This window comes from Rhinoraja longicauda, chromosome 7 (assembly GCF_053455715.1).
Source record: "Rhinoraja longicauda isolate Sanriku21f chromosome 7, sRhiLon1.1, whole genome shotgun sequence".
In the NCBI taxonomy this organism is placed as follows: Eukaryota; Metazoa; Chordata; class Chondrichthyes; order Rajiformes; family Arhynchobatidae; genus Rhinoraja; species Rhinoraja longicauda.
Window position 1 is genome coordinate 56827380 of NC_135959.1, and position 126332 is coordinate 56953711.

At 42.4% G+C, this 126332-nt stretch overlaps 2 protein-coding genes across 5 annotated transcripts; both read right to left on the reverse strand.

Moving 5' to 3' along the window:
- Positions 1-14563: 14563 nt before the first annotated feature.
- On the reverse strand, positions 14564-106407 carry prcp (prolylcarboxypeptidase (angiotensinase C)). 4 transcript variants are annotated; one of them, XM_078403126.1, is made up of 9 exons: positions 106156-106407; positions 104784-104924; positions 101602-101703; positions 97553-97734; positions 94302-94459; positions 93172-93344; positions 92747-92908; positions 92110-92297; positions 14564-14591 (listed from the first exon to the last, which is right to left on the reverse strand). In XM_078403126.1, the coding sequence occupies exons 1-9, from the start codon at positions 106318-106320 to the stop codon at positions 14579-14581; spliced, it is 1284 nt and encodes a 427-aa protein (XP_078259252.1). In that variant the 5' UTR covers positions 106321-106407; the 3' UTR covers positions 14564-14578. The 4 variants fall into 4 exon arrangements, with proteins under 4 accessions (XP_078259252.1, XP_078259250.1, XP_078259249.1 ...); XM_078403124.1 differs by lacking the exon at positions 14564-14591 and adding an exon at positions 89387-90107 and having other exon boundaries at positions 93172-93341; positions 106156-106405; XM_078403123.1 differs by lacking the exon at positions 14564-14591 and adding an exon at positions 89387-90107 and having other exon boundaries at positions 106156-106405.
- Positions 36794-40352, reverse strand: fam181b (family with sequence similarity 181 member B). Its single transcript, XM_078403122.1, has one exon. The coding sequence runs from the start codon at positions 40345-40347 to the stop codon at positions 39247-39249; it is 1101 nt and encodes a 366-aa protein (XP_078259248.1). The 5' UTR covers positions 40348-40352; the 3' UTR covers positions 36794-39246.
- Positions 106408-126332: the final 19925 nt, after the last annotated feature.

A 126332-nucleotide genomic window follows, 5' to 3' on the forward strand; every position in this document is an offset into this window, starting at 1 on the left:
ATAAACACCAAGAATCATTTATACTTGGTCTATTATCTTAGGGGTACACGTCAACCTCCTCTAACCTCATCAACTACATCCAGTCTTTCTGATGTGGCCTCCTGTACATCAGTGAAACCAAGCGTGCACTTGGCGACTAGTTCGCCGATCACTTGCGCTCGGCAACCAAAGCTTACTGGATGTCCGTGTAGCTAACCATTTTAACTTCTCTTCGCAGTCCCATTCTGACCTTTCTGCCCTAGGGCTCCTCCATTGCCCGAGAGAAGCCACACATAAACTGGAGGAACATCTCCTATTCCACTTGGGTAGTTTGCATCCCAACAGTATGAACATTGAATTCTCCAATTTTAGATAACTACATAACCTTCTCCTCTCCCTTCTTCCCACATATAAACCCCCACCCCCCACCCATCCCCTCTCCTGTGCCCTACTTGGTCCCATTTAACAACCAGGAAAGCATATGGACCAGATATTGGCCTCACATCAGCTCCACTATTATTTCTTTACCTGCTCTGAAAATGTTGTAGCCAGTAATGTTTAGTTCTGACCCTAATAGTGTTGACCCTCCGTCTAGCTAAAACCATCATGTTCCTCAATTTTAGTAAACCACCTTCTTCACTCAAGTGCATTCTGTTAATATCATAGCCATCGAATAGCTATGAATAGTGTCACACAGGGGTCCAACTTGCCCATGCCGGCCAAGATGCCCCATCGACACTCGTCCCACCTGCCCTAATCAAGAGTCCAGAGTGTTTCATTGTCAATATGTACCAAAACAGAACAATTACATTCTTATTTGCAGCAGCAGCACAACAGGTTTGTGAGCACAGTACACATTAGATAATAAACAAACAAAAAGTTGAATAAATTCAAAATAATACAAATATATAGTGCTAGAACAAAAACAAAACATCGTCCCTAGTGCAACCAAGGCAGTCCATTGTGTCTAATAGCCTGATGGTTGTTGGGAAGAAACTGTTCCTGAACCTGGGCGTTTAAAAGGTTCAGACTCCTTTACCTTCTTACCGATGGCCGGAGTGATACGAGAGCATTGCATGGGTTCTTGAGGATGTTGACTGCCTTTTTCAGACAGCGTCTCCTATAGGTCCCACGAGTGGCGGGGAGCTCAGCAACCGTAGTGGACCCGGTAATGTTCACCATTGGCATATTTACATAATTCAGTACTTCTTCCAAAGAAAAACATTTGCCACAAATTTTGTCATTCTTCTGCTAATCTGGATACCCTCCATTTAAGGAAAATCTTGCACCATAATCTCAAAAACATACACTGCCAACTAACTTTCTGCAACTGTTATTTTAAGGTAGAAAACACAGCAATCAATTTGTACATAAAATGCCTTCATCAAAGCAGTACTGATAGGTTTGATATAACTTTTTTTATACGTTCACGCAACTACAAAAAAAAAGTAACTCCTATTTTTGCCTCCTATTCTTTAGCAAATATAATTCCAAGCAAAATTTACATTTGAATAACAACTGATGAATAACAGCTGGTGATGCAAGAAGTGAAAATTCATTTACAATCTGGGAAGTCTATTTCAGCGTAACAAATGTGATTTTAAGAACATACATGATTTTTTTTTTTAAAGCAGTCACTTTCCACTCAAGGGGTATTTCAAATCTTGCGGCTATTTTACTGCAATCAATTAAGCGTTTGATCAATGCAGCAGGGATCAAGGCAGCTTAATTGAAGGCAATTGGCACATGGCACGGCTATCTGGAGAGGTGTAAGTTAGAACAAAACGGATCAAAACCGGCTATTTTGGAGTAGAGCCCCGTTATTTGATCCAGGGAGAAAATCATGTGAAGTCAGATGAAGGAACATTGCAGTTTAACTGACGGGAGGATTGATGACCTTTGACTGACAGCCTTTTGAGAGAGGCATCTTCTGGATCCAGCGCCTCTGGTGCGGCTTTTAACCGAAGCGCAACCGTATAGCAGCCAGCCCTAGTGGGACGCCTGAGATAGGCGCTATCTGCGCCTGGCACCTGTCGCTGATCGGCTGCGCTCTTCAGCATCAGCCTCTGCAGGCTCCTTCTTCATTACATTTCATAAATGGGAAACAAATTTGCAGAACTGAAAAGATTTCCTCTGTTTAAAAATATCTGAACTGGGGGGGGGAAACCCCAACTTAGAGTTACATTTTTCAGCGTCCGTAGAATTATATTCCGCCTGGCGTATCGCGTTTATTTTCACAGAGCACACATCACTGAATAATCATCCATCCAGTGTGGTGATTAGTGATGTGACAGGTTGCGAATGTATTCTCTCCTGGTTTCTTTTCCTGACGTGTTTATCGTAGGCATGTAACATTACCTGTAGGATTGTGTTTATTTATCAATTTTTCCCATTTGGTTATACTGCATCTTGTATAGGATTTCAGTTTAATTAGAAATGGGAGAATCTAAAAGCAAGAAACTGCAAATGTTGGAAAACTAATAAATCAGAATATGCCAGCGATATACCCTAGGGCAGGCTGTATCTGTGGAGAGAAAAACAGGGTTAATATTTCAGTTTGTTGACCCTTCATCTTGTGTAGGAAGGAACTGCAGATGCTGGTTTGTACTGAAGATAAACACAAAATGCTGGAACATCTCAGTAAGTCAGGCAGCATCTCTGGGGAGAAGGAATAGATGGCATTTTGGGCCTGAACCCATCCTCAGTCTGGCAGTCTGAGGGTTCCGACCTGGAACGTCACCTATTCCTTTTCTCCAGAGATGCTGCTTGTCCCTTCATCTAGAATCCATGTGATACAAATCCCAATAGTCATCAGGTCATAAGCCCATGAAGAATAGGAGTAGAATTAGGCAATTCGGCCCATCAAGTCTACTCTGCCATTCAATCATGGCTGATCTATCTCTCCCTCCGAACCCCATTCTCCTGCCTGCTCCTCATAATCTCTGACACCTGTCCCACGAACAAGGGTAGTGAAAGCTGCAGAAGATGGTTGATCTATCTGTAGATGTAAATAAAGGGAGATGAAGGAGGGCAAAAAAGGAAAACAAAATAATAACAATGCTGCAGGGAACAAATTATTGGAAAACCAAAACAAAAGCCTACTCAGCAAGGTGGACACCAGAGGGGAAAAACAGAGTTACTGTTGTCAGTTGGTTGAAAGGTACTGCTGTCGTTCTGGCAGAAATGGCTACTTCTGAAATAAACAGGGCAAAACCATTGCATAGCAATTAAACAATTGGATAAGTATTGGATAGACTCGGCTTGTACTCGCTGGAATTTAGAAGATTGAGGGGGGATCTTATAGAAACTTACAAAATTCTTAAGGGGTTGGACAGGCTAGATGCGGGAAGATTGTTCCCGATGTTGGGGAAGTCCAGAACAAGGGGTCACAGTTTAAGGATAAGGGGGAAGTCTTTTAGGACCGAGATGAGAACGTTTTTTTTCACACAGAGAGTGGTGAATCTGTGGAATTCTCTGCCACAGAAGGTAGTTGAGGCCAGTTCATTGGCTATATTTAAGAGGGAGTTAGATGTGGCCCTTGTAGCTAAAAGGATCAGGGGGTATGGAGAGAAGGCAGGTACAGGATACTGAGTTGGATGATCAGCCATGATCATATTGAATGGCAGTGCAGGCTCGAAGGGCCGAATAGCCTACTTCTGCGCCTACTTCTGCACCTATTTTCTATGTTTCTATGTTTCTAGGTAATTTAGTGGTTTGGATGATAGACACAAAATGCTGAAGTAACTCAGCAGGAGAGGCAGCATATCTAGAAAGAAGGAATGGGTGATGTTTTGGGTCAAGGCCCTTCTTCAGACTGTCAGGAGAGAGGGTGATACAGAGATAGGGAAGTGTAAGGTGTTTAAACAGGACAAAGGGGAAGGAGATCAAAGAAAATGTAGAATAGATCATTGTTAGCTCGGAGAAGGTAACAACAAAGCAAACAGAGATGAAACGTAAATGAGGACAAGCAGACTGATCTTTCAGCTCTGCTCTTTGTCCAACCATCTGCCTATCCCCCCACCCCCTCTCCTGTATTCATATATATACACAGCCGGAAACAGGCCTTTTCGGCCCTCCAAGTCCGTGCCGCCCAGTGATCCCCGTACATTAACACTATCCTACACCCACTAGGGACAATTTTTACATTTACCCAGCCAATTAACCTACATACCTGTACGTCTTCACCTATTACTTGACAGGCTTTGCCCTCCCCTCCTCTCTTCTAGATTTCTTCCCACCCTCCCTCACTACAATCATTCTAAAGAAACATTTATTCATGTTCTCCAGAGACGCTGCTTGATCCACTGTTAATCCAGCATTTTGTGTCTTCAGTCAGTTCATCTGGCCTATTTATTTTATAGTCCATGCATGATTTGTTTTATCCTGAGCTTCATCCAATTCATTAATCACCTAAGGAAAACATTTTACAAAATGTAACCCTCCTCCCAAAGATTATTTGAGAAACTGCCAGGCTGTCTGCCTGAAACCTTTAAGGTCCTGCAAGTTGATTTGCTTTCCAAGCATGATATAGCCTTCTGAATAAGGGTATCGAACCGAAATGTCACCCATTCCTTCACTCCAGAGATGCTGCCTGTCCCGCTGTGTTACTCCAGCATTTTGTGTCTATCCTCGGTTTAAACCAGTTCCTTCCTACATATGATATTGCGTTTGCTTTTCCAGTGAATGATGAACTGTCTTCCAAAGGATATATAATTATCCCCGCCTATATTTATCCCAATAAACATCAATCCCAATACTGACAAGGAAAAAAATCGTTATTCTTAATTATTACAATTGTCCTCTGGTTAAAACACATCAGTGTTCATGGGAGGTATCAGCCTTGGCTGACTGGTAACACTGTTGAATCTGGATCAGAGAAATTATAAGTAAAAACAACAGGAACTCGAGCACATGAAAAAGGTTCACCCTCCACTGCTTCACTGTCCCTGATGTAGCTTTCAATGTGATGGAAACCTGCAGCTTCATTTATAGGCTTGTCACAATCAAAGGCTCCCATGGCACTAGTACAAAAACATATTTTTCTTTTTTTTTTTTTCATATTTCAGATACAGCGTGGAAACAGGCCTTTTCGGCCCACCAAGTCCGCGCCGTCCAGCGATCCCCGCACATTAACACTATCCTACACACACTAGGGACAATTTTTACATTTACCCAGTCAATTAACCTACAAACCTGTACGTCTTTTGAGTGTGGGAGGAAACCGAAGATCTCGGAGAAAACCCACGCAGGTCACGGGGAGAACGTACAAACTCCTTACAGTACAGCACCCAGGGCCGTCTTAACGCATGGGCCTGATGGGCACTTGCCCGGGGGCCCACGAGCATAGGGGCCCCATGCTGATCTGTGTATGTTAAGTGACTTGCAATAAATAAATACTACTTTAAAAATGTAGGTTCAATAAGTGCTTTTTTCGCAACATTTTCGGTCACTAAGTGCTTCTCACAGCGATCTGTAAGTGCTTTTCGCAACAATGTAGCACCCTAAGTCCATCGCTAAGTGCTTTTCGGTAAGTGCTTTTCGCCGGCACGACAGGGGGGGCTGGTAGGGAAAGGGGGGTGGGGGAGAGTAACGGTAGGGGCCCCAGTACACTGCTTTGCCCGGGGGCCCATAATGCTGTAAAAACGGCCCTGACAGCACCCGTAGTCAGGATCGAACCTGAGTTTCCGGCGCTGCATTCGCTGTAAGGCAGCAACTCTACCGTTGCGCCACCGTGCCGCCCCTATTTATCCTTCAACCAACATAATTGGTGGCTTGTGTAGGAAGGAACTGCAGATGCTGGTTTAAACTGAAGATAGACACAAAGATCTCGACCCAAAACATCACCCATTCATTCTCTCCATAAATGCTTCCTGTTCCGCTGAGTTACTCCTACAGTTTGTCTATCATTGGTGTCTTGCAGATGCTGTATTTACACCGACAATAGACACAAAATGCTGGAGTAACTAAATGGGACAAGCAGTATTTCTGGAGAAAAGGAATAAGTGATGTTTTGGATCGAGACCCTTCTTCAGACTGAAAGTTACTCGCTGAGTTACTCCAGCATTTTGAATCTATCTTCGGTGTAAACCAGCATCTGCAGTTCCTTCGTGCACACCGGGTAGTGCTGATGTTGCAGAGTTCCTGCAAAAATCCATGGATTTTTCTTTCCAGATAGTTTGCTGAGAATGAAATGAATCACATTCAACAGGTGCCTGTGTGCCAGTGTGTCCAGGGACAAGATTGACAGTATAATAGTAAGGCTTGCCAGAAACATTAAAAAACTAGTTCAATGCTAAATTCTGTTTCAATGTACCTTAAACAGAAAGTGAAAATAAATCTGTTCAGCTCCTTATAAAAGTGTAGAGGCAATGCTCAATTGAGAACTGTCTCAACAAGTAATAGCTTCCAGACTCAATCTGAGTTCCGCTGAATAAGCCTCACATTTAAGGTGAGCTGGAGCAATTGCCTGGAACCTAACTGCTTGGTGCCTAGGTATATGTCTTCAATAACTTCACTAGGGAGGATCTCATTTTAAATCAAGACTTTGAAAAATAATAGTGCACTCAAATTAGAAGCAATCTTGTCCAAATCAATTCTATTGCTGCTTCTTTGCCCAATTTTGTGAAATGGCTTCCACTCCCAAGACTTCTGATTAATAGCTGGGCCTGACTGCCTAAAGTCATTGGGCAGTTGGAATCGCTGACCTCCTGTATCATTCAGTATCATTGTAATGGCAACTTTCAGTCTTTTCCAGTAAAGTATTTTCTAATTGCCATTACTCTACAGGGAGTTGGAGTGATCTTAACGCAAGCCCCCACGGAGAGATCTTCCAGTCGTTTTTCCAGTTTAATTAGTTGCTTATTGAAGTAGTTATACAAACAAGGAGATGAACATACTGTACCTATTTCGTATACAAGTCATAGCTGGCTGCTCTGTTCCCCCGTCTGCTCACAGCTCTCATCGCAGGTCTGGTAAGAACTGTATCCTCTCCTGGTGTCTAACTCCTCCCATTCCCTGTACCAACATATATACCACCTTGTTCCGACTCCTCCCAGTCCATAATGCACATATATATATTCATCTAACGATAGCCCCCAAGTGTCCAAAATAATACAGCAAGATATATCTAGACAAAATAATATAATATGCTAATAGCAGCCAGTACAAACACAAATGGCTCCTACAATCAGTGTGAAGATGTAATCTTCCTGATGCAGAGAGCCAGCAAATTCAGCCAATCTTCCATTCTCAAAGGTTGGAGAAGCAATGGGCCCTTTGAATGATATTGATGGTCGCAGAACTGTTAATCCACTAAATTCAGTGGTCTCAGGACTATACAAAGGCATAGGCCCCATGTTTTGAGGTATATTGCACTTGTGAGGTAAAATAAATAGTTAATTTGCTGTATCATATTCCTGCTCCAAGGGATTTTACTGCACTTTAAAGGTTTGGATTATTTTATGTCCTTTATTATGACTATAATATCTCATTTGAAAGGCTACAAGTCCATCTCTGTAGCACTCCTTATTACTATGGTAAGCTGTTTAAACAGACAAAGACCTGAAATTTAGAGACTCAATCCCATGATTTTCTGGCTCAGAGCCAATTGGAACGGACTTGAAAACAGAAAAGTAATGTGAATCTGTTTTCATATTACTGAGGGATAAATAAGTGGCTCATTCCCATGTAATATCACAGAAATGGATTAAACATTTCTAAACTACTAAAATACACAGTGATTTCTTTTTATCTACTGGCATTCTACAGAACCACATATGGTTTTCATTATCAAGACAAGGCTTAAGTAATTGTGTTTAAAAGTGTTTCAATTGATGTATATTAGATACACAGTTTTCTGTTCCATGTGCTAGTTTCTTTACACCAAATCTCAGAGTAGAAATGGTGGAATAGTATGCTTGAAAAGAAAGGTTAATGTGAAATTTAAGCCATGTTGCAAATAAAATCTACAATGGCATGATAATGAACAAACCAGAAGATACATCAAGAAGAATATTAGCTACTTACTAAGATGGAATGTTACAAGAACTCCTTGAGAACACAAGATACTTCAATTTATGTACCCAGTGATAGTGTGAGTTAAGGTGGAGTAATCAAATTAATTAGGGGCTGTATGCAAGGTCCAGGTGCAATTGTGCAAATTGAAAGTAACCATTACAGTTTTGCCCTGCTATTCAATTTGAAGGAATTCTGTAGACAATGGCTTTAGTTGGCAAACTTCCAAAGATTTCTGGCTCTTACTTACTACCCTGCTCATCAGAAACATTGCATAGGGGTGGCACAGTGGCGCAGTGGTAGAGATGCTGCCTTATAACATCAGAGACCCAAGTTCGATCCTAACTATGGATACCGTCTGTACGGAGTTTGTACGTTTTCCTTTTGGCCACATGTGTTTTCACTGGCTGCTCCGGTTTCCTCCCATATTCCAAAGACGTGCAGATTTGTAGACTAATTGGCTTCTATAAATGGTCCCTAGTGTGTAGGATGAAACTACTATCCGGGTGATTGCTGGTCGGCACGGACTCATTGGGCCGAAGGTCCTGTTTCCACACTGTGTCTCTAAACTAAATTAAACTAAACGTTACTTTCATCCCAGAAGTGCTTATGGGGAGATGTGATCAGATCCATTGAACGGCCTTCCTTTCCTTGCACTTCCCACAGCTTTTTCCCTTTAATGCAGGGAATCCTCCCTCTTCGATAACTGTTTGACCATAGCCTTGTCCTTCCCAGTTGGGAGAGTTAGTAATTAAACCTTTCATACAAGGTTCAGCTCCTTCACAAGTCACAGCAGAGACTCTTTAAACCTGTTACTGGGCTAGTTACATCAACCTTGAGACAATATGTTTCTTGCATAACACCTAATCTACACATGAAGAACCTAGACAAACATATATATTTTGCAAGATCTCACAAAGCCTATGATACATCACGTACACAGAATTACTGCATTTGCCATAGATCCAGTTGTCATTGCCTGCACATAGCTTTTCACCTCGACCTCAAATATGACTTCCACACATATCCTCTGACACTGGGGCTCTCTTCAGTAAACTCTCTCTCGTTTTTCATTCCAAATAATTATTTTTTCAACATCAACTCTTCTTTCTCAAAATCCCTACACTGAAGTCTTTATGGAGGATATAAATACGGCCCATACATCTGAAGAGACACATCTCTCTTCCATGTGCTGGAAATGGTATAGGACATAAATAATAGGGATTTCTTTTCATTTCGAACTTTTAACAATCTCTATTGGAAGTGCCCTGATCCTCAGCTAGAATTTGTCTTGCTCTGCCTATCTCACGAACTGCAATTGGTTGCAGTAATTGGTAAGAAATTGCAGCAGTGACTTTGCCTTTCAATCATGGTCCAGAGCTTGAACTCCAAGTGCTTGTGCAGTTGAGTTGCTTGCCATTATTAATAAAAAAATAATCTTCGGTGAGAGATTATTAGCCCATGGAACTATTTGTTGCAAAGAGTCAAACTCTTCAGGTGAGAAGGTGAAGGAAAGAAATTTAATAAGGTGGAAAATTATTAATTTCCTTGTTGAAGCATAATTTAAATAACTTTTGCTCTGCCTGTTCCAATGTTCAACTTGATACTATCAGGTCAATGCCTATAAACTGATCATTCCTTTGGATTTTTTTTGCTTTTATGTGCCTTATGATTTATCATGTTACATAGAAAAAATAAATATAAATTTCACTTTTGCTGGTTTAAACCGAAGAAAGGCACAAAATGCTGGAGTAACTCAGCGGGTCAGGCAGCACCTCTAGAGAGAAGGAATGGGTGACGTTCCGGGTCGAGACCCTTCTTCAGACTAGAGTCAGGGGAAAGGGAAAGGAACAAAAGAGTGCTGAGAATGATACTTGGAAATTTTCAAATGCTCTGCAGCACTGATCCAAAGGTAATTTTCATCAAGAAATCAATGTGCAGGAGCAGAATACCGAGGCTCTATAGATTGTTCTATCTTGGCCAATCTAGTCCACTTGCCCTTTACTCAAGTCTTTCATCATTGCATTATACTTGCCAACTCACCTGCAACAGCCCTTAATTACTGCTGCAGCAATTTGTCTTAAAATGTCACAGTGCAACAAAATCTGCACGTCAATAAGTACATCTCAAACCCTGTTTTCTGCACTGCTGGAGAGTTAATTGCTTCTGCTTTAAAACAGAACACTGAATGTCTATTTTTCTCATGCCTTTTAAAATTCCCACAGAAGCTCTGAACTATAAATGGAAAATATTGCAAGGTTACATCAAATTTAACTGTGCCTTGCAGCTAAAAAATTCTGAAAAGATTGCTGTGAATTTTCATTGCGCATAACTGGAAATCAGTGCCTTCTTAAGCTATGCTTTGATGTAAAACTGTGTGGGAACATTTAGCTTAAATATGTAGATAAATACTTCATGCAGTTGCTGCCATTTTAATCGTACAATTTATTTTAGATTCCCCAGATTAATTTAATTACTAACATTATAAACAATACTTATTGAAAATATCTACATCTGATGAATACATTCTTTTCAATATACATCTTGATACATCTACTTTAAGCATAGAAATCAAATTTGAAAATGTTTTGATTAAAAATAGTCATACATTTTTCATGCCATGATCTTGAATGAAAATTTAAAGCCGGGTGCTATTGATTTAATTTTATCAAAGCCTTAATTATTCTAATATTTCCTGCATCCCTCCATTGCATATAAAATGCATATATCAAATCTGCTTTCAATCAGTCAGATAATATATACTTTATTTTCATTTCAATGCATACTTTCAGGAGTGAAGAACATAAACATTCTTTAATTTAATTTATTTCACTGTGTGTAGGCAGTTCAATATGATAATAAAAGCAATATTGTCACAATGTAACAGCACCAAAAGTAAGTCGATACTTGATTATCAACGTCACCAGGTTACATTATCCTTCAATTTTTTTTATTGTAACATCATTAAATTTAATTGAAGATGTCAACTTCAGGAAATGCAGAGCAGAAATTGAAAACAAGTAAAATCCATCATGACTTAAGGAGTAACAAAGCTATTTAATGATTTTAATTTTAATTTTCAGGTTTATATGGCATTTTAAACCAGGCAGTCATTTTACCGAATACATTTCTCATAAAATTAATATCTTTTGGATGACGGTCTAAATGTCAACCTAAATCAGTTCAATATATTGGAATTTGTTGCATTATGAGAAGCAATTAAACATCTTTCTGATGCTTTAGCGCCACCTACTGGTATACGATATTAATGCAAGTAGCAAGTGAAATCAAACCCTGTTCTGAAGCATTATTAGTTATGCATTATATAATGGTTGTTAAAAGGATTCCATTGTCCTGATCATGTGCTATGGCTAAGGAGATTGGCAACTCTGGCCATTTTTATGAAAATAAACTAACAGTGGTGACATTGATTTGCAATGCTGCTTTAGTTTTACTCAAAAAACAAAGTGCCGGAGGAACTCAACAGGTCAGGCAGCAGGTGTGGAGGGAAATGACAGGTGACATTTCAGGTCGGTCGCTTCTTCAGACGGATGGGAAAGAGAAGAGAAAGCTGGAAAAGTGAGGTGGGGTGGGAGAAAGCCTGGCTGTTTAAGAATAAGGGGTCGGCCATTTAGGACTGAGATGAGGAAAACATTTCTTCACCCAGAGAATTGTGAATCTGTGGAATTCTCTACCACAGAAGGCAGTGGAGGCTAATTCACTGGATGTTTTCACGAGAGATTTAGATTTAGCTCTTAAGGCTAAAGGAATCAAGGGATATGGGGAGAAAGCAGGAACGGGGCACTGATTTTAGATGATCAGCCATGATCATATTGAAATGGTGGTGCTGGCTCGAAGGGCCGAATGGCCTACTCCTGCACCTATTTTTCTATGTTTAAGTGATAGGTGAATACAGGTGAGGGAGGGTGATGAGCTGGTGGGTGGAATGGGCGACAAAGGCTAGAAGGGAAAAGGAGACAAAGCGTGTCAGATAAGGAGAGGAGAGGAGTGAAATGTGAAGCTGGAGGGAGGGTCAGGGGCGAGGGGAAGGGGGGCGTAATAAATGAGAAATGTATGACTCAGGGAGGGGAGATGAGCGTATGGAAGAATAATAAAGTGACTGGGATGGTGGGAGATGGTGGGGCAAATGTGTGCACACCAGGGTGGAGGGGGGCAGGTGAACTAGAGGGTGTGATGGGAGGGTAGGCTATTACCTGACATTGGGGAATTCAATGTTCATACCATAAGCTACCCAAGCAGAATATGAGGTGCTGTCCTTGCAGTTTCTATTGTGTACTCACTCTGGCTATAGAGGAGGCCCAGGACAGCAAGGTCAGTATGGGAATGGGAAGGGGAATTAAAATGTTTAGCAACCAGGGAAATCCAGCAGGCCATGGCAGATATAGCACAAGTGTTCGGCGAAATGGTTGCCAGGTGGTTGCCAACCCTCCAGTGAAAGGAGGCCACATCGGGAGCACTGAATGCAGTTGACAAAGTCGAAGGAGGTGCACCTTAACATCTCTCTCAGCTGGAAGGGCAGCTGGAGGTCCCTGGATGGAAATGAGAGAGGAGGTATCAGGACAGGTGGTACATCTCCTGTGGGTGCAGGGGAAAGTTCCTGGGGAGTGGGTGGTTTGGGTGGGAAGGGATGAATGTGCCAAGTAGTTGTGGAGTGAGTGTACCTGTAGAAAGCAGAAAGGGGCAGGGACAGGAAGATACAACTGGTGGTGGGATCACGTTGGAGAAGGTGGAAATTTCGGACGTTACAGAGTGTAAAGCCTTATTCTGGAATCAGATGCGGTGGAGGCAGAGAGGTTGCGAACAAGGATGGCGTCCTTGAAAGAGGCATGCTGGGAGAGAAAGGTATGGTCAAGGTATCTGTGGGAGTATCTGTGGTGTAAACATCAGTCGATAGTCTGTCCCTGTGATGGAGACAGAGAGGAGAGAGGAGTAAGAGATTGTCTAAGTGAATTTGAGGTCAGGGTGAAATTTAATACAGATCTACCACCGTTTTTCCGGCAACTGCCCCACCCCCCCCCCCCCCCCTTTAATCTGGACAAAATCCCCCTCCTCCCAGAAGTCCCACAAAAACTGTGGTGCCTAGGCCGGATGAGGCGGCCACTCTCAATCACAACAGGACTTCCATGCCGACCAGGGGGTCTAATTTGACCCCCGTGGATGGGGCTCTGGAACTCCGGCCCGGCCGGAGCCGGCAAATCCGTTCCCTTAACCAACTTCCGCAGCCGACTTTGCAGGCTGGTCTTGCCCCCCCCCCCCCTCCACTCCCAATCCCAAGGCAATGACCTCTGTTGTACTGGCAAAATGAATAATCTCGAGAGGCTCTGGAACTAAAGGTTCCAGAAAATCGGTGGTGGACCTGTATTAAAGTTGATGGCACTGGGGCAGGGGGCAGCCCAGAAGCAGTCATCGATGCAGACAGGAAAGATTTGGGGACAGGTGCCACACCACACTGGGGATAAGGACTGCTCGACTTAACCAACGAAAAGACAGATGTAGCTGGGGTGGGGTCCAAAGGTGCAACTTTTATTTGAAGAAAAAAGTCAAAAAAGTTGTTGAGGGCATGTTCTGCCAGGTGGAGGAGAATGTTAGTTCGGGGAACTGATTGGGTCTCTGTCAAGTAAGGCCTGGAGGGCCCTGAGGCCTTTTTGGTGGAGAATGAGGGTACAAAGGGACTGGACATCAATGGTAAAGATGAGGACTAGACAAGTGGGGGGGGGAGATGGAATTGAGGTATTTGCAGAAGAGTTTGGTGGGGCAGGAGCAGGGAGAAACAATGGGTCTGCCAGGGCAGTCCAGCTTGTGGATTCAGGGAAGGAGATGGTACGGGTGTCAGGGATTATGGAGAGAAGGCAGGAGAATGGGGTTGAGAGGGAAGGATAGATCGGCCATGATTGAATGGCAGAGGAGACTTGATGGGCCGAATGGCTTAATTCTGTTCCTATAACTTATGATTGGGGAACTATAAGGTTGGAGGCTGTGGAGAGGAAATTGCCGGATTGGTGATGGTTTTGGAGATGGTGGCATGGAGTTTATCTGTGGAGTCATGGTCAAGAGATAGGTATGATTAGGTGTCCAAGTGTCAAGATCCCAGCATCTGCAGCCACTTGTGTCTCCAACTCTGCTTTAGTTTCACAATTTGGTAGTTATAAAAATGTTACTAAAGATAACCTATACAAATGCTTTGCAGAAAAAAATGATGGAAAAATCTTTTCGAACTTCCAGCTAAACTGGAATACAATCCTCTTAAGTTAATTTTACAAAATGAACTCTCAAGTATCTTGGAGAGATTCTTACAATCAATGGCTGAATCTTACAATGTTCATGGAATAGGAGTCCCACCAGTGGGTAGTGGACCTAAAGTGTTTAGCAGTGCAATCATTAAAGTAACTCAGTTATAATGCTAACATTACATAATGACATTTGAAGACATGCAATAATACCTTTAACATCGCCATCACAATATGTTTCCAATCCATCCAGGTTTAACACTGTCATTCACAAGTCTCCATTGTTCCATCAAGGAGAAAAGATCAGAGACACCAGTCAGACTCCAGGTTCCATCAGTTTAAGAGGCAACCCTGGATATATGATGAAAAGGCATGGCTATCAGAGATGGAAAGATAGGATCTCATCCCATGAATGATTGTTGACATAATTGTTGCTTTTCCAGCTAGGTTTCATGGATGTCAGCAGTTTGTGAAGAGTATCAAAACATATGTTATCTTCGGGCCGGTAGGGTGGCGTAATGGTAGAGTTGCTGCCTCACAGCACCATTGACCAGGGTTCGATCCTGTCTGCGGATGCTGTCTATACGGAGTTTGTACGTTCTCCCATGACCTGCGTGGGTTTTCCTCCCACCCTCCAAAGACATACAGGTTTGTAGGTTAATTGGCCTCGGTAAAATTGTAACTAGTCCCTAGTGGGCAGAGGATAATGTTAGTGTGTGGGTATCGTTGGTCAGTGCTGACTCGGTGGGCCGAAGGGCTGTATCTCTAAACTAAAAACGAAATAAAATTAAGCTTTTGAATTCTAATTCTTCAAGCTGCCACAAGGCCCACTTGTGCTCTACAAAGTGAATGGCAGGGAGAGAGAGGAGCCCACTCACTCTGAGGATGCATCACCATAATCCTACCATCTACCAATACAGGCTCTCACATGTTGAATGGTGGAAGATGAAAAGTGAAATTTTCAATGGTTCAATGGTGTTTTTATTGTCACGTGTGTAAAGTGCTAACACAGTGCAATTCTTTCTTATACCAACAGTCCAGTAGCGTATTGCCATACCTCCAATCCTCAATTAGCAAGTGTACATAGTCTACTGAGCCCACATGCAAGAGACGCCATGTTTAGCCACCATTTTTAAAATCCACGCTCTAGTTCTTATGAGCGGTGCCTGTTCCAGGCAAGTGCCAGGCTGTGGCAAGTCTCCAGCCATCTCCTTCCTTGGACACCATGTGGCTTTCCTCGCCCGTCCAACTTTGTTCCCAGGGTGTGCCTCCCGCAGCCAATCTTGAGAGCACTGTCGGCCGGACCTCGGTTCCCTCTCCTCTCCTCTCCTACCTGCCTTGATCATAGCCCGTGCGTCCATTGTCGCAGGCTCCATCCTCCTGGTCTTTGGTCTTTAGGGGAAGAGCAGGGGCCAGCACCTTTCCAGGCCTGCTGTCTGCTGGGTCCAATGAGCAGGGGCCAGCACCTTTCCAGGCCTGCTGTCTGCTGGGTCCAATGAGCAGGGGCCAGCACCTTTCCAGGCCTGCTGTCTGCTGGGTCCAATGAGCAGGGGCCAGCACCTTTCCAGGCCTGCTGTCTGCTGGGTCCAATGAGCAGGGGCCAGCACCTTTCCAGGCCTGCTGTCTGCTGGGTCCAATGAGCAGGGGCCAGCACCTTTCCAGGCCTGCTGTCTGCTGGGTCCAATGAGCAGGGCCCAGCACCTTTCCAGGCCTGCTGTCTGCTGGGTCCAATGAGCAGGGGCCAGGCTCTGTGGCTTCCTCCTGCAAGCCATGATTCTCAGGATCGGCTGTTTGGCTCTGCGGGCTCCCCCTGAAGCGGCAATCCACCAGGTCTTGAATTCGGACAAGGGCCGCAGCCTCCCGGATGCTTCAGCCGCACTCATCCCCCTATTCACAAGGTGCCTCGCACATGACAAATGAGCCAGAGATGGTGGCGGACTTTTGCCCAGCAGTGAAAAGAGCATTTAATAGGTATGCGACTCTCTAAGCTCAGTTCAGCTGAGCTCATAAAGACCTGTCCTGAGCATGTTTTGAACACAGGACTTTGTAATCAGACCTTCATCCATGAGAAGAGGAGACGCCCATACAGAGCACCAAATGCAACAGTCCATCTGGTGCATGCAGACTTCAGCCTCCAGCTTGTGTAGGAAGGAGCCGCAGATGCTGGTTTACACCAAAGATAGACACTAAATGCTGAAATAACTCGACGGGTCCGTGGTCTGAAGTAGGGTTTCAACCTGAAGCATCATCTATTCCTTTTCTCCGGAGATGCTGCCTGACCCGCTGCGTTAGTCCAGCACTCTGTGTCCACTGCCTGGAGCTTGCCTGCTATGAAAGCCGCTGTTAACAGGGTGACTGAAGGTCATGGAGTAAGAAAGGCAGCAGCAATGTGAAGCACCTCAGTCATCACAGAGTGAATCTGAGCAGGCTGCTGAAGCTGCACTCACCAGTTGACATTTAAATGGCAAAATAGCTGACAGAGGAAGAGAACGTGAGAATATTTATGATTACACCATTATGTGTGCATAGGTATTTGACAACTAGTTAGATTTCCATTGTTTCGACACACATAGTGATTTTTAACACCTTTCTGAACAGTGCAATTATAATTGATGATGTGAAAAGCACTTTGACCTCTGTGGAACGAGGAGACGACATTGACGCCAAGCAATGAAATGTGCTTGTGGGACTGGTCTGTCCTGATTGTAGGTGCCTGGTGAAAGTGGGTTTGCCTTTTAAATGTCAACTAGTAGCCACATTATCTGAATCTCGCACCTGTGAGGACCTGCAGGAAGTTTTGTGGACCAATGTACACTACTCCGTCCACTGTATCTGCCGCTTCTTGCTCCTGTCAAAACAAAGAACTGTAGATGCTGGTTTACAAAGAAGGGCGCAAAGTGCTGGTGTAACTAAGCAGGTCAGGCATAAAGTAGGCTCCTGACGTGAACCATCACCTATCCATGTTCTCCAGGAATGCTGCCTGACCTGCTGAGCAACTCCAGCACTTTGTATCTTTCTATTCCCTCTTCCCCTTCCGGCATCTCATCTTAAGAAGCTGTGTGATCGCTGGCATACATGAACAAATTCATTCTAAATTACAACGATACAAAACTATATGATAGAACTTTATTTATCCCAGGAGAGAAATTGGGGTTAATAAAGTTCTATTGTATCCTATCACATCGTAGTACTTTAGAATTAATTTGTCCACGTATGCCAGCGATCATGCACGAGATTTAACATTTGAACCTGATGGAAAATCATTCCATCAAAGGAGATTGCTGTCAAATAAAGGATTTTGACCGGTGCATCCACATAAAAGAGAAGACTGTGGGAGGGATAGTAAGCCAAAGGGGATATCTCTGATGGGGTGAGACCAAGATAGCCCAGAAGATCCCAAAGTTTATGAAGCTGTCTGGTTAATTGATGAATTAGGGGTTAGCGAGAGAGAAAAGAAGGGAACATGTTAACATGTAAGAATAGATCAGAGCTATTATGGAACCTGACACCAAATGGAAAATGTGTAGGCAGGAAGTGCAGATGCTGGTTTATACCAAAGATAGACACAAAATGCTAGAGTAACTCAGGAGGTCAGGCAGCATTTCTGGAGAAAAGGAATAGGTGATGTTTCAGGTCAGAACAGTTTAATCACTTTATTTAAGGCATTTCAGTCTGAAGATAGGTTATGCCCCGAAACATCACCTATTCCATTTTTCCAGAGATGCTGCCTGATTTTATGTCAACCAAAAGGAAAATGGTGGAAACACTGCTGGATATGCTTGGCAAAGTATTTCCATTATTCTCATTTTAGTTTCACCAATGAGCTACATTTCACAGCCTTGAATGTCCCTTTATGTGTTCTCTCTCTCCCTGACTCCCTTCATTAATTTATTAACTAGATTGTTCCCTAACATTAGGATCCCCTGTGTGACCCTGGCCCTCACCCTCTCAGAGATCACTGCATCCTATCACTCTTTCCCCTACCTTCCCTGCAACTTGAAACTAACTTGTGTTCTCTATCTCCCTCTGCCCTTCCATCTACATTCCTTCCTCTAGCTTCACAATTCATAACTCTTCAATCCTTTTGTCTCGCACCTTCTATCTTTTCATCTCTGGTCTTTGTCCAACCATCAAGTGACCCTCCTCACCTACGTCAGCCTGTTACCTGCCAAGCTTCGTTATGCTCTTCCTCTCTTCCAGCATTCTTTCCCCCCTCCCTATAATTAGGGCCGGCACGGTAGCACAGCCGTAGAGTTGCTGCCTTACAGATCCTGACTATGAGTGCTTGTCTGTACAGAGTTTGTACGTTTTCCACATGACCTGCATTGGTTTTCTCCAGCATCTCCGGTTTCCTCCCACTCTCCAAAGACGTATGGGTTTGCAGGCTAATTGACTTGGTATAATTGTAAATTGACCCTAGTGTGTGTAGGATAGTGTTAGTCTGCGGGGTTCGCTGGTTGCCGCGGACTCGCTGGGCCGAAGGGCCATTTCCACGCTGCATTGTTAAACTAAAACTAATTAGCCTGAAGTAGAGTCCTGACCCGAAACGTCCACCTATCCATGAGGTTCTCCAGAGGTGCTGCCTGGCCCGCTGAGATACTCCAGCACTTTGTGTTTCCTTCTTATGTTTTCTCAGTTTCCAACCTAACACTCAGTAAGTGAACGATTCATAAAGGTTCACATGCTCCACTTCATCTCAGTAGAAGCTACTCAAAGGAATAGCAATGAAGATGGCTTATATTATGGAAGTAAGATTCTACAGTTGTTGAAGAGAGATTGACGCAGGACGTGACTGAAGAGAGTCAAGTGATTCGTGAAATTAACCCAGAGATGGAGGCTCCATTTGTGGAGTCTCCAGTATCAGCACAACACCAGGGCACAACTGAAGGTCAAGATGAATTTGAACACCAGTTCACCTGTTAAACTTATAAAATTTTAAACATTGTTTAAACAAATCTCACTCTTTTCTCCTAAAGGTGGAAGCAGTGAAGAATATGTAAATAAACCTGATGTTACTGTGTGACATATTTTAGATATTAGAGATACAGTATGGAAACAGGGCCTTCATCCCATGGAGCCTGCACTGGCCAGCCTTTGCCACATACACTAGCACTATCCCACATGGGACAATTTACAATTTACAGAGAGTAATTAACATACAAACCTAAACATCTTAGGAGTGTGGGAGGAAACCAGACACCCAGAGAAAACCCACGTGGTCACAGGGAGAACATACAAACTCCGTACAGACAACACCCGTAGTCAGGATTGAACCCTGATTTCTGGCGCTGTAAGGCAGCAGCTTCACAACCTGCGCCACTGTGCTGACCCTATCTAATTAAATGTGTATCATTCTGCACATGTGGGCAGTTTAGGAAGCACCTCAGATAAAGCAGATACCTCGTAAATAGCTCTCAATCTTTCCCACATATGACTCTGCACAATTTACACTTCATTCCCTGGGAGACAAGAAACCCATAGCGCAGATACATTACAGAGAGTGAAATAGTCAGGGGAGAGAAGAAGGACGTGGGGAAATTAAATGTAGGAAGCTGTCCAGTTACTTCAGCGTTCATGCTGAGAAAGTTGTAGCAAATACAGACCACATGAACTTCAGTCGAACGCCACCCTGACTGGTTAACTAGCAGCACTTCTCAAGGCAGTCGCGATGAAGTTGCAATGGCACAGTGGCATAGCTGGTAGAGATACTGCCTCACAACTCCAGTTTTCTCCCAAGTCCCAAAAATGTGTGTTTTTTTTACTATAATGACAAGAGAATTATCAGCTATTTGGACGTAATGTTCAATGTAATACAACCCTTTGAATTACTTGTCATTATAGGAGAGGATCCAGTCTCTGTAATAATGTTACAGTTGATCACCATTGATATCAAGCAACAATAAGAACATGCCTTTAAAAATTATAGTGGCATGCATTCTAATAACATCAAAGGACAGAGTGCATATCTCTCCTGCATCAAGTCTGAAGCCACAAGGCAGGTTGTGGTAACAAAGTCATTAAGTCATCTATCAGTTTAAATTTGGTGCATGGATAGGGATGCACAGAGGTGCAGCAGTAGAGTTGTTGCCTTACAGCGCCAGAGACCCAGGTTCGATCCTGACTACAGGCGCTGTCTGTGTGGAGTTTGTACATTCTCCCTGTGACCATGTGGGCTTTCTCAGGGTGCTCCAGTTTCCTCCCACAATCCAAAGACGTACAGGTTTGTAGGTTAATTGTCTTTGGTAAAGATTGTAAATTGTCCCTCGTGTGTAGGAGAGTGTTAGGTGCAGGTGATCATGTGGTTTTGGTGGGGCGTAGGCCCTGTTTCCACACTCTATCTCTAAAGTCTAAAAGATAACACATGCTTTATTGAGGACCTATTACAAGTACCTGCAACACCAGTCTGAAGAAAGGTCTCGATCCAAAACATAACCTATTCCTTTTCTCCAGAAATGCTACCTGACCCGCTGAGTTACTGCAGCATTTTGTGTCGAACACCAGTCACCTCTGTGGACAGTGCGCTCCTGGGCATTTTTTACACAGGAGGTATCACAGTGGCTGCTATCTTATTAACAAAAAGCCGGCTTTGGCCCCTGCAGCTTCAAGAAATCCAAATGGATGATAAAGCAGCTGTTTAACTGGGTTGACACTGTGCTAGTGTAGCACCATACTTCCTCATGCATCAGCCTGCATCCTTCTACCAATCTCGCTATCTCCCACGGCTATCTGTCACCTGCTCCTTCCTGGAAATCAGTTTTCTACTGTCATGAGTGCTCCCTCTGCAGTCTTCCTTTTCAAAGCTGTCTGCACGACTATTTTCCTCAACCAGGATTGAATCGTACTGCCAGCCTAATATTTGAGGAATTCCTCCCAGACAGCTGATATAATAAATCTGCTGCTAAAATGGGGAAATAATTTGTATACCTCCATGCACAAATAGGTCTTGGAAGGAACAACTCGTGAATTCTCGCACTCACAAGGCAGTGAAAAATAGTACTCATGCAACATACATGGGATAAAGTCGTATAATGGTTAATTTACTTATCTAGTATCCAGTCACGTATTCTATTCGTGAGGATGTGAATCATAAATTGGCACCTGGCGTGTTCAACTTCAATTAATGAAATAAATCTAGTCAATGTGTATATTTTTATCTGATACTAGACCAATAGACAATAGACAATAGGTGCAGGAGGAGGCCATTCGGCCCTTCGAGCCAGCACCACCATTCAATGTGATCATGGCTGATCATTCTCAATCAGTACCCCGTTCCTGCCTTCTCCCCAAACCCCCTGACTCCGCTATCCTTAAGAGCTCTATCCAGCTCTCTCTTGAATGCATTCAGAGAATTGGCCCCCACTGCCTTCTGAGGCAGAGAATTCCACAGATTCACAACTCTCTGACTGAAAAGTGGACCCGTTGGGCCCAAACCTCTCCTGCATTGGTGCAGCACCTGCTCCTCCCCCTCCCCTCCTCCTCCCCCCTCCCCTCCCCCTCCCCCACTTCCCCTCCCCCTCCCCCACTTCCCCTCCCTCCCACTCCATCCCCCTCAACCTCCCTTATCCTCCCTCCTTCCCCTCCCTCCCCCTCCTTCCACCCCTTCCTTCCCCCTCCCTCTACCCCCGTCCCTCCTCCCCTTCTCTTCCCCCTCACCTCCCCCTCCCCCTCCACCCCCCCTCCCATCCCCCTCCCCTTCCCCTCCCCTCCCCCCTTCCCCCCTTCCCCTTCCCCTTCCCCCTTCCCCTCCCCCCACTCCATCCCTAACCCCCTTTATCCTCCTTCCTTCCCCCTCCACCCCCTCCCTCCCTCCCTCGGAGGTAGATTTAAACTTTAAAATGTGAATAACTTTTAAAATATAACACCGATTTCAATGATACTTCTTCCATTAGCACCAAAGGGACGATGGTGAATAAGGTGGGGCTAAAATTGTCGCGCTATCATGTACTGTTTTGGCTGTAGTTCAGGAACAAACAAACAAACAAATGAGAGTTTTAGTATATAGATTATTAGAACACATCTCACAATGATTTACCATTAATGTCCTAATGTCCTTTAAAAAATATTCTCCTTCCTTATCTGCATAGCTTGCTATGACTCAAAACTGCCGGCAAAGTGATTGATACTTACTGCCTTTCAACTTTAGACAAACTTTAAAGATACAGCACGGAAACAAGACTTTCAGCCCACCAAGCCCGTGCCAACCAGTGATCACCCCGTACACTAACCTTCACACACAAGGGACAATTTTTACAACCGACTGAAGCCAATTAACCTACAAATCTGTAGGTCTTTGGAGCGCGGGAAGAAACCGGAGCACCCGGAGAAAATAGTTACCCGAGCACTCAGATTAGAGGCATTTAGGGACAGATAATGAATGCTGGCTAACGTTACCCAGATCCCATGAACAAATGGAAAGAGTAATGCCGTTTATATAAACCTCAGGGTCAAAGCATAGAAAATGAAACCTGTTGCTTTGCAGGGAAATACGATGAACAGCAAAAGTTCAAGTAGGATAAATGACTGGAGAGCCTTTTTAGTTCAGGCCGTTGATGGATAAACATCACAAACACTCTCTTGCTCTTTTACGCTTAGTACCATGGGATTCTAACATTTACCTGAGGACAAGAAGAGAGGGTCTTGGTCTAATGATTAATCTGCAGGGTACTAGCCCTGACATTGGGCGCTGTAGCACTAGTTTTGTGAATGTTACAGATGCTAATTTGATATTGTTGTATACATTGCATGTGGACATATTTTGTTAGCAAAACTCAATCTATCTGGTAAAATGGTAACACAGCAGTTTGAGGGCCACTTAACAAACACTCACAATAAGCAGTAAAGGTGGATCCTCAATATGTCTGTAACACTAATTTGATCTCAAATCAGCCAAATTTATCTGTACTTATCACCACAATCCAAAAATAGAATTTGGCACAAGTTACAGGGCTCTCATTCATTGCTATAGCATTGCTATAGGCCAAGGTAATGGATATTTTAAAGTTGGAAATTGACAGATTCTTGATTAGTGAAGGTGTCCAGGGTTTGGGGGAGAAGACAGGAGAATGGGGTTGAGAGGAAAAGATAGATCAGCCATTATTAAATGGCAGAGTAGACTTGATGGGCCAAATAGCCTAATTCTGCTCCTAGAACATGAATTTATGATCTTATGAAGTCTGCAAGGACCAATTTGCAACAAATGTGATGATGTAACCCTTAACTGCTTCCCCTCTTAAGTACATTCAGGCTGGTTCTCAACATCAGCCAGGTGACACAATATGTAAAACACTAAAGATAGGGGAATTAATCTCCTATAGTTAGGTACTAAGATACAGACATGATCTATGCAGAGGTGTGCCAGTGTGCACGGTGGCGCATCGGTAGAGTTGCTGCCTTACAGCGAATGCAGCGCCGGAGGCCCAGGTTCGATCCTGACTACGGGTGCTGTCTGTATAGAGTTTGTACGTTCTCCCCGTGATCTGCGTGGGTTTTCTCCGAGATCTTCGGTTTCCTCCCACACCCCAAAGGCGTACAGGTTTGTAGGTAATTAGCTTGGTAAATGTAAAAATTGTCCCTAGTGGGTATAGGATAGTGTTAATGTGCGGGGATCGCTGGTCGGCGCGGACCTGGTGGGCCGAAAGAGTTTGTTTCTGCGCTGTATCTCTAAACTAAACTAAAAGAAGGCATCTGATATTGGTTTGGTGTCTTTATCTAATTAAGCAGAAATAACACATTGAAACCACAAATAGATTCATTCCAACATCGTGGAGCTACTCTGTCACTGCATACAGAAGATGTTGACAGTCAATGCCAGACACGAGGAGGAGCGTCTTCACTGCACATTCATCTTGTGACATTCTGCTGTGCTAATCATCGTACAGCCGATGCTGGAGTATCTCAGCACGTCAGGCAGCATCTCTGGAGAAAAATGACAGGTGACATTTTGCATCAGAACCCTTTGTCAAAGAACTTCTGCAAACTAGGCATACCTTGAGGAGATTTTGCAGTGGAACAGACAAAATGTGTAGGAAGGAACTTCAGATGCAGGTTTATATTGAAGATAGACACAAAGTGTGCTGGTAAATACCAAAGTACTTAAAATATATACTTTGTGTTTATCTTCGGTATAAACCAGTTCCTTCCCACACAATATTTGTAAGCTGATGTGAATGAGGCTTGGAGGAGAGGTAAGTGTGTGAGTGTGTGGTGGGACATACTGCATGAACGGTTGGACAGGAAGCAAGGAGAGGGAAGGCTTTCCTGCTGCTGATCACTGTGTTTCCCATCTGGGATCAACAATTAGTGTCAACTTGGCTATCATGGAGTGATTTGACAGTGTTGGCATTTAATCAGCATTGTGAGAGGATTGGTGTCATCAGGTGCCATCTCTGCACTGTTCCAGCATGCGTTACCAACAAATGAGCAAATGTGTTGTGCAATTTGCTGACCAGCAAGTCTTACTAAAATGTCGTACCAGTTGCTTGACCAATCATTTACTTACTATATTGGAAGGAGTTGCCTCGCCATCTTGCTTTGCATGTTTTTCAGCTGGTCAGTAACTGGCCCTGCTTTTCACATCCTGGGTCTGATCCCAGGCTAGCCACTCCTAAGCTTCAGTATTATGTTTCAGTCCCATTCTTTGTTTGGACAACTATCTTGTTTTGTGGTGATAACTCCAAAATGTTAAAAGACACAAACTGCTGGAGTAACTCAGCGAATCAGGCAGCATCTCTGGAGAAAATGGCCAGCAGATGGCAGCTGGCAGTCAATCCTTTTCAGTGGCCAAAAGCAGAGGTGGTGTGAACGTATTCTGGGTAGGTGGAACAAACACACTCTTCTGGATGGAGTGGGCACAATGTGGCCTCAGAGTCCAGCCCTCATAGCCAGGGAACCAGCAAGATGTTGCTACTCCCAATGAGACACAGTTTGCTGCTGAAGGATTGATCAATCTCTGAACCTGTAAATGAAGCCACCTAGACACAAAATGCTGGAGTAATTCAGCAGGACAGGCAGCATCTCTAGAGAAAAGGAATGTGTGACTTTTCGGGTCCCTTCTTCAGACTGCGGGTCAGGGGAGAGGGAAATTAGAGGTATAAAACGTTTAGTTTAGAGATACGGCACAGAAACAGGGCCTACTGAGTCCACACCGACCTGCGAACCCCGGAATAATAACACTATCCTACACACACTAGGGAATTTTTTTTCAATTTTACCAAGCCAATTAACATACAAAACTGTACGTCTTTGGAGTGTGGGAGGAAACCGGAGCACGCAGAGAAAACCTACGCAGGTCATGGGAAGAACGTAAAACTCTGTACAGACTGCACCCGTAGTCAGGATTGAACCCGGGTCTCTGGAGCTGTAAGGCAGCAACTCTACCGCTGCACCACCTTGCCACCCTGGTATAGAACCAAAGGTACAGAACAAATCAGAGCCGGCACCGATAACTCAAGAAGGGTGGAGCCTACAATGGTCCATCGTCCAAATTTCTACTTCCTGTACCTAACCTATGTTGTCTTAGTCACACGTAATGGCCTGGGAAATCCCTCCATAAAACTATCCACTTCTCTTTTCTTCTTTAAGTTGCTCTTTAGAACTTACCTTCTGCCGTGCATTTTAATATCTCTTCCCATTGTCTCATTTTTTGGCTCGGTTTCATTATTTACCTGATATGCTACAGTGAAACACGTGAGGATAATCTTCTTCATACAAAAAAAGGCATATAAATCCCAAATGTTATATTATAGACAATAGACAATAGGTGCAGGAGGAGGCCATTCGGCCCTTCGAGCCAGCACCGCCATTCAATGTGATCATGGCTGATCATTCTCAATCAGTACCCCGTTCCTGCCTTCTCCCCATACCCCCTGACTCCGCTATCCTTAAGAGCTCTATCTAGCTGTCTCTTGAATGCATTCAGAGAATTGGCCTCCACTGCCTTCTGAGGCAGAGAATTCCACAGATTCACAACTCTCTGACTGAAAAAGTTTTTCCTCATCTCAGTTCTAAATGGCCTACCCCTTATTCTTAAACTGTGGCCCCTTATAATTTAAGATTTTGTTGCAGAACAGACCTGTGAGACTGAAGGACTCTTAGAGGAGTAAGAGGCCTTCAGTATCACAGGTCTGTTCTGCAACAAAATCTTAAACTAAAATATAACGTTTTACAAGCTCCCTTTATTCAATTGCCAAAACATGTCTTATCATACTGCTCATGGGTGTTCTTTGTCAGGATATATTTTAAGAATGTGATTATGCTATCATATATTTTTTTCGCTATTTCTATGAACAACTGGTCTCATCTCTAACATATTTAGCCAAAATACAGTCAGATAAACTATTGACCACATGATGGTGCTATTGGATATAAACTATTAACAGACCATTTATGTTTCCCCAAAAATCACATTGTACAATCTATCACCGTCCCAAACTTTCAATTAATTACATGATGAAGTGCATTTATAAGTATAGCATATGTAGTTATGTGCAATGTTATTTTTGCCATTTTACATCATATGTCTGTTATTGTGAAGAATAAACAACTCCCACCTTGTTTGAGGTTTTTAAAGTATCATAGCAATCACTGTGTGTTCCCTGCTCTGATCATAAGAAATTAAGAACTCATCAATAAATGTAAGGGAAAGATAAGGGTGCCCTCTGTAAATTAAATGCAAAGGCTAAAAGCGCTGCAATAATGTTATGCGGTAGCAAAACATCGAAGCAATGGCCAAGAAAGCACATCAATGCCTCTACTTCTTTAGAAGGTTTAATAAGTTCGACATGTCCCCCACAACTCTTACCAACCTCTACAGATGCGCTATAGAAACCATTTTATGGGGATGCATCACTGCATGGTTTGAGAACAGATCCATCCAAGACCACAAGAAATTGCAGAGAATTGTGGACACAGCCCAGACCATCATGTAAACCAACTTCCCTTCCATTGACTCCATTTGCAATTCACACTACCTCGGCAAGGCCACCAACGTAATCAAGGATGAGTCTCACCCCGGACATTCCCTCTTCTCCTCTCTCCCATCAGGCAAGGGGTGCAGAAGTGTGAAAACGCATACCTCCAAATTGAGGGACAGTTTCTTCCCAGCTGTTATCAAGCAATTGAACCATCCTATCACTAACTAGGAGCGATCCTGAGCTTCCATCTACCTCACCCTCGGACTATCTTTAATCAGAGTTGACTGGGCTTGATTTATTAATTACTAAACGTTATTCCCTTTATCCTGTATCTGTAAACTGTGGATGGCTTGATTGTTATCGTATAGACTTCCCGCCGATGGATAGCACGCAACAAAAAAAGGTTTTCACTGTACACATGACAATAAACTAAACTCAACTAAACTAAGCAAATATTTATTTCATGTCTTGGACTGGCCACTCCATTTTTAAATGTGTTTAATGCATTTTTCCAAGAGTTAATGGAGATAGGCCAACAGAACCTACTCGAGCAAGCTTGAGTCCTGAAATAAATAGAGGACTGTCATTTGAACAGTGAGAATGTTATTAGTTGAATTTGCCCTCTAGTCAACTGAGCCAGTCAGAATTCTTAGGGACACAAGAAACTACAGATGCTGGAGTCTTGAGCAAAATGCTGGAGGAGCTCGATGGGTCAGGCAGCATCTGGGGAGGGAATGAACTGGCAACGTTTTGTGTCAGGACATATTTTCAGCCTCTTGTGGACTGTGGGAGTACACATGTTCGAGGAGAGGTATATTAAGGATATTTCAAGAGGACATAAAACACTCATGTCGTCTGTGAACACTGTGACTATGGCTTCGGGAATCTCTTATGACATAAAGATGCTCTGGTATCTCTTTAACTGGACTTCCAGAATTCTGCGAGCAGGAAGAGGATATACGTCCCAAGCTGTCAGAAGAAGAGGGAGTAGCGAGCTCTAGCCCCGAGTTATCAGGGAAGGGCAGATGTCATGTGAGCAGTTTTGAAGAGATATAGCTATCGAGACGCAAGTTCTCCAAAATGGCTCCAGAGCTGCAGACACTAAGCCCTCACTATCTCTGCCATTTAAAAATACAGCAACCCTTCAACTTTCTTTGGCATGTGTCGTTTTCTGGACTAGACCCAATGATGTCTATTTTTTTGGAAGAGAAAATACAAAAATCATTATCTAAATCAGCAACAATGAACCCCAAATTCATAATTATTCATGGATTTATAAGGAGGAAGCTAGAATTTTTCCAAGTAACATATGAAAATTAGAAGTGAATGAATCAAAATGTTTCGAAGGGAATTAAATAAATACAGAGAAAGGAAGAGGTCTGAGAAAATGGGGAACACAAGTATGCAGCTAGCAGTGAAATAGGTATAATCAGCTAATCTTGCTTCCATTCATGTTTGCACAAGTGGGTACGGTAGAGCATCAACTAATTGGGAACAAGTGAATCTTAATAGGTTGAGGACTGATGGGGCAAGTGTTAGATGTGATCAATTTAGAAACATAAAAACATGGAAAAACAGCTACAGGAGTTGGCGATTCAGCCCTTCGAGCCAGCACTGATTATCTAAAATCAGTACCCCATTCCTGCTTTCTCCCCATATCCCTTGATTCCTTTAGCCCCAAGAGCTAAATCTAACTCTCTCTTGAAAACATCCAGTGAATTGGCCTCCACTGCCTTCTGTGGCATAGAATTCCACAGATTCACAACTCTCTAGGTAGGTGAAGAAGCTTTTCCTCATCTCAGTCCTAAATGGCCTACCCCTTATTCTTAAACTGTGACCCCTGGTTCTGGACTCCCCCAACATCGGGAACATTTTTCCTGCATCTAGCCTGTCCAATCCTATAAGAATTTTATATGTTTCTATAAGATCCCCTCTCATCCTTCTAAATTCCAGTGCAATGGGATAAGACTGGATAATGGAAATATCTGAATGGGTAGGTTTAGGAAACACAAGCATGCCTGGAAACTGAACAGATGACTCAGTGAAACCATCACCATCGCGAGTATAAGCACATAAGAAGACAACCAAAGTGTTGCAGGCCGCAACAAGGATTAGGCACTCGAATTACAAATTGTTAAAAACAAGCTGGAAAGGTTTCACTGGGGGATTCTGTGAGCTGGGGGTAGATTCATGGACAAGGTTTGTGAGTATCTGCAAACTGAATATCAACAAATTGATTGGCAATACCATAGATCTGATCCAAAACTCCGGAACAGCCAGAAGAAGTTTAATAGGAAGAAAAGGTGGGCATTACCATAATTACATCTCCATTCGCACATCCTTCCTTGAATGCCACCCGAGAGAATCAACCTAAATTTTATCCTCTTTTTTTAAGTTACTCAGAGGTTAGCTTGCCACCATTAAACAGCTGCTGACAGTGCCTATTTATAGTCATAATACAATGCATTCTACAATTGTTTTTCACATGCACATGTAAACTGTGGAAATTAATATCTCTTGCATGTGTTATGTTAACCTATAGTACACATTACATTAGTTATTACTGTACAGAAAAACACTATATATTTCCATTTTTATGTGCATGACAAATAATGTAATTGAGGTTGTGACTCTTTCCAATCCATCTGTGCTACATGTACAAAAGGGAAAGCAGCACTGAGGAGGGAAGAGATGCAATTAATATTTTTTCAGGCTTTGTATAATTCACAACACAAATGTATCTATTATTCATTATCTCAACTTTTGTTGTCAAGATGAAAAATCAGAATTCAGAGAATTCATTGACACATACTTATTTTATTCCAGATAGTGGGAATTGTAAAGATATTTGGATTACAATTATGTTAAACATTTAGTAAAATGGCATTTCCATCATTGTTACTTTTAGCAAGTAGGATATAGTTAATGTCAGTGAAATTGCAATAAAATCAAATGGAACTCAAATCAAATATAAAAAATAAATATAAAGAGCTCTCCCTTTACAGAAATTGGTTAAGAAACAGGAATGAAGGATTAAGCAAAAAAACACAAAGTGCTGGAGTAACTCAGCATGTCAGGCAGCATCCCTGGGCAACATGGATAGGTGATGTTTAGAGTCGGGACGTTCCGAAACATGCAAAAGGCATGTTTTTGCAAATTGAATCTTGAAAGTTATTAATGAGGAAGTCGTGGACAATTGGTCCACAGGAACATGGGCACATGGTGGAACAGCAGTAGAGTTGCTGCCTTACACCACTTACAGTTCGATTCTGACTACAGGTGCTGTCTGCACAAGAGTTTGTATGTTCTTCCCGTGATCACATTGGTTTTCTCTGAGAACTTCCAAAACGTTTCCTCCCACACTCCAAAGACGTACAGGTTTGTAGGTTAATTGGTTTGGTATAAATGTAAGATTGTCCCCTAGTGTGTGTAGGATAGTGTTAGTGTGCGGAGATCGCTAGTTGGCGCAGACTCAGTAGGCCGAAGGCCCTGTTTCCGCGCTATATTTCTAAACTAAACTAAAGTAAAGGAAGGAAAATGATGTTAAAATACCAACCAATACAGTAACCAACCAATAAAGTATATGTCAGTGACTGGTAATATTTGTTTCTGTGACAACACCACTCTTTCTTCCTAAAACCCTAGGAAATGTAGTTACATTTTAAAATGTAATTATGAATCAAATCAGAAATGCAAGATTATTTTAAAGAGTGCAAAGTACTTTGTGGTCAGGTTTTAGAGTTCCAAGAAAACCATTTATTTATAGTACGGTTTAATTATATTTCCAATTTATAGCATATTCAAATATCACAGTGCAGTTGAAAGGCTTCCAGGAAATGTAGTCTCATTATTGGCCTTGAGCAAAGTCCGTGCAATCTGATTTCCCATCTCCAAGTTGACAATCTGCCTTTGTTGACCACATGTGGCATATTCACCTAACCTCAATTGTAATAATTGGTATTACCTGGAAAGCATGACTAGTCCCTGGTACACTTCCAACAGTTTCTCAATTTGTCATTCAAATATCCAGATCATCCCGGCTTTGCCTCGTGAATTGGATCTTGTGGAGAATTTACAAAGCACAAGTTTTGCATTCTTATTAATTAAGCTTGTGTAGCACAGCAGAAAACACTAACAGGGCTTTTAACAGGGAATTAAATTGGAGCAGGGGGAGTGAGGGCTCATATGTTAACAGAGGCAGGGATGTTATTCCCCTGACCTTATTTTAATATAATTGGTATGTGGACTGCTCCCGTGCATCAGTTAATAGGCAGCCAACCAATCTGTAGTTTTCAGTAGTTCTCCCAAAGAATCGCTCTGAATGGAATGCAGCTCTTAAAGCTGATCACATTTCTTCCATTGTGCCTTCATTGGAAAGGTGGTGGGCAGAAGTCAGCTACTAGAAACATATCAAGGGGTTATTTGAATAGTGATGGTATCGGACCAAAAGACGTCATTTTACACACATCACATGGCCCGTCCATGTTTTTGTTCAGTTCTGTCACCCAAATGCCAGATCAAAAGACCCCCCTGTCAAGTCTTAGATCTTACGAAGGAAAGAAATGTCAGCACCTGTATCTTAGCGAGGGGCCACGAACTTAAGCCGTAAAGCACGTATCTCAAGCTGGGAAACTCACCTTTCTGACCATAGATGGCCGCTGCCAAGCCATCTACACGGTGTCTTGCCTTAGATGTTACGAAGGTATTGTGCAGCACGCCTTGGTCTGCCAACTTTCTCACTCCCAAATAAGGGACAAAAGGTGGCGTGCCGCGGCGGTGTGGGTATGGTGCAGGCCCGGGATGAAGTGACTGAGGGGGCTGGCAGCTAGCAGATAGTAACAGAGACCTTTATCAAAAGAGAGAGAGAGAAAAAAAAACTACAACCCTGAATAGGTAAACAAATCCAATATATGAACCATGTATACATATCTTCAGTGTTATATATGAAATGTAACACCAAATTATAACAAAGCTTAATACAGAGCATAATCTGACATGAAATAACACCAAATAACCCTATCTGTATGTGCCTATAAAGTAGACATATAATCGCTGCAAAAGTGGAAAAGAGGGGGGAACTCTCCAAGTCTACTTTTTCCATGGATATTTCTTGCTGCTCGACTGATTCAAGCAGTCCTTTGTCCTTTTGCACACCCAGAGAGAAGTCCTTACATGACAAGTCACAGTTCACAGGTATTTGAAGTTCATTTCTGATCAGCTCTGTGCTGCATCTGTTTCTTGAGTCTGACGATTTAATGGTCATCAGAGAGAAGATCCTCTGTACAAATGCATTTGAGCCTGGCACACTGAGGACCAATGAGACAATCCTGAAGATGTTGACCAAGTTAGCTTTCCCTATGTTTTGGACTTTTATCGCCTTCATGAGTGAGTAACCACAGCCACTCCCATCAGGGAATGGCCGCCCCCGCCAAAAGAACACACTGCACATCTTTCCCACATAAGAACAGCAAGGACAGCACTCCAGCATGGGCACATATTGAGTTAAAGAAATCTGCACATCATAAAGTATCCAGCACAAATTAATACAAGGGATCACTGATGCCAGTCAATGTAGCAGATATTGTGTGGGAGATTTCAGTTCCCACTCTCCTGTGTAGAACATAGATGATGGTGTCAGAGCCTAATCTAAAAAGACTCCTTAAAGCAAGTAAGCAAGAATTCTGAGAAATCCTGCCAACAATTTGCCATATCAACTGAAAGTTTACTTTCAACTACGTGGCAACATTTTGCATTGTATTACTTCTCTCTAATCCCCCATGGAGCATGGAGCTTTAGATTTGATGCACCAAGCAATTGAAACAAGAGTCTAAGTTTCCAACATATGCCATTTTGGCTGAAGCTCAGACAGATGCAATACAAACACTGCACCCCACCTTTGGAAAGACTGGTGGACTATGTTGATAGCCATCTTCATGACCTCGTTGAGCTCTTGGCTACAATATCACTAAATGTTTGCATAGAAAAAAGAGTTGATGTTGTATTTTGAATTAATTTAATTGTAATTATTACTAGTGGCCCTTTGTCTGTGGTATCAGCTTCTGAAGCTGTATTGTCAATGCATAATTGATATGCGTTGTTTAAATTATTCTAACATTCCTTCATAGAGCCATAGAATGATGGTATGGAAACAGGCCCTTTGCCCCAACTTGCCCACACCAGCCAACATGTCCCAGCTACACTAGTCCCACCTGCCCGCATTTGATCCTTATCCCTCCAAATCTGTCCTATCCATGTACCTGTCTAACTGTTTCTTAAATGTTGGGATAGTCTCTGCCTCAACTACCGCCTCTGGCAGCTTATTCCATACACCCACCCCTTTTGTGTGAAATAATAACCCTTCAGATTCCTATTAAATCTTTACCTCTTCCCCTTCATGTGGCAATAAGAGATTGGAGTAACAGTAAAAAGGACTGTTACTGAAGAGTGGCTTCAATAAGTTCTCGGAGAGGAGTTTCAGAATTAATATTCAAATATTTCTGATTACAACATGCTGAGTTGCCCCTCGATCTTCTGAATTGTTTCCTCATCCCCAAGTCCTCCTTGTCCGATACAGCTTGCTGTAGTTCCTCTTCTTTCTACAAATGCAGAACTCACCTGCCAAGTTCATGAAAGAAACAAGAAATCACCTCAATGTGGGAGACTCACTATGGAAGATCATGCAGACTCATCCAGATATATGAAGCATCCTTTGAGCAGACCGCAGTGAGGTCCATGCCCTGCTTTGTCCAGATGCAGTGATATTGCATGGAGTTAAAACAAGCAGCTTGAAACTAAGATCTTTTTTCTCGTAATTCTGAAAGTTTTATATTTGGTCAAATGTTAGTGAATTGTGACTGGGTGAAAGCTTCAATAACAGCATGGACTAATTAGCATAATCCTGTTTTTGTAATTGGTTAAGAACTGGATGTGAATTAAGAGAAGGCCTTCCCTATACCCAACACTATTATTGGGTATACGTGCAATCTATAATAATTGAGAACACATGAAGCCAATCACTGGTGAAAGAAAAAAAACCAATCACAGTTCTCTCAAAAACAGAATATTTCAGATGCTGGAAATCTGAAATAAAACCAAAATATATATGAAATACTCAGCAGGTCGGATAGCATTTGTGGGACAAAACTTTAGCATTTCAAGTTGATAGCCTTTCATCACAACAGGGTTTCAATGGGAAACCAACATCATCTCAGCCATTACGATTTAGGTTCGGGTGTGGGAATGTAATGGTGAATGAGTGAAATGCCATCCTCACTCATTTTCCATCATGGCCACCACCAATCTTTTCAATGTTTTCTAAAAGAACTAATAATCACATTCCTTTATTCAGCAGCATTAGCTGATTTCATGGAACTGTATCTGTTTAGTAAGCACTGATGCAACAAAGCACACAGGTAATAGTGACTCCATGTTAATATCAGGATAATGCAAAAAGAGCGCAATTTATTTGGCTGACTTGCTTCATGACAAAGGAGCACAGGTTATTTGCAGTTTTTATCAGCCAACTGAATCATCCTACCAACAACTGGAGAGCAGTGACGAACTACTATCTACCTCATTGGAGACTCTTGAACTATCTTTAATAGGACTTTACAAGCTTTATTTAGCACTAAACGTTATTCACGTTATTCCCTTTTTCTACACTGTCTTTCTGCTGACTGCTTCGACTGGTTTGAAGGTTAATTGGCTTCAGTAAAATTGTAAATTGGTCCTGGTGTGTAGGATAATGCTAGAGTATGGGGTGATCGCTGATCGGCACGGACACGGTGGGCCGAATGTCTTGTTTCCACGCTGCAAGTCTAACGCCTAAAATCTAAAGTCTAAATCACATACAGGGATTTCATATCTACAGTACTTTCTGCACAGGCAAGCAATGCTAACACCAGCAACCGTGAGATTTGTGCCCAAAAGGCACAATTAAAGCTCTAGGATGGAGACACAAGGACTGTAGATGCTGGAAACTTGAGCAAAACACAAAGACCTGGAATAACAATGAGTCAGGCAGCATCTCTGGAGAGAATGGAGAGGCGATGTTTTGGGTTGTGATCCTACCTCAGGTTGTTTTAGTCTATATAGATGCAGTCTAATGATGAGAATTAAAAACAAATTTATAAAGTTAAGCAAACAGTACTTTGGAGTATGGCAAATGGAGCTGGAAGCCCTACAGATGCCTGGGGCTTGACTAGATCAAGCGCCACTCCAGGAGACTGAGCACATGGACCGGAGGCCACCTGCAGCAGCACGGAGCGCTGGTTCACAACGGTGCACCCTAATGCAAGGTGGAAGACGTCTACAACTTTGCTTTGTCCGACTGACCCTGCAACGCCACCAGGACAACGGACCTTTATGGCCAACTGCACTTAAAGCAACTTGGACTCTTACCAATCATACCAAAACCTGGTGGTTCTTGTATATTGTCTCAGTGGATTATTTCTACACACATTGTACTTAATCTGGCATTGTGCTTATGGATAGTACACAGAAGAAGACTTTCACTGTTCTTCAGTACATGTGATAATAAAGAACCATTGAACATCGTAGTGCTTTTAGTTTGGAAATGTGTGTCACTGGCATAAAAGTGGGATTATTTTATAGTCTGTTCATATGAACTGGGCTTTTCCCTTTAATTGGTTTGACCCAGTCTGAATTGTCTCCAAATAGTAAAAACAAAAACATTTAGTACACCCATCATGAAACAATATATTTTTGCCCTGTGCAAAATATTGATATGTTGACTTTTTGTCCCAACCACCCACCTATATTTCTGACACCCAATACTGATTTGAAACTTTTGGAAGAGATTCTCTACAATCAGTAATGGGAAGCCAGCCAGTAGTCAGACAAAGAGTTGCTCCTCTAACAACACTGTAGCAAAAGGAAGCAATGCAGGAGCTAGACACAAAAAGCTGGAGTAATTCAGTGGGAATGGGTGACGTTTTAGATCGAGACCCTTCTTCAGACTGGTTAGAGATAAGGGAAAGGAGAGATATAGAGGAGCTGAGAGGTACACAGGGGCAGAAGTGTGAAGGAATAAAGAATAAATGCAATAGAAGCTTAATAATTTTGGCAAAATCAATAAATTGACAATAAGAATTTTGGTAAAATCAATAGATAAGAATTGAGAGTTTCTTCAAATACATTATCTGTTATGGTTAGTAGGTCTTCCACTACTGAAAAGACAGATGATTTTTTTAATGACCTATATTCCAGCTAAAGCCATGGTTTAGATGGAATCACAAAACAAAAGTCCAGGAAGTTCCTCTAGAGTGTGGAATATTTGCTAATTGAAAAATGCCAAACTAACTCTTCACTGACGAACTTTGGTATTTTCGGTTCGATCCCACCCGTCGTCATTTAATAACTAACTTTTTTTAATTGCGATAATTCCGAACTTAGTTTCAAGTCCATTGCTGAACTTTGTTTAAAATAACATTTTCTGAGATACATTTCAGAGGCAATCCACATTATGAGTTTTAATATTGCTACGATTTTCAAAGTTTTCTTTAACTTGAGAATGGAGAAATATAATGGGGTTTGTCATTAAAACAAGAACTTGAAGCTAACTTTAATATAATTTATTGCATATGTTTCAAGCAATATTGAGGGGGAAAATCAAGGGTGAAAATATAAATAAGAGACGAGGAAATAAGAGAAATATTTTCATCATATTTCGAATGAGGAGTGGTGTGTGCAATCACAATGTATTACTAGGAAAGTGTTAGCATAAACCGCCTCCTTTCTCTTTTTAATTGAAATTATGTTATACAGCAATCTAATGCCATTGCTTTGTCACATTCCCTTATCTGCGAACGTCTTTCGGGCTGAGGGGAAAGTAAAAGTGAGGTCTTGATTCCCTTGACAAATGTTGAAATGACATTGAACTTTCTGCACTCGAAACTGACTCTGAAGCACATTACGAGGAATCTATTCGATGCACCGTTCAAAGCCAGGAGATATTTTGTCCAGTCCACTTGACCAGCAACACACTGGCGATCAGCCGAGTTTCAGACAACAGTTTAATGCAGAACCACGACAAATGTAGAATCCCCAAGGAAAATAAAACAATCCCACTAAATGGTCGGTGCCCGAGGATATAAAACTAATGTAAAGTGAATTCCGAATCGAAATCTTGAAAGCAAAAGGGAACTATTAAATACGAATTTGGCTTAAATGTCTGACGCCGGTCATATATTTTTTTCATTCTAAGTATAATCCTTACTCAGTGCCCGGACATCTGCGTGTGTTTCAAACTGTATTGTAGCACTGATGTCTGGAACTAGCAACTATTGTAGCACTGGTGGCTGGAACGTTCTGCATATTGTTCTGTGTCATTTTTATCAGATAGTCTGCAAACTGAATTAATGATATTTGCTATCTACAAAAAGCGAACCATTGATAAAAAAAATCAACTTGGTTGAATTCTGCAATCTCATTTTACGAGTAACATTCTAACAAATACCCGACTGTTGACAAAACCAGGACGACATTTTTCTTGAATGGTGTCGAAAGCTATCCTTTACCATTTAAAATATTTTCGTATTATTTGATGGCTTTTGAGGTATATGTAATGCAGCATGCAATGTGGAAACATTTCAATTAATAATGTCCACTTTCCCCGGTAATGAATGTTTCCCTAAGCGAAGAGCGTTGAATCTTGCAGTACAATAAATGACATTGTAAATGTGACAATGGTAAACCTCTGATCGGTACCAGAGCTATTGTAAATCTTTTAGATGACAATGTATAGAGTTGTAATGCAATTAGCCGGGCTCAGCGAAAAAGATAGAACACATTTTAAGCGCAATTATTGGATTTAGGTGGGCGAGTATTAATGGTTGAGCTGCCTCCCATCAAGTGTGGCTTCCTGCCTTTAAGATTGGTTGGTAATGCAGAACGGGCCGTGAAAACGGTGGGAAAACCCGTAACCCCCGGCAGTTTTGCTGCTTCCTGTGGAATTTGAGTTGCCTTCCATCCCCACCCACCACCCCATTTGGTAAAAGAAAACAAACTTCAAAACAGACGAGGTGCATTCCGAAAATAAAGACCAGCTTTATTTTGTCTGTCGACCCTTCGTTCGAGAGGTAACTGCAACCGGTACCTTTCTCGAAATAGCTCACAGATCAAGTGGTTTCTAGACAGGCAGGGCACTAAAACCCAATTCACAGCAGGTACTAGGAGAAGATGAATATCCTGGTGAACAATTCTTGACAGAGTTGTTTGTCTCTTTGGGAAGTGAACAAAGATAACATTGGCAAACTAATATTGTAGTCAGCAGGGAGTCGGGAATATAGATTAATAAAATGGAAAACAAGAAATAGGCCAAAAATCAATGGTTAATGCTAACCCCCGGCATTAAGTCTTTTCTTCATACTATAAATAACACGATCTAGAAATGTCTACTTGTTCCAAAACTAAATGTCATTATGGTTCAATGTTAACCGTGTCACACAACCTTACACAATTTCGGCATGTCTTATTTAATTCCCCAAAGTTTTGGTTTATGCGTTCAAATTGTATAATTTCAGACAGATTTTGACTACAACATCGCTTATTATTATTTTGTTTTGTCTCCTGATAGTGCGGGACTTGCAGTCCGTTGTCGCGTACAGAACTATTTGTTCACATCAGTACAGATTTACTCGGTCAGATCCTTCAATCCACAAAGTGCAATTGCATCTACACGGCGTCAGTAGGGCAGCGCCCATCTTAAAAGTAGTGTCTCATTTTTCGAGTTTCATGCAACATTGGCAGTTGAAAATGACCCGTTTTGCACGTCAGCACAAGGTTTATACACAATCATGGCTAACTTTATTACATTTCATGCTTGTTTCTTGGACTAGGCTAACACAGAATAGTATCGTTGGACCGAAGAAATGGAGCGAGCGAGATGCCAGGCGCTGTCCATGTAACCCGCGCTACACTGCGTGTTCCCTTGTGTGTTGTGTTAACCCCGCCGCGGCTCATGCAGAGCCTGGAGTATCAGCCTCTCGTGTTCACAAGTACAAAAGGGCCCTTTGCCGAGCTTTCCAGTTCACCTGGACAAATGCAACAGTTCGTGGGGGGTTTGAAGAAGCGAATTAGAGACCGGGAAATGTTTGCCTTCCGCAATTAAATCCCGGGCTGTACTCGTAAGAGACGGGTGGCAGCGTGCACTCGGGGAAGAACTGCGAGAAGGCAGCTAAAGTGGCCGGGGGCTCCTCGATGGGCGGAGTGTTAGCGGGCTGGCTACTGCCGTAGAGAGGGGCGAGTCCGCCCGCTGCCCTGGCGCTCTCGGCGGCCGCGGCCAGGCTCCAGCCGGCGGGGGGGCTCTTTTTCGAAAGGTTGCACTGGAGCCAAGGCTCCGGGAAGTTGGCGAAGCCGCGGTACGTGTCGTGGGCACCGAGCTCGCAGCTCCCCTGCTGTGGGACCCGCACTGGGAACGGCTCCTGCCCCGTGATCATGTTGCTGTAATCCGGACCGAGCAACTCGAAAAACTCCGCCGCCTCCGGGTTGCCCCTCTCCAGGTCTTTCAGGGACATGCCCGAGGTGGAGGTGATCTTCACGTTGGCCGGCTCGGTGAAGAAGGACGGCGGCAAGTTGCGGTTTCGCAGCGGCACCTTCTTGCTGTTGCTGCTGTTGTTGCCGCTGCTGTTGTTACTGTTGTTGTTGCTGCTGTTGTTGCCGCTGCTGTTGCTGCCGGCGGCTGCAGATCGCTGCAGGTCCCGCACCGAGTCGAACAGAGCCGCCAGCGACTTGCTTTGAAGGCTCGACTGCGAGCCGTCCTTCTTTGGCGGCGGCTTACACTGGAAATGGCCGGTGGTGGTGGTGGTGGTGGTGGAGGAGGAGGAGGTGGAGGAGGAGGAGGGTGGAGAAGCCAGCCTCTTGCTGCCCGGCTCTTGCCCGGGTCCACTCGCGGAGATCATCCCCGTGCACCGTTTGATTTGTTTCTGCAAGTACTTTCTGTGGTTGACTTTCCTCTTCGATTTGACTGGCTTGTCTAGCGCCAGCTTGATGTTGCTGGAGGCCGAGTCTATAAAGTTGAGCAGGGCGCTGGTGGTTTCTTTCAGCTCGCCGGCGCTGTCCATCTCTCCCAGGAGGGCCCCGTTGTAATCGTTCTCCAACTCGTACTCCACCGAGGAGCCGGGGGGGAAACAGAAGTGGATGAAGTGGGGGTTCATGATGGCAGCCTGCACAGCCATCTCCCGCCCCCCCAGTCCCCAGGATCAACAGTAGCCAGCCCCCCCCCCCCCCCCCCTCCTCACTCTCGAGTGAGTAAGAAGTGCCTTTACCAACTTTCCCAGCACATTCCCGAGGTTTCTGGCGATCCCCGGCGCTGAGCGGCCACGCCGGCCAGCGACTCCACACTGGGACGTGGAGCAGAGCAGAGCAGAGGGAAATCCTGGGAAACGATCGAGCTCTCAAAGCTTAAATCCAGCCCGGACTTCAGTTGCTCCAAATAAAACTGGGCAATACATCATCCCATCATCGCTCTGCCTGCAGCCCGCCTCTCGAATAGCTCCTCCTCCCTCCCCCACTCCCCACTCCAGCACCACCTTGTGAATAGCGCTTTAATAAATGGCCTTCGCTCTGGGCCCGGCCTTGAAAAGCAGATCCGTTTCCCGTCAGTGGAATCAGTCAGTCAAAAGCGGCCCCGAGCCTATTATAGAGCTGTGAATTCATTAAAGCGGGCAGCTTAAGGAGGTTGGACACGGTTTGGGAGAAACACTTTATTACTACAAAGTAAAGTTTAGACATTTACAAAAGGTAAACATTTAAAAACAGAACAGTAGATGAAAGTCGCTCTCATAAATATAGATTCTTGATTTTGCTTATACTTTTATTTTAAAATCCGGAATTTGCAGTTGGAGCGTTTAAAGTAAATTGGACAATCTGAGGGATCTAGACATTCAAGGAACTGCAGATGTTGGAATCTCAGAAGGGCCCGTGTCCTTTCCACCCCTCCACAGATGCTGCCTGATCCACTGAAATCTTCCCTCGGTGTTTGCCGAGAAGATTCCATGTTTCTTTTGCTCCAGGTTCTCGTTCTCTCTCTCCCTCTCTCTCTCTCTCTCTCTCTGCTGGATCGATGTTCCACCACCATCTTACATTAGTCCTTTCCTATTTGTCACCAACCTGCTATCCTTACCACGCCCGCTTCCCCAATGGACGCTAACAACCCCAATTCTACTTCACCAACACCTCCCTCTCCAAGGGTCTTTAAGTTGTCCAACATCTCATGAAACGCGAGGAGAACTTCCCTCCAACGACACACTGGGCAGAATAAAACCTGCAGGCTGCAGATGCCAGAATCCTGAATAAAACAACAAGTGCTCGTGGAACTCAGCAGATCAGGCAGCATCTGAGGAGGGAATGGATAGGCGACGTTTGGGGTCGGGACCCTCTTCAATTTATAACTTGTCTGCCGCAGATTCTGTCCCACCAACCCCATCCGTCACCCCGAGAACCAGTGAGACCGCGACAGATTATTTTCACACTGCAAATCTATACTCGTATGAAAGCATATTCCAGGTAGAACTGCCTTAATAAGCTTTAGGACATCTAAAACGGTACATATGCTAACAGACGCCCGCGTTTGCCAATCTACATTGGGTCCAGCTTAAGCGACGTTTAGATTGAAGAAGGGTCTCGACCCGAAACGTCACCCATTCCTTCTCTCCCGAGATGCTGCCGGACCTGCTGAGTTACTCCAGCATTTTGTGAATAAATAGATTTTTAAACTGCCGTCCTTCTCACCCGGATCTTCAATCCGAAACCATCATCGGCGATGTCTTTATTTTCTGATCCCCAGAACTTTGATCTGACTCCTTAAACCTCTCCTCCGCTATAAAAAAAAGTGCTTCTCCAACACTACCTCTCGGCTACCCGCCCTAATAGTGATTTCTGACAACACCGTGTCAGGTTTTGTTGATAATGCATCTGACAAATACCGTGGGATTATATCTGTGTGGCGATGCTTTTGGCAAGGCAAGTTGCCATTTCTTTCCAGGTAATTGCCTATAGATGTTATTTAATGTTTATGAATTCTTCAGAGGTACAAAAAGTGGGGGGAGCGGGGGGGGGGGGGGGGGGTGGTCAATGAAAATTCGCAGTTATATAACGCCTCTCGTTTCAGCCAAGAAGGGCGTTTTACAATTCTAGCGCACGTCAGTGAGTAATGAATCTGCAAGAGTTAATGTAGTGCATAAACCGTCACATTCAAAGGCCAGTGTTATCTGGAGAAAGACAAGCTATATTTTTTCTTTAATGCTTAGGGTCACTTTAAGTGAATATTGGCAATGTGGAGAATGCGACAATGCTGCCAGACTCCCGCCCCCCCCCCCCCCCCCCCCCCCCATCACCCCCCACCCCCTCTCTGTCACTCTCTCTGCCAGTCAAATATCTACCTGGAGGACGCTCAAGAACACCATCGGATGTTCGTTTCTCGTGTTCACGGGTTACCTTGAGCAGGTGCCTCAGTGGGTGCATGCACACATAGAGGACCTCTCGGCTTACTTTGTATACTTACTGGGTTTTTTGTGTGGTTGATTTCTTAGCTCCAGGCGCAAATACACATTCCCATATCAGTGGGAATTTTTCCCAGCTTGACAAGTATTATGGTTAGCCTTTGACGTACAGCCGTAAGGGTCTAAATAGAGTCTATTCTTCCCTCGCCTGAAAGGATGCTTTGTGCCAAGGATTCATTAAAACTCACCACACAGCTCCGTAAATGATGCTAAATAATGAACAGTCGATTTAACTGCAAAAAGCTTCTGGAGCTATTAAATTAAAGGGAAGAAAAAACAATCCCATTCGGGCTCAATCTGCCAGAAGAAAATTTGACCTTAAGATGCTTCATTTAAATTTTTACAGCAAATAGCTTTCAACCTGGAGAGAGCATAATGTAAAAGTTGGAAACTGTTGGAAAAAATTCCAACGAGCGCATCCTCTAAGGAGAGGAATGCGGTCCCAATAGTTTTAATGCCTATTCCCAATGGTGGTTAATGATCCCGCTGAGTAAATGTGATCTAATCATCGCCTGGGTCACGACCAGCGGTCTTCGGCTTCGGGTGAAAACTTTGTGCAAACAGCTCCATATTTCGGATAGCCCGGCGATTTGTTGTGTTTTGTTTTTCCTTCACAAGGGTCTGGGTTTCTTTGCCAGGACGTGGCAAGGTGATGCACTGAATCGTTCACTGTGGAAGAAAGTGGCGCATTTAAAGGGAAACGGCAACCAGCATAAACTGCCTTTATCATGTAAATAGTAGGGAGAAAAAGGACAGTGAAACTGATAGCACTGATCTAATTATCTCAGCCCAATACAGCAAAGCTACTGAAAGAGACTCAGAGAAAGGCTGACCTTCGAGCACAAAAACTGGGAGAAAACAATAAGAACCGTAGCAACAGTATAAAACGCGCTTCTTTTTTTTGCCTCCACAAAGGACGATTTTATGAGCGTTTTTAGGTTCGCATTTGTATAGGCGATTTTAGAGTGTGATTAATCGTGACAACCTGACGAAAATATGATGGTATTTATTTAAAATCGATTCATTTACAATATTAACTGTTATCAAATTAAACGCCAGGCTTTAAAATAATCCCCATATGTAAATTTGGATTGTCAGGTTTTCCTCTCTGCGATTGATGATCGTGGCAAGAGTAAATAAATATTGTTTTTGCATAACGACTGGTGCAGTGAGCACTTTTCCTTGAACGTAGTCTGTGCTTCGAATATTTTTCATCTCAGAGACTAAACAAATTTCCCTTCTGTTTTGCATGACTATTTAAAACACGTCCTCGCTGCCTTCCCATCAATTCGGCTTGGTTAAAATGACATCACCAGCAAAATAGTTGACATTTTGGCTGCTTTAAATTCAAAGTATACTTCCCATTGTAGTGAAGGGCCAAAGGTGACTGACACTTACAGACAACTGGCAAATGCTACAGAAGGCATCGAGTTGTTTCCCAATTCAGAAGGGCGCGCTTTTAAGCAACTAGGAACATCATTTAAAGACAGAGGGGTCCTTTATAGTCGCCTTCAGGTACATGGTTTAAAACCCCTCCTCTTTTATCAGCACCAATTGTCATTTCCCCAGCCGCCCCTCCCCCATCCTCACCTCACCACACGCAGTCCTCATACCTTATTAAGCAGGTTACTGTGCAGTTTCTATCACACGTACCATTCCCCCAACAATTATAAGTTCGAGAATATTTTATTTTAAACAGGGGTTAGAAACCGACAGATTGTGGCGGATCTCCAAATTTTGCAAATAATCGTTTCTAGTCCTGGTGTTAAAGCAATCGTTAAATTAAAGTTATGATCCAAGCCTTTGAAGATAAGAACCCGTCCCGTTACAGTTTGTGGTTCTAATGATCGGGTTTAGGGGAAATCGTTTGGGTTCTGATGGTCAATTAATTCGAGACACGGAGTGTTAGTGTTAATTTAACATACAGCCCAGCCAGTCAAGTGCAAGGGCTGTAGTTAAGAAGAGAAGCAAACAGCTTATCAAATGCATTCAGAGAGTAAAGATTGAACAAGTGGTTAACCGAGTAAAGAGCGGGCTTAGATCGACTTAAAGGATATTCAGTTGCGGGGTTTAGGATCTGAGACCGGATTCTGCCTTGCTCTGGAGTTTATAACGCGCCTTGAGAGTCAGTAGCAGCGCTACATGGTTCGTGGAGGTGCAACCCTATTTTATCACTAGTGATTTTTTTGTCTGGTACGCAGACAAAAAGATCCCAAAATTACTCGGGTCAGACTGAGGTCAACACGACGGGAGGGTCAACATTTACAATGGTTCAAATGAGCACATTGGGAACCAATGTCTGGTGTCCACCGCATCGGCCAAGCTTGAGCATGTCTCGGTGGAGATGCCCCGCTCCTTCAACTTGATCTTGGAGCCAGGTTAGGGTGGAGGTGGAGGGGAGAGATGGGGGTAACCAGAACCTAGCTCACTGAGCGAGATCTGCCGCAGAGACTTCGCGGCCGTGGAGGAGCTGTGGGGCGTGACTGTGTGTGATCCGTGGGGGGCTCGGCTCCTGGCTTAATTGCGTGGCCTTGTCTGCTTCCTGGGCTCTGGAAAAGGGCCAGCAAATAGATAAGCAAAGGCATGGACCTCAACCTACTGGGATGGATTGTTCTCGTTTAAAAAAATTAATTCCTGAAGATCAGAGTAGCAAGGAACTGGAGATGCTGGTTTGTAACGAATGTAGACACTCTTAAAAACATGAAACCAAAGTAACCGTAAAAAAAATAATTTCCCCTTTGCTTTTGAAACGACAGGTCTGGAATCCTCACTCAACATCAGATCTCAGTCCTTGGCATGAAAATGTCAGGGTTCTAATGAGAACCACCATCTCTAGTAAACAAGGAATGCATCTAGCTGTTGAGCAAAAAAAACAAAGTCCTGGAGGAACTCGTCAGATCAGGCAGCATTTGTAAAGAGAATGGGCAGATGAGTTTTCAGCTAAATACCTTTCTTCAGACCAATGTTTGCTGTCCTATCTTTCCCAGTGGGGTACAACTCACTGATATTGCAGCTGGTATTCTCCAAGAGGAACAAAGCATAGATAATTAGTTGCAACAGTTTGGCACCAAAATTATAAACTTACATTTTAGCTTTTAACTTGAAACACACTGGATAAGGTGTACACCAACGTAAAGGACGCCTACAGAGCTCTCCCCTGCCCACCCCTGGGACAATCCGATCACCTCTCACTGTTTCTACTGCCCGCATACAAACTCCTCATCCGCAAGACCAAACCCACAATAAAGACAGTCAAAATATGGCCCGAGGATGCCACCCTACAACTCCAGGACTGCTTTGATCGCACCGACTGGGACCTGTTTGCACAACAGGCCACCTACGGTTCAGAGGTAGACTTGGAGGAATACACATCCACTGTGCTCTCCTACATCAACTGCTGTGTGGAGAATGTCACGGAGGACAAGGAGATAAAGATGTTCCCAAACCGGAAACCCTGGATGAACAAGGAGGTACAGAACCTGCTGAGGGCACGCAACAATGCCTTTAAATCTGGTGACACTTCAGCATACAGTGTTGCCAGATCAAACCTGAACAAAGGTATTAAAAGGGCCAAAGACACCCACAGGCAACGGGTGGAAGACCACTTCAACACCACGGACACCAGAAGCATGTGGCAGGGTGTCAGGGACATCACTGGCTACAAGAGCAGCCCTGCCTTCCCCCACAGCGATATGGCACTGACCAACGAGCTTAACACCTTCTTTGGCCTTCCATCCCCTTGAGGGGGCTGTGCGTGTCGGTTGCCTCGGTAGGGGTCGAGTTGTCTGTCCGAGGGTGCGGGGGGGAGGAGAGGGGAAGTTTTGTTGCCTCCATCACAGTGAGGGGGTGTTTGGAGTCACTGTGATGGATGTTTGTGTTGGGGTCGTGTGTCCTGTGTTCTTTTCTTTTTTTGCTGTGACTGCTGAAATTTCGTTCGGTGTTGTGCCGAGTGACAATAAAGTGTTGTTATGTTATGTTATGTTATGTTATGTTGAAACTGGCAAAACCACCTTGGGTGGAAGAACCCCAGCCGAGGCGTAGGGACAGGTCTTGCAACTGAGCACACAGGAGGTACAACGCACTCTGCAAGGGGTCAACCCACGCAAGGCTGCAGGACCGGATGGAGTTCAAGGAAGGGTACTGAAGGACTGTGCTGAACAGCTGGCTGAGGTATTCACCAGGATCTTTAACCTATCATTATCTCGGGCTACGGTCCCCAAGTGCCTGAAGTCGGCTATCATAGTTCCGGTGCCGAAAAAAGCAAAGATCTCCAACCTGAATGACTACCGCCCGGTTGCCCTAACGCCGATAGTCATGAAGTGCTTTGAAAGGCTGGTCCTCTCACACATCAAATCCAGCATCCCTGACTCACTGGACCCACATCAATTTGCATACAGGGCAAATAGATCCACAGAGGACGCCATCTCTCTGGCTCTTCACACTGTCCTGACTCACCTAGAGAGACAGGGCACGTACGTGAGGATGCTATTCATAGACTATAGCTCCGCCTTCAACACGGTCATCCCCACCAAGCTCATCACCAAACTCCACCAGCTAGGCCTCAGCTCGTCATTATGTGACTGGATCCTGGACTTCCTGCTGCACTATTCTCCCTTCTGTTATTGTCAGCAAAAAAATGTCTGCGAAACAATAACAACAACAACTTATGGAGAGGAAAGATCAGTCTGAGGAAGGGTCTTGACCCGAAATATAGAAAATTGGTTGACAGACAGAAAGCAAAGAGTGGGGATAAATGGGTCCCTTTCGGAATGGCAGGCAGTGACCAGTGGGGTACCGCAAGGTTCGGTGCTGGAACCCCAGCTATTTACGATATACATTAATGACTTAGATGAAGGGATTAAAAGTACCATTAGCAAATTTGCAGATGATACTAAGCTGGGGGGTAGTGTGAATTGTGAGGAAGATGCAATAAGGCTGCAGGGTGACTTGGACAGGTTGTGTGAGTGGGCGGATACATGGCAGATGCAGTTTAATGTAGATAAGTGTGAGGTTATTCACTTTGGAAGTAAGAATAGAAAGGCAGATTATTATCTGGATGGTGTCAAGTTAGGAAGAGGGGATGTTCAACGAGATTTGGGTGTCCTAGTGCATCAGTCACTGAAAGGAAGCATGCAGGTACAGCAGGCAGTGAAGAAAGCCAATGGAATGTTGGCCTTCGTAACAAGAGGAGTTGAGTATAGGAGCAAAGAGGTCCTTCTACAGTTGTACCGGGCCCTGGTGAGACCGCACCTGGAGTACTGCGTGCAGTTTTGGTCTCCAAATTTGAGGAAGGATATTCTTGCTATTGAGGGCATGCAGCGTAGGTTCTCTAGGTTGATTCCCGGAATGGCGGGACTGTCGTATGTTGAAAGGCTGGAGCAATTAGGCTTGTATACACTGGAATTTAAAAGGATGAGGGGGGATCTTATTGAAACATATAAGATAATTAGGGGATTGGACACATTAGAGGCAGGAAACATGTTCCCAATGTTGGGGGAGTCCAGAACAAGGGGCCACAGTTTAAGAATAAGGGGTAGGCCATTTAGAACGGAGATGAGGAAGAACTTTTTCAGTCAGAGAGTGGTGAAGGTGTGGAATTCTCTGCCTCAGAAGGCAGTGGAGGCCAGTTCGTTGGATGCTTTCAAGAGAGAGCTGGATAGAGCTCTTAAGGATAGCGGAGTGAGGGGGTATGGGGAGAAGGCAGGAACAGGGTACTGATTGAGAGAGATCAGCCATGATCGCATTGAATGGCGGTGCTGGCTCGAAGGACTGAATGGCCTACTCCTGCACCTATTGTCTATTGTCTATTGTCTATTGAAATGTCACACATTCCTTCTCTCCAGAGACGCTGCCTGTCCTGCTGAGTTACTCCAGCATTTTGTGTCCACAACAACTACTTACATCTGTACAATATTTTTAAATGTGTAATATGTCCCACTTAAAGCAAAGGAGCAGCACAGTGGTGTAGCTGCTGCCACACAATGCCAGAGACTTGGATTTGGTCCTGACCTTGAGTACTGTCTGTGTGGAGTTTGCACATTCTACCCGTGAACGTGTGGGTTTCCCCTGGGTGCTCCGGTTTCCTCCCATTCGCTAAAGAGGTGCGGGTTTGAATGTTATAAGGCCACTGAATATTGCCCCTATTGTGTAAAAGGTGGATGAGAAAGTGGGATAACCTAGAACTGGTGTAAACGGGTGATTGATGGCTGGTGTGGACACGGTGGGCCGAAGGGCCTGTTTCCATATTGCATGTCTATCTCTAAACTAAACAATTTCATAAGGAAAGTAAAAGATGGTTTGATTTCAGTCAATTTTCCTCTGTGGCAGCTCCTCGGCCAGTCTGTATTCATGCATCAGTGTTGCAGGATCAGTGTTTCCCAAGGGACCAGACTGATCTTCTCCAGCAGACCACCTGCATTGTATGAATGGATTCCAACATAAACATCTCGTTTTCTGCTTAATTCTTTGATTAGCTGGATTATTTTGTGCATCGTTAAATCCGTCCTTGATTTACCACCTGAAAATATTTCTGGAATATAATTTTTAATTAAATAAAAACATAGATTGACTTTCACAGTTTACTGAAAATCTGACAACGTTCCACATTAAGATGGGAAGATGAAGAGCCCAGATGTGACGTTTTGTCATTGCAACTTAACTTTTGCACAACATAGATTTTGTTTGATGAAAGATACAGAATAGAAACAGGCCCTTCTACCCATCATGTCGACACTGATCATCTATCATTCGTTCACACTAGCTGTATGTTATCCCATTCTTGCATCCACCCCTTGCAAACTAGGGACAAATTACAGAGGCCTATTAACCTGCAAACCTGCACGTCTTTGGGATGTGGGAGGAGACCGGAGTACCCGGATGTAATCTACGCGGTCACAGCGAGAACGTGCAAACACCATGCAGGCAGCTCTTATGGGAACAGCTTCTTCCTCACAGCCATCAGGCTATTAATCACTACAATCTCCAAATAAGCTGAACTACATCGACTTGGGGCATTGGTTTTGTCTTTTTGCACTAATATTGTTTGTGTGTGTGTGTGTGTGTGTGTGTGTGTGTGTGTGTGTGTGTGTGTGTGTGTGTGTGCGCGTATTTACATATATGAACTTTTTTTCTTGTTTATTATAGAGTACAGAGTACTATGTTTACTTATTCTGTTGTGCTGTTACAAGTAAGAATTTCAATGTTCTGTCTGAGACATATGACAATAAAACACTCTTGACTCTCCCTCATCTTCCTTTAACCCAGGTCTTGGCGCTGTGAGGCAGCAGCCCGACCAGCTGCGTCATTGTGTTGCTCACATTGATTGTGATATCGCAGTCTTGACAGAAATGGAAGATTCTGCACTCAGAGGATGTTAAGAGTTCAATTTCAAGAACTAGAGTCAGCGAATTGAACAAAATAAAAAAATGAAAAGTGATTTTGGGAAAGAACCAGATAAGTTTCATAGATGTACAGAGCACGCAATCAATAAATGAATGGAGTAGTCAAGGAAGGAACTGCTGGTTTAAACCACAGATAGACACAAAAAGCTGAAGTAACTCAGCGGGACAGGCAGCATCTTGGGAGCCTTTCTTTATGGGGTCCATCTATATGAATGGACCCCATCCTAGATCTCTGACTAGTTTCACTGTCCTCTTGATTAAATTTTACTGATCTCGGCCCGAAACGTCACCCATTCCCTCTCCCCTGAGATGCTGCCTGACCCACTGAGTTACTGCAGCATTTTGTGTCTACGGTGTAAACCAGTATCTGCAGTTCCTTCCTACACACACAGCAACTTGACTGCATTTGTCGTAATATCTCACATGAGGTGTTTATTGGGCAGATTCTATACTCAGACATTGCAATCCTCCATTGTTTAAAGTCAGTGATCTGAAAATAGTTTTATCATTATCCACTCATGAAATAATAATTTGACGACGCAGTCTCACAAAGCTTAAATCTCATTCATGAACTTTGTTTCATTGTCTTCATCCTTTGTTGCTTTTTTTGGATTATGGCATCTTCATCTAATATGTGGAAGCAAAGAAGGATCCCAATCCAAAACGTCACCCATCTTTTTGCTTGTTAGTTATAAAATTCTGGATGTTTTGTTCACTTGTGGTGTGTGAGAATTGCTGGCAAAGCATCATCAGTCCCCACTAAAAGTGCACCTTGGTCATATAGGAATCAAATAGGAAGATTGTATTTTCCTTTAAAGTTTTAATCTAAGTCCAATAACATTCTGCTATTTTTAAACCTTGGAATCAAGCCTGACTACCCTGCAAAACAACAAATGAATCACCCAAATACAACAGTGGTCGTGTTTGCCTTTGAAGTCCTTCTGTGGCTGTTTGCAAAACTTGGTATTACAGGGGTGGTTTCTTCCCAAAATAGAAGTGGCGAGACCAGAAGCTTCCTTTAGAAGGGCCCTTTAAACGGGCAGAAGTCATTAATTAACTAACACATTATTCAGCTGACACTTTCATCAATCAGCTTTCTTATTAGTATTCTGCTGATCCGCTGACCCTGTGTCTCTGTACTGTCTGCATGAAGCTGCAGAAAACAGACCACACACCAGAGGAAGGAGATTATTCCTCATTTTATCCTGTATGGGACAAGGGAATGAAGTAGAATGCATGGGGGGAGGGCAAGACTGTATTTGTTTTTCATTGAACTCCAATGAGCCTCAGTCATTCCCCCCACAATTCCTGTTGCTTTCCCCCTTAAACTTTAAGGTTGCTTGAAGTTTAAAATCTGTTGTTTGTCTGATTTGCCGTTCTTAATTTTTATTATATGATGGAATATAATATAATTAAAATATTAGAAATGTTAATCGTTTCATTTTTTAACAACGTTGTTCTTACAAAAAAGCTCAAGTGTATTATGTTGAAATGAGAGCAATTTCATTCATACTTAAGAAAATTAATTTATCTTGTATAAAATTGTTCTGGATTGCATTAGCTTGCAGATATATGCATCTCATGCTTCTAGTACCAGTCTGCCAGCTGTTTCCTACGAACCTAGAGCGATCATTCATCATGGAGAATTAATTCTTGACAGATTGTACCTGATAATCCTTTCTCCCTGCACAGTTAAGAACCGTTAATTGCTCAAATAGTGTGTATGAACGCCAAACATAATCCCAAAACCATTTCTCCTGGTATCAACCCCCCCCCACTCTTTCCCTTTCATTGCATGCCTTTCCAACGATATCCCTTGTTCTGGTTTCCTCTTTTATTCTTATTCACTGCATATCTTACAGCCTTTTGTCTTCTTTTCATCCCTGGCCTTTGCCCACCCATCAGTCAATCAAAACCCCTCTCACCTATAACCACATAATTGACCAAAATAGACACACAATCCTGGAATAACTCGGCGGACAGGCAGCATCTCTGGAGAGAAGGAATGGGTGACGTTTCGGGTCAAGACCCTGCTTCACGCACCAAGCCTTGGGTGCAGGGGGTGAAACAGTGGGACAGCGGTAGAGCTGCTGCTTACCGCACCAGAGACACGGGTTCGATCCTGACTACAGGTCCAGCAGCCACCGAGGGAGCATTGGGTTGTAGTGTCAGAGCATCAAAACACAGCCTCAAGATGGTAAAAAAGAAACAGCACAAGGACAATTTTCTTGAAAGACAAATGCCATCATTTTTCATTCAGGCATTATTTGATTTTTCATTGCTTATCAATACATAGTAACATTTGTTTGTTTAGGGCACACAATAGGAGAGGTGAGGCACAGTTATCTGGCAGCTACCAGCATTGAGACATATCCAGTAATGCCTCACTTTGTAAGAAAGCTTAACTGTATGCTCTTCAGATCACATGGGTTGAGATCATACTTGACTTTTATAAATCAGTGAGGATGCTCTTCAAATAAAAGGGATTGATCACGGCAGGGCAGAATGAGTGTGAAAATAATACGATGTTGACATCCAGGCACAGCATTGTGACCAAGGGTTGCCAAATGAAATGTCACAGTTCCCAATTAATGCAGCCTTTGAAAGCCTGAGTCCACAAACACATTGGTCAGCAGAGAGATCTTGTGTTTCGAAAGACACCGTGGGAAAAGGGGCCTTAGCGCATTTTAATTTATCTACCTCCTAACCTTTTTATTCGTTGTTTCTTTCCACAATTTAACAGCCAACATTTTTTTTAACTTTGAGCATTTAAGATCAGAAGGAGTTGAAATGTACATTGCACAATGACTGATATCATTAAGTCTGTGTCTGACACTAGGGAAATATCAAGAGTCAATACAAGAGGCAAGAGTGTTTTATTGTTGTGTGTCCCAAATAGAACAATGACATTCTTACTTTAATCAGTTTAATTGGAATGCTATCAGAATTGCTTGACCCAGATTTACAATTGGTGTAATTTTATCCGTTAATAAACTCTACTATGGTTTGCTCAAGGTAAAATCATTGTTAGATTGAGCAGTATTGAAAGAAAAGCAGCATCAATTTTCAGGCATATATAGAGAACCATTCCCCTCTACGATCCTTCACTGTTTTCCAGTTCAGATTCACTCATAGAGTCATGGAGTTATGTAGCATGGAAACAGGCCCTTCAATTCAACTCATCCATGCCAACCATGATGCATGGTCGGCATGGATGAGTTAAGCGGAAGGGCCCCATCCAAGCTAGTCCCATTTGTCCGCATTTGGCCCACATCCCTCTAAACCATTCCAATCCATGTATCTTTCCAATTGTCTTCTAAATACTGTTTTAGTCCCTGGCTCAGTTACCTCCTCAGGCAGCTCGTTCCATATACCCACCACCCTCTGAGTGAAAACATGTCCCCTCATTTTCTTATTAAATCTTGTCCTCCTCACCTTAAACCTACGTCCTCTGGTTCTTGATTCCCCTACCCTGGGTAATAACGCTATTCCTCTCATGATTTTACATACCTCTATAAGATCGCCCCTCAGCCCCCTAAGCTCCAAGGAATAAAATTCAAGCCTGCATAGCCTATCCCTATAGCTCAGACCCTCGAGTCCTGGCAATATCCTCATAAATCTTCTCTGCACGCTTTCCAGCTCAATTACATTCTTCCTACGGTAGATATAAAATGCCGGAGTAACTCAGAGGGACAGGCAGCATTTCTGAAGAGAAGGAATGGGTGACGTTTTGGGTCGAGACCCTTCTTCAGATCCGAAACGTCACCCATTCCTTCTCTCCAGAGATGGCTGCCTGTCCCGCTGAGTTACTCCAGCATTTTGTGTCTACCTTCGATTTAAACCAGCATCTGCAGTTCTTTCCCATACATTCTTCCTACAGCAGGTTGACCAAAACTGAACACAGTACCCCAAATGTAGCTTCACTAATGTCATGTACAACTGTAACATAACGTCCCAATGTTTCTACTTAGTACCCTGACTAATGAAGGCCAATGTACCAAAGGCATCCTTTACCACCCTGCCTACCTGTGTCACCAATTTCAGGGAACTATGTATCTGTACTCCTCGATCCCTCTGCTCTACAATGCACCCCAGAACACTACTATTCACTGTGAAGGTGATGCCCAAGTTTGACTTCCGAAGATTCAACAACTTGCACTTATCTGCATTCAACTCCATTAGCCATTGTTCAACCCACCTGCCAGCCCAACCATCTGCATATTAACACTCCCCCTCACCTGTATCCACCTATCACTAATGGATCTCCTGGTTGCTAACAATTTTAACTCCCCTTCCCAATCCCAGACTGACCTTCCTACCTGGGCCTCCTCCATTGCCAGAGTAGGGCCACACATAAACTAGAGGAACAACATCTCGTATTCCACTTGGGTAGCTTACAACCTAAGGGTATGAACATTGAATTCTCTAATTTTAGGTAACTGATATATAAAATGCCCCCCTTCTCCTCCCCCACCTCCCTCCCATTTCCTGTGCCCCACCTGGAAATGCATCCATTTCTGTATCCCCCCCCACCCTTCCACATATATTCCTTCCTCTGGCTTCACAATTCGCACTTCTTTCCTTATCTCATACCATTTGTCTTTTCATTTCTGGCCTTGTCCAACCATCTGCTTATCAACCCCCCGCTCCCTCCTCACCTGTATCTACCTATCACTCGCCAGGATTGTTCCTTCCTTTCCTTTCTTTCAACTATCTTCCCCTCCAACAAAATCAATCGGAAGAAGAGTCCCATCCTGAAACCTCATCTATTCATGTTCCCCTGACTCGCTGAGTTACTTCAGCACTTTGCGTCTATTTTTGTAAACCAGCATCTGCAAATAACTCAATTTAAAAAATAAAATAATTGCCAAAAAAGTACTATCAGGCACTTAAGACCACGAAGATCGTATTGTAAAAGACTGAAAAAATATGCGTGCAAATAAAATAGATATCTTTAAAATTACATTCATGATTATGTTCATGCAATTGGCAAGTATAATAAGTACAAGGCTGCATGAGTCAACTTCCATGTAAATAAGGCATTCAAACTTTTTACCTGAGAGTCAAATGTTACCAAATCTGAACACCATCTACAGCAGCATCTGCAATAAAGCTCAATATCATTCATATCTCCTCAGCAAAGCATCCCTTGCTTACATACAACATAACCTAGACAGGATTCAGGCGTGTGCTGATAACATATACACCCACAAAATTACGAACAATCACCATCTACAACAAGAAAGATTCTAACCACCTACACTTGACATTGATAAACTATTACTGAGTTCCTCACCATCAACATGCTGGGGGCCATCATTAATCAGAAACTCATCTGGACCAGCCACATAAACACTGTGGCTGTGAGAGCATGAATAGGTTGGATATTACGTGGTAAGTGACTCATGTCTTGATGAGCCAAAGCCTTTTCACCATTGCCAAGGAACAAGTCAGAAGAACGTTGAAATTCTCTCCACTTGCCTGGATGAGGCAACAATTCTCCAACAATGCTCAAGAATGTTAGACACCATGAAGAACAAATGTGATTATTTCCCTAATTCACCATCCTGAACATCTATTCCAGGCAGCACGGGCACACTGTGGTTACAGGGTGCACTATGTACAAAATGTGCTGCAGCTATTGACCAAGGTTTCTCCAACAGCACCTTCCAAATCCGCCATCTCTGTCATCAAGAAGAATAAGACCAAGAGGACTATTGCAGTGGTGGTCCCCCACACTTGAATGAGAATTCAGAATGGACAATAAATGGTGACTTTACTAAGCAAAGCCCAGATCCTGGAAATTCAATGAATAAAAACCATACAGATTTATAACAATAGTGTCATCTCAATGTAAGACAGTAAACATTGGCATTGAATGTAATTTGAAATGGTTCAGATTGAAACTTGAACAGCGCAACAATATCAATAAGTACAACAACAGGTCTGACTGCTCATTCATCATTTGTCTTTTATATTGACAAGCCAACAGAAAAAAAACTATAAATGGCTTTCAATAGCCCTGGCTAGATATTTTTTTGTGTGGGAAAGCAATTGTTATTTCAAAGATTGAATAAATAACAGTGTGCCAATGAAATAGAAATAAATCTCCATTAATAGTCAGGCTTGATTGGCCTTGCCTGCTCTCTTGTGGGTATTCATGAATGGTTCATTGTAGTTTTTCTACAAGCAGTAAATTAAGCTGCAAGACAATTGAGTCTCAGCTGATTGTGTCAAAAAGCCTATAAAATATCAATAATACTGTTTATCCCAGCATATTTAAATATGAATGTGTCACATCGAGTAGTAGCTATAGTGCACATATCACCAGTAACAGCTGTGTGTAAGTACAAAAGCAAAATGTATTCCATTGCTAGGTTTTTATCATTTTCATGGCAATAATGCCCGCCTGTGTACTGGTGCCAAGCTGCTGATCCAGTCACTGACTTAGTGAATATTGTTCCTGCCCACAGTAAGGCAACCCCCTCTGGCCAAACATGCTTCCTCACATAATACAAATTGCAACAATAGTTTGAACTACCAAACACGTACAAGATTGTAGGTAGACACAAAATGCTGGAGTAACTCAGTGGGACAGGCAGCATCTCTGGAGAGAAAGATTGGGTGACGTTTCGGGTCGAGACCCTTCTTCAATCTGAGCCATAGAGTCATAGAGTAATACAGCGTGGAAACAGCCCTTCAGCCCAACTTGCCCCCACCGGCCAACAATGTCCCAGCTACACTAGTCCCACTTGCCTGCGCTTGGTCCATATCCCTACAAACCTGTCCTATCCATGAACCTGTCTAACTGTTTCTTAAATGATGGAATAGTCTCAGCCTCAACTACCTCCTCTGGCAGCTTGTTCCATACACCCACCACCCTTTGTGTGAAAAAGTTACTCCTCAGATTCCTATTAAATCTTTTCCCCTTCACCTTGAACCTATGTCCTCTGATCCTCGATAACCCTACTCTGGGCAAGAGACTCTAGTCAAGTGCATCTACCCAATTTATTCCTCTCATGATTTTGAACACCTCTATAAGATCACCCCTCATCATCCTAGGCTCCATGAAATAGCGACCCAGCCTACTCAACCTCTCCCTATCGCTCATGCCCTCTAGTCCTGGCAACATCCTCGTAAATCTTTTCTGAACCCTTTCAAGCTTGACAATATCTTTCCTAAAACATGGTGCCCAGAACTGAGCACAATATTCTAAATGTGGTCGCACCACGTCTTATACAACTGCAGCATGACCTCCCAACTTCTCTACTCCATACTCTGACTGATGAAGGCCAAAGTGCCAAAAGTCTTTTTGACCAACTTATCTACCTGTGACTCGACCTTCAAGGAACCATGCACCTGTACTCCTAGATCCCTCTGCTCTACAACACTATCCAGAGGCCTACCATTTACTGTGTAGGTCCTGCCCTTGTTCAATGTCCCAAAATGCAACACCTCACACTTCTCTGTATTAATTTCCATCAACCATTCCTCCGCCCACCTGGCCAATTGATCCCGATCCTGCTGTAATCTTTCACAACCATCTTCACTATCTGCAAAACCACACACTTTTGTATCATCAGCAAACTTGCTAATCTTGCCCTGTATATTCTTATCCAAATCATTGATGTAGATGACAAACAGTAACAGACCCAGCACCGAACCATGATACACCACTAGTCACAGGTGTCCAGTCCGAGAAGCAACCTTCCACCATCACCCTCTGCTTCCTTCCACGGAGCCAATTTGCTATCCATTCAGCTATCTCTCCTTGGATCCCATGTGATCTAACCTTCCAGAGCAGCCTACCATGCGGAACCTTGTTGAACGCCTTACTGCAGACCATGTACACAACATCTACAACTCTGCCCTCATCAACCTTTTTGGTCACATCTTCAAAAAAATCAATCAGATTTGTGAGACACGACCTCCCTTGCACATAGCCATGCTGACTATCCCTAATCAGCCCTTGCCCATCCAAATGCCTGTATAACCAATCCCTCAGAATACTCTCTAGTAACTTTCCATGGCGTTTGCATGTACTCCCTGTGTCTACGTGCGTTTTCACCGGGTGCTCCCACATTCCAAAGACATGCACGTTTGAAGGTTAATTGGTTGCTGTAAATTGTCCCGAGTGTGTAGAATAGAAATAGTTTATGGATTTTGTTGTTTGGCATGGACTTGGTGGGCCTAAAGAGCTGTGTCCACTCTCTAAACAAAACTAAACTGAATGGTAGGAGTCAATACAAATTATCAATAATTTCTATAATATAATTAGGGCATACGTAAGCAACTATTGTTGGAATACTATTTTATAGCTGTTTTATAGCACAGAACAAATTAATTATTCCAAAGTTTGAGAAAACCCTCAGATATTTTTGGAGGCACAAGGAACTGCAGATGCTAGGATCTTGAGCAAAACAAAGTGCTGGATGAACACAAAGGTCAGCCGGCATCTGCGTAGGGAATGGACAGACGACATTTCGGGTCGGGACCTTTATTCAGACAGATTGTCATGGAGGGGTGAAAGCTGGATGAGAGGTGTGAGTGGGACAAAGCCGGTCAAGTGATGGGTGGTTACAGGTGAGAGGGGTTTGATTGGCAGATGGGTGGAAAAGGTGACAAAGGCTAAAGATGAAAAAGAGACAAAAGAATGTCAGTGTAGGAGCCATTTTGTGTTTGTTAGATCTTAGCATATTATTATATTATTCTGTATCCTGCTGTATTATTTTTGGACACCAGAGGGTTGACGTGAGATAATACTAGGCTTACATATATGGACTGGAAGGAGCCAGGGAGGAGTCAGATTATGAGTATAATTCGTACCAGGAGAATTGTCTTATCTCAGGTTTGGAAATATCTAGTCTGGATAAAGATGATTTTATTCATCTACCAGATGTGTTTACACAAAAGACCAACAATGTTTCTCAGTTAAACATTCCCAGACAAGAAGACCTGAAGCAATGGCCTTACTTGAAGGATGTCATGATTCCTGAAATTGACTCTGACATTGACCTAGTCATCGGGGCAGACGCTTCATAGGTATTGGAACCTCGGGAGCAGGTCAATAGTCAAGGAGATGGACAATATACTGTGAAAGCCCTACTGGGATGGGTCATCTATGGTCTCCTGAGAAGAGACCACGACAGCAGGGATGGGAATGGCTGCCCTGCTGCTGCTGTCAATCGAATATCCATTGCAAGCCAAGAGGAGCTTCTGGTCCAGCAACACAATCACGACTTCATAATGGGGAAAATCCAGAGCTGACACAATACTGCTAAAGAATTACAGCTTCAATTGGACAAATCCATCTTCTGGAACGATAGCACAACGGTGCTTATGTACATCAACAACGAAACCAAATGCTTTGAAACATTAGTAGCAAACAGAATCTCTTTTGTAAGGGATGTTACATTGTAACATTTCACGATGGAGATATGTTAGCACAAAGGAAAATCCTGCAGATGAAGCATCAAGAGGACTGACAGCAGGCCGCTTCTTAAACTGGAAGAGAAGACTGAAGAAGATCCTGTCTAATGGGCAGAATATTGGAGACTATACCAGATGCACAATGTTTTGTGCGTACTGTTTGACCTCAGACTTAGAGCAACATCTTGAAGAGACCGATAACGAAGATATGTCTGCTCCTGGAAGCTGATACCTGAGTACAGCAAAAACTGGTGGCTTAAACATTGAAGAATGACTATAGTAGATTAGATGCCAATATATAGTGCATGTTTTTTTGATGAAGTATGAAGTTTTTATGGCTCCTTTTAATGTTTATTAGTAATTGTTTCATTATGTACTTAGAACAATTAGGGGCCGGTGTGTACGAGCCATTTTGTGTTTATTAGCTATCTTAGCATATTATTATATCATTTTGTGTCCTGCTGTATTATTTTTGGACACCAGGGGGTTTTTGTGAGATAATACTAGGCGTATATATATGGACTAGGAGGAGCCAGGGGAGGAGTCAGATTATGAGTATAATTCAGCCAGCACTTATGTAATGCGGCAGTTACGTTAGGAAGCTGCTCAGGTTTTAGCAAGTCAGTAAGAGGATACGAAGAAGTGACGGTGAGATACTAAGTTCTTACCAAACAAAGTAAATGATGGGAGATATACTAATTTGTTTTGTATTGTTACTTCAATAAACGACTAACTAAACTGCAACGTCGTGAAGATCTCTCTGTTGTTGTTTTTGCGTCAAGAAATATCGTTCCCCTCCTTCGTCAACGGTAAGCTTTGGGACTTTATTGGGAAGACTAAAGTTGCTGCTAGACAGATAAGGAAAGAAGGGGAATGAAAAGTCAAAGGTAGGGATATAAATGGAGAAGGGAGGGGGAGGGGCAAGAGGGAAGATACATTTGCTGTTTCGCCTAAAAGATGACACTATGATAGGAATCAGGTTCATTGAGAAAAATAAATCAGAAGTGATAGCTTATATTACTCATCTAAAATGATAAAATCTCAAATGCAAGTGTATTATCAAGTCAATTGTTTATTCATTGCATTGATGGTACAATTAACTACTTATGTGTAGCTTAGTTTGTTAGTTTAGAGATACTGTGCGGAAACAGGCCCTTCGGCTCACTGAGTCCACACCGACCAGCGATTCCCGCACATTAACACACTGTCCTGTACTCACTAGGGACAGCTTTTTACATTTATACCAAGCCAATTAACCTACAAACCTGTACGTCTTTGGAGTGTGGGAGCAAAACCGAGGATCTTGGAGAAAACCCATGCGGTCACGGGGAGAACGTACAAACTCCGTACAGACATCACCCATTGTCAGGATCGAACCCGGGTCTCTGGCGCTGCAAGTGCTGTAAGGCAGCAACTCGACCACAGCACCACCATGCCGCCCTTGTTTTCTAAGCATAAGAGTAATATGGATGATTTTTATAATAAAATTAGACCGTGGACCCGTTGGGCCCAAACCTCTCCTGCATTGGTGCAGCACCCTCTTCAACCCCCCTCCCCCCTCCCTTCTCCCCTCCCTCCCCCCCCCTCCACCCCCTTCCCCTCCCCTCCCCCACTTCCCCTCCCCCCTTCCACTCCTTCCCTTCCCCTCCCCCTTCACCTCCATCCCCCCCAATCCTCCTTATCATAAGCAGATGAAGATGAATAAATCAAAAAACAAAATATTTAGCCCCACCATGTTGTTCCTAGTCCGTCCTATCACACCCCACCATTGATCTCCTGCCTGAAAGGAGCATGCAGAAATTTTGAAAACCATCAGGAATTTATAACGTCCAAATCCTGAAGTTTTAGCAGATGTAACCTATCCCACTTGACATGGGTTACTTTTTGCTGAGACCTTGCTCATGTTCTGTTTGCTTAGGTATAAAGCAGGGGACAAAGTAAAAGAGGTAGATATAATGATGTGTGGAGTCTGTCAGTTTTAACATATACATAAACTGCGGCAGCGGTAGTTGCTGCGTACCACGCCAGAGACCCGGGGTCGATCCTGACTACGGGTGCTGTCTGTACAGAGTTTGTACGTTCTCCCCGTGACTTTTCTGGGTTCTATCCAAGATCTTCGGTTTCCTCCCACACTCCAAAGACGTACAGGTTCGTAGGTTAATTGGCTTGGTATAAATGTAAATTGTCCCTCGTGTGTGTAGGATCGTGTTAATGTGCAGGGATTGCTGGTCGGCACAGACTTGGTGGGCTGAAGGGCCTGTTTCCACGCTGTATCTCTAAACTAAACCAAACATTTCCAGCTCACTGACTTTTTCAATCTAACACATTGTTCTCGCTAATGTAATGAGTGCATGAATGCAACAACTCTTATCACCTGGGGGTGACTTTTTTTCAAACCCGTGTTAAAACTCTTGGGATTATTTTTGCCACGTGAAACAAGATAAAAAATATTCCATCCCTAAGTTTACTAAAGAGGAAAGAACACAACATGGGAAAGAACTGCACTTAGTTTCAGACTGCCTGCTGACTATTTTTATTCTCCCAACCTGATCTTTAACAGCCAGTGGCTAAAGTAAAAGGGAACGACGCAGAGTAGTAGGTATCCCACAGAGAATGCCTGAACTGGTAGTTATTGGCTGGCTGGTTTCACAAGTCCCTCACAATTGTACAAGTCATAAAGCCATGTGAGAGACCACCTAACATCTTTTAAAATACTTTTCCCCATCACGTTTTTCAAGATGTATTTTGTACTTTCTGCACTTTCTTCATCCCCTGCTGACTGTAACTACATTATTAATATTACTATCAGCAGGGCACCGTACACCAAGGGGTTCCAACTTGTCTGGAAGTAAACTTAATGACATTAGATCACTTCTGTAAATTGCTTTGTGACCCAAGGAATTCAGCAGGTTACCCATAGTTCTAGCATTTATTCCAGTTCATTGCCCCCACCCCCTGCAGATGACTATTCAATGGTCAAAGTCCAAATATAGAGCTTCACGCTTTTTATTAGTAATGCATCTCCTACGCATTTGCAACATGAAAATAAGTTGCTTCTTGAAAATATTGATAAAGTCTTAAAATGTTTTCCGAGGCAAGCTCATAATAAAAATTAACAAGGGTCTTGAAAATAATTACTGTTCAAGTGCACATATATACCTTTCAAGAGATAATCATTTAACTTTCAATCAAATATGAAACAAAGTAAGACATTTTCATGGTGAGTAAACGTGGGAAGATATTCCTGCAAGTGTCCTGGCAAAAAGCATGCAATATTGATTCTAGTTTTAATCACTTGGTTTGAAATCAGACATCTTCAATCAAATTTTGATATCCTGCTATGTTTGATATTTTTAAAAATCATCGTTCCTTGATGAATTGCATTTATCCATTCAATGCCATGGAACAAAGGATAAAAAAGAAAATTTGCACACACAAGCATCATCATAACCTGAAACTATATTTAATTAATTATGCAAAATAATTTATAAAAGACAACTATGTTAATCAATCTCACACTTTGTGCGTAGGTAAAGTTCCTAGTCTCAAGTTTAACTACTTGCAAATAGCTCAATTCTTATGACTTTTATATTTAACCTCTACTTTCTCTTTGGATGCTTTGTTCTCTCAAATCAAAACTCATGTCCCAAGCTCTGTCAGAGTTTGATAGAACATTATAATGGACATTTGAAACAAACAAAAATATATTGGTTTTGCAGCTAAAGCTGAAGGGGTTGCTAAATTTTCAAAAGATGAAAGTGTAAATGGAATATTGAACATAAATGCATAAAATCTTAAGCAGTGTCAAAGCTAAATGTGGTGAAGACAGTTAAGCAATAAATGTTCCTGACCCATCAGTAGGACGTAAGCAACAGTGCACAGAGTGAACAAAACTATTAAGCAATGGTTTTGGAAGTGCAATATGGAGAGTGCAACAAAAAATACCAAATTCATCAGATCTATAAACAGTAGGAAAGGAATTATGATCTCTGATGTGGAAATCAGAAGACACTTTGAAGCTGCAAGAAAATAGCAAAACAGAGAAAGACAAACCGTCTTCCTTATGAAGTTCTAAGAACATAAGAAACAATAGCAGGAGAAGCCATTTGCTTCTTCAAGCCTGCTTCACTAATTATTGTGATCGTGGATTAATATCTACTCAGCAGAGATTTTCTTGACTGTCGCTTTGATTTCCTTAATGTTTAGAAAAATATCAATCATTCTTTCGTTATCTAGAAAGACTGGTAGACTTTTAAAATACTTTAAAATAACAGAACTGGTGAACTCTGCCAACACTAACATTTCAAACAAGTATTATTCAGAACAACTTACATCTTTACAACAGCTTTAATGTAAAAAGAAGGCTTAACTTGTTTTATAAGGCCATTTTATAAAATTAATAATACTTTTTTTATAAGGCCATTTTATAAAATTAATAATATTTTTGATACAAAGAAATCAAAATGTTTGTGGTAAAAGGTAGATTTTAATGCTGAGATGCATTCCGTCAGACTCCTTCCCATAGCACATCTGTAAAGGTTCAAGAAATTCTTTGTGGACATGTCGTATCTTCTCAGACACCCAAGAAAGTAAATAGACTGCCCTTTCGTTGCAGAACCAGATTTGTATGAAGGGAACAGGTTAGGTTGCTGGAGACCATCACGAACAGCAGCTCTGTTGATGTTGTGATGTTGTGCTCAGTTGCATCTCAGACACTTCCTTAGTTCAACAATCAATTTGTTCATCTTGCTGGCATTAAGGACTAGCACCATAGCACAAGGTTCCTAATATTATTCCTCTACTGCCTCTCATCATTGCTATTAACCAGTCCAGCAATGGTGGTATCCAGTGCTTTTTAATGTAGACAAAAAGGTGCCGGTGTCAATTAAAAATCAAGCTATATTTGTCAACAAATTTTTCCATTAATATATCCCCGTCTTCTGTTTCGATTTTGTGACCAATCAACTTCTAATTTGAGAAACTATTAATTAAAAAGTATAAAATCAACACATTTACAAAATTGAATATATAATTAAAAATATAATTTAAAAATGTACTAAACAGCATTTCCATGATAGAAGATCCCAAATTTTGCCCACGTTGTCGTCAAAAGTAATATCCTGATGTTGTTCCTTGTTGTTGGGGTCTGTGGCGAATGATGAGGATTATTTAATATAATAATACATCTGGCACTATTGATGGTCGTGCACCAAATAATTACATCCCAGCTGCTGCTATGACCACCTCTAAGCTGTTTAAGCTGTTTAAGGGCCCGGTCACCTAAATTAGTTAATACATTATATTTTAAAAATGTAGCAATCTTTTTGTGATAAAACTGATCATTTAAAATTGAAGTGCATAAAAATTAAAGTTCTGAAAATGTGTAGGTCCAGCTTTTAACTTTTCAGAGATATGTAGAACCAGTGCACGCCTTCATAATAAAAGCACTGGTGGTGCCAGCGATGAACTTAAAGATCGAGTTGGCGCTGTACTTGGCCACACAGTCACAGGTGTTCAGGGTGTAGAGCGGGGGGATAAGCACGCAACTCTGAGGGGCACCAGTGGTGAGGGTCAATGTCGAAGAAATGTCACGACCAATTCCAAATGACTGACATCCGCCGGTTACGGATGGATGCCCCAGGGACAGGGTCAAACAGTTTAGAAATGGGCTACAAAGCCGGGGACATTCGGATAAGTTTGACCTGGTAGCAAAGGAAAAGAAAGTGGTGAAGCAGTTGAACGTGAGGTGCCATTTTTGTGCCAGAAATTGTCCAAGAGATCCTTATTGGAACTCAGTTTGGAGTAGGGACGAGATTGAATTAAGGGAATGAGGGTGTATAATGGTGAAACAAAGCCAGGGTTCATATGTGTATTCAAAATGATCTTTCAACAGTCCAAGTTTGAGTTTAGTTTAGTTTAGCTTATTGTCGCATGTACCAAGGTACAGTGAAAAGCTTTTTGTTGCGTGCTATCCCATCAGTGGAAAGACTATACGTGATTACAATCAAGCCGTCCATAGTGTACATATATATTTTTAGCAATAAAAGGTTGAACCTGACTGCTTCGTCAGGTCCAGTCAGATCTGGCGATGTAGGAATCTTTGGCAATACCACGCAGATGTGTAAATATGTATCCCTTGGACTTCAATGAATGAATAAGCGTAAATAACACGATTGCAAAGAATAATGATTTTTATTGGATAATGTCATCAATGGTGGTGAATTTTACATGATTTAGTGTAGCAATAGCCATAAATCATTGGAAGGATAAACAACCCAACACCAGTTTCCACTCCCTGGCCAACATCCCCTAGGATCAAGGCTCTGATTACACACTGCCGGCTGTAACAGATGAACAACATCATTCACACCCCTGACTCCTGAAATTAGTTCTCCACCTCAAAGTCTGTCACACCAAAGAACCCACTTTAACAACGTTCTCAAAGCTTCCTTGATAAAACATCGTCACTCTGAATGACTCCTGGGAAGTCGTGGCCCATTACTACTCGGAATAGAGCATCTGAGCAAACATTGAGAACCCCGAGTTTCACTGTCAAGCGTATACATGGAAGCCAAGTGAAAATGCCAAAAGATTGCTATATCTTCTAGACCACCCATCTAACCAGCCCATCAAACACCTCCTATCCCATCAATGGCCTCATTAGCCCACAGAGCAGGAGTAGAACCAAGTCATCCCTGAATCCAGACTGTAAGAAGGAGCGATACACCATGATTAAACGTCAGACAGTGCACGATACATTTGGAGCAGACATCACACCAGGTCATGCTGATGATCCTGAAGATAGTGGAGAACCACGATCCAGGTGTAGTGCAGGTGTCCACATGTTCCTGACTCCCAGGCATGCTCTCTGCAATGTGTAAGTATGGAGCAAGATGTGGGAGCATTTGATCTCTCGCTACACCCACGGATCCACCACTTTTTTCTGTAAAGTTTTGAATTAAGGGGGTCAGGTACACTTTGAATGTGGCCTCTTAGCTTTACACCAGCTATAGATGGAGCATCTAATGTGGATGCACTCATTTAAATGGGCTAAAAAAAAATCATTAGTTGGATAAATTCTGCCAAGTACTTCGTTAATGTTTTTAGTTCACTGTGTATTTATGTTTAATTAATTAATGATTAATAAATTTATTATTCAATATTCTTTTTATAATTATTAAGAGAGGCAATAGATGTGGTTTGTTAACTCCATCTCAGATTGCTACAAAGAGACAGAATTACTTTTACTTATATTGCTTTACTGCTACACAAATTCTTGCATAATCTTCCATTCTGCTATTTTATTCACTGTAGCAATTAATTAATTACATGCAGGTTAACCTTGTAGAACTGCAATTTGTTGCCAGGAGTTAAATTGGCATTCTTTCTCAGAAACTATTACTGAGACTAATTTCCATTTCAATTCAAATTGGGATAGTTTCTATAATGAGCAGATGATTCAAAAGGCCACGGTAGCATGTGGATGACATATTGAGAGTTAATAGAGCAAAGTGTGAGCTCAGCTACAGGATTTTTCAGCATCTCTGCATTCCTGTTTTTCTGCATTTACATTACCAGCAGCACTGTGGCACAGCTGGGAGAGCCGCAGCCCTACAGCTCCAGAGTCCCCGGTTCGATCCTGAGCTCGGGTGCTGTCTGTGTTGAGTTTGCATGTTCTCCCCGAGACCACGTGGAATTCCTCTGGGTGCTCCAGTTTCTTCCCACATCCCAAAGACGTGTGGGTTTGTAGGCTAGTTGGCCTCTGCAAATTGCCTCGTCTATAGGGCGTTCATGCAAAAGTGGGATAACATAGAACTAGTTTGAATGGGTGATCGGTCGTCGGGGGACGGTGGGCCGAATGGGCCTGTTTCGAAGCTGTATCTTTCAATCAATTCAATCATATTCCATTCTATGGTGTTTGAACCATTTCATACATTTATAGGCTCAACGTTGTGTCTCCTCTATTTTTTAAAATTTGGGCTATTTTCAAGAGAAAAGGGAGGGAAATCATTCACTGAAAGAATATTAAAAGATAAGCAAAAATAAATATAAATCACACACAAACAAAATTTATTTGATTCAACTTTATTACTCTAAATCTGTTGGTTTGTAAAGCAATCAAAACATTTATCTGAATAGCATTTTAATGGCATTTAGCATGGCAAGTTAATCACTATTTCCTGCAAACCAGTCACGTTATTGATGGTTGCTCCAAATGGTCATCAGTTTTTAGTTTTTTTAGTCTTAGTTTGGGAGATACAGAGTGAAAACAGGCCCTTTGACCCATCGAATCCGCATCAACCAGCGATCCCCGCACATTAACGCTATCCTACACATACTAGGGACAATTTTACACATACCAATCCAATTAACCTACAAAGCTTTACGTTTTTGAATTGTGGGAGGAAACCGAAGTTCTCTGTGAGAACCCACTCGGTCACGGGGAGAACGTACAAACCACGTACAGACAGCAACCATAGTCGGGATTGAACCCGGTGTAAGCGCTGTAAGACCGCAACTCTACCACTGTGCCACCGTGCCGCCCCGGTGGGGTGGTTCATTTTCATTAGTTGTTTAACACTTGCCGGTATTTCAGAGATGGGATTGCTGTGGTCTGGTTTTCTTCCTGAAATTACACCTATATCCTCCTGATTCAGAAGACAATGCAATGATATTAATGATATAGTAAGCTATAATAAAAGCCTAGGTAATATTCTAGCCAGCTGAACTTAAATATAGTACCTCACAGAGTTCAAAGAGTCAAGAGTCAAGAGAGTCTTATTGTCTTATGTTCCAAAACAGAACGATGACATTCTTACTTGCAGCAGCACAGCAGATATGTAAACATAGTACTCATAAAACCCATAATAAACAACAAAGAAAGTTCAGTACATATAAAAAAACAAACAGACAAATAAACTGACAAATAAATAGACAACAATAATAAAAGAAAGCCAAGTATAGAGAATAAAAATGGTTCAGAATTGTTAATTCAAATTTTTAATGTTAATAATAATGATCAGAATTGGTGTAAATTGGTTTGATTTGAACATATATTTCTCATTAATATCGTTGCATTGTCTTCTGCAGAGTCTTACCTCAGAGGATTCCTCCATTTTTCAATTTGGCAAGATTCATATTTGTTCAACCACATTCAGCTTCATTATTCATGTGGAATTAAACTATTCAATTTGTTCAACACCACTTATGGAAATTGTGAATAAGAAACATAAATCAAATCCCAGTGATTAGCATGCCAATGCGAGGAGAATGTTTCTCTGATTATTTATTATCTTCTGTTTCCACTCCACATAAGCAGATATTCAACATAAATGTCTCCATAAAGCTGGAGATTAAGAAACAAAAACCCGCAAGTTTCTAAATTAGCCAAGAGCTCCAGATTTTGCAATCACCAAAAAGCTGAAAGGCTTTCTTCTTTTGGCCCATAATAAAAATTCTCTGTGCAGTGCTGTGCAAATGAAAAGGGAAGCAGCTCTTATTAAAAAAAAACACGCTCAATAACTTTAAGCACCAAGTCAGTCAAAAATAAACTTATGTATTTTTCCATAGATATGATGTATCAATAAACACAGAAAAGCAAATTGTGGTATGAGGATAATCAGAGTGGGAAAACATACTTCATCGCAACACAGTGATGGCAGTCTTCCCAGCTCTGAGGCTCTGCCAAGATATCTGAAAGTGTGTGTTGTGTGAATTGGCATTCAATGGATCAGTATTCATGAAGTCATCATAATCCCTACAGTAGGGTGTGAAAATTATGTTCTGGAAAAGAGAAGAATTTCTGTTCCATCTGAATTAGTCACATTTAATTTTTTAACCTTATTTTCTTTATTTCATATGCTTTAATTTCATTATTTTAAATCATTTTAAGTATCAGGATTTTCACAAGAGGTGGGGGATCATGTAGATTTTAAAACTCTCCCTTCAGATGCACTGTGCTAACCAAGGGCAATTGGAAACTTGATGATTCACCTCAGCTACCAACTAGAAGGTCAGCTCCACCATTGTTATAAAAGGGAGATGCTGCACCTGTAATTTATAACAAAAGGGTTAAATATTTTAGATGAGCAGTAAAAACAATTTACTGTTGCCTCTGTGCAGGGTATTTTTTGGGAAAATTAGACAGATAACACACAATTCTAGATAACACACAATAAGACAGATAACGCACAGCATTCCTCTCTGACTAATGATAATTCAAATGCTGGTGAATCTATCAAGCTGAATAGCATGAGATCTTACACACAAGCTTTAATAATGTCGACCAGCCCGCGGACTTTTTGACTTCTTGTTGACAGCCTGCTGGGCACGAGAAAAGACTGAGCTGAAAGCTAAAGGCATCCAGCCAAATATTGTAATGAACAAGGTAAAAAATTCAAGTTGAAACAATCTAAGTCTATCTCAGAATGTTATTTATACAAGCAAAAGGCTCAATGCGTGATTTATTTTTGCCCAAAGCTATCGGATTCCTTATTTCTTGGCATTGAAGTCAACACTTTTTTTAGGGAAAGAAAACAATGCATGGTTTTCATCAAACTGATGTGACAAGAGAGCATTGCAATCGTGCACATTTTGCTCAGGCTCACATCATCACACACAGCTGCTAACAACATATTATTTCCAGTTTTGAAAATTACATTTCATTTTTTAAAGCATATTTCAATAAGCAGTTTCATCCCACCATTCAACCACGATGGCCAGGATGCTGACATGGATATAAGGGCACTTTCAACACTGGAGCTAGATCAATAGTTATGGACAAACTGAAAGGAATAACCATACTTCAAGGAAACATGGTTGCTGCTGTTGAGCACATTTGGAATCGTAATACTAAGCATTGGACAATTTACAGACAGAATCTCTTTTCTGACAGGGGACCTGATTGCTGGCAGGATCTGTTTCCTGACTGGACCTGATCAGCTTACTTTATTATTGTCACGTGTACTGAGATCCAGTGAAAAGCTTTTGTTTGCATGCCATCCAGTTAATGAAAAGATTCTACATGAATACGATCAAGCCGTCCACAGCACACAGATAAAGGATAAAGAGTGCAACATTTAGTGCAACATAAAGTTTGATTAAAGATGAGGTAGATGGGAGGTCAGGACAACTCTCTCGCTGATGAGAGGACTGTTCAGTTGCCTGATAACAGCTGGGAAGAAACTGTCCCTGAATCTGGAGGTATGCGTTTTCAAACTTTCCCAATGGGAGTGGGGAGAAGAGGGAGTGACTGGGGTGAGACTGGTCCTTGATTTTGCTGGTGGCCTTGCCAAGGCAGCGTAAAGTGATTACTGACAGTATGTGCTTTCTGACAGGACCTGTTTATGGACAGGATTTGTTTTCTGAAAGGACCTGATCACTGTTTTCTGACAGTGCTTGATTATTACCAGAATTAACATTTCAGTTTTTGAAAGCCACACATTATTTTTATTTTGCATATTTTTAAAAAAAAATGTTTTTAAAGCAATAAAGGAAAACAAAACTTGAATTAAAATGTAATCCTTTTGTCCAGGATGACATTCGTGACTGGTGTCCAGAGTTCCAGCAGACACTGTGCTCCGCAGGAAGGTCCAGGCCTAACCTGACGTTGGATGGACTCCCCTGACAAAGATGGCTCAATGCATGGACCTATGCATGGCCACACAGAAGCAGACTGGGAAGGAGATCCCCACACCAGCCCTCAACCCTTCTCCTCCCGCCCTCAACCCCCACCTCAGAAGATCCCAAGATCAGGGGAGCTGGCCTTGCATGTGGCTAAAACACAGGGTGAAGACCTTTCAAATATTCTAATTTTTACATGAAATGCAGACTCATCCAAGCATCAGAAATTTCAGATGGTCTGGCAGTGTGCGAACCTGATTAAAGCCTGTTGTGCAGGACATGTTTGGGTAATATTCTCTGTAGATGGGCTATTGCATGCTAGCCAATTGTAGTGCTTGTTAGTAGTAGTCATGGGCCCCACATGTACATGGGGAGGACTGCCACATGGTGAGATCCCTGTTGGGGACCTCCTTCCTTGTCAGATGCCAAAATGGACTGTCAGGCTGTGTGCTGGCAACAGGTGAGGACGAGGAGGTGGACAAATGGTCCTTTACAGGAGGTCCCTCTGCTCAGCCTCAAATAGCACAGGGAGCAGTTTTGAAAGAAAGCTCAAATGATGTGGGACTGCGAGAAGGAGAATTTGCAGGCCTTACAGCCTGTTGAGCAATTCTGGCCAATTGGTCAGTATCACACCTGCTCTTGAGTCCCCTTGACCTTCACAGCGATCATGATCCTGGCTCAGTCCTCTACTACCCAGTCTGTCTCCAGGTACTATCACCTTGACAGCCACTTTCAGAACCAGTACACTGACTGCAGAAGACTAGGTTCCAGAATCTGTAAAGTTCCGGGTAAAAGGACAGGTAACCTCCCTAAGAGACATGGCCAGCGCTTGCCTACCAGAGCTGTGTGTCATATTCAATGAACGCCGATGAAGAAACCACACCAGCACCACAAACAATCTGGGTACTCAGGACAGATAATTTTATAGGGTGGACAGACACAGCCTGATACCACCGTGTCCTAGATCAGCAGAAATAACCCCCCCCCCCTTTTCTCCCCCACACCTCTCTCACTCCCTTCCATCCCCTGTGCCCTACCGAGACTTTCACCTATTTCTAACCTTCCACACACCCTCCCCTCCCCCTCCTGCTACTTTCCTCCCCCCTGGATTCACAATCTGCAACTGTTCAAACCAGTCTCATTCCTTCGGTTCTTATCCTTGGCCTTTGTTCCAACCATCTGCCTGTCATAAACTACCCTCAACCTAATATCCACCATGCTGTATTCTGCCTCTCCCCCTTTCGTCTCCCCCTCAGTCTGAAGAAGGGCCTCGACCCGAAACGTCACTCATTCCTTCTCTCCAGAGATGCTACTTGACCCACTGAGTTACTCCAGCATTTTGTGCCTATCTCCCCCTTTCCAGGTTTTTTCTCCATTCCCCCACTGAACCCCCCTCCGCCCCGCAACTCCCCCATAATCAGTCTACTAAAAGATCTCGGCCCAAAAAGTCACCTATCCATGTTCTCCAGAGTTGCTACGTGACCTGCTGAATTACCCCAGCACTTTGTGTCCTTTTGTGACCTAGGTCAGGTTGTCCGAGAGTCATTCTAGGGGCCTGGGATAAGAGGACTAGCGTGCAAGCGTGGATTGGGTTGCCCATCAGACCAATATGTGAGTGTGGAACAGACTGAGACTAGGGTCCCTCTCTTCCATGTGCCCCACCTGGATCTGTACCGATTTCTCCCCTTCCCCCTCTCCTCATCCCCTTCCAACGATATTCCTTCCTCTGGCTTCATAGTTTGCACCTCTTCTATCTGTATCTTCTTATCTCACACTTGTTGTCTTTAAATATCTGGCCTTTGTCCAACGATGTGCTAATCAAGCAACCTGCCCCCCCCCCCCCCCCCCCCCCCCGCCCCCCTCACCTCTATCCAATTATCATTTGCTAGGCTTTGCCCTCCCCACATCTTCCTTCCAGATTTCTCTCCCCTCCACCCCCCCTCCTCCCACTCCACTACAATCCGCCTGAAGAAGGATCCAGACCCAAACCATCACCTCTCGAGGTATGTTCTCGAGGGATGCTGCCTGACCCGCTGAGTTGCGCCAAAACTGTGTGTTACGGCGAGTCTGGAGGCTTGTACTTTGTTAAAGGAGTTTATTGCGACAGCAATATTCAATTACAAAGGATAACAAACGAGATTACAGACAACCATTAACTCAAACTGTTCTCTTCCCACTGCCAGGTTTTTGGGCCCCAAAACCACCACCTGACCTTGCTGGCCAATCAACGGGTTCGACTCTCAGGACCAATCCCTATGGTCGCACCACCATGTGACCTTGCTGGCCAATCCGAGGGTTCGACTCTCAGGACCAATCCCTATGGTCGCTACATGATCCCCCCCAGAACCCGAGGTACGGAACCTAGCAGTGAGCCGGATTTCGCGACCAGAACGAGTAAGGAGAGGGGCTGCAGGAACCACAGGAGCAGGGGGTCCCGGATCAGGTGGAATTGCAGGAGGACGGCCCCGCCGAGGCGGTTGGCCGACCAGGACAGGGCGGTCCTGATCCAAGTGTGCAGGTTTGAGCCTGGACACAGAGACGAGCTCACTCCTTCCCCCAACATCCAAGGTGAAGGTGACCTTTACGCAACACGCGGAACGGTCCTTCATAGACCCTCTGCAACGGGGAACGATGGGCATCTCTACGCAGAAACACAAATTCACAGTCCTTCAAGGCAGGCGGTTCGTGCACCATGGAACACCCGTGACGTGAAGTAGGAACCGGAGCCAGGGAACCCACTCGCGCCCGGAGGGATGCTAAAACCGACGGAACCGAGGGCTGCTGACCAGAGGACTCCGGAAGGAAATCCCCGGGCACTCTAAGTGGCGAGCCATATACCAGTTCCGCGGACGAAGTTCCAAGATCGTGCTTAGGAGCAGTACGGATGCCCAAAAGGACCCAGGGGAGCTGGTCTACCCAGTCAGGGCCGTCCAGCCGCGCACTGAGGGCCGCCTGTGAAACCTCTCCACGAGCCCATTAGCCTGTGGGTGGTACGCCGTGGTCTGCTGCAACCGGGAACCGTACAGCTCCGCAAGCGTAGCCCAAAGGGCAGAGGTGAATTGGGACTCCCGGTCGGTGGTAATGACGGACGGAACACCGAAACGGGCCACCCAATGGAGGGCCAGGGCCCGGGCACAAGAGGCGGCGGAGGTGTCGGACAACGGGAAGGCCTCCGGCCAACGGGTAAATCGGTCAACCACCGTGAGTAGGTGTGTGTAGCCCCTGGAGGAAGGTAAAGGCCCAACTAAATCAACGTGAATATGAAAAAAACGGACCACAGGGACCGCAAACTCCTGCACCGGAGGTTGGACATGCCTGTGAACTTTAGCGGTCTGGCAGGGAACACAGGAACGGGCCCAAGCGGCTACTTGTTTCCGCAGGCCATGCCACACAAACCTAGCGGCCACTAAGGCAGAGGTGGAGCAGATGGACGGGTGCGCCAGCCCATGAATGGCATCAAACACCCGGCGCTGAAGGGCGGCCGGCACCACCGGCCTAGGGCGGGGAAGGGAAACATCACACCAGACTTTTGTACCCGCAGGCCCGCAAGCCACTTGGGCCAGCTTCAACCTCGAAGTGGTGGACTGGTATGCTGAGGCAATGTCTGCCAGGCGCTGTGCCTCCGCAAGCTCCTGGAAATCCACCTCGCATTCCACAGCTGAAATTGGGGAAATGGCTGGCCGGGACAGGGCATCAGCAATGGCATTAAGCTTACCCGGGACGTTTCGGACATCGGCAGTAAACTCTGAGATGGCAGTCAGGTGCCGCTGCTGGCGGGCCGATCATGGGTCGGACACTTTCGAAAAAGCAAAAGTCAATGGTTTGTGGTCCGTAAAGGCCACAAATGGGCGGCCTTCTAGAAAATACCTAAAGTGGCGGACAGCTAAATAGAGAGCCAGAAGCTCTCGGTCAAAGGCGCTATACTTCAGCTCAGCCGGATTAAGCTGTCGGCTGAAAAACGCCAAGGGCTGCCAACTGCCATCTACCTGCTGTTCCAAAACCCCTCCCACCGCCACGTCCGACGCATCGACCGTCAGGGCCGTGGGGGCGGAGGCGCTTGGGTGGATGAGCATGGTGGCGTCTGCCAGACCCACTTTAGCTGCCTCAAAGGCCGTCTCAGCGGCCGCGGACCACTCCAACTCGACAGGTTTGCATGCGAGACACTGGAAGAGCGGACGCATGACCCGTGCCGCTGCCGGTACGAACCTATGGTAGAAATTCACCATGCCCACGAACTCCTGCAACCCCTTTACTGTGGTGGGTCGCGGGAAGGCACGGACAGCCTCCACTCTTTCGGGCAATGGAGTGGCGCCGGCAGAGGTGATCCAGTGTCCTAAGAAATCAATAGAGTGGAGGCCAAATTGACACTTGGAGGGGTGGATGTTGAGCCCGTGGTCTTGAAGCCGCCGGAACACGGTCCGCAAATGGACCAGGTGTTCCTGCTCCGAGCGACTGGCGACCAGGATATCATCCAAATAAATGAAAACAAAAGACAAATCCCGACCAACATGGTCCATAAGCCGCTGGAAAACCTGTGCCGAATTCTTCAAACCGAAAGGCATACGCAACCATTCGAACAACCCGAACGGAGTGATCGTGGCAGTCTTTGGGATGTCTTCCGGACGCACAGGAATCTGGTGGTAGCCCCGCACCAAATCAATTTTGGAGAATACCATGGCACCTTTCAGCCCAGACGAGAAGTCCTGGATGTGCGGTATGGGGTAGCGGTCTGCCGTGGTGACGGCGTTAAGGCGTCGGTAATCTCCACATGGTCTCCACCCCCCAGATGCTTTGGAGACCATATGCAACGGAGAGGCCCACAGGCTGTCGGACCGACGGACAATGCCCATATGTTCCATCTTCTGGAATTCTGCACGCGCCACCACCAGTTTGTCCGGCGGCAACCTCCGGGCCCGAGCGAAAACGGGGGGCCCCTCGGTGGGAATGTGATGGACAACGCCGTGCCGGGCAGAAGGGGCGTCGAAACGCTGAACGAGCAGCTCCGGAAACTCAGCCAGGACCGCAGCATACGGGTCGGAGGCCGCGTCAACGGCCTGGACAGTCGGGTTGGGCGGGGTGGCCGGTGGTGGAGCAGCGGGCTCATCACTGCTAGCGGAGGGTTGAAGGCCTTTACCTCGGACATCGGGAACTAGTGAAAAGGCCCAGAGGAAATCTGCGCCCAGGATCGCCTGACCGACTTCCGCGACGATAAACGACCATTCGTACGTGCGGGTGCCGAAAGCCAGAGACATTGCCCGCGTACCATACGTGCGGATGGGGCTATCGTTAACCGCGATGAGGGTAGGCCCTCTCTTACCCAATCGGGCTTCGAGGTCGGTCGGTCGGCGGCACGATGCTGACTATGGCTCCCGTGTCGACCAAGAATTCTGTGTCCGTGAATCGATCTCGGACGTAGATCCAATTTTTCGATTTGGATGCCATGAGCGCATCGGCTTTCTCTGCATATATGCCACGGGATCCTTAAAAGAACAATCCGTGAACATAAGCCTAACATCTTCTGGAAGTTGCTCTCGGAATGCCTGCTCGAACATGAGGCAATTCTTGTGCTCACCTGCCAGCGCCAACATTTCGGCCATGAGGGCGGACGGCAGCCAATCTCCGAGATCCGGCAGGTGCATAAGCCTCTCAGCTCGATCATGCCTACTGAATCCGAAGGTTCGAAGCAAGAGTACCTTCAGCGCCTCGTACTTGCCGTCTGCAGGAGGGGAGGTGATGAACTGCATCACCCGCGCGGACGTCTCAGGCGGTAGAGCGCTGACCAGGTAATAATACTTTGTCTCGTCCACCGAGATGTTTCTCAGGTGGAACTGAGCCTCAGCATGGGCAAACCAAAGTTGTGGTTGATGCGCCCAAAACGGAGGAAGATGAACGCTGACCGCGTTTAGCTGCGGTACGCCGGGCGTTAGAACCAAAGAAGGGGCGTCTTGTCCCTCCATGGTAGATGATCGGCTAGATCACGTCGGGGTCACCAATATGGCGAGTCTGGAGGCTTGTACTTTGTTAAAGAAGTTTATTGCGGCAGCAATATTCAATTACAAAGGATAACAAACGAGATTACAGACAACCATTAACTCAAACTGTTCACATCGAAGTTCTCTTCCCACTGCCTGGTTTTTGGGCCCCAAAACCACCACCTGACCTTGCTGGCCAATCAGCGGGTTCGACTCTCAGGACCAATCCCTATGGTCGCACCACCATGTGACCTTGCTGGCCAATCCGAGGGTTCGACTCTCAGGACCAATCCCTATGGTCGCTACAGTGTCATTACTTAGGTCAGTCCAACGTGATAAACCTTTGTGCAGAAAGAACTGCAGATGTGGCTTATACCGAAGATAGACACAAAGTGTTGGAGTAACTCAACAAGTCTGTTTTTCTTCAAAGATTTAAGTGGATCAGGATCTATGTGTACATTGAAGAAAGACGCAAAATGCTGGAGTAACTCAGTGGGTTAGGCAACATCTCTGGAGGAAAAGGATAGGTGGCATTTCAGGTTGGAACCCGTCTTCTGCCTTTCAATGATTGCAACATTAAATATCTGATGGATATCCGTTTCATCCCAGGATCTGTTTGAATCTAGCTTAAACTGAAGAGGTGTAAATATCTTTTGTGTAGGACAGAACTAAGTATGCCAAGCTGCCACAATGCAATTCCTAGTAAACACAGTCACAGGTCACAAAGTTTGTCATAATTTGGAAACTCGAAGATCACTACAGGAGAGAGGAACTGAAAAATAAACCGTCATGCTGCAGCAATCAGTATTGTTTTACTGCAGCCTGTTGAGAGTAAAATGAAGAGAATCTTGGATACTGCGGATTCTGGTTTATGAAAAGAGAATCTTATTCTTTGCATGTCATTTAAAATCTAATTTGTACTGTTCGCCAAAGTTGAATATTACATCTCAACTGGTTGCCTATAACCAATAAGAATATTCTAACAAAACAAAAAAATATGTTTTCAGATTTCTTTTGGAAAATTCACGTTTAGAAATTGGTGTTGACTTAGCTCCTGATCTTTCCAGTGCAACTGTTGTAATCTATGGAAAAACACAAAATGCTGGAGTAATTCAGGCAGAGATCTCTGGAAAACATGGGTAGCTGACGCTTCACGTCCCTTGTAATCCCTGGCTGGGAAGGAAGGATATCACAGCATAGTAACGGAACCATTGTTCCAAGACTACCATGGTCAGGCACATTGCCAGCTCTGAAGTTGGACAGATGTGACCAGTAATATCACATTATGGGGTCAGACAAGGAAGTGCAACTGTTCTTCTGTAGTTTGTTCCTACTAAAAACATAGAAACATAGAAAAATAGGTGCCGGAGTAGGCCATTCGGTCCTTCGAGCCAGCACTGCCATTCAATATGATCATGCTGATCATCTAAAATCAGCATCCCGTTCCTGCTTTTCCCCCACATCCCTTGATTCCTTTAGCCCTGAACTTAATCTAACTCTCTCTTGAAAATATCCAGTGAATTGGCCTCCACTGCCTTCTGTGGCAGAGAATTCCACTTCTGTGGCAGAGAGGTGTGGCAGGGCTGTCAAGTGGCACAGCGGTAGAGTTGCTGCCTTACAGCGAATGCAGCGCAGGGGACCCGGGTTCGATCCTGACTACGGGTGCGGTCTATATGGAGTTTGTACGTTCTCCCCGTGACCTGCGTGGGTTTTCTCCAAGATCTTTGGTTTCCTCCCACTCCAAAGATGTACAGGTTTGTAGGTTAATTGGCTTGGTAAATGTAAAAATTGTCCCTAGTGGGTGTAGGAGAGTGTTAATGTGCAGGTCGGCGTGGACCCGGTGGGCTGAAGGGCCTGTTTCCATGCTGTATCTCTAAACAAAACTAAACAACACCTCCTCTTATGCACCAATTTAACCTGCAAGTGCTAGGGAAGTATGCCTACTGACTTTGGGTGCTCTATTTTGAGTGTGCAATTGCCCTGATGTATTAGCTGGCAGTAACTGTGGCTGATGGCACAGGCAGTCAGCCACAAGGTCTTAATTTCCATGCAGTGGGTAACAACGGTGAAAATTACTTCACTGGACAGGCAGCCACAGACAGCGAAACTGCAGGAACCTCTGGAATCACAACCTCTCAGCACAGCCAAGTGGGTGGCCATGTAGTCCTGGTTTGTGCAAATTTGCACATAGCCTAATGTGCCTGGTGGGCAGCAAACAGTAGATGTGTATGAGAATGAGTGTTTGATTTTTAAAAACAGGCATTCTGTAAAAATAATGGTTAATCCACAACTCTGATCACCAAGCTTTAGGAAGGATGTGAAGGCCCCAAAAAGGTGCAGGAAAAAAAATACTAGAATGGTTCTGGAGATGAGGGATTTGGACTGGAGGAACTGGGATTGTTCACATAAATTTTCTAAGAGTAAATTTAAATTTTCTATCTCATATCTTTGTGCAGTGATTTGTGAATTCTGTAACGTTGAATTTCCATGACCCAAACGGCTGTAAAGCAGCAACTTGCCCCAATAAAACAAACAGATACTGGAACTTACCATACTGAATAATGTTGCAACAACACAGAGCAGTATGTAAAATGGTACCGCTTAAAACAGCAAAATTATATATGACAAAATGTAATAAATGTTAGTTACAAATCTTGCAGATATTTTCAGTGTAATTGGGATAGATATTGTTCCAGATATCTGATAAAATTATTAACCTACATAACATTGAGAACTAAAGTAACAAAATTTCTTGAGAGTGGTGATATTTACTTGTATAATTGGTTTTGAGACAGTCAGTTCCACACTTCATATTAACTACTCAACTTGAAACCTGAGAATTTAATTGAGAAAATGAGCTTGAAAAATGTAATTTCACTCATTCGTTTTAAAATATTTCAGTAAAGATGGACTAAGGCTGAAGAATGTTAAAAACACGTCCTTCGTCTTTGTTTCCAATTAATATAACTATTTATTTCACAAGCACCTACTTAAAATGAATCAAAGACGATTTACTGGCGATCTGTAATAGCAAAGATGCAATTTTGCATAATAAAATTAAATATTCTGTTTATGCACTAAACAATCAAAAGAACTGCCAGGCCTTGGCAATATACCAAGTGGTATTTTATTGGGAAAATTCTGGGCCTCAAAGACTCTCTCCCGAGCTTTTGTACTGTTTTGAAGAAAAAGGCCAATGGGTGACTAAAGCTGCAAATATTCCCTGCCTCCAGAGACTAGTGATTTACACCATAAAACAGCAATTGCTCCTTGGAGCATCTTCCACCCACATTAGAGAAGGGATTAAGCAGATACATTCAGTTCTGCCAACAGATTTCTCTCCTCTAAGCCCTCAATAGCCCTCTCATAGTCACTAAGATAATCACATTAGTTTTGTCATTAAAGAAGCCTCTTTTAGCCAGTGTTTAAACTGCTTAAACCACCCATAGAGGTGACCTAGACCAAAAATATAAAATGAAAATCAGTATTTTAAGCAGAGTAGGTCACATTGCTATATTCACAAGTTTGAACTTAGCAAACTAATATAGCAAATAAACCATTTTAATTGCTGACATTACTAACTTTAATCACATAGTAGGATAAAAAATGCATTTATTTAGTTTGTACAATTTTTTTTACATTTCCATGTATATTTGCAGTTTTTGCGGGTAATTCTGAATCTTGCGCAGTTTAATAAGTATAGGTCCCTACTGACCACTTGATAATCTCTGATGTAAAGTTACATTTATATTACTCAGGGTTTTACAAGGCAATTACAATGAAGTAATTGTCTTAGAAAATCACATTTACTATTCATGCATGTTTGCACAAACTGCATTGCACATTTAACAAAGAAACAGTAATGTGGATTAATATATTTGTTGGCTTTAGCAAGGTGCCATTCTCTCCATTAAAATATAGAGTTGCAATGCTTAGGCTTCAAAGGCCGCATCTTACCAATGAAACCAAGATCTTAAGAAGCTGGATTAAACTTTAATTGGTCTTTTCTGAACTGTATGTACTCACAATTGTGAAAAAACTTTCAAATATAATGTGTCAAGGATTGCGTTTATTTTTGCTTTGAATGGTTACTATTCTTGCAGTTATCTCAATAAAAAAACTAATTATTCCGGATAAATTAAAAATCAGTATTGTTTTATGGAGACATTACAAAAGTATTTTGTTATCATATTTGATTATCCTTTTAATAACAAGCTCCATTTTAATTCATGTGTGAATAGTCACTGTTGCTTGAATAGATAATATTTCTATCCTGGAATTTTTTTTTTCTTATCTGTTATTCTTATAATATGTTAATATTTTAACATTTGCCAGGAACAATTAGAAATAGTACTATATTCTCCCTAACAACCAAATATATCTAAAAAAACCCTGAGCAACCATGAGTTAAAGGTTTTATAACAAAGAATCTCCTGCCTTCAATTAAGTCAAATAGATAACAAGTTGAGTAAAAGGGCCTCAACACCACAAGGACCTTAACAAGAACATATGATCTGTGAATTAGATATCATTTTACAGAGTACACAAATATATGGAGTGGTCAAGCAGGAGACACTTGACATGATTTTTTCAAGTAATCTGTATAAAATTTAATTATCTTCATATGCTGGTTTTGATTTATAATTTGATTGTTGCTTGCTAGTGATTGCAAAACTAACACTCATTATAAATTCACAATTAACTCTCAAATATGTGATAGTTCACAAACACATAATCAGAAAAAGACGGGTGCAGTGGCAGAAGATGTTAGAGTGTTAGACTGAAAGCTTAGTAAAGGAACTGGGGTTTAAGGTGGGTGTCAAGGGAACAGAATGAGATGGAGGAACAGGGGGATTTAAGCAGGGAATTAAAGAAAATGAAGCTTCGATAACTGAACGCATGGCCACCAATGGTGAAATGAAGCAACGAAAGATGTACAAGGGAAGGTGTAATTGAGTAGAATGCAGAACAGCACACACCATGCAACTGAATTAAAGTACGCACGCACAACGCAGAGCTGCTCAAATGTAAAACTGCATATCATCTACAATTACAGAATGTATAATTGTCCTTCCTACTCACAACTACAATTGGATGCCAATCACATATTTTAATTAGTATTTTTACAATTAAATTATATTCAATTTCTAATAGATGTAATTGACTTTTCAGATATCAGAACCACTCGATAAAAATATTCCTACTAACTCTCAGAGGCCATTACATGGCACTGCTGTGCACATCTATAAATATATATATTTACACTACCACAGCAATCCTCACTAACTTCAATCTTAGTATTGGTTTATATACTGCAGCAACGAGAGCAGTAGAACATCAGCAAATATTGCAGGGATGAAAGGAGTTTTATTCAATATACTGTGGCAGCATTGCACAAAGATTTTGAAAAACTGAGTTTTTTGTTTCAAAGCACTGTAACAATCTAATTTTTTATCAATCACAGCAGAATAGATCATAATTTTATGTATTTTATGTTTATTTCTGCCAGTTGATGGTGAGGCTGTGTTGTTACTGCTTTCCACAAGGTAATAAACCTATGAAAGATTATTGATCTAGATCATGAGTTTGATGCAATAGTTCTTGCAGTCCCGCTAGTTGCATTTCATTTTGACAACAATAGTACATAAATGAAAATCAATAATTTTTAAAATCTGCACTGCTGGAAATGTGAAATAAAAATGGAAAATGTAGGAAACACACAGCATTCAGTTGTGAGGAAAGGCCTTTGGTCTCCCTGTGACCACGTGGGTTTATTTCCATGTGCTTTGGTTTCCTTCCACATCCCAAATGCATGTGGGTCGGTAGATTAATTAGCTTCTGTAAACACTTATCCTCTCATTCTGATAAATGCTTCTCCAACCTGAAACACAAACTCTGTTCCCCTTCCCAAAGATACTGCCTGACGTGCTAAGTGTTTCCAGCATTTTCTATAAATTTCATTTAAATTTACAGATTTTCATTTTCAATGGGCATTTTCATTTTCAGTGGTTCAGCATTTAGAGCTGCTGCCTCACACTGCCATTGACCCAGGTTCAATCCTGACCTCTGATGTCTTTGTGAAATTTGTATGTTCTCCCTGTGATTGGATGAGTTTCTTCCACATCATAAATACAGTGCATTCAAAAAGTATTCAGACCCCTTCAACTTTTCCACATTTTGTTACGTTGCAGCCTTATTTTAAAATTGATTAAATTATTATTTTTTAATCATCAATCTACACACAATACCCCATAATAAAAAAATGAAAACAGGTGTTTAGAAATTTTTGCAAAGTAATTAAAAAGAAATAACTGAAATATCACATTTACATAAGTATGCAGACCCTTTACTCAGTACTTTGTTGAGGCACCTTTGGCAGCGATTACAGCCTCAAGTCTTATTGTGCATGATGCTACAAGCTTGGCACACCTGTATTTGGGTAATTTCTCCCATTCTTCTCTGCAAATCCTCTCAAGCTCTGTCAGGTTGGATGGGGAGTGTCGATGCACAGCTATTTTCAGGTCCTTCCAGAGATGTTCGATCGGGTTCAAGTCCGGGCTCTGGCTGGGCCACTCAAGGACATCCACAGACTTGTCATGAAGCCACTCCTGCGATGTCTTGGCTGTGTGCTTAGGGTCGTTGTCCTGTTAGAAGGTGAACCTCCGCCCCAGAACACTGGAGCAGGTTTTCATCAAGGATCTCTCTGTACTTTGCTCCTTTCATCTTTCCCTCAATCCTGACGAGTCTCCCAGTTCCTGTCGCTGAAAAACATCCCCACAGCATGATGCTGCCACCACCATGCTTCACCGTAGGTATGGTATTGGCCAGGTGAAGAGTGGTGCCTGGTTTCCACCAGACGTGATGCTAGGCATTCAAGCCAAAGAGTTCAATCAGACCAGAGAATCTTGTTTAGGTGCCTTTTGGCAAACTCCAACCGGGCTGTCATGTGCCTTTTACTGAGGAGCGGCTTCCGTCTGGCCACTCTACCATAAAGACCTGATTGGTGGATTGCTGCAGATATAATTGTCCTTCTGGAAGGTTCTCCCATCTTCACAGAGGAATACTGGAGCTGTCAGAGAGTGACCATCGTTCTCCCCCGATTGCTCAATTTGGCCGGGCTGCCAGCTCTATGAAGAGTCCTGGTGGTTCCAAAGTTCTTCCATTTAAGAATGACGGAGGCCACTGTGCTCTTCCGGACCTGCAATGCTACAGAAATTGTTCTGTACCCTTCCCCAGATGTGTGTCTCGACACAATCCTGTCTTGGAGATCTATGGATAATTCTTGTCTTCATGGCTTGGTTTTTGCTCTGACATGCACTGTCAATTGTGGGACCTTATATAGACAGGTGTGTGCCTTTCCAAATCATGTCCAATCAATTTAATTTACCACTGGTAGACTCCAATCAAGTTGTAAACGCATCTCAAGGATAATCAATGAAAACAGGATGAACATAAGCTCAATTTTGAGTGCCATAGTAAAGGGTCTGAATACTTATGTAAATGGGATATTTTAGTTATTTCTTTTTAATTACTTTGCAAAAATTTCTAAACACCAGTTTTCGCTTCTTCATTCTGGGGTATTGTGTGTAGATTGATGATAAAAAATGAATTGAATCCATTTTAAATTAAGGTTGTAACATAACAAAATGTGGGAAAAGTGAAGGGGTCTGAATACTTTCTGAATGCACTGTATACGTGATAGGTTAATTGGTCACTGTAAATAGCCCTAAGTGAATAGGTAAGTGCTAGAATCTGTAGAGAGTTAATGGGAATGTGGGAAGAATAGGTTATTAGGGAATTAGAGTGGGGAATGGATTTTCTCTGAGACCTGGCATTCCCTTGATGGACCAAATAAATTTTAGATCTAAGGAAATGTGGAATATTGGTAATTTGCAAATCTTTATAATTGTTTTAAATTTTATTTTCAACCAGCAATGGTTGTTACTTTCTTCTACTTGGTTTTGTCAGTTCTTTTATGAAAAATATTGTGGCTTTCACAGTGATGAACAGATAGAGATAGTGAAGAAAGTGTAAAATGCCAGCCCTTGGAATACAATAAAGGTGTCACAGACTGAAACTGAATGAGATTATTCCAGATCAAAAAATCTAAAAGCTGTAAGTTTGCAATTTTAATAGAACAACTACACAGTTCTTAGCAGCGCAGTGATCCCTCCTGGCGTGAGATGATTACAGCTGTATTCCAATGTCTGCTCTGCCGTGGCAATTCACTGAACTGGCAAATCCAATGAACGTCTGTTTGCTTACCCTTCACTTATTAGATTAAATATGGATTAAATTATTTACCGATTAAAAAAATGCCAAAGTGTGAAGAGAATATAAGGACTAAATTAAAAATATATCAGAAAGCAAACAGTAATACATGAATATAGACACCAAAAGCTGGAGTAACTCAGCGGGTCAGACAGCTTCTCTGGAGAAAGGACAGCCTCAGTCTGAAGAAGGGCCTCAACCAAAAACGTCCCCTATTCCTTTTCTCCAGAGATGCTGCCTGACCAGCTGAGTTACTCTAGCTTTTTGTGTCCATCTTCGGTGTAAACCAGCATCTGCAGTTCCTTCCTACACAGTAAAATATGAATACATCTCAATTACAAAATAAGACTGAAAGTGCATTTAATTCTCATTTTATCCATTTGCCATTAATTTATGTTTGAATGTTGATAAAATGATTTGGGCTTTTCCAATATGGGAAGTTTAGAAACATAACCAGCAGCTTAAATCACTCTCACTTCAAGCTTTTTAATGAGATTTTGAAGCTGAGCTGCAACATGCCACCTAGTGGTTTGCCTGAGAATCAGCAAGTGGTGGGTGGATTTCAGACCACTTCAATTCATTCTGATAACCATCAGCCGAAAGCTACCGTTCCAATGAACTCTAAATCTGGTTAGAGATACAAAGGGAAGCAGTGTCAGCTTCTCAAGGAGAAAACATTGAAGTTTCTGCAGCACATCTGTTGCTGATTTTTAACTGTGGCACTCTATCAGCATATTATATTTGGTCAGTTTTCCTGACCAGTTGAGTCGACTAGATTTCATGACTCAATTTCACTTTTTAAAAGAACAATTCCATTGTGACATTTGTTATTGTTGTGGCATTGACTGTGCAAAGAGAAAGAATGCTGACCATTCTTTCTCTATCTCATCTAACTGAAAGTCATATTCCTCCCAGAACAGCAAAATATTCTTCCTGTGGGATCTCATTGACTGCACGATGTCCTCTCAGGAGCAAGTACATCCAGGTGGCTTGTCTGCATTCTGGTTAGTTTAGTTCAGATACAGCATGGAAACAGGCTCTTTGGCCCCCTGGACCAGCGATCCCTGTACTCTAGCACTATCCTACATACAAGGGGAATTTACAAGCTTTACCGAAGCCAATTAACCTGTAAACCCGTACGTCTTTGGAGTGTGGGAGGAAACCTGACCTCCTGGGGAAAATCCACAAGGTCAGAGGGAGAACTTACAAACTCCTTACAACCAAACAGACAACACTCGAGGTCAGGCTTGAACCACGGTTCCTTTTGCTTTCAGGCAGCAACTCTACCGCTGCACCACCCTGCAGTCCATTTTTGAAATTGAGTCAGTTCTGGATTAGGTTAGGTTTATTATTGTCACAGACCAAAGCTTTGCTTTGCATGCCATCCAATCGTCAGATAATACTGTGCATGAATACAAGTAAGCCAAGGCCAAGTACAATAGGAAGTCTACCTCTTCAATTTATTTTGAAAAAATTAAAGCACACTTAATTCTTAACGACTTTCACATCCCTTTAAGGATATCCCAAGATACTTTACAGCTCTTTAAATAACTTTTAAGAGCAGTCACAGATGCGTAAAAATAACAGGAAAATCATTTTATCTGATGTTGCGAGGAAATAAGTATTTGGCAGCACAAGGTAATCAGTCTTCCTCAAAATTATGTAATTGAATCCTTTACTTCCAATTGTGAGAGTAGACCAGATCTTGTTTTAATTCAACATCTAACCGCTGCACTGACTCAGTACTGATCTGGAAGAGCAAGTAAAGCTATCAGGAAAGATACACCTATTTTAAAATACATTACTCATGTGCTTTGAATATAGGTGGAGTCCACTTTCTACAAATTTAACAGATTAAATCTCAGGGATAACAAGTATGTTTAATTCGCATGTCTGGAAAAAAACATCACACGAGTCAATCCTGCTCTCTGCCTCCTAGATGTTGTTTGGATGCCAAACATGCTCAGCAGCTTAATGCAAAGATCTGGAACAGATAGACATTTTGGCTCAGATATAATGATTACATTATTGGCTCAGATATAAAATTAACAGGTGGCAGTACATAAATAATAGCAAAATCATGATTTATAGCATTGGTAAGAAGGGATATTTGTTAGTGCTTAGGTAGCCTTGTGCACAGAGTAATAAACATTATGGCTTTGAAGGGAAAGTTAAGACTAACAAATATATATTTTTTAAAGGGATTTAGGGAGGACAATATGTTTGATGTATCCCATGTGGATTTCAGCTAGATTTTCAACCAGGTGCCACATGACAGGCTGGTCAAAAAAGTAAAACACTAATGGAATCCAGAGTGGCAAGTTTAGACTCCAAATGACTCAATGGTTGACTCATGTTGTTGGATTCCACAAGGTTTGGTATTCATTCCCTTGGTTTTTGTGGTATATATTTATTTTGGCTTAAACATAGGGGACACAAGTTTGTTTGCATATGATACAAAAATGGGCCAAGATGCTGATAGTAAAGATAAAAACTGGTCTCCAGGAAGCTAGGGATATGGCTAGCTGGACAGAAAAATATATCAGGGATTTTAACCTTGAGACTGGGCTTTAATTCAGTTCAGAGGTGGAGAGCATACATGATAAATGGGAGGACACCAAGATGACCTCAGAATGTCCATAGAACCTTAAAAGGTAGCAGATCTGGTTAATCAATTAATCAAGAAAGGCTTTTTCTTATTAGCAGGGGCATGAAAAATACAAGGGGAGGGAGGTTGCATTAGAGCTGGATAGAATAGCAAACAAACTGCTGTAGGAATTGGATGAATTGAGCCGCTTCCATGGATGGTAAAGAATGGTTAATGTCTCAAAATTGTAACGTACAGCAGAACTAAATAGAACTAACATGAGATAGAACACCAGTTAGACCATAATTTGAGTACTGAATGGTATTCTACATTCTGCAAGAAAGATGTGGAAGAGAGTGCAAAGGTAAGGATGTTGCTAGGATTGGAAAATTTCAGATAGGAGAAAAGATTAGATACCCTGGTTCTTTTGAACAATGGGGGGGGGGGGAGGGAAGGCTGTTTCATAACTAAAGTGTATAAAATTATGAGAGACTGGGAAAGAGCATATAGGAAGGGTACTTCCCTCAGTGTTGGGGTCTAAAGTAATTGGTAGAAAGATTAGAAAGGAAATGAGGTCATATTTTTCATCAAAAAGGCAGTAAGATTTGAGATACAGCAGACACCCTTCGGTCCACCAATCTAGGGATCTCATAGGCTGGGGAAAATCATGATAACAAAGTAGTTGTATGTGAACATGCAGAACCATAACCGTCAGGACTACAGACTACTGGGGGAAGATGAAATAGGCAAGTAAATAGCTTGTTTACAAAGATGTAGACACGATGGGTTGAATAACCTTCTTCCAAGCCACAAATTTGTCATGCTTTCATGAAAAGGTTGCAAAATAATTTTAAGCAAATTATGCCAATAAAGATACGAGTCTTTCTTTTCACCCTTTGTAAGAAAAGCACAGCCATAGGCACGAAAAAAAAAAAAATTTCAGACAGATCCAGAGTATCGATAAAAAAAACGAGTAGTTAATTCAGTAAATTCTTCAAACCAACTCCTGCAAGATATATACTACTATAGTACGCATCCATTATAATATGGATAGAGCATTGGATTTTTAAGGTGTTATGAAGTCAGAAATAATAGAAAACATTCATTGATAGGTTTTACCCTAGTGTCCCTGGATAACATATAGCACCAAGTTCTCATTTAATATAAGCAGCCTGTGTAGGATGGCTCGTCTTGCAGTAGACGAAAGGAATTAAGAAATCAGAATCATTGAGCTTATATACATACAAAGAGCAATGTAGGGCTATTCCAAACGACAGTTTTTAAAAAACTCAGAGTAGCCTAATGTAAATGGATTGCAGTGACTAAGTTGTTGTGATGCTGTGTACTCCACATAAATTGGACTTACTCCTCCAATAATGAAAACAGACACAAAAAGCTGGAGTAACTCAAATGTAATTCAAGAAAAAACAGGATGAATGTAGCATTAAAAGACATGGGTAGAACATTAAAGGAGACCAATAGAAAATGATTTGTGTTTTGTTTGGTCATAAATTGGCAAAATCTGATTCCTTGGATATGCTTTATTTCAGCTTCAGTTATCAAACAATGGAAATATTCACAAATCTTGTGAAATACAACCTACATTTTAATCAGGAAGATCTGACCAGCAAACCACAAAGTAGTAAATTAATACAAAATAATGTAAACAAAGTTACTGGGTATAGTACATAAATGTAACAGATTAACAATGCCTGATTTAGGTAAAACACAAGATACATACTTCTTTTGGTTTTTGGATAAAATGACTCATCACCCACCCAGTCTCAAATACAAAATATAAAATTTTCTTCTAAGGCCACATCAGAACATTTGTTAATGTTGTAAACTGCGGAAAGGAACCATACAAAATAAAGTTGAGAAATCGGTAAAATCTGGGAACTGTTTACCCAAGTTTACATAGTTTAGTGATTAGAAGAATTGTACATATCACCCGATTCAGTTTTTGCTGCTTTAATCCACTTTTTGAAATACTGAACTTCCAGAGCTCGTGCCTTTTGAACAGAGGGAGGGTCGTGTTTATTACTGGAACGCAGATCCAAATGATGAGCTCCGTCAGGAATAAAAATAGCAACCAAGGTGTCAGAGATTGATTTGGTCACTCCTCCACTGGACCAAGGATCCAAACCACCATTGCTGTCGAAAAGACACACAGCTCAAATACATCCAAAATTAATTTGTAAACTATGCTTCTCTTAGGATTAAAAAAGTTTATGGCTTTATTTTGAACTGCTTTCATTCATAATTTTACCGAGCTCACAGTAAATATTATAGCTCAATTCTGTAGTCTGAGTTTTGATGTCCAAGTTTAATGAATAGTTTTTATTTGCAATCTTTTTGCTGTGTCCTGGAGAGAAGTATCCAATATAATATAACTAAAAAAAAATTGTCTGGTGAATTTTCCATTAATTAATCAGCCTGCTGATAAGAACCAAAAATATTCACATAATCAAATACTACCAGTAGGTACTGCATAAAAATGTTGATTCAAAATTAAGGCAAATCAGAAATAGTGATTCATTTAACAATTATAAACAAACAGGCTGTTTTATAGTGGCTTTAGCCATTAGACTGAAGAAACCTACTGCTAAACAGTCCACTCACATTCATTAGCTCTGAAATGTTAACATGGCCATGCACCATCATTTTGTTTTTCATCCAAATTACTTTTGCCTTCCACAAAACTCTCCTCCATTTCCCCCCAACTATCCACAACTCCTATTTTCTCTGCATCTTTCGTAAAAACTTGTAACACCTCAATAATTTTCAAGTTCTGATAAAAAGTCATGCATTTTGAAGGACAAGGGCTGAATAGGGAGAGTCAGCTTAGTTTTGCCTCACAAATCTGATTGGATTTTTTGAAGACGTGACCAAAAAGGTTGATGAGAGCAGAGCTGTAGATGTTGTATACATGGACTTCAACAAAGCATTCTGGCAAAGGTTCTGCATGGTAGGCTGCTTTGGAAGGTTAGATCGCATTGGGATCCAAGGAGAGATAGCTGAAAATTGGCTTCATAAGCAGAGGGTGGAAGATTGCTTCTAGGATAAAAATTAATTATCTGCCATGGGCTGCTTGCTTTGTCCAGCCCTCAAGAGTTTCTCCTCATCTTTAAGAATATCAAATATAGAAAACTGGGTTTCCAAACTATAGATATTTATTATTCATTTTGTGTTATTTATATTCTAGAAAAGAAATTAAAATTCTGAACTATACCCAAAACAAATGTTACCAAACAACACTTAGTCAGGCATCTTAACCGAATTGTAAGTGCTCCATTTGAGAAATACAAGATTGTCAAATTCTGAAAGATTGCATTGTATGAGAGCAAGCTTAGAAACATAGAAAATAGGTGCAGGAGGAGGCCATTCATTGTGATCATGGCTGATCATCCACAATCAGTAACCAGTGCCTGCCTTCTCCCCATAGCCCTTGATTCCGCTAGCCCCAAGAGCTCTATCTAACTCTTTTCAATTCATCCAGTGAAGGCCTCCGCTGCCTTCTGTGGCAGAGAAATCCACAACTCTCTGGGTGAAAACGTTTTTTCTCATCTTAGTTTTAAATGGCCTCCCCAGACTGTGGCCCCTGGTTCTGGACTCCCCCAACATTGGAAACATTTTTCCTGCATCTAACTTGTCCAGTCCTTTTATAATTTTATATGTTTCCGTAAGATCCCCTCTCATCCCTCTAAATTCCAGTGAATACAAGCCCAGTCTTTCCAATCTTTCCTCATATGACAGTCCCGCCATTCCAGGGATTATCCTTGTGAACCTACGCTGCACTCCCTCAATAGCAAGGATGTCCTTCTTCAAATTAGATCAAAACTGCACACAATACTCCAGATGTGGCCTCACCACGGCCCTGTACAACTGCAGAAGGACCTTTTTACTCCTGTACTCAAATGTCTCTGCAGCCTATTCAACCAAACTTTAGACATTAAAAAGTTTTATTCCCCGGCCCAACCAACACAGATTAAACACCCACCACATCTGCAAGGTAATCCCATGCAACACCCTCACCAAATGGGTTTTAGTACAATCAGTAGTAGTTTCCCCTTTCATCCCAAATGCTTTATTCTCACTGGAAACGTTTAATTTTTCTCTAAAGTCACTGGTTCAATCACTGGTACACAAAACTCACCTGAAAATAATATTGCTGTGTGAACTGATACTTTTCCCGCCATAAACCGTCGTCATCCAGTGGGGCCTTGGGCGCAATCCCCAGTCCCTTTTGCAGTTGTCAGAAAACACTTGGAAATCCCATGTCATTGGTTCAAACATATCATTCACACCATTTGTACATGAAGGCATCACCATTTCTGTGCAAGTCTAACAACAAAAAGCAAGCAACAATGTCAGTGGCCAAAAATTACTTTCTTAAAATGTACATTCAAAAATGTCACTATGAATGCTATTGAAAACTTCCTGAAAAATAAAATAATTCCCATTGGACAATGTTAATCTGGCAGAAAAACTAAAAAAGTTCATGGGTCCTTGCAATACCATGAACTGAGAATTACAGGTAACCTATGGTGAACTTCCACTTAATTATTCATATGGGGGGGGGGGGGAGAGAGACCTGACAAGGAAGTCAGGCTAATCAGGCTTGTTAGCGTGTTGTTCAAATGAGGTCTACTGCATTTTTAGAGGCTAATTTGAACATTTTACAGCTACAAAATATGCTTCTTTAATAATAATAAAGATTAAAAAACAGGTAAGAAAATGAGGACATTTACACAAACATCACACAAAACTGCTCTACACATAATAGCATTTACCTGGTAATACCAGCCTTGATCATCGAGATTAATTGAAGACTCGGATATATTCAAGCACGCTACTTTGCCAGTGTAGTTATAATATACATTTACAGCCTGATAGATATTTTGGAGCAATGACTTTGCTGGTAGTGACGGGTCTTTAAGAAACTTGCAAACAACCTAAAAAATAAATTAAATGGATTATCAACTTGTCCAAAGTACATTTAAAAAGGTATTGTTTGCAGATTGATAAGATTTGCATTATTCATGGATAAATAGGCAAACTTTAAAAATTGCTTCCTTCAGCTCCTTTAAGCCAGCACTTTACTTCGCCATAAATGTAGTAGTGTATAAATGGAATCCTCTGTTTTTAACGTGCAAGGTTTCCTTCAACTAATAGAGTACTGGAACCTTTCTCCATAAATATGGTTTACATCAATTACCTTAACAGGCCAGGCAGGAAGTGGCTGTAAAAAGTTGGCTTCATAAGGATAGTCCATCATAGCGAGATTAACCCAAGTGTTAACCAGCCACGATTTGAAGATTATTGCTACATCAGATGCTTGCAATGGTGAACAGAGATGAAAAACACTAGAAAGAAATTGCAAGTCTTCTGCTAAAAGAAACAAAAACAATTAAATATTTAATGTTATATATATATTGATAGATATCCATAGTTACAGCTTATAAATCGTATTGAAACTGCTTTAAAATTCTAAACGAGTGATAGCTTAACAATGCTGAGCAAAACCCATGCAAATCTAGGCGGAAGAAAAACAAATAAAACTGCAGATGCTGGAATCTGAAACAAAAAACAGAAAATGCTGAAAAATTCAGCCAGACAAGCAGTTTCTGTGGAAAATTATACCAATTAACTTTTCGGTCAGTAAACATTCCTCAGAACTGGGGAAGTGCAAAATTTAGTTTTCAGAACAGATCTGGGATGAGTAGTGCAATGACAGACCAAAAAAATGGAGATTGGTTAAGACAGATGAAATGATGAGGAGTACGAGTATTGATCATTAGGGGGACATTTTATGGAAAAGATGTAAAAGAGTGAAAAGCATCATAAAATAAACCAGTTGGTGGGATGGAAGGCGAATACCAAGAGAATTATACCCTTGTTCTGTCTTGGGGAGAGGAGGAAGAGAGCAAAAATGTAAAGAATAGAGATTTCCCTCCTGGGATAAATAAAGTTTTATCGTATCGTATATGTGGTTCGGAGCTCCACCCAGGGAGAGGGAGCCACGTTTCAGGAAGGAGGATATTTATGAGATACCACAGTAGATGGCCTCATCATTAGAATAAATGAGATGGAGCCAAATAAACTGGGGAAAGAAGGAATGTCATCATCACAAGAGGCAGGTTGAGAGGATGTTTAGTCGGGGTAACTGCTGGAGTCATATGCTTGTAAATGTTAGTGGCTAGTCTGTATTCTGAGATGGTGACAGAGAGAAAGGGAAACCTGTGTCATCAATGAACCATGTAAATGCGAGAGCGGGGAGGAAATTGGGATTAAAAGTGAAAAGTAATAAACAAAAATAGTTTTCCATTCCAGACAAGGTTTTATTACCTTTGGATGACAGGTTATTTATTGCATCCCACGAACGTCTGATGCTTTCAGCACAGCTTTTCCCACTCTTCAAAAAGTCATTGGTTACAATATTAGAGAAAGCTTCACATGGGGTCAAATTTTCAAACAGCCAGAGTGGAGCAGAAGCAGCAAGGGCTCTAGGGTATGTACACATATAGGTTAGAACTTATTTGTGGAAACATTGATCATTTTTATTCCGTTTTAATGTTACAACATGAAAATTGCTCACTACTTTAACAAAGATCTTGGCCAATGACAATGTTATAAAAATGTTTCCAGCATGGTTAGAAACAGAAGGGTCTAGAACTCCAGAGTGTAGCAATAGCATGCCAACAATTAATTTGATCATTTCCCTCACAGCAAATAAAAAGGCTGTGTGCTTAGATTCCTGCCCTACTCTCCATATACTTTCCTCAAACTCAATTGCAACAAATCTGAAATCATCATCATTGGTCCAAAAACGCTCACCAAATCCACCCAAAACTTCATCCTCAACATTGATGGTCTCCCGGTATCCACCTCACCTCACATCCGGAATCTTGGAATCATCTTTGATCAAGCCCTCTCCTTCGACAAACACATCAAACACATCACAAAGACAGCCTTCTTCCACCTCAAAAACATTGCCCGTCTCCGTCCATCCCTCTCCTCCACAGCTGCAGAAACCCTCATCCACGCCTTCATCACCTCCCGTCTGGACTACTGCAACAGCCTCCTCTATGGCGCACCCTCAAAAATCATCAGTAAACTTCAATACATTCAAAACTCCGCTGCCCGTCTACTCACCCACACCCCGATCCGTGACCATATCACCCCCGTCCTTTATAAACTCCACTGGCTCCCCATCCCCCAGAGAATCCAGTACAAAATCCTCCTCATAACCTACAAAGCCCTCCATAACCTGGCCCCATCCTACCTGACCGACCTCCTCCACAGGCACACTCCCACCTGCACACTCCGCTCTGCTGCTGCCAATCTCCTATCCCCCACATCCGGACCAAACTCAGATCCTGGGGGGACAGGGCTTTCTCCATCGCTGCTCCCACCCTATGGAACTCACTACCCCAAAACGTTAGAGACTCCTCCACACTCACCACATTCAAAACATTGCTGAAGTCTCACCTGTTCAGTACTGCCTTCAACCACTGAAGGTCACCTCACCTTCTGTCTCCTTTCTCTGTTCGTTTATTTATTTATCTATTTATTAATTTCCCTATGTTCTCTAAATCTCTGTAAAGCATCTTTGAGTATATGAAAAGCGCTATATAAATAAAATACATTATTATTATTATTATTATATACCCATGACTATGTGGGTAAGCACAACTTAAATGCAATCTATAAATCTGCCCACAATACTACTGCTGTTGGTTAAATCACAAGTGGTGATGAGTTAGCATACCGGAATGTCTGGTTGAGTGGTGTTGCAAGAACAATCACTTGCTCAAAATGCTGGAGTAACTCAGCAAGTCAGGCAGCATCTCAGGAGAGAAGGAATGGGCAATTCCGAAGCAGTGGAATGCAAGAGACTCAGGCTGGTTCATCACAGGCGCAGCCCTCCCCAACATCGAAAGTATCTATAAATCAAAGATCCCCACCATTTGGGCCATGCCCCCCTTCTCATTGCTACCATTGGGCAGAAGTCCAAAATCCTATACCAAGTTCAGCAACAGCTACTTTTCTACAACTACAAGGTTTTTTAAATAACCTGCACAACCATAATCCTACACTGGCAAGATACTATGGACTACCTCTTGCACTACCAGACACTTTTTTTTTCTTCAATCTGTGTTTTGCACAAATATCTTGCTTTTGATTTAGCACTGTCTTTTTTATTTTATGCTGCCTTGCAGAATCCATGCTCATTTATGCACAAATTATGTTTGTAGGTATTGTCTCAGTCTATATGCCTGTGATGCTGCTGCTAGCAAGATTTTCATGGTATCACTATACTTGTGCATATGATGCTAAACTCAACTTGACATGAATACAACTGACTGGTTGTTGAACATTTGAGACAGAATTCCCTGCTGGTTTTGGGATGGCTGGTGATCTTAGGCCCATCGGTATGCTTGACCAGCAGGGGAATAATTGGAAACCAGCGATGAAAATACTTCAGTAGTTGCGTAAAGGAAGAGAATGGGGGTGTACAATAAATGAGTACATCTGCAATGATGTTTAAATTGTGGGAGCTGAAGAGAATTTTTTTTTTTAAATCACTGAATGGCAGATCTGTGATCGATGAGAAGTGAGCTAGTGACTGAAGCATAAAAGCAAATAAATGGCCTAAGAGGCAGTTGTTCCATTACAAATCTACGCTCAGAAAACGCGATTACTTTGGAAGTGTTCAGTCATAGTCACTCAATTTAGTCCAAGTTCCCTTGCGATGCTCCTAAAGGAGTGCTGCACAGGGATAGATATAATACTACATGTACTTAATATGGAAATTATGTCAGGGCCTCAAGGATGGGGCAGCACAGTGGTGCAGCTGGTAGAGGTGTTGCTTCACAGCGCCAGAGACCCGGGTTCTATCCGAACTGTCTGCAGGGAGTTCTCAGTGTCCACATGGGCTTCCTCTAAGTGCCCTGGTTTCCTCGACAATTATAAAGATGTACGTTGTTTGGAGGTTAATCGTCCTCTGTAAATTGCCCCTCGTGTGGACTTTTTTTAAAATGAGGTTACATAGAACTAGTGTGAATGGGAGATCAACGGTCAGGGTGGACTTGGTGAGCTGAAGAGCATGTTTCCATGCTGTATCTTTAAAACGTGCCTGAACTTAGCACATATTAACATTAAACATCCAAATAATGTTAGTCATCCTGTTTCACTCCAGAAAAAACTTCCATGTACATTGCAGTATTACATTGCACATAGATGTCTCTAAGTAATGCGATGGCACTTTCATTTAAAATTTGAATTATTTATGCAAAAGTCTAATTTGTACACCGCCAAATGTTGTTTTGCAACTTATTTGAGTGGTCAAGGTGATACATAGCTGCAAAAAACTTGCAAAAGTAGACACAAGAGCTGTTAATTTTGATGTTTAAAGAGAAATTAGGTTAATAATAGACATATTTAGAAAGGAGAAAATGGTATTTGACTGGTAAGGTATATTTCATGTTTTAACCGATCTACAATGCTAATCTAAATACTACATTTTACTGTAGACTTATTAGAAATGGGACATTTGAATCTAAACTATGGTGGTTTCTTCTTAAACTAATACTCACCCAACAACAATATTTGGATACTTCATCCTAAACCAGGCTGCTAACATTCCTCCATAGGAGCCTCCTATTGCAATAACAGGACTGTTCTGAGCTCCAGGAATGGTCTCCTTGAGATTTCTAACAAGAACTGCAAAGTCAGCCAAAGCTTGTTCTGAGGTAAAGTAGTTTAAGTACTTGAGGTTCTAAAAGAGAATTATTGACAAATATACACATTTACAATGAAAAAATAGCTGAAAGTGACAACATTCATAATAATCTTTGGTGTTCCAATAATATTCATGCAAACAGATACTTTCAGAATTAAAAATTGTATAACTTGCACAAATGTGGAATCAACATATATTTGTTCATGTGTACTTGGGTACATTCACGGCGTGCACTTTTTTACCAACACTGCTAAAATACAGCACTATCAGCGAGAGCCATCTCTGGCAAATGGATTTGAAGAGTCACGGTCTACTAGTTTACACTATGCCACTGACATTGGTCCACACCCAAGATAGCACGGCATGACAAGTGAAATTGCCGCATAAAAAACAAACATGAACTGTATCCAAATGCTCCTGACACTTTCTGCTCTCAATAATCCTGTAGCAACTCTTTATTGCCCCCCCCACCCCCACACCAAACAGGTCTAAATGTACAGCGCACTTCATGGTGTGCTGTCCTGTGAAGCAGAGCAGTCGTTGAAGAGGATCCCAAGGCTCCATACTTGAACCACCCCAGTGACCTACTGAGAGCGCACTGCTGTCAAAGGTCTAATTATTCATTTACATTTTGCTGTAAATCAGCGGCATTTAAAATGTAATTTAAACATTTTAAATCACAAGTATATACATTTTGAAAGTTACTTTAAAAGGAGTTTGTGATAATTAACTAAAAGCATTGCGTTTAAGTCAACTAAAACAATTTACTTGCACTTATCTTTTCGTCTCCGGTCAGCAGCCCCATTTAAATTGAAAGAGGCTAGCCTACATATGTCAGCCATTGTAAATGACCAAATGTAAAGTGCATTCATTCTAGCAGGTCGGAATACCTTACTCAGTCCCTGGCTCCAGATCTGGGACCAGTGGCAGAGCTGCTGGTCAAATGTGTCAGATCTCAAGCTCACTTTCGATAACTGTGTTGCAATGCACAGATGAAGTCAGAAACAAGCTGAACAGCTTGTAGCTAATCAATGGATCACACTGTCAACTGCTGGCATGATCTGGCCCAATGATAGGGATTGCCTTATAGTTGTATCCAGCCTTCATATCACTCACCATTCTACACTGAAGTGGTTCTTGACCCAGATTGAACTGACAAAGTTAAAGCATTAATCTAGATCTTTAGCATTACTTTACATCCCATATTTTTGGAACGTTCTTTGAACATGAGCACATCCGTTCAATGTGCAAGAAATATAATTAAGTAGTTCATTCAGAAGCTGACAACAAGAAGGTGATTGAAGAGGAATGACTGGCCCAGAATTTGTGATCAATGGTTAGCCATCTCTGTTAGCCAATGAACTACGAAAAAAAACATTCACCAAGGACATATATCTGGAGACAAACTGGCTAAAAAAACTATCATCATTTACCACCTAATGCTTCATGAAACTATCACATTCATTCTCCAGGAGTTAAAAAGACACACATAAATGCCCATATCTGCACATATATCTTGTTTTCCCCAAGATGGAGTCACAAGGAACTGCAAATGCTGGTTTACAAAAATGGACAAAGTGCTGGAGTAACTCAGTGCATCCCAACTTTGTCTTTAGAAATTTACAGTGCCAAATACAAAAGCCTCAAAATCAAAACCTACCAAGAATGAACGCATATCAAGCGAATCAATGCCTGCACAGATTCTCGGCTTCCATTCTCTCTCGCTCCTCCCTTTTATTTCAATTAATTTACTTGCATTGTATTTCAACATTTACTATCAGGAGTAGTCAGAAAATCTTTTTAAGTCTGTGGGAATTTGGCAATGAAACCAGCCAGTTCTTCTCCTGGATTTTACAGACCCATTTCAAATGCAGTTAATTCAGGAAGTTTATGGCAGTAACCGCAGTTGAGTTTTCTGTACATTCAGCTCTCATTTATCACCATAAACAGGCTGTCAACTGCACAGAAGTGCCTCAGTTGTTCCTTTTTATACAACCAATTCAGCTTTCAATTCTCAGAGATTTTTAGAATTGCTTGATCCTTCTGCTCCAGTGAAAGATGATGATCAAGTCAAATGCAAAAGACTATGTATGCCCTGTGAAGATTTACAAAATAATCACATTTTAGACAGACAATGCAGTTGGTATTTTGCACACCATGCATTGCACAACACTGGTGATACTTCCCAGCATCATTCCCTTTCCCCATCTGAAGTATTGGCAAACGATTCCGATTCTCTCACTCAATAATTCGGCTGATTTTCGTTCAAAAAAAATTAACAACAAAGACTTGAAGGACACAAAGTAAATCAGCGGGTCAGGCAGCATATCTGGAGAACATGGATAGATGTTGTTTTCGAACAGGACCCTTCTTCAAATTGATTGTGTCGAAGTGGAGAAAACTAGAAGAGAGTTGGGGTCAGGACAAAGTTTGGCAAGTGATATGTGGATGAAGGTGAGACAGGCTTTTGATTGGCAGATGGTTGAACACTGGCCAGTGATGAAGAGAAAAAGTGAGAGATAAGGGTAGAAGCAGTGTGAAATGTGAAGCCAGAGGAAGGAAAATGGATGGAAGCAGATGGAGGAGGAGAGAAGCAAGTGGGACATAGAGAAGGGTGGGGGGGGGGGGGGGTTAGGTTAGTTGGAGAATTCAATATTCATACCATGAGGATGTAAGCTACTCAAGCAGAATAGGAGGTTTTGTTCCTGCAATTTGTGTGTGGCCTCACTCTGGCAATGGAGGCATCCCAGGACAGAAATGTCAATATGGAAATGGAGGATAAAATGATTAGCAACCGGGAGATCCAGCCGACCTTGGCAGAGTGAGCCAATGGTGCAGGGGAATGTAGCCGAGGGGGTGGTGGTTTAGGTGGAATGGACTCTGCGGAAGGCAGAAATGGGAAGATGTGACTCGTGACAAGAGCATATTGAAAGTGCCGACAATGTTGGAGATTGATGTGTTGAATGTGGCGGCTGATGTGGTGCAAGGCGACAACCAGGGGAATTCCAACCTTGTTCTGTCTAAGGGGAGTGAGAGCGAGAGCAGAACTGCAGGACAGTGGAAACACAAGCATGTATCCATCTATGAAAGCATGAGGCAAGTGACATTTACTAAAGAAAGAGGGCATCTCAGATCTCCTAGAATGGAAAACTTCATTCTGGGAGCAGATGCTGCAGAGACTGAGAAATTGAAAGTACAGGATAGTGGACAGAGAAAGTGGGAAAAGGAAACTTCAAACCCACTGTTATCTGGAATAAACCTCCTTCCACCCTGCCTCTTGCTATAACCATTGTCTCCAACTGACGAGAAAGTACCATTCGCAAAAGAGAACCAATTAATTTATAAATAAACTCCATAAAAATGCATTTATACAGCATCATGAAATAGCTCCAGACATTTCAAACCATAACTGTACGTTTAACTCCTTCAACTAGCTGTTCTGGATGAATGGATAAAATTCCATGAAATCACTGACGTAGTCTACGTGGTGAAGCCAAAAGCTATTTCCATAATGTTAAAAATATCAACTATTTATAATCCCTATCATTCAGAAAACAAAATCCTGAAGCACTTCAATGTTATTTTGGAACCAGAAATAACTAATTTGTAGCATTTGCTTTACTATCCCATTTTCATGGGAAAGTCAGACCAGGTGGAAACTCTATACTTAATTGCTTTTTTCTCAAGCTAATGCATCACATTATAGAAATGTAATAGTGAGAATTAAGAGTTACAACAGTAGACCTTAAGTGTTGAATATATATGCCATTAAATCTCTGGTGATGTTTTTGCAAGTTTCCAATAACAACAGAAGAAAAAAATAACGATGGCTATAAAACCCAAAACATTTGTCTGTAAAATATACAGACAAAAGGTTTATAAATCACACTTTTGGCAACTTACACTGAACGTCTTCTTCCCAAAAGGCAAAGACTCTCCATAATATCTATGTTCAGCAAACACCAACATGGCACCCAGTTCCTTAGAGATGTCCCACATAAAGCCCTGAAAAGAGCAATTTTAACATTGGTCAATGAAGGTCCGTTGAAAAAAAAGTTATGATCAAGCAAATAAAACCAATTCATTCTTTGTTAATCTCTGACTGACTAGGAAGAATAAGAGTTTAGATTAAACAGCACATTTAATGCTGGTGGCATCTGTGGGATTTAAATTCAGGTTTTAAAGCTGGAATTTGAAGGAACAGGTACTAGCCTTTGTAAAGATGATCAGAAAGTTTATTAGATTATCAAAAATACTTTTGTGGTTCAATCTCATTCAGGGAAGGAATCAGTCATGTATATGTTACATTGTGACAGACAATTAAACAGCTGAGAAGGGACAGCACAGTGGCACAAAGGTAGAGTTGCAGCCTTACAGCATCAACATCCTCTGTACACTCCTGACTACGCGTGCTGTCTGTACAGAGTTTGCACATTCTCCCGGTTTAGTTTAGAGACACTGCGTGGAAACAGGCTCTTCGGCCCACCGAGTCCACACCAACCAGCAATCCCCGCACATTAACACTATCCTATACACACCAGGGTCAAATTACACTTATATCAAGCCAATCAACCTACAAACCTGTACGTCTTTGGAATGTGGGAGGAAACCGATCTGCGAAAAACCACGCGGTCACAGGGAGAACGTACTAACTCCGTCCAGACAGCACCCGTAGCCGGGATTGAACTCGGGTCTCTGGTGCTGCAAGCACTGTAAGGTAGCAACTCCATGCACCACCATGCCGGCCCTGTGACCACATGAGTTTTCTCCGGGAGCTCCGGTTTCTTCTCGAACTGTGTACAGGTGATCGTTAGTCAGCGTAGACCCAGTAGGTTAAAGGGCCCATTTCCACGCTGTATCTCCAAACAAAATTAAACTAAGAGGTCCCATCAGAACCTGGCCCAACTGTAAAATATACAAAAACTCAAAATTTAGATATAGCTGCAACCCTCCTAGTAGGTATTAGCATAAACTGGAATAGTTTAATAAATTAGATATACTTTAGAATTCCAAAATCATAAGAAGTTACAGTATCATTGTATCCACAACCTGAACAATGCTGGGTTCTAGTCTGCATGTTAGAGCCAAGACAGAAACAATCATATTCAATCAGAATTGCCAAACGGATGATCCATTTTGGCTGCCTCCCGAGATCAACGCTAGTTGGATGTGATCGGTCTCCCCTCTCCCATTGTTTGGCTGCACATCTCTCCCCAGGTCAGAGATTTTTCTCTGCCAAAAAGTTCAACTAAGAGGAAGCCATAGCCACTTCATCACTTCCAATAGGAAGTGGTGCGAGCGATTGCTGAATCAGGACTTGACTGTTGCTGGAGCAGGCACTCAGGAACCAGGGTATTTATCTCGAACTCTTGAGCAAAGTTTAATTACTGCACCAACTTAAAGCTGCCTAATCCAGCATGTGTCTCATTGTATTACCAAAATCTTTTCGATCACTGAGAAATCAAAAACCTGAAAAAGTAAAGAGTACTAAAACAGTGAAAGCATTACAGAGTAATGATAATATCAGATGACTAACAATAGCATGGAAGTTCATAATTAGACAAGTAAAAGCAAAGGAAGAAACTAAAACAATTGCAGGAAACTGAAACTAAGGGAAAATAAATTACAGCTTAACAGATCTTCAAAGTAAACATACTTCCCAAGTACTGATAAAAACAAATTTTTAAAACATTTCAATTTGAGAAACATTACAGAATTGTCTCAAAATGACAGAAATGCCACATCTGAAAAGAGATGATTTCGCAAATTTAAAAATGGGTTTTATTAACCTATTAGTAACTTTATACATGTCCGTACTGGGTTATGAACACCCAGCTAATTGACACCCCAAGCACTCATTTGGAAGACCGATAGGGTGGATGGAGGTGGATGTTCTGGCTGCTGTCAGACTGCAGACATCTTGTACTGGAGGGGAATGGGGCATTTCTGCACGCCTTCTCTCGTCATCATCACATCCAAACCCCCAAGCTGCAACAATCAGTTGCTCCATCAAGCTGGGAGGGTTGAGCAGGCTCAATCACCAAGTCAGTGAGGTACACTGGCAGCCACTCGCCCGTCACAGCCATTTCTGTGACTCTCTCCCACACACTGCTTTTGTACAGTTCTCAATGAATCCCTATCACAACCTGGCCCAACTGTAAAATAAGCAAAAACTCAACATTTAGATATTGCTACAACCCTACCTGTTGGTGTTTGCATAAACTGGAATAGTTTCATAAATTATATATACTATAGAATTATAAAATTGTAAAAAATTACAGCATCATTGTATATCTGCTTGTAGAGAAGACCGCCCTAAACTAAAACATCAGAGCACAATAAAACTTAGAAAAAGCAGGATGCACTTTTAAGGAAGAAAGTTCCCAATTTTTGATATTCACCTCATAAATGCAACTTGATGTAGTTGAATACCAACCCAGACAATCCCCCCCATAAACTAAACAAGCAAAAGAATAGTTACAGGTCCTCTCTAGGTTATGGCAGGGCTCCATCCCAATCAGTTTGCAGGTCAGAAATGCGACTGCAAATCATGCACTCGCTTGGCAGTAAGCGCATGCAGCAGCTTGCCAATCTATTCTGTCACTCCCCAAATGTTTGCTCATATGTACGGTTGGCCATTCGAAAGCTGGTGAGGACCAGTGTGTTATTTGGGCATATTAAACAAAAAAATAAAATACTAGTCCTCACCAGCTTACAAATTAGAAATACACATTAATAATTCCTGGTGAAGATTACAGGACAGCAATTAGGAACAATGGCCATTTTATGTCACAAGATTTTTTCTTAACCAGTTGATTCAGATACATACTACTGTGGTTAACATAAAAACGTGATATAAAATGCCCATTGTTCCTAATTGCTGTCTCGTAATCTTCGCCAGGAATTATTAATGTGTATTTCTAATGAGGACTGGATAGGGCTCAGTATGAAACCCCCAAATGCAAGTCAAAATCCATCAAGTGTTAGCAGATAAGAAGACACAGGCATCAAACATGGAAGTAAATCATTTCAAGAGAAAAGGGAACATAAAAAGGAAGAAAACTTCCAAAGTAAATTGTTTTTACCGTATTGTTACAGAACCATGTAATGTCTCCTTCATTTCCTGTATAGAAAAGAATGGGCCCTCCATTCTTATTCCAATATTTGTCTGCTAGCAGGTATCTTTGTTTGAATGTGGAATCTTCAACAAATCCAAAGTGATCAATCTGTGAAAAATATAATTAGATTTGCCAACTCTTGAATTATAATAACATTTAGCATTTGTATGGATTAATAGACTTCCTTCACTTATGTGAAGTATGGAAATGGAAGTAAAGTTTCTGTTCCTTTTTAAACCCAAATTTGATAATTCAGCAGTCTGTGTAATGCAGCAAACTTAAAGCAGTGTATCACATGACTGAAACATAGTACAAAGTACATAATGCCGTTTATGGCATTCACATGATTATGATGGAAATTACATCATAAACTGAGGACCATCAGCAGAAAATGACAGGGAGAAAGAGTGGAGATGTTTTTTCTAGAACATTTGTTACTTCAAGTAAAACAAAAAATTGCTGGGATATTTTGGCTGACAAGGCAAATGGGGAACTCTTTAAAAGATAAGTTGTCCTAAATTGACTTTGTATTAAAGACAGTTCATTCAGATTTCCTCTCCTTTAAAATTAGATAGTTTACACTTTACTCAATATAGTTATCCTCTCTCAAACAACCAAATTCAAAATTTGCACCCAGCAAAGGAAAGTTTCTGACATCTGAACTTTAATGTCAAATTTCTAACATTTTACAGTGGATGGCATCTGGAGAGGGAGGGACCTGTAGAAGGGGGGATGCGAGCTCTGCAGGGAGGGTGGTGGGGAGGTGAGGGTGGCTAGCAGGGGGGAGAGGGTGAGTGGAAATGAGGGAGGGCCAACCGGGGGGGGGGGGGGGTGATGGAGGTCGGGCAGGGGAAAGGGGTGTGGAGGTGAAGTAGGCCAGTCGGGGAGGGATGGGGTGTGATGGGGGGGAGGTGGGGTGTGATAGGGGGGGGGGTGGAGGGGGTGTGATGGGGGGAGGTGTGATGGAGGTCGGGTAGGGGGAAGGGGTGTGTAGGTGAAGGAGGCCAGTCGGGGAGGGATGGGATGTGATGGGGAGGGGCGGGGGTGTGTGATGGAGGTCGGGTAGAGGTGTGGAGGTGAAGGAGGCCAGTCGGGGAGGGATGGGGTGTGATGGGGGGTACCAGGGCAGGGGAGAGAGAGGCCGGGGGGGGGGTAGGGGGAGAGGCGACGTAGGGGGCCGGGTAAAGGGGGAGAGAAGATCTGGGGATGGATGATACCGGACAGGGGGTTGTGAATGAGTGAGGCCGGGACCCTGACCCTGACCCACCTCAACGCCCAGGGACCCCCCTCCTCCTGCAGCGTTTACTGCTCCAGTCATCGGCCCCCGGCCCCCACTCACCTTCTGGTCGAAGTACCGCGTCTTGTAATCGAACTGTTTATCGAACCCGTCCTGGGGAGCGGAGGCGCCGACCAGCGCCGGGCACAGCCTGGTCAGGGTCAGGGCTGCCATCGCCATGGCGACGGCCACGGCCGCCAGCAGCAGCGGGCCTCCGGCGGCTGCCATCCTCACCGGTTGTTAGAGAGGGGACGGGGAGAGCAGGCAGTAAATAACCGCGGGCTGGGAGGAGGGGCTACGGGAGAGGAGGAGGAGGGGCTACGGGAGAGGAGGAGGAGGAAGAGGGGCTATAGTGGGGGCATGGATGGAGTGGGAGGTTGAGGAAGTGGAGTGGGAGGAGGTTAGAGGCTAGAGTGGGAGGAGGTTAGAGGCTAGAGTGGGAGGAGGTTAGGGGCTAGAGTGGGAGGCGGTTAGGGGCCTAGAGTGGGAGGCGGTTAGGAGCTAGAGTGGGAGGATGTTAGGGGGAAGGTAGAGTGGGAGGAGGTTAGGGGCTAGAGTGGGATGAAGTTGAGGAAGTAGAGTGGGAGGAGGTTGGGGCTGTAGTTGGGGGAAGGTAGAGTGGGAGGAGGTTGGGGGAAGGTAGAGTGAGAGGGAGAAGGCAGGAACGGGGTACTGATTGAGAATGATCAGCCATGATCACATTGAATGGCGGTGCTGGCTCGAAGGGCCGAATGGCCTCCTCCTGCACCTATTGTCTATTGAGGTTAGCGGGCTAGAGTGGGAGGAGGTTTCAGGGCCAGAGTGGGAGGAGGTTGGGGCTAGAGTCGTGGTATGTCAAGTGGAAGGAGGTTGGGGCTCTAGTTGGGGGAGGTAGAGTGGGAGGAGGTTGGGGGAAGGTAGAGTGGGAGGAGGTTAGGGGTTAGAGTGGGAGGAGGTTAGGGGGCTAGAGTGGGAGGAGGTTTCAGGGCCAGAGTGGGAGGAGGTTGGGGGCTAGAGAGGTGGAATGTCAAGTGGGAGGAGGTTGGGGCTCTAGTTGGGGGAGGTAGAGTGGGAGGAGGTTAGTGGGGAGGTAGAGTGGGAGGAGGTTAGTGGGAAGGCTAGTGGTTGGGGGGGCTAGGGTGAGTGATGGAGGGGCAACAATGGAGAATGTGGAGAGTTGGGGCCGCATGGGAGAAGGCAGAGAATAAGGGGTAAGTTGGAGCGACAAAAGCGAGTGATTGAGTGGGCAAAGTGAGGGGGGAAGGGGTGGTTCAAAGGTGTGAGAGTGAGATTGGGGGAGTGGGAGATTCATCATCTGATATTACTCCAATAGATTCTGGTGTAGCGTTTGCTGCATCATTTAGTCAATGTGGATACTTATAACTTGTCCTCTGATTTGGCCAGGAGTCTTGTCAAGTAGACGTACTATCAGACCAACAATAACTTCAGTATATTATTTTTGTTTTGTCAATTTTAAGCCTCTCACTTTCTCACTATGCATGAATGCTTCTATTTGACTCCTTCCAATGAGTTGTTAGGACACAAATCATGATTGAATTACTGCCTGCTCCTTCTCCAAACAAGGCTGCCACAAATTGAAGTATTTGGATCGGCAATGCAACTGCAACTCTGCACGAATGAATCTTGGGATGAAATATCGCATTATACAATACTTGAAAAGGAAGATGGCTAAACGTCAATTCTAGATCAGTGTCAAATAACCCTAGAAAGTTTGGTTGCACAAGGATAACTCTAGACCATTTGGCTGCATTAAGAGGCTGACTTGTATGAGAGAATTGACATGTTTGATACCATTCCTCCTCATAAAGCACCCAAACAGAATTTAACTGAATTAAAACACAAGGAATTAAAATCTGTAAGAAGGAACTGCAGATGCTGGTTTACATCAACAAAGACACAAAATACTGGAGGTATCACAAAATGCTGGAGTAACTCAGCGGGTCAGGCAGCATCTCAGGAGAGAAAGAATGGGTGATGTTTCGGGTCAAGACCCTTCTTCAGCAAATACTGGAGTAACTGGTAACTGGCGCCAAACCTTAAAGTATGCCTTGAATTGGAAAAAAAAAGGTCTCAATTCTGAATTGTAGTTTTTGCATGGTTAAAAGTTGAACTTCGATCCATTTAGAATGACTATCTCTAACATCTGCAAAGTTATCTACAAAGGAAAACAAACTGGAAAATAATTTTACAATCCTTTCACCACTAAATTATTCTAAATCACATTCACTCAGATTATGTTGCAGAGTAGGACACAAAGTGCTGCAGTAATTCAGCAGGTCAGGCAGCATCGCTGGAGAACATGGATATGTGATGTTTCGGATTAAGACCCTTCTTCAGACTCTTCAACCTACAACCAGCATTTGCAGTTCCTTTTCCCTCATGTTGCAGACTACATGGTTCCAGTCATCTGTGCTCAAACCAGAGACAAATTTGGTTCTTATTTGAAGGAATACACTTAATCAGACCAACTGCAAGTGCAAGTAACCCTTTGCTGGGTCACCCTAATAATATCTTATCTAAATAGTTATTTGGACCATAATTATATCTTTTGAACATGACAGATACCAATGAATGGGATTGATAGAATTGTTTGAAACCACAAAGGGTTTGTGATTTCATTGTGAGAGTCATGTTTTTTGACTTCTCAAGTGCTTTTAACACCATCCAGCCTGCACTGCTAGGGAGCAAACCGACGAAGGTGCAGGTGGATGCTCTATTGGTGTCCTGGATTACTAACTACCTGACTGGACGATCACAATATGTCAGGCTGCAGAACCATATCTCGGACATGGTAGTGAGCATTAAAATTATTAAAGAATAATTCGATACAGGTACTACCGGGTACCTGAAAGGGGAAGCGAACTGCAGTAGCATTTGTTCAGGTCAGCAGAAATCAATGCTATTGTAAGCTTCTTCTGCTTATGGAAGTGGGATTTACTGCTTATGGAAGTGGAATTTTATTTTAAAACAGGACCATACAGCCACAGAACTTCTGCAGCCAGGATACAGAAGAGTTACTGCAAGCAGGAAGAGTAAACTGATCATTCACCAGCAGAAGGTAGACAAAATATGCTGGAGTAACTCAGTGGGTCAGGCAGCATCTCTGGAGAGAAGGAATGGGTGCGTTTTGGGTCGAGACCCTTCTTCAGACTGATGTCAGGGGAGGGGGTGGGATAAAGATGGGATATAGTAGGAGACAGGAAGATTAGTGGGCGAACTGGGAAGGGGAAAGAGGAACTATCTGAAGTTAGAGAAGTCAATGTTCATACCGCTGGGGTGTAAACTGCCCAAACGAAATATGAGATGCTGTTCCTCCAATTTGCACTGGGCCTCACTCTGACAATGGAGGAGGCACAGGACAGAAAGGTCAAATTGGGAGGGGGAATTGAATTGCTGAGCCACCGGGAGATCAGGTTGGTTAAGGCAGACTGAGCGGAGGTGTTGAGCGAAACGATCGCCGAGCCTACGCTTGGTCTCACCGATGTAAATAAGTTGACATCTGGAGCAGCGGGTACAATAGATGAGGTTGGAGGAGGTACAGATGAACCTCTGCCTCACCTGGAAAGACTGTTTGGGTCCTTGGATGGAGTCGAGGGGGGAGGTAATGGGACAGGTATTGCATCTCCTGCGGTTGCAGGGGAAAGTACCTGGGGAGGGGGTGGTTTGGGTGGGGACTAGTGGACCAGGGAGTTACAGAGGGAACAGTCTCTGTGGAAAGCAAAAAGGGGTGGAGATGCGAAATTGTGGCCAGTAGTGGGATCCCATTGGATGTGGCGGAAATTTTGGAGGATAATTTGTTGTATGCGACGGCTGATGGGGTGGAGGGTGAGGACAAGGGGGACTCTATCCTTGTTACGAATGGGGAGAGGGGGAGCAAATTTCCCCGGTGTGGGACAAATAAAATATATTATTAAGAGCGGAGCTGCGGGATACAGAGGAGACCCTAGTGAGAGCCTCAGCGAAATGGAAGAGGCGAATCCCCGTTTCCTAAAGAATGAGGACATCTCTGATGCCCTAGTATGGAACACCTCATCCTGGGTGCAGATGCGGCGTAGATGGAGGAATTGGGAGTAGTGGATAGAGATTTTCCTATTCACCAGCAGAATGTAGGAGGGACTCCTGAGATGGGGTGTGGTGAGGGCTGCGAACTGGCCATTTTGGGCATCTTGCTTCATGGGATCATTGACGGATTGACTCCCAGTTATCAATAGTTTATCTCAGAGCAAGGGCAGAAAGTCTTCCAGTGCCAACTGTTGCATAAAAAAATGGTATGGTGTATCAATCGCAAGTAAAGATATTTCACTACAGAATAATAAGTTCTGTTTTATTGTCAATTGCAAAAATAGTCCCAAATCAGGACTTCTGCACCGCCTGTGATTCTTATATGTCTGCTCTATTGTAAATGTAGAGGACAGAGTAAAACTCCTGTCCCACATTTTCCCACTCGCGTAACCTATCAATATGCTTACAGCCTCCTTCATAATATACCTTTCAATCCACAGGTTTACAATAGAGAGCCGATAACTTGGTTGTCACGCCGTTGGTTTAACAACTCGAACACCCAGAATGAGATTACAGAGAGTGGCAGATACTGCCATCACAAGTACTGAATCTCCCACCATCGAAGATATCTCCAGGAAGCACTGCCTCAAAAAGGCAGCTATTATCATCAAAGATCCACAGCACCTTGGCCACACTCTCATTACACTCCTACCGTCGCTGTACTCGCTGGAATTCGGCTTGTACGCGCTGGAATTTAGAAGATTGAGGGGGGATCTTATAGAAACTTACAAAATTCTTAAGGGGTTGGACAGGCTAGATGCAGGAAGATTGTCCCCGATGTTGGGGAAGTCCAGAACAAGGGGTCACAGTTTAAGGATAAGGGGGAAGTCTTTTAGGACCGAGATGAGAAAGTTTTTTTTCACACAGAGAGTGGTGAATCTGTGGAATTCTCTGCCACAGAAGGTAGTTGAGGCCAGTTCATTGGCTATATTTAAGAGGGAGTTAGATGTGGCCCTTGTGGCTAAAGGGATCAGGGGGTATGGAGAGAAGGCAGGTACGGGATACTGAGTTGGATGATCAGCCATGATCATATTGAATGGCGGTGCAGGCTCGAAGGGCCGAATGGCCTACTCCTGCACCTATTTTCTATGTTTCTATGTCAGGAAGAAGGTATAGTAGTCTGAAAACCATGACCAGCAGGTTAAAGAATAGCTTCTTCCCAATAACTATCAAGCTCTTGAACAAAACACACTACTTTGTTTGCATTGTGGACTTGTTTTTTTCCCCCCATTAATACTGTGGTTAATTTATTGAATTGTTGTTTGTTTTTATCATCAATTTCTGTTGTGTTTATGCCTATTATGCTGCTGCAAGTAAGAATTTCATTGTTCCATTGTCAGTACATATAGTTGAGTTTAGTTTGGTGTCACATATACCAAGGTACGGTGAAAAGTTTTTTTTGTTGATACGTGCTATCCAGTCAGCGGAAAGACTATGCATGATAACAATCACGTGTCCAGTGTACAGATAGAAGATAAAGGGAATAACGTTTAATGCAAGATAAGGTCCAGTAAAGTCCAAGGGTCTGTGAGGTAGTTAGTCATATGATGGTTCAGTTGCCTGCTATTAGCTGAGAAGAAACTGTCCCTGAAACAGGAGGTGTGCGTTTTCACACTTTGTACCTCTTGTCTGATGGGAAAGGGGAGAAGAGGGAGTATCCGGGATGAGACTCGTCCTTGATTATGCTGGTGGCCTTGCCAAGACAACATGAAATGTAGATGGAGTCAATGGAAGGTTGGTTTTGGTGATGGTCCGCACTGCGTCTACAATTCTCTGCATTTTTTTACGGCCTTGGATGGAGCTGTTCAATGAATAATTCAACAGTCTGAAGAAGAGTCCCGACTCGAAACATCACACGTCCTTTTTTTACAAAGATACTGCCTGACCCGCTGAGTTACTCCAGCATTTTGCGTCTAAATTCCATATCATTCAACATTCAGTTTACAACACATAATTTTCCGAAATTTCCGCCATCTCCAACGGAGATCCCACCAAGAGCCACATTTTCCCATCGCCACCCCTTTTCACCTTCCACAGACCGTTCCCTCCGCTACTCCCTTGTTAACTCATCCCTTCCCACCCAAACCACCCACTCCCCTGTAACTGCAGAAGACACAAGACCTATCCCTATACCTCCTCCCCCGACTCTGTCCAGGGACCCCGACAGTCCTTTAAGGTTAGGCAGACGTTCACTTGCACCTCCTCCAACCTCATCTACTGTATCCGTTGTTGAAGATTGGACTCTTATACATCGGCGAGACCAAAGGCAGACTGGACGATCGTTTTGCGGATTACCTTCGCTCAGCCCACGTGAACGTAAACTGGTCTCCCGGTTGCTGGACTTTAAATCTCCTTCCCATTCACACAGACCTTTCAAGTCAAGTCAAGTCTACTTTACTTGTCACATACACATACAAGATGTGCAGAGAAATGAAAGTGGCAATGCCTGCGGATTGTGCTAAAACTACAAAACAGAATAGTTTTTTTTTTTTAAAGAGACAACACAAAAAATAAATTAATACAGTAAATTAGTCCCTGTTGATATAAGAGTTAACAGTCCTGATGGCCTGTGGGAAGAAACTCCGTCTCATCCTCTCTGTTTTCACAGCGTGACAGCGGAGGCGTTTGCCTGACCGTAGCAACTGGAACAGTCTGTTGCTGGGGTGGTAGGGGTCCCCCATAATGTTGCTGGCTCTGGATCTGCACCTCCTGATGTATAGGTCCTGCAGGGGGCGAGTGTAGTTCCCATAATGCGTTCAGCCGAACGCATTACTCCCCGCAGAGCCTTCCTGTTCTGGGCAGAGCTGTTCCCAAACCAGATTGAGATGTTGCCGGACAAGATGCTTTCTACAGCCCCAGAGTAGAAGCACTGAAGGATCCTCAGAGAGACTCTGAATTTCCTCAGCTGTCTGAGGTGGTAAAGGCGCTGCCTTGCCTTACACACCAGTGCGGCAATGTATGTTGTCCATGTCAGATCCTCTGTGATGTGGACTCCCAGGTATTTAAAGCTGCTCACCCAATCCACAATAATCCCATTTATTTATTTTTTAGAGATACAGCGCGGAAACAGGCCCTTCGGCCCACCGAGTCCGCGCTGCCCTGCGATCCCCGCACATTAACACTATCTTACACACACTAGGGACAATTTTTATTTTTTTTTAACATTTGCCCAGCCAATTAACCTACAAACCTGTACGTCTTTGGAGTGTGGGAGGAAACCGAAGATCTCGGAGAAAACCCACGCAGGTCAAGGGGAGAACGTACAAACTCCGTACAGACAGCACCCGTAGTCAGGATCGAACCTGAGTCTCCGGCACTGCATTCGCCGCTGATTTCCAGTGGCGTGTACGTCCTCGGATGTTGAGCCCTTCTAAAGTCCACAATCAGCTCCTTAGTTTTTGTGACATTCAAGGGGAGGCTGCTGCCAGAGTGCCAGATCAGCCACCTCCTCCCGGTAGGCCGAGGTCTACCCTATTGTCAGAGTGAGGTTAATTGCAAATTGGAGGAACAGCACCTCATATTTCGCTTGGGCAGCTTGCAGCCCAGTGGTATGAATATTGATTTCTCACTTCAGGTAGCCCCTGCATTCCCTCTCTCTCTATCCCTCCCCCACCTAAGTTGCACCAGCTTCTCATTTTCACCCAACAAACAGCTTACAATGGCCTGTTTCCTTTACCATCGTTACTTTTTTGCATATCTTTTTTTCATGCATTGCTCTTTATCTCTCCACATCACCGTTTATATCTCTGGTTTCCCTTAACCCTAACCAGTGTGAAGAAGGGTCTCAAACCGAAACGTCACCCATTCCTTCTCTCCAGAGATGCTGCCTGTCCCGCTGAGTCACTGCAGCTTTTTGTGTCCATCTTCGGCGAGTGCAAGGACCTCTGCTCACACTTGACTTGACCCTGACCCCTCCCGCACCCAGCCCACATCCTCCCCTCGCCACCCCAGTTTAACAATTGCACTGAAGGAGCTTCATACACGGACTTTAAAAAATGGTCAGAGGCCCCGAGAAACTGAAGCCGGGACCCGACCAAGTGGCCTCCAGACCGAGCAGCCTGCGACGACGTTTCAACACCCGACCCACGCCGCCTGCCGACCGCAGGTTGCTATGGAGCTCCGGAACGGAAAAGCCCCGGACTGTTAGCACCGCGTCCCCGTCTCCGGGACCCAAAAGGCCGCGGACAAACCGCATCCGGCGGGAATTTCAAACGGCGAAGGTCCCGCAACCTGGCTGTGTGGCCCTGGAGGGCGAAGAGGACGCCGTGAGTATCAAGAGGCAGCAAAATGCAAACAGTGTCCGGATGCTGGAGATCTGAAATAAAGCGGAGAATGCTAGAGCGTCTCAGCACGTTAGGTAATGTCTGTGGAAAGAGCAGCTGAATTTCGGATTAGTGACCCTTCATCAGAGCTGGAGAAATGAGAAAACAAGTACGTTTTAACTTGCAAAATATAACGAAAAAAGTTGAAGAAATGCCTGATAATTTGCAGGCGACAGTTGTCAAGATAACCTTTATTTTAAAGGCAGACTGCTTGAAACTGAAGTGAAAAACATGAAAGAACAAATTGAAACTGTAGTTAAGGAAATGCTCAGCCTCAGTATTGAGGACTTCAACATATCCAGACAGAGGATAAAGTGCAGTTCACTGAGTTTATGGAGGGCATTGTTGGCATAATGTCTTAACCCAAAGTCAGTTGTCAGAGTGGATGGGACTGATCCCACCATCCAAGGAGCCAAACACTTCTAGGTGAAGTAGCAATTCGCTTGAACTCAATCTCACAAAGTGGTCTCCTCTGCATTGGAGAAACCAAATATGAGTGAGGGAGGCAAATGTGGAGGAGTTATGCTGCCAATCAGGGAGACTGTCATGGAAGCGTCTCAGAGGATACATACTGGAGAGTTTGTCTGCTGAGGCAATATGTGTAGAGCTTGGAAATGTGGAAGCAAGGGCCTGTTTCCATGCAGTCACTATAAGGATTGAAGAGGTGTGTACTGTGAAGCCAGAGGAAGAATTAGGTGGAAGAAAATGGGTGCCACTGCATTTGGTCCTCCCGATGTGGCCTCCCTTACATCGGCAAGACCAAGCGTAGACTCAGCGACCATTTCGCCAAACATGTGCACTCGGCCTACCAAGGCCTGCTTGATCTCGTGGTTGCTCACCATTTTAACTCCCCTTCTTATTCCCAAACTGACCTTTCTGTCTTTGCCTTCCTCCATTGCCAAAGGGAGGCCACAGTGAACCAGAGAAACAGCAACTGCATGGAGTGCTTACACCTAATGGTATGTCCAATCAATTCTCATTTTTTTCCCCTCTTCCCCCCCGCCTCCTCCTCTGATTTCTCCATTGTCATTTATCATATTACTCCGGGGGGGGGGGGAGCTGCTTACAGTGAAGTGGTCAATTTGGGTGTCACATTTGCCTCAAAATAACTGCCTATTCTGATTGAGGAATCACAGTATATCCTGTGAAAGATTGTTTGGGGGGGGGGGGGGGAGGAAAGAAAAGCTTTGCCTCTGCTTTATGCTATGCCTGTATTCCCCATTTCCTATGGTATGCTTTGCGAATAACTTACTGATAATTGGGAAGGTGGTTTCATTTCAACTAGACATGATGGGTAACAATTCCCGGATGGATTGTATTTCCGTACACCAATACAAGAAAATAACATTGACCAACTGAAATTTATAACTGACATTCATAACAGGTCATTCAGTCAATTGAACAACTTTGGATAAGGGTGCACTGATATCACCCAGTTGTGAAGAATCATTAGAAGTGGCACTATGCATTTCTTTATAATTCAAGTATTTTAACTAACTAGAATACAAATGATTAATTATGTTCTTTTGTGACATTCTTATCTCTCAGGAAGCTCATGAATGGGAAAAGATCTTTTGTTGCTGCTTCCATATTGTGTCTACATGACACATGTTTTCTGTATCCAGCTTGTCAGAAATGTGGCACTCGGTTATTTTTTAATCATGGCAGGTATGTATCAAAGGTAGCTGTAAAACTAAAAAATTGCAGATTGAAATAAAGAACAAACTTGAAGAATTACCCATTTTTGCTACTTTGTCTATTCTTCCTTTCTCTAAACCTACTTCCATGTGATTTGAAAACATCTTCTTTCCTTAATCGCAACGATATCTGACACTAGTTTATTTTGATTTGGTTTAGTTTTGTCACGTTTGCAAGGAAGAGTTAAAAGCTTAGTTTGCTTGCTATCCAGTTAAAGAAAAGACTATACACGATTACAATCAAGTCGAAGATAGACACAAAGTGCTGGAGTAACTCAGCGGGCCAGGCGGCACCTCTGGAGAGAATGAATGGGTGACATTTCGGGTTGCAACCCTTCTTCAGATGCGAAACATCACTCATTCCTTCTCTCCAGTGGAACTCCAGTTACTCTGGACTTTGTGTCCATCTTCGGTTTAAACCAGCATCTGCAATTCCTTCCTACACATTACAATCAAGCCATCCAGAGTGCACAGATAAGGATAAATTTACAACATTATTGTAAGATTAACTGCAATAAAGTCCGATTAAAGATAGTTCAAAGGTCTCCAATGGGGTAGATGGAAGGTCAGGACCACACTTTAGCTGGAGGAAGGTTCCGATGCCTGGTAACAGCTGGGGAAAAAACTCTGAATCTGAAAGTATGTTTTCAAGCTTCTGTACATCTTGCCTCATGGGGGAGGGGAGAAGAGGGAGTGACCTGGGTGAGACGTGTCCTTAATTATTGCTGGCGGCATTGCTGAGGCAGCGCGAGGTGTAGATGGAGTCAAGAGAAGGAATTTCCAGTGTTTCCACGCTAAATCTAAACTAAATCATCCCAATCTGATGAAAGGTTAATGGCCTGAATGTTCATGCTATTTGATACCATAGATGCTGCCTGACCTGTTGAGTGTTTCCACCATGTTTTTTTCCTAGTCAGTATTTGCAGTACTTATTCAGATTTAGCTTTGAGCAGAAATCTCATTTTATAATCTTTGATATTTGTGAGTGTACATCTTCGGAATGATTTTCTGGTTGTAGTATTGTAAATGTACGTCTTGTGAAACAACATAATTAAATCTCCTTTTTATTGTAGATTCCAATGCTTAAAATGCAACTGTTTGCCAATAGCACAAAACGTAAATTACAGATACAGACTGTCTGTAAAAGTTGCAGGAAAATGTGACATATTTAATATCACTGTGTTTGGGAGTTGCCTTGAACCTTATTTCGGAGCCGCAGCAGGACTTTTAAACAGGTAAAATTTTAAATCTTGAAGTTTTGTGCGAACACCATTTATGGCATTAAAACCATCAGACTTTCTCTAAATTAAGTTCATTTGTTGTAAAAGAATAATAATATTGCAGTATGACAGTTAGATATTTAGCAATTGAACCAAATCAAAAACACTTTCAGTTTTGAAAAATACTTTGAGATGATTCTTCTACCTTTTCTCCCCTTGGGTTCAGGAGAAACTACAAAATGTTTTTCCAGCATATGCTACATTCAGAACCATGATGATGCCTGAACCAAAATGAAGAAATATTAATACTTATCTGCTCAGTCTGAAGCCAGTGAAAATTATAGAAATATTAATTGGTAATATCCATGGTAAAAACTAGAGTGACAAAAGTGAAGCATCATCTTTTAATAACAAAAAATATTACTTGCAAGAATAGGCACTAAATCCAGCTTCTCATTAATTCCAAGTGAATTTTTAAAAACTTTTTTTGCCGTACTAATGACGTGAAAATCCTAGTTAACCACTTGGCCAGGAGAGTGCTGATACTTGAGCAAAACAATTAGCTAAAGTTGCTATTTTAAGCTTCCATCATGCATGCTTCATTTCCATAAAACGGGCCTTTTAGATTATGTTTGCATTTGTACTCTATGAGTACTCTAGGCTTGAATGGCAATCTGTCATGTGTCCTTGCCACCTCTTGCCATGGACACAGTAAATAACAACTGCTACTGCAGTCACAAGCTAGTGTTTACTAATAACTGTTTACTGCTCAACACAATGGCACCTTGTATTCAAATGCAGTCAGTTTCCTGTACATTTTGACCCAATCTACAATTAAAGAACATTATTACCATGTTTCTAGAATCTTTTATTTGAAATTGCAAATGAATGTTGGTCATCAGCCAAAACATTATGACCTGATGAGCCAAAACATTATGACCACATGTCTAATATGCTGTTGGTCCCCCTTGTGCAGCCCCATATGCAGCAGGGTGCGATGCACTGTGTACTGAGACACATTCCTCCCGTGACCACCATTAAAATTTTCTGTGACTTGTGCCACAGTCGATTTTCTGTCAGTTCGGACCAGACGGGATAGCCTTTGTAGCCCTCGCGAATCGATGAGCCTTGGGCGCCCAACTCCCTGTCGCTGGTCTATGGTTTGTCCCTCCTCGGACCACTGTCAACAGGTACTCACCACTGCTGATCGGGAGCCATTGCCATTTCAGAGATGCTCCGACCCAATCGTCTGGCGATAACAATTTGGCCCTTGTTAAAGTTGCTCAGGTCTTTACTCCTGCCCATTTTGCCTGCATCCAACACATCAACTTCAAGAACTGACTGTTCACTTGCTGCCTATTATATTCCACCCCTTGACAGTTGCCATTGTAACAAGATAATCAATGTTATTCACTTTGCCTGTCATTGGTCATAATGCTTTGGCTGATCGGTGTATAATAAGAGTACAGTGCAATTAATACTGCCTGCATCTCAGTAACCCAAACTACTTTTCACAAAATGTATTAGATAAAAGGAACATAACACTATTAGCAAAATAATTAACACTATTTTCAAATCAAGTACACTTCAAGTAACAGTTTAACTACTATAATACACAAGCCACACAGTGATGCTTTGGTGACACTTTTAAATTATCACTGTGCCCAATGCAAGCGTTATCTATCGCAGTGTCTGCCCCTCTCGTACATTTGAACCTGTGCACATCATCTGCGAATATTTATGAATACAACTTAGGAAGGGTATTGAATTTCAAACAGATACTGTGAAGATTTGAAGCAGGAACTGCAAGAGCCGGAGGGCGAGAAGGTTCGCGATTTGTTGGTCCAAGCTGTGGAACACTGTTTTATTGGGAGAAACTTTATATTTGGAGTAAAGGTAATTACTGTGTTGGCTAAATATTTCATATGACTAGACTCGCTTTGTTCCCCAAACAGGAATAACTGTTGGTTAAGTTTTCCAAATTTTAGAAAGAAAACACTAATCTTTTTCAATTATATAATAATAGTTCTGATCAACCAAAGATGTGCATTTGGCTCAAAATATACAGTATTTGCTGAAATCCAATGGCTAGTTTTGGACACTGGTGGTTTTTGTAAATATTATTTGTATTTGACAGTATAAAACGATACAAATGTCTAATGAGATTGAATACTTCGTAGAATAATACACAATGCAATTTTTTGAGCGTAGGTAAAATTTGTATGATGAATGTTTGTTTTGAGTTTCCTGCAATAAGTGTTCCCAAAAGTAACTTGATAATGAAAAGCAAGTTATGAATATTTTAATATTGCACGGAATTGCTTCTGGTTTAATTATGTGTTTTTGTCTCTTTGATACCAAAACATTTAAACATGAAAATTGCTAGCTTTAAAAAAAATCCAAATTATTTTTCACTCTGAAAGCTGATCACTCAGATTGACAATTTTCAGTTCCAGAAAACAGTTTCTTCAAAACTTTAAGAAAGAAAATCGGGACTTTCCAAACAGACAAAAACAATTCTGACAAAAGGTCATTACTCTGAAATGTTAACACTTTCACTGTCAAGCATTTTTTGTTTTAATTTTAAAACTTATGTCCCTTTTTCATTCCATAGTTATGATCAGCAACTTTATATTTTGCTTTTTAATTCATACTGCTTTGATGAAAAAAAATCAAAGTTAAACTATAGGGGTTAGCATGTAAAATAAGCAAAAAAACGAGCACATTTGTGATGCCTTGTGCATCATGCCATGGGAGACGGTATCTCCACAAGTGCCGTGTCTTAGAAAAGCAACATGAATAACAAAATCCCAAGGCAATAGGAGAGAAAAACAAAGGAGGAATATTCTTCTCATTAGCTCCCCTCCAAACAAAAACAACACTGAAAACTCATCCAGGAGCCGAGTGACCTTGAATTTTATTATTTGGCACTTCTGTAGTTTATATTGCAACCTCAGCTCAACCAATAATTAATTTCCTTTGCAGTACATTGGGAACCATTATCATTCAATTTATGTAAATGACGGAGATTAACATTGGCACCATTTGACAAAAATTATTTGTTTGAAGGAACAATGTCGGGTGTGTAATCATTGAAGTGAATTATCTATGACGTGCTTTTTGCATGTAATTTACAGTAGCCAGCTGGTTTCAAATGGTGGTTATAAAAGGGATATGAAAATGAGAAATAGATGGTTTTGTTATGCTGGATTCTTTTCTTGTAATGAGGCAGAAGATAGTGTATGGGAGTGAACAAGCAAATAACAGCTTCCACAGGCATGAAAAATAGATAATGGGTTTCCAGATTCAATATCCAGTTCACACATTTATACAATAAATTCTCTTACTCTGCAAAACTACAACAATGATATGCAAATTTGGACAAGTGTTATTAGGTGTGTTGATTGATGAGTGGCTGGAGCCAGTCTCGGTCAGGAACGTAAGTAGTTTTGCAGGACGAGTCAGCTTTTAATCGTAGTTGAAACTCATTGGGTTCACGGGAAATTTATATGAAAAAACACAAAAGTTAAAAAAAAGTAATGTTGCTGTTAGAGGAGAAAAGTCCCATCACCTGGAAAATCTAGTCCGGCACCAGTAATGTCTCAAAAGTGCTGCTTTATCAAAGGTTTACAGTAAAAACGAAGAGTAAATATTCTGTAGATGATACTGGAGAATTAATAATGGTGAATAAAAAGGATGGATTCTATTGGTATCACAGTACTAATGGGAACTTTAAAAACAACTGTCTTTTGGAAAGTGTTGGAATCCATTATTGAGAAGGCTCATTATCCATTATCAGTTCATTTAGAAAATTAATCTAACCTGGAAGAATGAAGAAACACATCATTGAAATGCAGCAAGAGTACAAACTGGTGTAGTGCAAAGGGATAGGGGGCCTTAATACAGAATGCAAGAGGTTGGAATGCAGGTACAGCAGTTCAGGAAGGCTAATGGAATTTGAGTATAAACGTAGGGAAGTTTTGAAATTTTACAGAACGCTGGTGAGACCGACAGTGGAGTACCACAGACAGTTTTTGTCTGTATTTAAGGAAGGATATATTTGCATAGGTGACAGTGGAGGAAAGGCTCAAATATGTTCCTGGGTCCTTTGAAGAAAAAATTCTTCATTGAATTTTACCGGATCATACAAGATTCTGCAAGTGATTTTTAGGGATAATGCTGAGAATATTCTCCCAAGTTGAAAATGTCTACGCTTGGCAGCTTGGAGATGGAGCCATTGATTATAGTCACCATAAAGATGATAGACATTGGAACTGGAGTATAGAGGAATGATCAGAGTGGTGTTGAGGCCAAGACTGGAATAGTCATGGTCTTACATGGAACATACTCAGGGGACTGATTGGACTGTTCCTCCCATTATGTTCTTTGTGTGGTTTCAAGAATGCTTCAAGGAAGGAACTTGGTCAATATCTATTTCACTTCCTCTAATCTTCAGCTACAATTAAACATTTTTTAGATGCTGTACTTTTGATATGGAAAAATGCATCTTTGTACAAGTGGTTTGTATAATAGCATGTGTCTTTCTTCATAGGCATCCAAATCTCAAACTGGTGTACTGTCATTTTCTTCAAGTCCCTTGCAATCAACCTTCAGGAAAAGTAGACATACCAAACACCTAATAGCCTGCCAAATTGCAGTACCAAACAGCACAATATATGGTTGCACTGTAATGAATTATTACAAGAAACTCTTGGATTCAACCAGTCTAAAAGATTTGTCTTCCAGCTCACTATCATTTGCCAGTCCATTTAATAACAATAGCCAATCTACACCCAAGATCAACAGTTTGAGCTTGCTTTCTGGTAACACACAACCATGCATAGAATTAACTGCTGTTAATCAATTACCAAACCCTTGGCAGCAGGATTTTGAACTTGCTTTCCCTTCTGGTGAATGTGTTACAGTTGAAGAGTTAATTGTAAGATCCAGCAGGGTTGGCTTAAAGAGGAGCATCACATCCCTTGATCATGTAGAGGGAGCATCCTGTGGAAGGAAGTATGACAAAATAATATCTTCAGCTTTTGCTACTTCGGTTTCTCAAAGTAGTGACATCAATGACTGTGGTACAAATACAATACGAAGTCTCCCATCGAGTGTAGAATTACACAGGCTACCCTGTAATGAATGTACACGTCAATATTATGATTTTAGTTTAGAGTCGGAGTCAAGTGTGGATATCCAAACGTTTAGCATAGAGGTGTATGGGGATTCTTTGCCCGATTGGAAGGACAATGTTATCTTGCCCTTGGACAAAAGTTGCAGTAAACTGGATTGCAATGACTCTATATCATGGGATGAATTACCCTTTTCAGAAAGTTTGGGTGAATTTTTGGCAAAAGTGGAAGAAAATCTGGAGAGAGGTGATGAAGAAAACACATTGCCCACTGGAGTAAATGCTAGTGATGGTGCCACTCCTTCCTGTTCTTCAAAGAGCCTGGAAAGTGCTAACCATTCTGGGGTCCAAGAGCAGAAGAGAAAATCCAGAGAACAGGGTACTAATTCTACCACGCCCAAATTGTTGGAATCTAGTAAAACTAGAAATAAAAAAACATCCTACAGAAGTGATTCTAACAATCGGAATGATACCTTAGAGCACCTAATCCTTGTGGATAGTTTCAAAAATGTCACCGAGGAACTAGTTTCTCCACCAAGATCATCGCCCCCATGGTCAGGTTATGATTCTTGCACTGCACCCACACTCAGCCGAAAGGCAGTTGGAAAGATTTGCAGTACCTTCTTAAGTCCTATAAATACAGTTAACTACGGCTCTTATCCTGTTCAGACGATCCAATCAAAGATGCACAACCATCAAGTGGGTGAACATTTAAACTTCCCAACCTGTCCTGAAGTTATTACAGTTAACAAACCATGGACAAATGAATCTTCTGTACCAGGTAGGGATGATTTTCAAACACCATTGCCTTCTGCCAAGTGGTTGCAAAATATGGAGGAAAACTTTAAGAGTCTGATTCAAGATGAAGAACAGGACTATGATAAAAGTGACCAGGAATCTGGAGAGAGATCTCAGCTGCTGACTATCTGTAAAAATGAAAACTGCTTGTTCCAAAATTTGTGCACCAGTTTTGAAGAATATGATGTTTCTGGAGAACTCTTCAGTGATGCAGGAGCTGGTGAAGAGGAACCACCATTATGTCCCAGCAGAAACCAGAGTATTTTATCTCAGAGATCTGCATCTAAAGCATCCAGTAAAACCTGCAAGCCCAGTGAAGAACCATGTAACACATCCCTGTATTGTTTAGATGCAGCTGTTAATGCAATAGCAAACCAAAACGATAACAGTTCTGAAAATGATTTGCAGATACTACCTAAATGTGACTTTTCAGATTCACAGGACTACATTCCATTTTCTCAGTCTACACCCGTTTCAAGAGTTAAGTGTTTAAAAATGTTTAGGTTGGGAGAAAAAAGCAATTTCAAGATGTCACCATATGTAAGGACCAATCCAAAGGACGCTGCTTTTAAATACAAACAAGTAGGTTTTAATAAAAATGATAACCTTAAGCAGCAATCCCATCAAATTCAAAAAGTGTCTCAAAGAATCCAGATCTCTGTTTCATCAAAGTCTTCTTTATTGGACAAAAGCCCAGTCAGCAAATCATATGCAAATGATTCTGAAGAATGGATTCCACCCTCAACGATCAAAACTCAAATAATATCTCGTTTTTCTTCATGTGTGTCTGATGTTCACCGGTCACAAGGCTTTGAATCATTTAAAAGTGTATCTTGTACTGGTGCTACTGCTACGCAAACGGACTCAAAGGCCACAATAGAGAGCAACAAAGAGAATGGCAGCAGCAACCAGTGTAGAGGCCATCTATGTATGAAAAGGACACCTGCAGGAAATTATACCACACAATCATTTCAGCAGAAAGTACGCAACTCAAAAGTATTTCAAAAGAGAACAGATGTACTGGAACCAGCAGTTCAAGGATTTCAGATTAGAAAAGATTTAAAAATTAACAAGAGCATGCCAGCAGCTTTTCATGCACTTTTTGCAGAGGGTGAGCCACTAAGTTGTTACTCACCAGAACTATTTACAGCAAGCGCAGAATTTTCTGAAGACGAGTATCCATCATTTTAAAAGTTTCTGACCTTCTCTGAGCATAGTATAATTCTACTACTGAAAATTAGCTACGAGTCAAACATTTATGGTATTGTTGAAGGTTAATTTCTGCAGAGACTGTTTCCTAATCCTCTGTAACATTCATGGAAGAGCTGCAAAATACAGTTTTCATTCATCCAGGCATCACCTCTGCAGAAATTCATCCCATCGTTCCTTTTATCTGTCCATTAATTTTATATTAAAAGGAAATTTACAAACAAGATAGTTCTGGCTGAATTTTTCCCTTCAAATTGTCCTAAAAATATACATTAACATTTGACATGATTTGAATAGCTTGCCAACTAAATTTTCATTTCAGTGGAATGTGTTTTCTAGCTCTCAACATGCTGGGGAATTGAATCGATGAATAATATTCAGTTTAATGAACATGGAGCAGATTTAATGCTGAACTGTTTAGAGCAAATAAATTTGAACTGAATGGTAAAATAATGGTACTGATCTGTAATGGTCAATGAAGTTACGGTGGCTCAGCGTTAGAGTTGCTGCCTTACAGCTCCAGAAACCGAGGTTCGATCCTAACTACAGGTGCTGTCTACTCAATTTGCACATTCTCCCCGTGACAGTGTGGGTTTTTCCCTGGTGCTCCAGTTTCCTCCCATATTTCAAAGACATACAGGTTTGTAGGTTGGGTAAATTGTCCCTAGTGTGTAGGATAGTGTTAGTATACGGGGATCGCTGGTTGGCGTAGACTCGGTGGGTCAAAGGCCTGTTTTCGTGCTCTATCTCCAAATCAAAAGTCACATTGTAGCTAAAGCAAATGGAAAAAGATAGCGTAGACATTTTAAATGCGAGTACTGTATTTGCAAAGGACCTGGGTGTCTTGTTGCAAATTGCTTGCAGTTATAAGGTATAGAATCTAGATTTTTTTGGTTTAGGAGGATTGTGGCAGGTACTATCTTAATTTCATAACCATCTTCACATTGAACAAATGTTCAATGCAGACATGGTTTGAAATTAAGATAGGAATTAGTATTAAGAGAATCAAGGATCTTGGGCGAGTGGGGAAAGTGCTGAAGATCATTCATGATCACATTGAAGGACAGAGCAGGCATGAGAAACTGAATGGCCTACTATTTCTATTTTTTTAATTTACATACATAGCTAGATCAGAATGAGAAAAATCCAACCACCTCCTTTTTTAGGCAAGGGATTTATCCACACTTAATAACTTTCATTATTGACGTTCATACTTAGACATTCTTTACTCTAAGATTGACTATTCTGCAGCAGGTTGTCCATCTCCACCACATGCAAGAGACCAAAGACACAAACTCTCCACTTGCCTGGCTGAGTTCAGGCCAAAATCACTCAAGCTCAACACTATCCAGCAGGCCAGGCAGCAACTATGGAGGGAAATGATCAGACAATGTTTCACTGAAGGTAGCTCCTGACCTGAAATGGTAACTATCCATTTCCCTCCACAGATGCTGCCTGACTGTTGAATACCTCCAGAATTTTGTTTTTTCCATAAGATTTCAGCATCTGTGGTCTTCTGTTCTGAAAGACAGTATTGTAGTTTTGTCTATCGACTGGATTAATGTTCTGAAAACAACTTCAATGAGCATCATGGCAGCTGGTTTAAATTAATTGTGAAGATTCAGAATTGTAACATCTCTTCACTAATTCTTTCCTGAAGTATTCTGCATCTTTGTGGTCTAACTTTAAAGTTAAATAAAAGCTAAGTACTTCACTTCCCACAAGGTGGCAGCAGAAACATTTACAAGGTCTTCCAATTCATTACTAAAAGCTACCTGTAAAAGCAGTCAGATATACA

What these genes read in the sequence shown, in the direction of transcription:
- fam181b (XM_078403122.1), bottom strand. Translation starts at nt 40,347, where the DNA reads ATGGCTGTGCAGGCTGCCATCATGAACCCCCACTTCATCCACTTCTGT.
- prcp (XM_078403123.1), bottom strand. Translation starts at nt 106,320, where the DNA reads ATGGCAGCCGCCGGAGGCCCGCTGCTGCTGGCGGCCGTGGCCGTCGCC. An exon ending in CGCGGTACTTCGACCAGAAG is followed by an intron (nt 104,925 to 106,155) that starts GTGAGTGGGGGC and finishes TATTTTTCACAG; the next exon opens with ATTGATCACTTTGGATTTGT. An exon ending in CATGGTTCTGTAACAATACG is followed by an intron (nt 101,704 to 104,783) that starts GTAAAAACAATT and finishes TGCTCTTTTCAG; the next exon opens with GGCTTTATGTGGGACATCTC.